Below are 144179 nucleotides of genomic sequence, written 5' to 3' on the forward strand. Positions count from 1 at the left end.
TACTATGCTTATTCTATTTTCTGGGCCGGAGTAGTAACCTGTTTAAATTGGGTACGTTTTTCATCTGGCCGTGAAAATACTGCCCCCTAGAGGTTAAACCAGTTTATTACTGTCAGGTTTCGTCAGCACTCCTGATACACAAAACTCAAAACAAACAGAGTAAACACTTTGTCACCAGTGGAAGGTCCTCCAATCTTGGTCTTTGGGGGTACAATCCTTGTTGAAATCATAAGTACCTTTCTTCTGTTAAACCTCCTTCTCCGCCGTAAACTCTGTCTCCGCAATAACCTTCTACTTCTTCACCTGCCGGGGTGAAAAGAAAAGACAAAGAAAGAAAACGCAGGGCGTGTTTAAGTAGAGCCCTTGATTGGTTTCACCTGTCTGCAGTTTGGCTCTGATTACAACTGGAGACAGGGGTGCCTGCAGTCTGGAAGTTTTCCCCTGAGCTGTCCATGGTCCTGCCTCTGGGGAATACTTCACATTGCTGTCCGTGGTCCTGGCAGCCAGAAAACCAAGAAACCTCCCAGGCACATACCGTCCATCCACCACACAACCCCTGAAACTGCTAAAATTGCATTGGTCTAATCTAGCTAATCTAGAAATGACAAATGCATGGATTAGCTTTTCAGCATCATTTTTTAACTAAAAGTTACAGATTTTTGCATACGAAGATGGAAAAAATGTGCTCTTGTTCGTCAAAATAGAGACCAGGGTCCAGAGTAACGCCAAGATCCTTCACAGTTTTATTTGAGACTACTGTACAACTATCAAGATTAATTATCAGATAAAATAGCAGATCTCTGTTTCTTGGGACCTAGAACTAGCATCTCTGTTTTGTCTGAGTTTAAAAGTAAAACATTTGCCACCATCTACTTCCTTATGTCTGAAACACAGGCTTCCAGGGTAGGCAATTTTGGGGCTTCACCATGTTTCATCTAAATGTACAGCTGTGTGTTGTCCACATAGCAGTGAAAGTTGACATCACCGAGAGGTAGAATACATAGTGAAAACAATAGTAGTCTTAAAACGGTACCTTGAGGAACACCAAAACTTACCATTGTTTTGTCAGAGGACAAACCATCCACAGAGAGGAACTGATATATTTTTTAACAGATAGGATCTAAACCAGGCAAGAACTTGTCCATGTAGACCAATTGTGATCGACCGGCTCAATTCGGTCTTACGTAGCAAAATTTGAAGTAGTGTTTTTTTTACATTGGATAAAAGTAGAGACTCAGAGCTACAAAATGGTATTCTGCTTTGAAAGTTGATAGACTTGTAACCTCACCTTTGAGAAAATGGCCTTTGAATAATTTTGGTACCTACTGGAGAGCTCTTTTTTGTCTCCACCCATTCAACATTGTTCACACCCTCTTAAGCTTTAGCCCCACCCATCTATTTAAGGGTTGATCCGAGTATTCTGTCCTAACAACAGAGGTCAAGAACCCAAGCTAACTGGCTCACGTTGGCTAACTACTTCCAGACACAAATGAGAGAACAGCTCACTCTCACCATTTTACTCACCCTAGCAGAGCTGGTTAGGCTGTGTTCATGTTATCCAGAGCATTGCTGACTGCAACTGAGCTGCTGACAACAATTTACGCTTTTTTGCCAATGTTTACTGACACCGGCCATATTTAACAGGTGTTTAGCGTTCGTTAATTCATCAGTTATTCTGCGCTCTGGCACACTCAGACGAGAGTGCTCTGAAATTGGAGTAGATAGCCAGAGCGAATTTACCATCTTCATCTATCAACAGCTGTCGTGTCGCAGTGACATCATGAACATTCTATTGAAATGGATACTTGCATAGTGGAGTACTTTGTTAAGACATGTAGCTAGCTAGCTATCTAAACAATTAACCATAATCCCAACTCATGACGTTACTACCCTGCATGAATCTGCAGATAGCTAACCAACCGGGTTCAATGTTAGCTAGCTAACATTAGGCTATAACTATCAAACAAAATGGCTCTGAGATACAAATAATAGTACTACACAGATCATACATGTAACGTTAGCTCGCTAGCTAACAATATGCTTTAATTTGAAATGAAAATTACTTTCTGACTAAATTAGAAACGTGTAATATCTGAAAATGAGTGGACGCATCATCAAGCCTGCGGAGAGAACTGACATACTCACTTCGGGGTGAGAATAAACCATTTACAATTATTGTTTGACCTCTCTCTCCAGGCTGCCATCCACTACCAGATGGGGCACGTACAGGACTCAGTCAGTTCCACTATACCCTGGGGAACGTGAAGGACATCCAGAACTCCCTGGCAGACATCAGCAAGGACTGGAGGCAAAACATAAACATAATTGAATCCTGAAGGATGTAAAATATGCTGGGATGCTACACAGTCGGCTTGCCTCAGCTGTGGAGAATATGTAAAATATACTGCTCAAAAAAATAAAGGGAACACTTAAATAACACAATGTAACTCCAAGTCAATCACACTTCTGTGAAATCAAACTGTCCACTTAGGAAGCAACACTGATTGACAATACATTTCACATGCTGTTGTGCAAATGGAATAGACAACAGGTTGAAATTATAGGCAATTAGCAAGACACCCCCAATAAAGGAGTGGTTGTGCAGGTGGTGACCACAGACCACTTCTCAGTTCCTATGCTTCCTGGCTGATGTTTTGGTCACTTTTGAATGCTGGCGGTGCTTTCACTCTAGTGGTAGCATGAGACGGAGTCTACAACCCACACAAGTGGCTCAGGTAGTGCAGCTCATCCAGGATGGCACATCAATGCGAGCTGTGGCAAGAAGGTTTGCTGTGTCTGTCAGCGTAGTGTCCAGAGCATGGAGGCGCTACCAGGAGACAGGCCAGTACATCAGGAGACGTGGAGGAGGGCGTAGGAGGGCAACAACCCAGCAGCAGGACCGCTACCTCCGCCTTTGTGCAGGGAGGAGCAGGAGGAGCACTGCCAAAGCCCTGCAAAATGACCTCCAGCAGGCCACAAATGTGCATGTGTCTGCTCAAACGGTCAGAAACAGACTCCATGAGGGTGGTATGAGAGCCCGACGTCCACAGGTGGGGGTTGTGCTTACAGCCCAACACCGTGCAGGACATTTGGCATTTGCCAGAGAACACCAAGATTGGCAAATTCGCCACTGGCGCCCTGTGCTCTTCACAGATGAAAGCAGGTTCACACTGAACACATGTGACAGACGTGACAGAGTCTGGAGACGCCGTGGAGAACGTTCTGCTGCCTGCAACATCCTCCAGCATGACCGGTTTGGCAGTGGGTCAGTCATGGTGTGGGGTGGCATTTCTTTGGGGGGCCGCACAGCCCTCCACGTGCTCGCCAGAGGTAGCCTGACTGCCATTAGGTACCGAGATGAGATCCTCAGACCCCTTGTGAGACCATATGCTGGTGCGGTTGGCCCTGGGTTCCTCCTAATGCAAGACAATGCTAGACCTCATGTGGCTGGAGTGTGTCAGCAGTTCCTGCAAGAGGAAGGCATTGATGCTATGGACTGGCCCGCCCGTTCCCCAGACCTGAATCCAATTGAGCACATCTGGGACATCATGTCTCGCTCCATCCACCAACGCCACATTGCACCACAGACTGTCCAGGAGTTGGCGGATGCTTTAGTCCAGGTCTGGGAGGAGATCCCTCAGGAGACCATCTGCCACCTCATCAGGAGCATGCCCAGGCATTGTAGGGAGGTCATACAGGCACGTGGAGGCCACACACACTACTGAGCCTCATTTTGACTTGTTTTAAGGACATTACATCAAAGTTGGATGAGCCTGTAGTGTGGTTTTCCACTTTAATTTTGAGTGTGACTCCAAATCCAGACCTCCATGGGTTGATAAATTCACGTGCACGTGAAGAGTCCATTTTACTTTTTCAGTCTTTGAACGAAAACCATGACTCCCGGTCAGAATATTATCGCTATTTTATGAGAAAAATCGCATACAAATTGATTTTAAACAGCGTTTGACATGCTTCGAAGTACGGTAATGGAATATTTTGACATTTTTTGTCACGATACGCGTCCGCACGTCACCCTTCGGATAGTGTCTTGAACACACGAACAAAACGCCGCTATTTGGATATAACTATGGATTATTTGGAACCAAACCAACATTTGTTGTTGAAGTAGAAGTCCTGGGAGTGCATTCTGATGAAGAACAGCAAAGGAATCCAATTTTTCTTATAGTAAATCTGAGTTTGGTGAGTACCAAACTTGGTGGGTGTCAAATTAGCGAAAAAAAATGTATTGCAAAATGTGCTTTCACCGAAAAGCTATTTTAAAATCGGACACCGCGATTGCATAAAGGAGTTCTGTATCTATAATTCTTAAAATAATTGTTATGTTTTTTGTGAACGTTTATCGTGAGTAATTTAGTAAATTCACCAGAAGTGTTCGGTGGGAATGCTAGTTCTGAACGTCACATGCTAATGTAAAAAGCTGGTTTTTGATATAAATATGTACTTGATTGAACAAAACATGCATGTATTGTATAACATAATGTCCTAGGAGTGTCATCTGATGAAGATCATCAAAGGTTAGTGCTGCATTTAGCTGTGGTTTTGGTTTTTGTGACATTATATGCTAGCTTGAAAAATGGGTGTCTGATTATTTCTGTCTGGGTACTCTGCTGACATAATCTAATGTTTTGCTTTCGTTATAAAGCCTTTTTGAAATCGGACCGTGTGGTTAGATAAAGGAGAGTCTTGTCTTTAAAATGGTGTAAAATAGTCATATGTTTGAAAAATTGAAGTTTTCGGATTTTCAAGGAGTTTGTATTTCGCGCCACGCCCTATCATTGGATATTGGAGTGGTGTTCCGCTAGCGGAACGTCTAGATGTAAGAGGTTTTAAGGGTTAAGCATAAGGTTATCGGTGCGGTTAGGGTTAGAATCAGATTTTAAGAGACATTTTAGAAATTGGCAGGGTTTATGACTTTGTGGCTGTTCTGACCCTAGCTAACTAGCTAGCTAACGCTACTGTAACGTTACTGTACCGGTAGGCTTGCTACTTGCTATCTAGCCAATGTTAGTAGGGGTTTGTGTGTCTCTGTGAAAAAGAAAGTTAGCTAGTTAATAGGCTGTTAGCTATCTAACACTACTGTAATGTTACTGTACCGGTGGGCTTGCTACTTGCTAATGTGTCTCTGTGAAAAAGATAGCTAGCTAACCATTTATACACAGACAATTTATTTGTAGCCAACAAGCTAATCATGTGATGATATGTTTGCTTGATAGCTACTTGAACTGAGTGTGTGTGTGTGTGTGCTCCGTGGTGGGACAGCGGAGGTGCAGTGCAGCACTGCAGTGTGAAGATTTTCTGTGTCCAAGGGGAGCTGAGAGCTTGGAGAGTTCAAGGTTCAAGGTGACTGTGGAAAGGGCCAGTTGTAGGGAGCATACTACTGGATGCACACAGCCATGGAACTATCGACAACACTCCCTGTGGTACAGCCATCACTGGTAAGACGGGGAGAAAGAGGGGAGGAGGGAGGAGACGGGGAGGAAGGCGAGAGATATAGGTGAAGGAGGACGTTTGAGATGGGGGAGAGTCTGAGAGTTGGACTTTCGGTGTTTAGGGTTTCTGTTTCTCTTTCTAAGCAGCCTACTGGTCTATGAATCTGGAGACACTGGAGATGTTTGGGGTGGAGAGAGTGGTGGACTAAGTGGAGGACACCCCAGCCACTTGGCAGCGAAGGGGTTAGATTCATCTCGCCCGGGCGCTCGTGTAGGCGTGTTTTGCACCGACTGAAAGTTGATTGCATTTGATTTGAAACCGGGCAGCCTCCCAGGCAGGTGCCCTGCTATGGCCGACAGCGAAGTCGATTACTTTTGATAAAAACATTTTATCAACCTTCCCAATGAAAATTTGTTTGAGGCCTGCCGGGTGGCGCAGTGGTCTCTGTGTCACCAGAGATTCTGGGTTCAAGCCCAGGCTCTGTCGCAGCCGGCCGTGACCGGGAGGCCCAAGGGGCGGCGCACAATTGGCACAGCATCGTCCGGGTATGGGAGGGTTCGGCCGGCAGGGATATCCTTGGCTCATCACACACTAGCAACTCCTGTGGCGGGCCGGGCGCAGTGCACGCTGACCAGGTGTACGGCGTTTCCTCTGACACATTGGTGCGGCTGACTTCCGGGTTGGATGTGCATTGTGTCAAGAAGCAGTGTGGCTTGGTTGGGTTGTGTTTCGGAGGACGCATGGCTCTCGACCTTCGCCTCTCCCGAGTCCGTGCGGGAGTTGCAGCGATGAGACAAGACTATAACTACTATCAATTGGGGAGAAAATATTTGGTTGAGAATTTGAACATATATTTTATGGAAAATAAATGTTGTATGTTTCTGAATGATGTAACATGATGCCTTGTTGACAACATGATCGAGCGGCAGAGATTACTATTCGATTTGACAACCGCGCTCCTCCCTCACCACTTTTGCCCATTCACGTCATGCGCCATTGCCAGGTGCGTGGTTCAGGTTAATAGACCTCCCCCGACGGGTAAGAGGACATCACACACACAAACACACTATTAGAAGTGTTCCCCCTATTTACATGTTCGGGTGTATGTGTGTCAGAGGTGAGGGATGATAAGCCAGTGTTTGACAAGAGGCGCTTGGTGTGTTTGGTGGACATGCAGATGCATTCCAATTTCCTGGACAGACAAGTGACATATTAAGTATTTCCCTACACATTACCTCTTACTCTCAAACCACTAACCCCTACATTTCCAACATGACCTGACTTCTGTCTGTGTGTGTTACACATGGTGTTACAGGAGAAGTTGGAGGTGGAACATGTCATAAACCTACGGCAGCACCCAAATCTCTGCGCCATGATGACTTCTTGCAGTTCCTGTTACAATGAAAACTGAGCGACATCATCATGTTCGCCTCCCATTGACCCACGGGGAGACCCTTCAACACCTCTTCACATTGAGGACACACACTGTGGTTGCGTCTCAATAGTTTACAGTCGTGGCCAAAAGTTTTGAGAATGACACAAATATTAATTTCCACAAAGTTTGCTGCTTCAGTGTCTTAAGATATTTTTGTCAGATGTTACTATGGAATACTAAAGTATAATTACAAGCATTTCATGAGTGTCAATGGCTTTTATTGACAATTACATGAAGTTGATGCAAAGAGTCAACATTTGCAGTGTTGACTCTTCTTTTTCAAGACCTCTGCAATCTGCCATGGCATGCTGTCAATTAACTTCTGGGTCACATCCTGACTGATGGCAGCCCATTCTTGCATAATCAATGCTTGGAGTGTGTCAGAATCCTCAAGCCTCTTGAGGATTGACCACAAGTTCTCAATGGGATTAAGGTCTGGGGAGTTTCCTGGCCATGGACCAAAAATATCAATGTTTTGTTCCCCGAGCCGCTTAGTTATCACTTTTACCTTATGGCAAGCTGCTCCATCATGCTGGAAAAGGCATTGTTCGTCACCAAACTGTTCCTGGATGGTTGGGAGTAGTTGCTCTCGGAGGATATGTTGGTACCATTCTTTATTCATGGCTGTGTTCTTAGGCAAAATTGTGAGTGAGCCCACTCCCTTGGCTGAGAAGCAACCCCACACATGAATGGTCTCAGGATGCTTTACTGTTGGCATGACACAGGACTGATGGTACGCTCACCTTGTCTTCTCCGGGACAAGATTTTTTCCGGATGCTCCAAACAATTGGAAAGGGGATTTATCAGAGAAAATGACTTTACCCCAGTCCTCAGCAATCCAATTCTTGTATCTTTTGCAGAATATCAGTCTGTCTCTGATGTTTTTCCTGGAGAGAAGTGGCTTCTTTGCTGCCCTTCTTGGCACCAGGCCATCCTACAAAAGTCTTTGCCTCACTGTGCGTGCAGATGCACTCACACCTGCCTGCTGCCATTCCTGAGCAAGCTCTGTACTGGTGGTGCCCTGATCCCACAGTTGAATCAACTTTAGGAGACGGTCCTGCAGCTTGCTGGACTTTCTTGGGCACCCTGAAGCCTTCTTCATAACAATTGAAGTTCTTGATGATCTGATAAATGGTTGATTTAGGTGCAATCTTACTGGCAGCAATATCCTTGCCTGTGAAGCCCTTTTTGTGCAAAGTAATGATGACGGCACGTGTTTCCTTGCAGGTAGTCATGGCTGACAGAGGAAGAACAATGATTCCAAGCACCATCCTACATTTGAAGCTTCCAGTCTGTTATTCGAACTCAGTCAGCATGACAGAGTGATCTCCAGCCTTGTCCTCGTCAACACTCACACCTGTGTTAACGAGAGAATCACTGACATGATGTCAGCTGGTCCTTTTTGTGGCAGGGCTGAAATGCAGTGGAAATGTTTTTTGGGGATTCAGTTCATTTGCATGGCAAAGAGGGACTTTGCAATTAATTGCAATTCAGCTGATCACTCTTCATAACATTCTGGAGTATATGCAAATTGCCATCATACAAACTGAGGCAGCAGACTTGGTGAAAATTAATATTTGTGTCATTCTCAAAACTTTTGGCCACGACTGTAGCAGCTTCCACTCACGGGCACTTTAGTGAGGACAATAGTATTCTGATTTGCAGTTGTCGCTAGTATGTACAGTGGCACTCGAGATCTAGAGTATTGATCCAATATGAAGGCTTTTTTGTTTTGGGATGGGATACTGTTTTTACTGTTAACTGTTTTTGTTAGGAATTTGTTTAAATACAGCTCATGCAATAAACTCTATGATATGGCAATCGCAAGAGTTACACTCAGTTGGAGTGAATGAAAGAAAATGTATTATTTCATGTCTTGTATGTTTCTCATACTTAATATCTGTTAATAATTTTATCCTTTAGTGAGAATTCCAGTAACTGCTACTTTGCTTTTTCTCTCTGATGTGATGAACCAATACATAGAAATTATGCTCATGCTCGTCTGACTCAACAAGTAATGCTGTTGTTTGTATAACTTTGCTGGCCAGATTTCCTAGGGATGTAACAGCCTTTGAATAACATAATTGTGTGCATTAACACTCCAGACCACATGTCAAACTTATTCCAAGGAGGGCTGAGTGTCTGCAGGTTTTCCAACCTCCCGTGCACTTAATTGATGAATTAGAGGTCACAGAACTCCCCTTACCTAGTTGTCTACGTCTTAATTGAAAGGCAAAACCAAAGACCAGCAGACACTAGGTCCTCCATGGAATGAGTTTAACACCCCTGCTCCAGACCATCTTGCAAGGCAGACAGACAGCTTTGGTATTCCATACTAAACTGTCTCTACTTCTCTTACCCCATATAAAATAGAAAGAAAAAATTGTATTTGAGAGCTTTTATTGGAAGGTAGAGGAAACATCTCAAACTGTTTGAGGGCAAATGAAAAGCAACATTTCCTCCATGCACAGTTGAAGTTGGAAGTTGACATACACTTAGGTTGGTGTCATTAAAATTCGTTTTTTCAACCACTACACAAATTTCTTGCTAACAAACTATAGTTTTGGCAAGTTGACATCTACTTTGTGCATGACACAAGTATTTTTTCCAACAATTGTTTACAGATTATTTCACTTATAATTCACTGTATCACAATTCCAGTGGGTCAGAGGTTTACATACACAAAGTTGACTGTGCCTTTAAACAGCTTGGAATATTCCAGAAAATTATGTCATAGCTTTAGAAGCTTCTGTTAAGCTAATTTACATCATTTGAGTCAATTAGAGGTGTACCTGTGGATGTATTTCAAGGCCTACCTTCAAACTCAGTGCCTCTTTGGGAAAATCAAAAGAAATCAGCCAAGACCTCAGAAAAAAAATTGTAGAACTCCACAAGTCTGGTTCATCCTTGGGAGAAATTTCCAAACGCCTGAAAGTACCACGTTCATCTGTACAAACAATAGTACGCAAGTATAAACACCATGAGACCACGCAGCCGTCATACCGCTCAGGAAGGAGACGCGTTCTGTTTCCTAGAGATGAACGTACTTTGGTGCGAAAAGTGCAAATCAATCCCAGAACAACAGCAAATGACCTTGTGAAGATGCTGGAGGAAACAGGGACAAAAGTATCTATATCCACATAAAACAAGTCTTATATCGACATAACCTGAAAGGCCGCTAGGCAAGGAAGAAGCCACTGCTCCAAAACCGCCATAAAAAAGCCAGACTACAGTTTGCAAGTGCACATGGGGACAAAGATCGTATTTTGGGGAGAAATGTCTTCTGGTCTGATGAAACAAAAACATAACTGTTTGGCCATAATGACCATCGTTATGCTTGGAGGAAAAAGGGGGACGCTTGCAAGCCGAAGAACACCATCCCAACCGTGAAGCACGGGGGTGGCAGTATCATGTTGTGGGGGTGCTTTGCTGCAGGAGGTACTGGTGCACTTCACAAAATAGATGGCATCATGAGGTGGGAAAATTACGTGGACATATTGAAGCAACATCTCAAGACATCAGTCTGGAAGTTAAAGCTTGGTCGCAAATGGGTCTTCCAAATGGACAATGACCCCAAGCATACTTACAAAGTTGTGGAAAAATGACAACAAAGTTAAGGTATTGGAGTGGCCATCACAAAGTCCTGACCTCAATCCTATAGAAAATTTGTGGGCAGAACTGAAAAAGCGTGTGTGAGCAAGGAGGCCTACAAACCTGACTCAGTTACACCAGCTCTGTCAGGAGGAATGGGCCAAAATGTACCCAATTTATTGTGGGAAGCTTGTGGAAGGCTACCCGACACGTTTGACCCAAGTTAAACAATTTAAAGGCAATGCTACCAAATACTAATTGAGTGTATGTAAACTTCTGACCCACTAGGAATATGATGAAAGAAATAAAAGCTGAAATAATTAATTCTCTCAGCTATTATTCTTACATTTCACATTCTTAAAATAAAGTGGTGATCCTAACTGACCTACAACAGGAAATCTTTATTAGGATTAAATGTCAGGAATTGTGAAAAACTGAGTTTAAATGTATTTGGCTAAGGTGTATGTAAATTTCTGACTTCAACTGTACATACATATACCTTTATTTCCCGCAATCCCTACCACCCCTCCCCCAATTGGAGTAAAGTAATAAACAATAACACTTAGGCTTCTACCTTCAGTTTATTCATACAATACACATTTTACAGACATAATCTATTTTAAAATAGTTATAAATTTGTTTGTTTTTAGTCCTGGCCTTCCACTGTTTCGGATGTCAATCCAGTTTGATTTCTATTTGTAATTGTGCTATTTCACAAAATTTTGGAACCTATATACATTTTACAGACCCCGTATGTTTTACATTTGTTATATTGTTGCTATTCGTCCCACCCTTCAGCTCCATTCAACCCCTCCCATCTATCTCTTAACACTATCCATTTTGGATTTCTATTTGCCATATATTTTTCAACTGTTCTGTGATGTTTCACAAAAGTACTGAACCTTTCTACTCTCATAGCTTCTACAGATTGTAAATTAAAGATAAACATTTTTGCTCAAATAATTATCAAATTATTGATCAATTGATTATGACTCTTCAAATCACCCAGTATTGCTATCTGCAGCGTTAGTTCTAGTTAAATGTTGCAATTCTTCAGCCATTCTTGGACCTGTGACCAAAAATGAACTACAAATGGACAGTACCAAAATAAATTATCTAATGACTCTGCCTCCTCACAGCAGAATCTGCAGAGCTGGGAAGATTGTATCCCCCATATATATAACATTCTATTGGTTGCAAGAATTCTTTGTATAATAAATTAAATTGAAACATTTGAAATTTTGAATCCGGCGTTGTTTTGCGTGTCAATTCATAAACCATGTGCCATGGAATCGGTACATCAAAAATCTCTTCCAAACTTTTTTGCAATTTATATGGCACATCTCAACATCAACTGTTCAGATGAGACTGTGTGAATCAGGCCTTCATGGTCAAATTGCTGCAATGAAACCACTACTAAAGGACACAAATATGAAGAGGAGACTTGCTTGGACCAAGAAACACAAGCAATAGACATTAGACTGGTGGAAATCTGTCCTTTGGTCTGATAAGTTAAAATGTGAGATTTTTGGTACCAACCGCCGTGTCTTTGTGAGACGCAGAGTAGGTGAACGGATGTGTGATGGTGTGGTGGTGCTTTGCTTGTGACACTGTCAGTGATTTATTTAGAATTCATGGCACACTTAACCAGAATGGCTACCACAGCATTCTGCAGCAATACGCCATCCCATCTGATTTGCGCTTAATGGAACTATCTTTTTTTTTTTCAACAGGACAATGACCCATCACACCTCCATGCTGTGTAAGAGCTATTTAACCAACAGGGAGAGTGATGGACTACTGCATCAGATGACCTGGCCTCCACAATCACCCGACCTCAACCCAATTGAGATGGTTTGGGATGAGTTGGACTGCAGAGTAAAGGAAAAGCAGACAATACGTGCTCCGCCTATGTGGGAACTCCTTCAAGTCTTTGGGAAAAAATTCCAGGTGAAGCTGGTTGAGAGAATGCCAAAAGTGTGCAAAGCTGTCATCAAGGCGAAGGGTGTAATTTGATTTGTTTAACTTGCAAAACTATTCTTAAATTAAAGCAAACGGAATGAAACAGGGAGGGACCGACCTGAATTTATCCAATAGAAACTCTCATTTTAGTTTTGCAACTATTTGGCTATTGATTACACCCCAGGTGTGTGTGGTGCTTGTTGTGGGTGAGAGATCTGTGTTCTCACGCTCCTGTTCTGGAACTGTGATGTGTGGTTCTTCTTCAGGTACGTTAGTGTACATGTTTGTGTTGCTTGGTGTTTTCCTCAGGTGTCTACTTTTGCGTCTGTACTGCTGACCTGATGCTGTAGGACCGTTGCTCACTTCTCTGGGCCGACTACAGTTGGACGCCACCCTTGTGGAGTCCCATGTGCACTGTAGCACCTGGTTGAGTGGTTTTGCACTTCTGTTGTAGTACTGCTCTTGTTGTTCTTATAGTTGTGTGGACACCTTGTGGTATTGCAGGTTGGAGGCCTGTGCTGGAGCTTGGAAGAGTGCTCCTGAGTATTCTGCCCATGAGGATCTGTGCTAGGGAGAATGCCATACCGATTCGAGATGTGTTTATCACCATTACGACAGTGGCTACGCAAAGACATGGCCTGGTAATGGCAGCACGTGCATGAGAAAGCTCTGAAGAATTTCAAACCAGCTCCGATCCATGCTCCAACACTCAAGTTCTTCGATCAACAGCAACAACGCGTCATACAGGCAGACACCAAAAAAGACCAAAAATTGTAGTTGCGTAGCTACGCAAAATGGTTTGCCCTTGTCGTGGAAATTCTTACACAGGGACACTTGAAGTCAATCTTAAATTAATAATTGTTTATTGTCAGTGCGCTAGAGAGGTTCCAACAAACTTAATGCGCCATAGTGAACATCTGTCAGAAACTCTTACGGAGCAGTCCCGTTAGTTCCCTTATATACTGACTCGTTATATTTGCAGGATTTAGCTTATTCATCATTCAAAATTAACGTTTGCTTCATTCATGTGACAACCAATACTGGGTCATGCATGTGACAGACCAATACCTCACAAGGCTTCTTCTCTCTAAGCTGAGACCTTGAAACGGAGATATCCCTTTCTGTAAACAAGGTGCTGGGGGTTCTGCCACATTGCAGATACTGATAGTGAGGATTCGTTCAATCAGTCACTTGCAGGAACACAGAAATTGGTTTATAGAAAAGCACCAACAAAAAAATTCCATCACACCATGACGGTCATGGAATTTAGATGACGGTAATTGGCCAGCCAAATTACCACTGTCAGCATAATATTTATAAACATTTTTCATTATACTTATTTTTTTTAAGACACATTTTCTCCTCTCCACTTCTGCCTGCAATAAGCATCCCCATTCAAGTCAATGATGGCATAATGGGTGGACTGGCGGCCATTGCGAGGAACAAAGCAGGGAGTAAAAGCAGGAAGTTTACCCATCAATATGTGCTGTGATTTGTTGATTCAACTTAACTGACATTACAAAAAATATATTCTGTTGCATGAGCCGCATCAGTTAACATCATTTGTAGGAACATTCTACATTATCATGGAAATTATTACATCACAATACCAGGCAGCCATTGCGAGTGTACACTTGAGTTCCAAGCCTGTTCTATTCATTATTATTCATCCCCAAAGCCAACTCCTCCTTTGGCTGCCTTTCCTTTAAAGTTCTCTGCTGAGAATGACTGGAACAAATTGCAAAAGAAATCACTGAAGCTGGAGTCTTATATCTCCCTCTCTAACTTTTAGCATCAGCTGTCAGAGCAGCTTACCGTTCATTGCACCTGTACACAGCCCATCTGTAAATAGCCCACCCAACTACCTCATCCCCATATTGTTATTTCTTTTTCTGCTCCTTTGCACCCCAGTATCTCTACTTGCACATTCATCTTCTGCACATCTATCACTCCAGTGTTAATGCTAAATTGTAATTATTTCGCCACTATGGCCTATGTATTGCCTTACCTCCCTAATCTTACTACATTTGCAGACACTGTATATAGATTATTCTATTGTGTTATTGACTGTACGTTTGTTTATACCATGTGTAACTCTGTGTTGTTTGTGTCGCACTGCTTTGCTTTATCTTGGCCAGGTCGCAGTTGTAAATGAGTACTTGTTCTCAACTGGCCTACCTGGTTAAATAAAAGGTGAAATGTATATATTTTTTTAATGATATTTTTATGTGTGCTGCTGCTGCATGGAGAGGGGCGTTGTCTAGGCAACCGAAGAGTCATTTGCTACAACAATAGAATTAGGAATTAGAATACTAGAATGGACATGAACCTTCTTATGATGGTATAAAAGGTCATCCATTTTGGAAGGATTTGGTCAACCTTGGTTTGCCAGTGCTGCAATAAGATATTGTGTAAAACAATGAATTTGAACATTATTTGCACTGTATGTTTGTTAGCCAGACAGTTTAAGAGGAATGATTCCATACATTTTTCAATATAACTGCCAATATGCCAACATTCCAGTCAAATAATGCAGTCAATACACAGCCTTACACTGGCTGAAATCAGTTGTAAATGTAACAAGTACTGATATTGTATCATAATAACACTCACAGCTTTAAAATAAAACAAAAATTGAGACATGTATGGTCTGTTTACATATATTTTAGAGGCTATTTATACAGGAAATGTGTATAAAACCTGTATAAACTGCATTTATAATTATATGTCAATATGTTAGGTATATTTCTGATATCAGATGCCTTACTTTTATTTTCCTGCATAAGTAAAAGCAAGAAATAACATATGCCCTTACTACCATTCATTCCAATGAGACTGGTTTGGATTTGGGCTCCCGAGTGGTGCAGCGGTCGAATTCAGGCTGAGGTTGTTCGAATCCAGGCTGTATCTCAACTGGCTGTGATTGGGAGTACCATAGGGCGGCCCAACTTTGTCCGGGTTTGCCTGGTTGTAGGCCAACATTGTAAGTAAAAGTTAGTTCTTAACTGACTTGCCTAGTTTTTTTTTCTCCCTGACCACAATGGCTGCCATTTTTTTGAGGGTTTATGACGTAGCCCCTCTGGTAATTTAATAGGATTTCTATGGCTATAACACCGTGCTTGTTTCAGCAAGGAGAAAAACAGTTTCATCACGTTGTTAAGAGTCCATGTTACCACATAAACAGATTCAACCGCACTAATGCCCTGCTGTCCTGTCTTCAGTCAGCTGTTCATTCCACCCCAAATTAAACATTTAAACTGATTTATTCCAACATTTATGTCAGTTATTTTATTTTCATGACGGTCGTCATCCATAACTGTCGGTTACATGGTTATGTGGTAATTATGCCAGCCCTAGCAATGACGCTGTCGGTCTGATCCAGGCGTTATACAAGTATTTCTGTATTGAATATTAAAACAAACAACCTACTTGCAGTGAAGCCGCTTAACATCTACATCACATTGTCATCAAACAGACTCCCATCCAGAGCGACCCACAGAAGCAACCAGGGTCAACGCCTTGCTCAAGGGCACGTCGACAGATCTCCCACAAGGTCAAAAACGGGGACCCGAACCAGAGACCGATCAGCCACCCGCCCAAGCTCCCAACCGCCAGGCCACCAGCTCTCCAAGATCCCCCCCACAGTTCCCCAAGAGCTGCCCCTCAACCGTCCGCCACCCCCCCCAAGAAAAAATATAATAATTCCATTCCCCACCCCCAAGACCCCGTCACCCAATTCACCAACAACCAACAAAAATTAACAAAAGAGAAAAAAGACAAAGGAAAACAGAAAACAACAATGCAAAAAACTAAAGACATCAAGGACAACAAAAATCATAACAGCAAGGCCAACTGAATATGTTTGAGTGCATGTATGGCGCTATATACGTGTGTATGTGTGTGTGTGTCCGTGTATGTGCACGTGTGTGCATTTGAATGAGAGTGTGTGTATATGCATGTGTACTAACACCTGCACGGCATCAGCCTCAGGCAAACAGGAATTAGCTGTAACAACACTGCCCCTCAGTGTCATTCAAACTTACTTTTTGTTTTGTTTTATTTTGACTTAAAAGTAATAAAAAAATATCTTTGACCGTCATTCTATCCCCCGCCCAGCAACTCCACTTCCACTTGTCTCCAATTACAGCTTCCCTCAACCCATCCCACCTATATATGCTGGCCACCCTCTTCAGATTTCTATGCGTCATACAGTACCAGTGAAAAGTTTGGACACACCTACTCATTCCAGGGTTTTTTCTTTATTTTACTATTTTCTACATTGTAGCATAATAGTGAAGACATCAAAACTATTAAATAACACATATGGAATCATGCAGTAACCAAAAAAAGTGTTAAACAAATCAAAATATATTTTATATTTGAGATTCTTCAAATAGCCACCCTTTGCCTTGATGACAGCTTTGCACACTTTGTATCAAAGGACCTAAACATTCCCCACACCGTTACACCATCGCCACCAGCCTGTACCGTTGACTCCAGGCAGGATGGGACCATGGACTCGTGCTGCTTACTCCAAATCCTGATTCTGCCATCAGCATGACGCAACAGGTACCGGGATGTGTCGGACCAGGCAATGTTTTTCCACTCCTCAATTGTCCAGTGTTGGTGACAGCGTGCCCGCTGGAGCCGCTCCTTCTTGTTTTTAGCTAATGGGAGTGGAAGCCGGTGTGGTCGTCTGCTGCAATATTTCATCCGTGACAAGAACCGACGAGTTGTGTGTTCCAAGATGCCGTTCTGCACACCACTGTTGTACTGTGCTGTTATTTGCCTGTTTGTGGCCCGCCTGTTAGATTGCACAATTCTTGCCCTTCTCCTTCGACCTCTCATCAACAAGCTGTTGTCACGACTTCCGCCGAAGTCGGCCCCTCTTCTTGTTCGGGCGGCGTTCGGTGGTCGACGTCACCGGCTTACTAGTTACCACCGATCTATGTTTCCCTGTTCGTTTGGTTTTGTCTTAATTATACACACCTGTTTATGATTCCCTGATTATTTTCATTATTTAACCCTCTGCCTTCCCTGTTTGTCTTGTCCGTGATTGTTTCCTGTTTTGTGGTTGTTGGAGGTGTTTCTCCCAACCATGTTATTTTTCTGTGGGAGAAGTTTATTGAAGTTTTGAGTAAACACGTTTTGTTTGCAACTCATCCCTGTCCTGCTCCTGACTCCGCTACTTCTCTAACGAAAGCATTACAGCTGTTTTTCGCCCACAGGAACGTAGTTATGAAAGTTCAATCAGTAAGTCTGGTCTGAATGGATCGTCACTTTTCATCTAGTAAACTCTTAACTCACATCGCTTTCTCTCACTCAGGGCGGGGAGTGAATGCTTCATGATTAACGACTCATGGTGTAATCATAACAACATACAGGAACTCAAGTCCTTCTGCTCACCCGACCTAGAATTCCTTACAATCAAATGCCGGTCATTTTACCTACCAAGAGAATTCTCGTCAGTTATAGTCACAGCTGTGCACATTCCCCCTCAAGCAGACACCAAGACAACCGTCAAGGAACTTCACTGGACTATATGCAAACTGGGGATTTTAACAAAGCAAATATGAGAACAAGGCTACCTAAATTCTACCAGCATATTGATTGTGCTACGTGCATGGGCAATACCCTCGACCACTGCTACTCTAACTTCCGCGATGCATACAAAGCCCTCCCTCGACCTCCCTTCGGCAAATCTGACCACGACTCCATCTTGATCCTACCGTCTTATAGGCAGAAACTCAAACAGGATGTACCAGTGATGAGAACCATTCAATGCTCGTCTGACCAATCGGAAGCCACGCTTCAAGATTGTTTTGATCACGCGGGCTGGAATATGTTACGGTCAGCCTCAGAGAACAACATCGACCTATACGCTGACTCGGTGAGTGCGTTTATAAAGAAGTGCATTGGAGATGTTGTACCCACTGTGACTATTAAAACTTACCCTAACCAGAAACCGTGGATCGATGGTGGCATTCGCGCAAAACTGAAAGCTCGATCCACCAAATTTAACCATAGAAAGAGGTCTGGGAATATGACCAAATAAAAACAGTATAGTTATTCCCTCCGCAAGGCAATCAAACAAGCGAAATGCCAGTACAAGGACAATGTGGAGTCGCAATTCAACAGCTCAGACACGAGATGTATGTGGCAGGGTCTACAGGAAATCATGGACTACAAAAAGAAAACCAGCCACGTCATGGACACCGACATCACGCTTCCAGACAAACTAAACACCTTCTTTGCCCGCTTTGAGGATAATACAGTGCCACAGTTGTGGCACGCTAACAAGGACTGCGCCCCCCTCGCAAGGCTGCTGGCCCAGACGGCACCCCTAGCCGCATCCTCAGAGCATGCGCAGACCAGCTGGCTGGTGGGTTTAAGGACATATTCAATCCCTCCCAATCCCATTCTGTTGTCCCCACATGCTTCAAGATGGCTACCATTTTTCCTGTACCCAAGGCAAAGTTAACTGAACTAAATGACTACCGCCCTGTAGCACTCCTGTCATCATGAAGTGCTATGAGAGACTAGTCAAGGATCATATCACCTCCACCTTACCGGCCACCCTAGACCCACTTCATTTTGCATACTGCCCCAACAGGTCCACAGACGACGCAATCCCCATCACACTGCCCTATCCCATCTGGACAAAAGGAATACCTATGTAAGCATGCTGTTCATTGACTGCAGCTCAGCATTCGACACCATAGTACCCTCCAAGCTCATCATTAAGCTGGAGGCCCTGGGACTCAACCCCGCCCTGTGCAATTGGGTCCTGGAATTTCTGACGGGTTGTCCCCAGGCGGTGAAGGTAGGAAACAACACCTCAACTTCGCTGTCCCTCAACACTGGGGCCCCACAAGGGTGTGTGCTCAGCCCCCTCCTGTACTCCCTGTTCACCCACGACTGCGTGGCCATGCACATCTCCAACTCAATCATCAAGTTTGCAGACGACACAACAGTAGTGGGCTTGATTACCAACAACAACGAGACAGCCTACAGGAAGGATGTGAGGGCACTCGGAGTGTGATGTCAGGAAAACAACCTCTCACTCAACGTCAACAAAACAACAACTTCAGGAAACTGCAGAGGGAGCACCCCCCTATCCACATCGAAAGTACAGCAGTAGAGAAGGTGGAAAGTTAAGTTCCTCGGCGTACACAGACAAACTGAAATGGGCCACCCACACAGACAGTGTGGTGAAGAAGGCGCAATGGCGCCTCTTCAACCTCAGGAGGCTGAAGAAATTTGTCTAATCACCCAAAACCCTGACAAACTTTTACAGATGCACAATCGAGAGCATCCTGTCGGGTTGTATCACAGCCTGGTACAGCAACTGCACCGCCTTCAACCGCAAGGCTCTCCAAAGGGTGGTGCTGTCTGCACAATGCATCACCAGGGGCAAACTACCTGCCCTTCATGACACCTACAGCACCCAATGTCACAGGAAGGCCAAAAAGATCATCAAGGACATCAACCACCCGAGCCACTGCCTGTTCACATCACTACCATCCAGAAGGCGAGGTCAGTACAGGTACATCAATGCTGGGACTGAGAGACTGAAAAACAGCTTCTATCTCAAGGCCATCAGACTGCTAAACAGCAATCACCATCTCAGAGAGACTGCTGCTTACATTGAGACCCAATCACTGGCCACTTTAATAAATGGATCACAAGTCACTTTATACAATGCCACTCCAAATGATGCCACTTTAATAATGTTCACTTATGTTACATTACTCATATCACATGTATATACTGTATTTTAGACCATCTATTGCACCTTGCCTATGCCACTCGGCCATCGCTCATCCATATACTTGTACATTTTCTCATTCACCTCTTTACATTTGTGTGTATTTGGTAGTTGTTGGGGAATTGTTAGATTACTTGTTAGATGTTATTGTACTGTCGGCACTAGAAGCACAAGCATTTCACTAGACTCGCATTAACATCTGCTAACCATGTGTATGTGACAAATAAAATGTGATTTAATAAGCTGAAGGAGATTTGGTGATACGTTTTTGCCATGACCTTGACCAATAAGACACTAACAAAAGTGGTGGTCCTCTGAATGGGAGACTAAACTGCCTGACTAGAACTAACCAGAAGGGATGGCTAGAATCAGCTGACTGAAGCTGGCCGTTTTATAACAAGTAGTGAAGTTCTAGCTAATAAACAAATTAGTTTTCATTATCTGTTCTGCCTTGATTAGTGTGCTACAGTACAGCTGACTGCCATCTTCAACGTTATTGCATTGGCCAAATGTTACAAAGTAGCGAGGCACAGACTCCGATACATTTAGATTTCTGGGAACAGTCTCATATCTTTGGTGACGTACACCTTCATCAACAAGCTGGCAAACTAGCTACCATATGGCCATTCAAACAAGCTTGTGCTAGGCTGCTGGCTGGAGCAAATTTGCCGTAGTAGCCATAGCTACAGAGTGGAGTGATTTTCAGAATTATTTATCTATTGTGTGTGTCATTGAAGAAAGGATTACATGGCCACATAAAAAAACTACTCAGAGTCTTATTTGTTTCATGTAGATCTGTTTATAAGGGTACAAACACGACAAATTGGCAACAAGATTGAACCTGCATCTTACCGATGTGCCACCCGATGCATGCAACGTCAGACGGCACTGTCTATTCTAGGGAGAGGGATGCGTGAGTCAAGTGAAAAAGCACAGAATGACTTTGCATGAAAGTTAGCTAATAATTGTGAAAACCTTTAATTGAATAAACATTTCGGGATATATTGGAACTATTGCTGCTTTTGATAGCAGCTGTATTGACGATTGGACAATCTATACTGAACAAAAATATAAACGCAACATGTTAAGTGTTGTTCGCATGTATCATGAGCTGAAATAAAAGATCCTATAAATGTTCCATACGCACAAAAGCTTATTTCTCTTAAATTTGGTGCAGAAATTTGTTTACATCCCTGTTAGTGAGCATTTTTATCCTTTGTCAAGATAAGAGACATGCTTACTTAACAGTCATTCAAGTTCAGCATAGCTAGCCAGCTAGGAAGCGATCCCCATTTCTTGCTAGCTAACCAAATGACACCTGCATCTCTAGCTGTAGCCACTGAAAAAAAGATGGAGAAAAGCTGGTCATTCACACACACCTCCAATGACATGACATCCCCCCCAGCAGCTAGCTAGCTAACGTTAGGCTCCATGTGTTTAGCTTGCTAAATAAATAGCAAGCTACATAAATACGCAAGACCAGGGTGTCAAACTCAATCAGCGCACGGACCATATTGAAAAAACACATTGAATTCGCAGGCCAGACATAGCCTATTTATATATATATATATATAAAAAATCATGTAACTGCGACCCAAACTGGCAATTGTTTTATTTGAAAAAATATGTCCCTTTAATGTCCACTTATGTACATAGGATGCTGTATATAGCATTTTCCCTTGCGAGTTTGATTGTATTGACATTCCCACCCTTAGAGTCGTCCATTTTTGCTCAAAATATTGAGTCATTGAAACTGAAAGTGCATCCCGAACGGTTGTGGCAGCAAACAATGTACCAGGCCAGCTGTGATTTACAATCTGATAGCAATATATTTTGACTACCAAGAAATGTATTGGTGAATTATATGAACTGCATCTATCTATTCTGCCAACAATGCCTAACTCTATGTCATGGAATTTTGAGTGAAATAGTTGGCTTTGAAGCATAAACTGGGAATTCAATATTTTTGACTGATATGATTGTATGCTTGTTTCATATATGCAAAGTAGTTAAAACGCTGTCAGTTCCACTTTTATAGGATGATCCCTTATAGGATACTTCAAAGTCACTCAATCTCTCTGTTCTGTGGTGTCCTCCCATCCATCCTCGTTGTCAGGGGATGGACAACCAACTGGCCCAGGTGACGGGGAGGAAGCGTGTGGTGCTCTACAGCCCCCAGGATACATTGCTCCTCTTCCTGACCGGTGAGACCCCTGGAGGGAGATTACATCTCCTTGTGTCAGGAAAATGGTATAATACTTCCACAGTAACGAAAGCAAATTCTCTACATGTACATACCTGTCTATTTACTTTCACATCTAACTTAGTATCAGGTGACAAATCTGAGGGTCTGGCCATATACTGTTCAGACCTGGGATGGTTCCCAGAGTTTGTGAAGGCTTGGTGGTACTAGTGTACTAGAACCTAGAGACTTGTTTTTCCATCGCTGGTATGGGCAGACTGGATGATGAAATTAAGGGCTCTATTCAAATCTGTAAAGCTGAAGAGTTACAGACTCTGCACTAGAAATGTAAAGGTCATTTCCGATTGAGCAGACATATGCAGTGTTTACCGTGAATGCGGTCTACACTAAAGCGGGAACATTGCCTTTCAATTGCAATCACGCTGTAAAGCTGAACTTCTGCTACGCGGATTGAATAGAGCCCTAAATTCTGATTACACACAAGTCAAACAAATTGAATAAAATTTGTCCCCAATACTAAATAGTATGGAATTTACTGTAATTACCTGAATTTACACAGTAAACTGTAGTGTGCAGTTACTGTACAAGAGTTACATCAGTTCAACATTGTCCCCGTTTCTCCCTCAGAACTGTGGTTTCATAATACCATGGCGTTACAGTTTGGCATGGGTGTCAACATCTTCTGGTGCCACCTGCCTGCAGAAGGTTACAACAAGAAGGACCCCAATGGTAAGAACAAGGGTGTAGAGAAAATGTTGCAGTTTTACAGCTAATTTCCTGCAATGATTTGATTTAAACACTCAACTTCCGATACAGCATGGTTGGACATTTTATTGCACAGCGATTACAATTCCTTAAGTCTTAAAAACATTTGAAAGCTTTGTTAAGAGTGAAGCAGCATCTCCCCAGAGTGTGTGTTTGAGGGTTATCCTGTCAACATTCCCCCTTATTTGTGTAGTCTTCTTCATCACCATAAGCATCATCATCAGCAGCATGTCTCAACAAGCAAGAGTATGTGAGGTGGCCTTTTTACATTATTGCTTGAGACAAACGTCAGCGAGGCTCTACCAGATTGGAAGGGGGGGGGGGGTTAGCAGGCTGCTCTGAGTCTTCATGTCATTGGCTGCTTTGAGGCTCACTCATAGCTGCGGCTGTAGTAGACAGGTCCTAAACAGCCTGCCCAAACGAATGAACCTAACACCTGTGTTGTGTTCATTAGGGCACCTGCACACTGTAGCAAAACATTTCAAACCAATGGCAACAGAACTAAAATAAGCGCATCTTATTGGACAATTCTAGGTAGTCCCTCCTTGTTTGAGCCTTTTCTTCCATTTGGCGCCTAATAAACATGATCTGGGTACATTCAAAGACAAATCGGTCTTTCAATTCTATTATTTTGTCCCCCCCAAAAAAAAAACTAATTGAAAAATGAATACATCTGAAGTAGAAAGCGGGTTAAATGCTGTACATTCTGTTTGTGTGACAATGATTATAGCAATTATGGTAAGAGAGAAGGTGTAGCTTGGGAAGGTGGGATGCATAAACAACTCCTGTGTCCTATGGACTACACAAGCCCTTGGACTTGATGAGGTTGAAAACTGGTAGAGTTGTCCTTTATCTCCATATGGGAAAACAGCACTTTTCTATGACCTGTGGTCCTAAAATAATGTTTCCGTGTGACATTACAGGGTAGTATTAAAAGTAAAAAAACATTGATTTTCAAAATCTTCAACGAGTTTCTAACTGAAGGTAGGGTGTTTTCTTGCTCCCCACGACTCTGTTTGAAAATCACTGTTTTTAAAATGTAATAACTTCTCATCAGGTAGAAATTAACTTTATATAACAGTTGAAGTCAGAAGTTTACATACACTTAGGTTGGAGTCAATAAAAATCGTTTTCAACCACTCCACAAAGTTCTTGTTAACAAACTATAGTTTTGGCAAGTCGGTTAGGACATCTATTTTGTGCATGACACAAGTAATTTTCCCAACAATTGTTTAGACAGATTATTTCACTTATAATTCACTGTCACAATTCCAGTAGGTCAGAAGTTTACATACACTAAGTTGACTGTGCCTTTAAACAGCTTGGAAAATTCCAGAAAATGTCATGGCTTTAGAAGCTTCTGATAGGCTAATTGACATCATTTGAGTCAATTGGAGGTGTACCTGTGGATGTATTTCAAGGCCTACCTTCAAACTCAGTGCCTCTTTGCTTGACATCATGGGAAAATCAAAAGAAATCAGCCAAGACCTCAGAAAAAAATTGTAGCCCTCCACAAGTCTGGTTCATCCTTGGGAGCAATTTCCAAAAGCCTGAAGGTACCACGTTCATCTGTACAAACAATAGTACGCAAGTATAAACACCATGGGACCCTGCAGATGTCATACCACTCAGGAAGGAGACGTGTTCTGTCTCCTAGAGATGAACGTACTTTGGTGCGAAAAGTGCAAATCAATCCCAGAACAACAGCAAAGGACTTTGTGAAGATGCTGGAGGAAACAGGTACAAAAGTATCCATATCCACAATAAAACGAGTCCTATATCGACATAACCTGAAAGGCCGCTCAGCAAGGAAGAAGCCACTGCTCCAAAACCGCCATAAAAAAGCCAGACTACGGTTTGCAACTGCACATGGGGACAAAGATTGTACTTTTTGGAGAAATGTCTTCTGGTCTGATGAAACAAAAACAGAACTGTTGGCCATAATGACCATCATTATGTTTGGAGGAAAAGGGGGAGGCTTGCAAGCCGAAGAACATCATCCCAACCGTGAAGCACGGGGATGGCAGCATCATGCTGTGGGGGGGCTTTGCTGCAGGAGGGACTGGTGCACTTCACAAAATAGATGGCATCATGACGAAGGAAAATTATATGGATATATTGAAGCAACATCTCAAGACATCAGTCAGAAAGTTAAAGCTTGGTCGCAAATGGGTCTTCCAAATGGACAATGACCCCAAGCATACTTCCAAAATTGTGGCAAAATGGCTTAAGGACAACAAAGTCAAGGTATTGGAGTGGCCATCACAAAGCCCTGACCTCAATCCCATAGAACATTTGTGGGCAGAACTGAAAAAGTGTCTGCGAGCAAGGAGGCCTACAAACCTGACTCAGTTACACCAGCTCTGTCAGGAAGAATGGGCCAAAATTCACCCAACTTATTGTGGGAAGCTTGTAGAAGGCTACCCGAAACATTTGACCCAAGTTAAACAATTTCAAGGCAATGCTACCAAATACTAATTGAGTGTATGTAAACTTCTGACCCACTGGGAATGTGATGAAAGAAATAAAAGCTGAAATAAATTATTCTCTTTACTATTATTCTGACTTCACATTCTTAAAATAAAATGGTGATCCTAACAGACCTAAGACAGGAATTGTGAAAAACTGAGTTTAAATGCATTTGGCTAAGGTGTATGTAAACTTCAACTGTATATGTTTTTTCTTCAAAATGTACAAATGCGCCGTTGACACTGGTAATGTGATGGAGATCATGAAAACGAGGTTGAAAAGTGGTGGAGTTGCCCTTTAAGAGACAACAGGTAAACACAAAAAGAGACAAACATACATACCCAACCTTTGTAAAATGTGCTCATAATTTGGCTTTTAGGACACAGATAAGAGAAATGCAGGGTATAAGAAGGAAAGAAATGTAAATACACACAAAAAAATGCTCTCACATCCACAGCACACCATGTTAACCCAGTTCAGTTCAGTCCACTGAGACTTGGGGCCATGTCCTCTCTGTTTAGTAAAGGTGAATGTAGGGGGTTGAGTGAGGCGGCGGATAGTTCCGGACAGAGGGACATTCAGTGTTAGTCTGTACACTGGGGATGGGATAGGAAAGTTATGTAGCCCAAGTAGCCAGTCGCGGTCCAAAGAACCCTATCCAGTCCCAAGTCACCCCTAGTCGCACCGTATTTCCCACAATTCTCTGGTGCAGAGCAGTGCTTTCCCCCAAAAAATAAGACATACAGACTTATTCTTCCCTGCCAATTAGTGCTTGGTAAGGGCTTTCTGGGTGTCATTTACTGTGTCATATATACACCTATGAAGAATTCTCATCATTGGAAAAACAAACAAAAACAAATACATTAAGAATATGGCACATTGCGCGTGTTTGTGTTCTGTGTTGTGTGCGCTAGCGATTAGGATAACTCAAGTTACTTAAAGTTTTTTTTCATAAGGTTGCGAAGCAGATGGAGAGGCAAGCCCAATGCAAGGCGGGACACTCCCTCCAACGTGGGCAGCCATTGGTGGACGGACAGGATAGGGACGGAGTTATGCTGCCAGGTCATCATTAGGGAGTCGTTGCCATGGAGCGATTGGCCTTCATCTTGTCCAACCGTTTAGAGAGGTGGCTGTTGTTCGACTCAAGTTCATCTATCTTGTCCAGCGCTGACCGCAACTGCCATCAAGGAACAGAAAGAACAATCATTAGATTTTATTCAGAGACTCATTCAAAATCAACAATGACAAAACACACAAATTGTGTACATTATAACCCAAGTGTGCACTTGTTCACTCCCCCTAAGGTTTGAAAGGATTAGTCCATTCCTTTTAAATCCATGCAGGGAAGTGCACACTTCGGGTAAAGGAGGGAGAAACTATTCCATATGATCATGTAATTAATATCCATTTCAGAAGCAATGTTCTGAACATTGCAGACCCCTGACATCTGGTCTCTGCATAGGAGCTTGATTTAAGCCACATAACTGACAGCTGGGGGCCATACCTCTCTCTGCAGCTTGCGTTTCTCAGCCTTCAACTCGTCCTCCACTTTCTCTGCGTTCTCCGACGCACCCTTGTAGCGGGTCACCTGACCCTCTAGCCTAGTAACCTGCAGATTGGTGATTGGATAGAGTACATGAGAATCTCAGCCTATAACGAGTCAAATTAGCAGTACCTGGATCTGTGATACTTATCTCTTTCCAATCAACCAGGTTAATGACAGTACACTTACATTCTGTTCCAAAGCTGTCACTTCCTGCTCCGATTTGACAAGTTTGAACTTTAGGTCACTAAGTTGCCTGCTGGCATCTCCTGCAAATGTGGGAAAAAAGAAAACAAGGTCTGATGTGCCAATGCAGTAGATACTGGATATGAATCCTATTAAAATAACATAGTTAGGACTAACATACATTTTTGTCTTGAGTTATTCATTTCAGTCATAACACGTTACAGTGTCTGTGGATCTTACTCTGCAGGTCTTGTATGTGTGGGTCTGTGCCGTTCTCCAGAACCTCGCCCTCCGGGCTGGAGTCCTCCTCAATCTCGTTCCTCTGTTTCTTCTGCTCAACTTGGGCCTTCAGTTTCTTCACCTATAGGGAGGACCACATTCAGGACATAGATAGACAGTTAAAACCTATTCAAACTGTAGCTGTATAAAAACAACAACAGGAAACAGCAACACAAACATACAGGTAACTGCCAAAATAAAGGAAACACCAACATTGTCTTAATAGGGCGTTGGGCCACCACGAGCCGCCAGAACAGCTTTATTGCACCTTGGCATAGATTCTACAAGTGTCTGGAACTCTATTGGAGGGTTGCAACAACATTCTTCCACGAGAAAATACACATTTGGTGTTTTGTTGATGGTGGTAGAAAACACTGTCTCATGCTCCGCTCCAAAATCACCCATAAGTGTTCAATTGTGGTGAGATCTGGTGACTGAGATGGCTATGGCATACATCGTTTTCATGCTCATCAAACCATTCAGTGACCACTCGTGCCCTGTGGATGGGGGCATTGTCATCCTGGAAGAAACCACACCGATCAGCATAGAAATGATTCACCATAGGTTGAAGGTGATCACTCAGAATGGCTGTGAATTTGTTGGCGTTTATCTTGCCATCTAAGGGGTTGAGTGGACCTACAGTTGATGTCTGAAGTTTACATACACTTAGGTTGGAGTCATTAAAAATCGTTTATCAACCATTCCACAAATTTCTTGTTAACAAACTATAGTTTTGGCAAGTGGGTTAGGACATCTACTTTGTGCATGACACAAATAATTTTTCCAACAATTGTTTACAGACAGATTATTTCACTGCATCACAATTCCAGCGGGTCAGAAGTTTACATACACTAAGTTGAATGTGCCTTTAACCTGTTGGGGCTAGGGGGCAGTATTTGCACGGCCGGATAAAAAAACGTACCCGATTTAATCTGGTTACTACTCCTGCCCAGTAACTAGAATATGCATATAATTATTGGCTTTGGATAGAAAACACCCTAAAGTTTCTAAAACTGTTTGAATGGTGTCTGTGAGTATAACAGAACTCATATGGCAGGCCAAAACCTGAGAAGATTCCTTACAGGAAGTGGCCTGTCTGACCATTTCTTGCCCTCCTTGATCATCTCTAACAAATACAGGGGATCTCTGGCATGACGTGACACTTCCTACGGCTCCCATGGGCTCTCAGAAGGCGGGAAAAAGCTGAACGATGTAATTCCATCCCCAGGCTGAAACACATTAGCGCGTTTGGCAAGTGCTCTATCAGAGGGCCATTAGACTGAGGCTCGTGCATGAGGGGATAGCATGCTTTTACTTTCACTCTCTTTGTAATAAAAACGATTTCCCGGTCGGAATATTATCGCTTTTTTACGAGAAAAATTGCATAAAAATTGATTTTAAACAGCGGTTGACATGCTTCGAAGTACGGTAATGGAATATTTTTTGTCACGAAATGCGCCGTGCTCGTAACCCTTATTTACCCTTTCGGATAGTGTCTTGAACGCACGAACAAAACGCCGCTATTTGGATATAACAATGGATTATTTGGGACCAAACCAACATTTGTTATTGAAGTAGAAGTCCTGGGAGTGCATTCTGACGAAGACAGCAAAGGTAATAACATTTTTCTTATAGTAAATCTGACTTTGGTGAATGCTAAACTTGCTGGGTGTCTAAATAGCTAGCCCTGTGATGCCGGGCTATCTACTTAGAATATTGCAAAATGTGCTTTCACCGAAAAGCTATTTTAAAATCGGACATATCGAGTGCATAGAGGAGTTCTGTATCTATAATTCTTAAAATAATTGTTATGTTTTTTGTGAACGTTTATCGTGAGTAATTTAGTAAATTCACCGGCAGTGTTCGGTGGGAATGCTAGTCACATGCTAATGTAAAAAGCTGGTTTTTGATATAAATATGAACTTGATTGAACAAAACATGCATGTATTGTATAACATAATGTCCTAGGGTTGTCATCTGATGAAGATCAAAGGTTAGTGCTGCATTTAGCTGTGGTTTGGGTTTATGTGACATTATATGCTAGCTTGAAAAATGGGTGTCTGATTATTTCTGGCTGGGTACTCTGCTGACATAATCTAATGTTTTGCTTTCGTTGTAAAGCCTTTTTGAAATCGGACAGTGTGGTTAGATTAACGAGAGTCTTGTCTTTAAATAGCTGTAAAATAGTCATATTTTTGGGAAAATCAAAGGAAATCAGCCAAGACCTCAGAAAAATTATTGTAGACCTCCACAAGTCTGGTTCATCCTTGGGAGCAATTTCCAAAAGCCTGAAGGTACCACGTTCATCTGTACAAACAATAGTACGCAAGTATAAACACCATGGGACCATGCAGCCGTCATACTGCTCAGGAAGGAGATACGTTCTGACTCCTAGAGATGAACGTACTTTGGTGCAAAAAGTGCAAATCAATCCCAGAACAACAGCAAAGAACCTTGTGAAGATGCTGGAGGAAAACGGTACAAAAGTATCTATATCCACAGTAAAACGAGTCCTATATCGACATAACTTGAAAGGCCACTCAGCAAGGTAGAAGCCACTGCTCCAAAACTGCCATAAAAAAGCCAGACTACGGTTTGCAACTGCACATGGGGACAAAGATCATACTTTTTGGAGAAATGTCCTTTGGACATAATGACCAACATTATGTTTGGAGGAAAAAGGGGGAGCCTTGAATGCCAAAGAACCTACCGTGAAGCACGGGGGTGGCAGCATCATGTGGGGGTGCTTTGCTGCAGGAGGGCTTGGTGCACTTCACAAAATAGATGGCATCATGAGGAGGATAATTATGTGGATATATTGAAGCAACATCGCAAGACATCAGTCAGGAAGTTAAAGCTTGGTCACAAATGGGTCTTCCAAATGGACAATGACCCCAAGCATACTTCCAAAGTTGTGGCAAAATGGCTTAAGGGCAACAAAGTCAAGGTATTGGAGTGACAATCACAAAGTCCTGACCTCAATCGCATAGAAAATTTGTGGGCAGAACTGAAAAAACGTCTGCGAGCAAGGAGGCCTACAAACCTGACTCAGTTACACCAGCTCTGTCAGGAGGAATGGGCCAAAATTCACCCAACTTTTTGTGGGAAGCTTGTGGAAGGCTACCCGACACGTTTGACCCAAGTTAAACAATTTAAAGGCAATGCTACCAAATACTAATTGAGTGTATGTAAACTTCTGACCCACTGGGAATGTGATGAAAGAAATAAAAGCTGAAATAAATCATTATCTCTACTATTATTCGGACATTTCACATTCTTAAAATAAAGTGGTGATCCTAACTGACCTAAGACAGGACATTTTTGCTAGGATTAAATGTCAGGAATTTAGAAAAAATGAGTTTAAATGTATTTGGCTAAGGTGTATGTGAACGTCCGACTTCAATTGTAAACATGCCAGGAAAATGCACTCCCATACCATAAAAGAGCCACTAGAACCTTCATTTACTCAAGTGTTCCATTTATTTGGCCAGTTACGCAATCTCACCTCACACTCTACACTACCCTTTCCCACATGGACAAAAGGAACAGCTATGTGAGAATGCTGTTCATTGAATACAGCTCAGCGTTCAACAACATAGTGCCCTCAAAGCTCATCACTAAGCTAAGGACCCTTGGTTTCAACAACTCCCTCCGCAACTGGATCCTGGGCTTCCTGACGGGCCGCCCCCAGGTGGTAAGGGTAGGCAACAACACACCTGCCACACTGATCCTCAAAACAGGGGCCCCTCAGGTGTGCGTGCTTAGTCCCCTCCTGTACTCCCTGTTCACCCACGACTGCGTGGCCAAGCACGACTCTAACACCAAGTTTGCTGACGACACAGCAGTGGTAGGCCTGATCACCGACAACGATGACACAGCCTATAGGGAGGTGGTCAGAGACCCGGCAGTGTGGTGCCAGGACAAAAATCTCTCCTTCAATGTGAGCAAAACAAAGGAGATGATTGTGGACTACAGGAAAAGGAGGGCCGAACACGCCCCCATTCACATCGAGCGGGTCGAGAGTTTCAAGTTCCTTGGTGTCCACATCACCAATAAACTATCATGGTCTAAACACCAAGAAAGTCGCGAAGAGGGCACAACAACGCCTTTTCCCCCTCAGGAGACTGAAAAGATTTGTCATTTTTATTTTATTTCACCTTCATTTAACCAGGTAGGCTAGTTGAGAACAAGTTCTCATTTTCAACTGCGACCTGGCCAAGATAAAGCACAGCAGATCGACACATACAGAGTTAGACATGGAATAAATAAACATACAGTCAATAATACGGCAGCATGAGTGAAGGATGCTTTGTTGCAAAATAGGAAGCCGATTCTAGATTTAATTTTGGATTGGAGAAGCTTAATGTGAGTCTGGAAGGAGAGTTTACAGTCTAGCCAGACACCTAGGTATTTGTAATTGTCCACATATTCTAAGTCAGAACCATCCAGAGGTGTGATGCTGGACGGGCGGGCAGTGATCGGTTGAAGAGCATGCATTTAGTTTTACTTGCATTTAAGAGCAGTTGGAGGCCACGGAAGGAGAGTTGTATGGCATTGAAGCTCGTCTGGAGGGTAGTTAACAGTGTCCAAAGAAGGGCCAGAAGTATACAGAATAGTGTCGTCTGCGTAGAGGTGGATTAGACAATCACCAGCAGCAAGAGCGACGTCATTGATGTATACAGAGAAGAGAGTCGGCCCGAGAATTGAACCCTGTGGCACCCCCATAGAGACGGCCAGAGGTCCGGACAACAGGCCCTCCGATTTGACACACTGAACTCTATCAGAGAAGTAGTTGGTGAACCAGGCGAGGCAATCGTTTGAGAAACCAAGGCTGTTGAGTCTGCCAATAAGAATGTGGTGATTGACAGAGTCAAAAGCCTCGGCCAGGTCGATGAATACGGCTGCACAGTAATGTCTCTTATCGATGGCGGTTATGATATCGTTTAGGACCTTGAGTGTGGCTGAGGTGCACCCCTTTGAAGAGGGGGATGACTGCGGCAGCTTTCCAATCTTTGGCAACCTCAGACGATACGAAAGAGAGGTTGGACAGGCTAGTAATAGGGGTTGCAACAATTTCGGCAGATCATTTTAAAAGAGAGGGTCCAGATTGTCTAGCCTGGCTGATTTGTAGGGGTCCAGATTTTGCAGCTCTTGAAGAACATCAGCTATCTGGATTTGGGTGAAGGAGAAATAGGGGAGGCTTGGGCAAGTTGCTGTGGGGAGTGCAGGGCTGTTGACCGGTGTAGGGGTAGCCAGGTGGAAAGCATGGCCAGCCGTAGAAAAATGCTAATTGAAATTCTATTATAGTGGATTTATCGGTGGTCACAGTGTTTCTTAACCTCAGTGCAGTGGGCAGCTGGGAGGAGATGCTCTTATTCTCCATGGACTTTACAGTGTCCCAGACCTTTTTGAGCTACAGGATACAAATTTCTGCTTGAAAAAGCTAGCCTTAGCTTTCCTAACTGCCTGTGTATATTTGTTCCTAACTTCCCTGAAAAGTTGCATATCACGGGGGCTATTCGATGGGTTCCCAGATGGGTTTCCAGATCCTCAAAGTTCTATAGCTGCACCATCGAGAGCATCCTGACAGGTTGCAACACCGCCTCGTGTGGCAACTGCTCAGCATCCGACCATAAGGCGCTACAGAGGGTAGTACGTACGGCCCAGTACATCCCTGGGGCCAAGCTTCCTGCCATCCAGGACCTATATACTAGGCGGTGTCAGAGGATGGCCACAAAAATGGTCAAAGACTCCACCCAAGTCATAGACTGTTCTCTCTGCTACCGCACGACAAGCTGTACCGGAGTGCCAAGTCTTGGTCCAAAAGGCTCCTTAACAGCTTCTACCCCCAAGCCATTAGACTGCTGAACAATTAATCAAATGGCCACCTGGACTATTTGCATTGACCCCCCCCCTTTTTACACTGCAGCTTCTCACCGTTTATTATCTATGCACAGTCACTCTACCCCTACCTACACGTACAAATTACCTTGACTAATCTGTACTCCCGCACACTGACTCAGTACTGGTACACCCTGTATATAGCCTCATTATTGTTATTTTATTGTGTTACTTTAAACAAAAAAACTAAACAAAAATAACTTGTTTATTTAGTAAATATTTTATTTACTCTATTTTCTTGTTGGTCATGGGCTTGTAAGTAAGCATTTCACTGTTGTATTCAGCATATGTGACAAATACAATTTTATTTTATTTGCCTGTAGGTCTATGGCCAATTCAGTTGAAGAGTTCAGCTAGCGTAATGGGTGACAGACTATGGATGGATGGATGTCCTTACTCACCTGTCCTATCAAGTTCTCCCGCTCGTCAACCAGCTTCCTCAGCCGGATCTCTGAAAGAAAAAAAAGTATTTCGAGCTGATCTGCTTACAGTGTTAAAAGTTTCACAGAACTTCTCACCATTATCTGTATAACTTTGAGTAAGCATCTATAACCCAATCAATACACACTTTCATTATGTTCATGCAAGAACAATCATAAGAACAACTTGAGCATACAGTAAAACCAATGTTAACATACCAGGGGTGGGAGGAGCCAAGTACATGGATGGGGAGGGGCTGAGTCGGGGTGGGAGGAGTTTAGAATCACTTGATGCATGCAATGGAGCAGGTGTCCATTGGGAGAGCGTAGGTGAGGGGTGGGGTTATGGTTAGCATGCAGAAACTGGACAGGAGGGCACACAGCCTCTAGGGCATTTTTATGCTAAACAGCTAATGGATGAGAGAAGTTGACCCGAAGAGATTATGTTTGTGCGTCAATGAGACTGCTATTGACAGGCAGACAACACACAAGTACTATTATACTATAACACTACATAATTAGTATTATACATGACTAAAGTTTATTTCTCAAAGTGTGTAATTCTTTATTTTATTCAAATCCTGAAAAGGGTCAGAAGGTATTTCCTTACAAAAACTGCACATGAAGAAACATTTAGACCAGTGATTAACAAGGGAGTCATATTCTTACACTGTATACAATTTGTCTAGCAGTCATATCATCATATGAATTCAGGAAACATGGCATATACTGAACACAAAGCAATTTTACAGTATGCACATGATATCCTAGGGCTTGGATTTCACCTGATATCATTGCCTACATGGAATGGACTTGTAACATGGAGGATTTTTCTGCCAATTATTTTATGGCATGAGACAATCTCAATCGGTTAGTTTCTCTCTTCATCAAAATACACCAAGCAAGAACATTTTTTTTGTTCTGTGCAAACTTTTGACTAGGCTTGGGCGGTATACCGTATTTGGAAATAGCCAGGGGAAACTATTTCTTTTATGTTTTCAAAAAAATTGTAATATTTGTAGCTACTTTTTAAGTAAAGCACCTGCAGTCAACTTGTGCAATACTTTAGCAGATACAGCAGATCGTGTTCTTCATTTCACATTATGAAGCTTACCGTATTTCCCCCAGAACAGTTGAGATAGTTTATTTTTATTTATTTATTTAACCCTTATTTTACCAGGTAAGTTGACTGAGAGCACATTCTCATTTACAGCAATGTCCTGGGGATGATTGAGCCAATTGGAAGCTGGGGATGATTAGGTGGCGATGATGGTATTAGGGCCAGATTGGGAATTTAGCCAAAACACCGGGGTTAACACCCCTACTCTTAACATGTTTATTTGTAAATAGTACAATGGGAGAAAGCGGGAGCAGTCCAGCTGTGTATTGACAAGGGTCGAGTTTTATATTTAAAGTCGTGTTTTTTGCTTCAAGGGTGATCAGGGAAGTGCAACTATAGTTTTCCTTCACAGAAAATACATTAGTGCAGCACATTCGACAGAAAATAGCTTCCTTTTTATCAACAGAAGTGCAACGCTATTTGGTTGGCAGCCACACAAGTAAATGAGCTCACAATGAAAAAGCAAGGTCTTTCTTGCAAAAACGATGCATGGCCATCATACCTGTATTTAGAATGTTTATCATAGAAAGAATGTAGCCAGCTACTTTTCCTAATGTTTTGCTTAAAGTTAATCTTGCATTTTACAAGAGAAAAGTAGTCTGGCTAAACTGAGAAAAGTATCAGGAAAGTAGCTACACATCATTCAGAGAACTGTCTGCTGATAGAATGCTCGTTTGTGAATTCTCATCTGAGTGGAGAAGTGAAACAAGCACAAAAGTAGTCTGATGCCGAGCAGAAATTTTAATAAGCATTTTAGATCTGCGTTTACAAAATTCAGCAAGATATATGTTTTATTTTTTCCCCTGCGTTAAAAACACAGAATTCTGCATTAACGTGACCCCTAAGTTGAACTTGTTAGTTGTCTAAGTAAGTGGCTGAATTAATAAGGTGACGGGGAATCGTATGGTGTCAGCTTTCTGCTGTGTTTGAGAGCTCAAAGCCCTTTGGATAAATTATCTGTAAGGCTGCCACTGTTTGATTTCCTTGCGTTTTTTTTCTCCTCTTCGTTCACGTTCCGTCTGAGCAGGCAGGCCCCTTCCCTAGCGACTCCACACAGACAAAGTGTGTACACATGCTGCTCCAGTGCCAGTACTGTTTTTACTTCAGACAAGCATGCGTCAAAACTTAATTTGCACAATGTCTGTCATTCACATTTCGCTTGTAAATGTCCAAAAATGACATTTGGTAGCTCCTACCTATATATGTATACCTTTATGAGCTGGATTGCCTGTCTTTGCAATTTATTTATTTTCGTTTGGGCTCGTTAACATATTTAGCTAGCAGCCTCCATGGAAATTCACTATTACTTGTGCCAATTTTGTTAGCATTCTGGTAAGACGGCCAATGGGTTTTGTTTTTTTTTGCCGCCCCCTTGTGTACTAGGCCGGTAATTCCATAAATCACGGAATGAGAGAAGGACGGTATGACGATACGAATATCATGCATTGCAATATAAACATTGTGCCTTGAATAGATGAAGAAAAACATACTGTAATTCAATCAATCAGTATTATATTATTACAGTATAGGTATATAGGTGCTGCAGATTTATACGAGACTATGGGCAATGTACCCTACCAGGGCCAGGCAAGTAGTAACACATTTGATTGATTATACTTATCAACTACTACTAGTCTTAAATTAATGGTTTTCTTAGTTGAATCAGGTGTGTTACTGCTTGTTTGGGTAAAAACAGCCTGCGTGGTAAGATTACCCACCCCTTATGACAAACTTCCCTAAAAATGAGCTAAAATACCCACATTCTGTGAAGTCAAAGTATTTGGACAGTGGCATATTTGTTGTTGCATGGCCATTATATGTCTAATGTTTATCATAGTCAACTTTAATTTGAGGGTATTTTCATCCAAATTGGGGTACCTGTTTAGAAAAGACTGCACTTTTTGTACATTGTCCCCCCATTTTAGGGAACCAAAAGTATTTGGACAAATTCACTTATGTGTATTAAAGTAGTCAAATGTTTAGTATTTGGTCCCATATTCCAAGCAATGACTACATCAAGCTTATGCCCAATAGAAATGTATGGTAAATAATGTATGGTGTCATTTTGGAGTCACTTTTCTTGTAAATAAGAATATAATATTTCTAAACACTTCTACATTAATGTGGATGCTACAATGATTATGGATAATCATGAATGAATCGTGAATACTGATGAGTGAGAAAATGACAGGGCCATACACATCATCCCCCTCAACCTCTCCTGTTTAGCATGTTTTGGAACTATGGTCTTTGTGCCTCTAACCTTTTCACTCATCATTATTCACCATTATTCGTAATCATGGTAGCATCCACATTAATGTAGAAGTGTTTAGAAACATTCTATTCTTATTTACAATAAAAGTGACAATATAAATGTAATGGTAAATAATGTATTAGCACAACATAATCTGAAACAACCAAAACAAACTGCAAATGCATCCAACAAGCTTAGTGTAGTCATTGAGTACTAAGAATATAGGCCCAAATACTACACTTTTGATTACTTTAACACACAAATGAATTTGTCCAAATACTTTTGGTTCCCTAAAATGGGGGGACTAGAGCATGTATAAAAAGTGCTGAACAAAAAGTACGCTCAAATTAAAGCTGACAGTCTTCACTTTACCGCATAGTCATTGTATAATTTGAAATCCAAAGTGCTGGAATACAAAGCCAAAACAAAAAATGTGTCACAAATACTTTTGGACCTCAAAATACAGTACATCGAATTATAACTTTGGAAGGAATTTGAATGGTACTTGCTTTGGCTGTAGTAGTTGAGACTCTTTTTCATAAATGTTTGCTGTTGTTAATATTGAGTGCAGACCTAAAAACTAGGACATTCGGCAGTCCTCTTTTCCCTTGCCTTTTACTTTCTTACTGCCTTTTTTCAAGCCTGTCCTAGATTGCTCATTGTTGCCCTCTGCTGAATCCTCTGTACTTTGACTACTTTCTCTTCTACCCTGCTGTGACCCATACTGGATTGCCTCTTCCCCCTCCTCTACTGGCAAAGCCTCTACCTCAGTTGCATTCTGCTGCCTCTCGCGCTCTTCTACACCTTGCTGTTCAACAGTCACACTCATTCCCTCCTCTACAATGTCTTTCTGTTTGTATGTTACACTAACCCCTTCCTCTAATGTGATTAGTTGTTGTTCTTCATTCACGTTCTGGCCATCAACTATGGTTTGTGCTTTTTCTTCAGGGCTTCGGAGCTCCTCTGGTGCATTATCTGACCGCCCATCAACTGATTGCTGTGCCACTATCATGCTAACTCCCTCTGTGTCCTGAGGTTTGTCATCCTCCTCTTCCTTGTTAGCCTTCGCTTTACCAGGCTCTACCTCTATTTTGTATCCTACCAACATCGTTCTCATTTCCTGGCTGACCTCCTCTTGGGATGTTATTGGGAATACATTTGCAGGAACCACTGAAACTAGGTCAGAAAAGTCAAACGATTGACCCTCATTTTCATTCTCCTCGTCATTCCACTGCTCACTGGGTCCAGGTACCTTGTTACCCTCCAGCTTGGCCTCAATGGGATCATCTTGCTCTTCTGCTTTAGCCAGCATAGTGCATGGTCCACTTTCATTGTGGCTCTGTTCCCTAAAAGAGTCAATTGTCACCGGAGTTTCTTTTAATGGGTCCTGTAGTCGTGTCTCTGTATCATTCAGCTCGGTCTCTATAGAGATCCCCCCATTTGATGCCTCTTCTGCATCAAGTGTTTCTGTCCTGTTGTTTTCATACAAGTGCCTGTCAGTGACTAGACAACCAGGTAGATCCACCAATTGTTCAGGCAGTCTTATGGTCTCAGCAGCAGGGCAGTTGCAGTCAAGCGATATGCTACAACATTTTTCATCTGCTGAATTGTTGCATTTCTCTACATTTGCTGGCAGTGCCATTGAAGTGTATTCATGTTCAAGTGCATTTGTACGCTCTTCTGGGCTCCCAATTTGTTTATCCTGACCTGCCTCTTTTAGGTCTTGTGTCGCATTTTCATTAGCCTGGTCTGGGTGAGTAGTGACACCATCATGGAAGATAAGGTCTTCAGGTTCCACGCTCTTCTTGAGCTCTGGTCTTAGAACGATGGGACTGTGAAAGTTATTCCCCTGTTCCTTTGTGTCTTGGATTGTTTGAGCCTCTTCAACTGAGACCTTGATTGTATCTTCCTCTTTGTTTGAATTCCCAGCTGTGGACTGTTTCGAGTCCAATGGACATTTTGGGTCAGCTGAAGAGTTCAAACAGTCTCCAAAGTTATCAGGGTTGGTTGTGTACCCTGACTCGTCCTTTTGGGTACCAGTATTTGTTGTCGATTCTAATTCCTCCATCGGGTTATAAGCGCTGGTTATACACTTGGAGTGATCAACAGGATCAACAATACCAATGTTGGACTCAAGGGATAATACTGATATCTCGCCTTCTGATTTCTCTGATTCCATTGTAGGTTGTTTGTCCTTTTTCATTTTCTTCTTTTTCTTCTTTGAGACAACTTCCTCACTCTTAGCTTGGTCAGTCAGAGATACTTCAATGGTAGGCTCCTCGCTTTTAACCTCTACTCGGTCTTCTTCTAGTTGTTCTTCCTTCAGGTTCAGTCCCTCCTCAGCTATGGTTTGTGCTTTTTGTTCAGGGCTTTGGAGCTCTCGATCTGGTGAACTACTGGTCCCCTCTAGATGCTGCTGTGTCTCTATTGTGATAACCCCCTCTCCTACCGCCTCTACTGGCTCCTTATCGGTTGGGGTGGAGACCTCATCCTTTTCTGTTTTGCTCATCTTATCTCCCTGTGTTTCATCACCTTGTTTCTCTCCCTTCTTCTTGCCTTTCTTTTTCTTCTTGCCTCCTTGGGACTGTGGCTGCATGTCAGTGGTCTCTGGTAACACATATGCCTTTTTTGTTTTCTGAGGCTCAGGTTGAGGCTCAGGGTTTGATTCAACTGGGCTCTTAGGAGTATCAAGGTCTGTCCCTAGGCTAATCTGTGTGCCATTTGTCATGGAGACTACACACTTTTCTGTTGTGCTCTTCTTATGGTCTTTCTGCTTTACATCGCTTTGTGTCTCTCCCTTCTTCTTCTTGCCTTTCTTCTTCTTGTTGCCTGCTTGGGCCTGTGGCTGCAGGTCAGTTATCTCTGGTAACGCTTCAGCCTTTTTTGTTTTCTGAGGCTCAGGTTGAGACTCAGGGTTTGATTCGACTGGGCTCTTAGGAGTATCAAGGTCTGTCCCTTGGCTAATCTGTGTGCCATTTTTCATGGTGTCCTCAATGGTTTCCCTAGGCAGAGGATACGAGTCTAAACATTTCACGTCCTCTTTACTTGATTCGTTTTTCTCTTGTTCAGCTGCTGCACCATATTCTGAGGTCGGCTCTTTTGAGGACGTCTCTTTGGTGTCGTCACTGCTCTTGACAGCTTTGGTCTCTGCCTCATCTGCCTTGTCATTTTTTATTCCCATTTCCCCTTTGCTTGCAACCTCTACTCTGCCTTGCCCTGTCCCCTCTACACCTGCTGCTTCATACCCCTCCCCCGCTACTGTAACCTCTTCCTCAGGACCTGTTACAACCACAAGTACCTCAGAATCACAGACCGGTCCACTTTTGACCTCTACTACTGGTATGCCATTGTCAGAGTCTTTGTTGACATCACTGCCTTCAACCTCTTCCCCCAATGTGGGCGAGACTGGCTGAGCCTCCCTTGATGTTTCTGTTTCAGAAACACCAACAAGGCTACACGGGGTGGGCGAGGTCAGATGGTTCTCTTGAGCCTCCTCCTCGTGTGTATCCTCTTGCTGCCTGGACCTTCCTGGATCCACCACCTTATCTCCTCTACTTCCCAACTCCGTCTCCTGAGCTCTGCCTAGGAGACCATGAGGGATACCATGAGGGAGAAATAGGCCAAACACTGTGTCTTGGAGTTTCAAATAGACATTTTTCTGATGATCAAGATCTGCCAGTTGAACCTGGGCCAATTAGCGCAAAGCAGAATTTGAAAGAATTGGGTAAAAATCGAACCAGCATGGAAGAGGTGGAAAAGGAAGAAGAGGAGGAGAGCACCAAACAAACCCTTGATCCCAGATTAATCTTCAAGGCAGATGAGCAGGTCAGAGGCACCTTGGCAAGCTGCAAATCTTAAACTCTGAAATGTCTACTGTGGTGTTATATTGCTTTGGGACTGGCCAGAAATTGACAGGTTTGTGACTTAACACACACACAAAAAATCCTAATCATGTACAAAAAATAATCGATAACCTACATTGAATAGACCAATTAATGGATTTATTGATTGTGACCCGCGTAATGATCTGGTGTAAACACCAACCAACTATACCACCACAGCAAACACTTCAAATACCATTAACATTCATCAGCTTGAAGCAAAGAGTTTATAATAGACAAACACAAGGTCAACATCATTTCGCAAAAGCAATCAGCCTAATGACCCTGGACTTACCTCAATATTAAACTACTATGTAGGATACACATTTTGGCACCAATACAAGGGTGTTTACACCATCTGCTTTAAATCATGGTTCAGATGCATGGATTAGTTAACATGCATCAAGTGCAAGGGTTGCATTGGGTTGGGAGGAGAATCAGTGGTGAAAGCTTAGAAGTTAGCCGCAGAAGAAGTCCAAAACCTATGTCAGTCAACAAAACTCAGGTTAAGTCTACAGGGTTGCATTAGATCAGGTGTGGGCATGATTTAAGCTTACAAGTTAGCTATTATTTGGCAAAGCTATGAAGTAAGCAGGAGATGATTACAACACGTAGCGATCTTTGTCCAGTAATGGTGCTTACCAAGCATGCTGTTCCCCCCTTCCATGGGCGACATCTGGGAGTTCTGAGCCAATTGAGAAGCTGGATCTCCACTGGCTGACCCTTCAGTTCCCAACTCCAGCGTTTCCCCATTGGCAGTCAGGTCAGGTCTGAGGACAATTCCTTGTTTCTGGGCAGGACATGAACACAAACTGATGAGAGGCTTAAGAGTCTCACAACAGTACATTATAGCTGCATAACTACAATAGAGAAACCCTGTTTAAGGGGCCACTGTTGCATATTCAGAGGTCCGACTCCCTTGAGATGACTAAGTACCTTCAGAATGTCTTTCAGCTGGACCACCTCATCCCTGAGCTCATCCCGCTCATTTCGGATGGCATCCGAATACTCCTTTTGCCGCTCTAAGGCCTGAGCAGTTCCCCCAGTGGGGGAGGTGGAAGCGCAGGTGAAGAACAAAGAAAGATATGGGTGAAGTGAAAGTGAGCATAGAGAAAGTGAAGGAACAGTATACAGTATCAAGCATTCATGCACTTAGGCAGAGAAGTTGATGCTAGCTAAGTAAATAAGTGTATTTTAACACCACAACGCAGGTGAACACAACACAATTATGTATGGGGGTTACCATTTGCATCCACCAAATGCTATCAAATTGAACATGTACTAACAAAACTAATGGATTAGAGTTCACAGGGCATACCCCAATCTTTTTATCCTTCCACTCCACGGTTTCCTGCAGGTCAGAGATTTCCCTAACAAAGCCGTCCTGCTTGAGACGCATCTGACGGATCTCCTGGACAGCGGAAATGCAGGAAGATGTGATGGAATAAATAGGAGAAAATGAAGTGTGTGTGAAAGCAGTGAGAACAATAGACGATCAGCATGGAGGTGAGGAGACAGGGAAGTTCAGAAATAAGAAAACTGAAAGGTGACAGGTAAAGTCATTTTGGCTGTCCTGACAAGCTTTGTTGTTTAATTTTGAGGATGCCTTGGAGGACTCACTGTTAGTAACGCCTCGCTCTGTTTTAGCGTTTCCTTCATCTCGTTGAACTGGAACTGCAGCACGCCGTGGGCATGTTTCTCACGCTCAAAGTCCTGAGAGAAATGAAAGAGGAGATGTTTTAATGGATTTGCAATAGATGCAGTGATCATTGTGGCCCAAAACAGCTGCCTTATTATCCAGGAAGTTGCCATAGCTACATTAGTTGTGGATGAAGTCTGTTTCAGTCTGTAAACTGATTCTTGATCAAAGTGTGTTGTACATCTATTTTTTTAAACATTAATACAGTTTCACATGTATAAAATCGTACATATAATTTACGTACAATGCATTTGTAAAGTATTCAGACCCCTTCACTTTTTCTACATTTAGTTGCGTTACAGCCTTATTCTAAAATTGCTTAAATATATTTTTTATCAATCTAAAAACAATACTCCATAATGACAAAGCAAAAACTTTAGACATTTTTGCAAATCTACTACAAATAAAAAAACAGATACTTTATTTACATAAGTATTCAGACCCTTTGCTATGAGACTGAAATTGAGCTCAGGTCCATCCTGTTTCCATTGATCATCCTTGAGATGTTTCTATAACTTGATTGGATTCCACCTGTGGTAAATTTAATTAATTGGACATTAGTTGGAAAGACACAGCCCTATCCATATAAAATGTCCCACAGCTGATGGTGCATGTCAGAGCCAAATCCAAGCCAGGTCGAAGGAATTGTCCGTAGAGATCCGAGACAGGATTTTGTAGTGGCACAGATCTGGGGAAGGTTACCAAAAAAATTCCTGCAGCATTGAAGGTCCCCAAGAACACAGCAGCATCCATCATTTTTAAACGGAAGACGTTTGGAACCAGCAAGACTCTTCCTAGAGCTGGCCCCTCTAGGAAGGGAGAAGGGCCTTGGTCAGGGAGGTGACCAAGAACCCGATGATCACTCTGACAGAGTTCCAGAGTTCTCTGTGGAGATGGGAGAACCTTCCAGAAGGACAAACACCTCTGCAGCACTCCACAGATCATGCCTTTATGGTAGAGCGGCCAGATGGAAACCACTCCTCAGTAAAAAGGCACATGACAGCCCCCTTGGAGATGGCCAAAAGGCACTTAAAGGACTCTCAGACCACGAGAAACAAGATTATCTGGTCTGATGAAACCAAGATTAAACTCTTTGGCCTGAATGCCAAGCGTCACGTCTGGAGGAAACCTGGCACCATCCCTATGGTGAAGAATGGTGGTGGCAGCATCATGCTGTGGGGATGTTTTTCAGTGGCAGGGACTGGGAGACTAGTCAGGATAGAGGGAAAGATCAACAGAGCAAAGTACAGAGAGATCCTTTAAGAAAACCAGCTCCAGAGCGCTCAGGTTCAACAGGACACCGACCCTAAGCACACAGCCAAGACAACGCAGGAGTGGCTTCGGGACAAGTCTCCGAATGTCCTTGGGTGGCCCAGCCAGAGCCCGGATTTGAACCTGATCAAACATCTCTGGAGAGACCTGAAAATAGCTGGTAAGCGACACTCCACATCCAACCTGACAGAGCTTGAGTGGATCTGCAGAGAATGGGAGAAGCTTCCCAAATACAGGTGTGCCAAGCTTGTAGCGTCATACACAAGAAGACTCAAGGCTGTAATCACTGCCATAGGAGCTTCAACAAAAGTACTGAGTAAACAAGGGTCTGAAAACGTATGTAAATGTGATATCAGTTTTTTGTTTTTAATATATATGCAAAGATTTCATAAAACCTGTTTTTGCTTTGTCATTATGGGGTATTGTGTGTAGATTGTCGAGGGGAAAAAAACGATTTAATCCATTTTAGAATATGGCTGAAACGTAAGAAAATTTGGAAAAAGTGAAGTGGTCTGAATACTTTCCGAATGCACTGTATATACATACAGTTCATGTTTATAATCATCCAGTATTGCATTACTATAGGCAACTATAGTTTCCAAAAGGTACCATCTGGCTAATGTCAATCCAAGTTTCCACCTAATATCGCCCTCCTCAATACACCTTTCTCTTTCGATCCTAACTTTTCCCCTCATCTTACTGTAATTGTATATTTCTCTTGATCTGGCCCTATCCCTTCTCTCTCTCCCTCCCTCCCTCCCTCGGTTGTATCCCATACCTTGCTCTTCCCTTCGTACTCGCGGCGTGACTCGGACAGCAGCTCCTCCAGCTCCATGAGTGAGTCCTTCAGCGTGTCCACCTGGTACATCAGGTTGTTCTTCTCGTTGTCCAGCTGGGCGTTGGACACCATGGCCTTGCGGTACTTCTCCTCCACCTCCACTAAGGTATCCTATAGGAAGAGATGCCCATTGGTGTATGCACATGGGAACACAGACAGACAGACTGAAAGACACACAGACCCCAACACAGACACACCAATATCCAAGGGGGTATTGTTACCGCTGCCACTTCCATTTTCTATACTCCATTCTGACGGTTTCAACTAGGAGGAACGATCAGAAACATGATCGAAAATGGAGGGCATGGATAGAATTCAATGGACATAATTCGTATTCAGAGGGAAATTATGTAATGATGTTAGGACAAAGCAACAGTTGCCTACTGCATGCCTGTGGGGTGATTGAATCTGACATCAGGACAGCTTAACTTGACTGCTTTGAAAGGAAGCTGAAAAATGCATAGGAAAAGGCAAGCAAGCCATGTAGTCTGAAAATAAAACTATAAAGTTAGCACTTCCCGAAAGTTATAATTCTGTCAATTATCATGCCGATCTGGGCTTTCAACATCACTAGTCTGAAATCATAGGTACTTATCACCTTAGTAAACGATTAGAGGAGTCCAAGATTCTGGCAACCATTTAATATCAAGGTAGGAGTCTAAACATAAATCTGTAGTTGATAGTAAGTAAAAGGATAGGTAAGGAAATAATTCTAAAACATTCATTAAATATTAGTCAGGAGGACTAATCATTGCTTAATAGGAGTCTCAGGTACTTTAACACTGACGACTAAAACTACCATTGGTTAATTCTAAGGAAGTTCAAAATGATTATCGGTTAATAGTGGGGTAGTCTAAAGTTTAGACTCTAAACCCATCAATGGTCAACTCAAAAGCTAGGGAAGACTAAAATCATATGAATATTAACAGGGCCTCAGGCTGGGTTGCGTTGGGTCAGTCCAGTAATGTACCTTGACTTCTTTGAGGCTCTGCATGTACTTTGACTCCACATCTTGGATCTGATCCTTCAGCTCATGAATCTCCTGGGGTGAAGAGTGTGGCAGGGTTGAGGAGAGACAGAAGCATGCTGCGACAGGGTTCGATAGGTGAAGTGACAAGCACAATGATAGGTAGAGAATGACTTGCAGAGCAGTGTGTGCTGTACAGTGATGGGCTCTTAAAGAGTGGAATTGATGGAAGATGGTTCTAGGACACCCATGTTTTTGTAACCTTTACCTTGATCTCTCGTATGGAGGTTTCTGTGTCGCCAGTGATTGACGTTTCACCACTTTCTCTCCGGGAGGAAGACCCACCCAGCGAGGCGAGGGTGGCTGCCGATAGGGTGGAAGCGGCTCGAGATCCCTTTTCCAGGTAATCTCTGTCCTCCACCTGGGAACAACGGGCAGAAAGGGGTAACATTGTGACTTATGACATTATGACTTTAGGGCCTAGAGAAGGGTCCGGTAGGCCACGGATTCACACTCAATGTCCTCATCACATCTTTACCTTACTCCACTTTGTCCAATCACATTATCCCTAACAAGCTGTGGGGGGGAAGTCAGTAATCTTTCCATCCAATCATAAACCATGAGCAGTTTAAATGCTGTTATAACACACCAGTTACTGGGTAAGTTAATTTAAAAAATGTACAGCTGTCTTAACTTCAATGCCGTGCAATGTTCATTGTTATGATCCATCACATACTGCAACATGTTACATATGGCCATACATCTCTACAGAGTATTCCGCATGCCTTGTGTGGGAAGTGAACAATATGAGTATCAATCAGCATCAATGCTGGTTACAGGAATTCCTACATTCTAAAATAGTTAATGGTACTTCTAGTCCACGACACAGGCCATACTGTTGTTAGTCCCATTCTACAAAGACTCTTGGTCTATCTATAAGAAACCATCCACCTGCATGCTATAGATTAGCAATTCATATTTTTTATTCACTAGTACCCCTGTTGATGACATCTCTTCAGTTCTAAAAACACTTTCTAAGGTCTCCTCTCACCCATCTTCCAGGTGTGACAATGACAATGACCATACAGTAGGAGTTGACAGCACAATCCAGGCTACCACTTCACACAGCAAGTCAGACAGTAATTAGTCTCTTTAGGTCTACCCCCCCACTCCACACAGAAGAAGCCAGTCTTTATATGTAAGTTGAGACCACACTGACATGCCCTGGCATGACTCTGGGCGGGCAGTGCTGCCCCACTCACGTCTGATAAATTGGGGATGGTCATGTGATCCAGGTCTCTGGGCAGGCCACTGCTGGTGGCCGCGCTGCGCAGGAAACTGGCCACAGAGTTGCAGTCATCATCCTAGTTTGCCCACCAGGGGGCGCAATAGGACAAAGTATATTCAGGTTGGGCACTGTCTGAATCCCTCTCACACACTGCCTTTTTCCAACCAAAACACATCTATGAATGAAAACACACAATCATGGCCAAATGGAGAATCTGTGTTAAACGGAACAAGGATCGGGCTACAGCTGTATAGAGTAATGAGCATACTAAACAGGGCATACAGTAGCCCACAAGTTAATTCATTCCTTAAAGTTTGATAATTTGTTAAGGTAGGATGACCCAGCATACCAGATGTCAACTAGTCTTCATATTCTTGCCCCTGGTTAATAAAATATCTGCCCAGAGTTGACAATTAAAACCAGAGGCATTTCTGGGCAACCTCTCAACACAAATATATGAGGTACAGCAAGAAATTGTACTGGGTCTCAGATATCACCTTGTCTCAGATATCACCTGTTACAACAATCTCAGTCTGAAAGATGCCAGTCTCAGATATCACCTGTTACAACAATCTCAGTCTGAAAGATGCCAGTTATGTATTTATTAGGGATGACACAATTACTGTATAACCACGTAACCGATAGTTTTGGAATATAAAATAACCGTCATAACAGTTTAAATTGTATATATACCATTTTTTGGGGGTGGAACGAACAGCTGACTGAAGACGGGATGGCCGGTTATTCGAGTGGTTGAGTCCGTTTCTGCGGTAATATGGACTCTTATCAATGTAATGAAACTCGGTTGCGCCTTTCTGAAATGAGCAAGGTGTTGTAGCAAACATTCTACATTCCACAGTAACGTAGAATGTTAATTCAAATGATGTTAACGAATGTGGCTCTGTAATGTCAGTTGAGTTGAATAACACATTGATAGGTACTCCTCCTGCTTTTGCTCCTTGCTTTACTCTTATGGGTACACCTGAAATTGCCGCCAGTCCACACATTATGCCATTATTGACTTGAACGTGGACCCCTGTTCTATTAATTCTATTTCTATGGCAGCACATGCCGTCAGGAACGGAGGAAGAAATATATTTTCGTGTGTTACTATTCGAACGGTTATTAAGGTGACTGCAGTCATTTGGCTTGCCAGTAACCGTCATCCTAAATTCCATGACCTTCACAGCCCTAGTACTTATCTAAAGTTATGTATATGTATTTCTATCCTGGTTGTCTAACAAAACACAAAACCCAAAAGGCACAGGGCAAATCCAAGATATATTTTGGCATGACGCAGCATCATGCTGTGCCAATCATCACTAACAACCATAAACTAAAGACCTTTGAGATGGTGGATATTGTGACCGATTGCCTCAAATCGGCTACTGTTTCCATTCCAATTCTCTATCAACCGCTTATGAACAGTGGACTGAATCAGCAAATCAGGAGCCAATTGTCAACGTTATAGTATAATTGTATTGCAATGGACAAATACTTTAGTGGATAAACATTTTAAAATGACATAGAAAACAATGCCTAAACCACTAACATGTTCACAAGTCTTACAGTGCATTTGGAAATTATTCAGACGCCTTTATTTTATCAAAATTTTGTTACGTTACAGCCTTATTTTTAAATGGATGAAATAAAGAGAGATCCTTGATGAAAACCGTCTCCAGAGCGCTCAGGACCTCAGACTGGGGCGGAGGTTTTACCTTCCAACAGGACAACGACCCTAAGCACACAGCTAAGACAACGCAGGAGTGGCTTCGGGACAAGTCTGAATTTCCTTGAGTGGCCCGGCCAGAGGCCAGACCTGAACCCGATCAAACATCTCTGGAGAGACCTAAAAATAGCTGTGCAGCGACGCTCCCCATCCAACCTGACAGAGCTTGAGAGGATCTGCAGAGAGGAATGGGAGAAACTCCCCAAATACAGGTGTGCCAAGCTTGTAGCGTCATACCCAAGAAGGCTGTAATTGCTGCCCAAGGTGCTTCAACAAAGTACTGAGTAAAGGGTTTGAATACTTATGTAAATGTGAAATTTCAGTTTTGATTTTTAATACATTTGCTAAAATGTCAACTGTTTTTGCTTTGTCATTATGGGGTATTGTGTGTAGATTGATGAAGATTAAAAACATTTTTAAAATCAATTTTAGAATAAGTCTAACGTAACAAAATGTGGAAAAAGTCAAGGGGTCTGAATACTTTCCGAATGCACTGTATATCACCATACATAAAATTCACCTGAAAAAAACTACCTTTGAAGGTTTACTTTAAAGGTAGACTCAGCGATATTTGACAGACACAGAAAGTGAACAGCATAGTGTATCAATTTTTGCGACAACTAAGAACGTTGAAGCGCAAAACTCAACTTCTCTGCTGTTTTGGTGCCCTGGCTACCACGCTCTACACAGCGTGAAGCAAAACCGTGCACATGGGCAGATACTGTGTGTAACTGCGTGAGAGCGAAATGTTGCATCTCTCGCTCATCTCAAAACCTCCATCGTTGCTGCTGGCAACGTCATTTCGCTAAGTCTACCTTTAAATCTTAAGACAATATAACTAATCCAGTGTAAAAGAATACTCGGTTTGTGATTAAATGCTTGCGAGAGGGTCGTGCCACTTTAATGCTCCATGGCTGGACAGTGTGACTGAGAAGGGGAGCTCACCACTGGGCTGGCACGGGCTGAGCTGGCCCTGGAGGACGCCCTGGAACCGCTGCCGCGATAACTATTGTACTCTGAATGCTGGGGAGGGCACATACACCATCATCAGTGTGCACACACACAAGAACACACACATGCACGTCTGCAGTACCCACTCACATACGCACACCAGGCGACAAGTAGAGAAATCCTAAGCCAACAGAGCTATTCAGTGCATTAACGTTCACAGGGAACTGAACCCACGACCTGCAAGCACCATGCTCAAACCAACTGAGCAGCTGCACCAAAGTTAATGTGTGTCATAACAACAGCACAAACACAGCTAAACACTCTGGAAACTAAAACTCATGACGGAAAAACATAACACATCATGCCAAAAGCTAATAAAATAACCATGAACAGAACATTTGTCATATACATTCCAGTTACTCACAGACATGCCCTACATACACATATAAGCCTAATATAAAAACACTCGCATTGCAATTAGTGAAGCAATTTCCTCAAGTATCTCAATTATAGGCCCGGACGATAATATTCCTATCAATCTTTCGGTTGAGTACTCAAACGGAAAGGTTAGTGACCGCATGTCATCTATTAGATGCAGAGGGGATATAAGATGTTACAAGTAAGGGAATGTCACGTGTTTAGGACACTTGGGTTTACTGCCACACACACAAACACAAGCATTGGGAGTCTTACACGAGAGCTGGAGCCGGTCACCCGTCGAGACCCACTGTACAGACTGTCCTCATATAAAGAGCCCTGCAGGGGTGGGATCGGACGTCACACACACACAAACAGGATTGCAATAACATAATATTCGCAGCAGTGCTCTCGGAGACATGCTTGCTAATCTACACGACACAGTGACATAATCATAGCTTCTTCAGTGCACAGTAACTTCTCCAGTAAAATCCAAAACACCCAAAAGTAAATTGTTGCTCCTATAAGTGTGATCAGAACTTCTTGATAATTACAGAATGGCTCCTAAAGCCACTGGTTACACTATGAAACTAAAAAGTACTTGAGTGCTTACTTTAAAGATGATCTTGTGCTAAAAACAGTGTCTTTCAGGTGACAACAGGCAGAGCAACGCGTGTGTTACAGGTAGCATATGAAGTATCATAATGGGTGGGGTCAAAGATCACACTGATGAATGGCATCACAAACCCTGTGATGGCGCCGGTAGGAGATCTGGCTGAGTAGCCCGGATGACTAAATGGAGTGTGGGTAAGACTTGTCACAACATGTATTCACACTGTAGTCAGTGCCTGGGTAACAACAATGGTAAGACCATGTGATCTAGCCTGGTCCAAGATCTGTATGTGCCGCCTTGCCAACTACTACGGTAATTGTCACGGCCAACATGTTGGCAAGACTGCAAAAACTGATCTGGGAGCAGTTCTGGGAGTGCACAGCTCAGGAGAGGTAATATTGCCTTGATATAGGATTTGAGGTATATGTGTTTGGGTGTGTGCACGCGCATGCGTGAACAGACCTCGTAGGAAGAAAGCCGTTGCCTAGAAGAGGACAGACCATTGTTGCTGTTAAGGTCAGAGGAAGCATAGGTTGCCTAAGACGAGGGAAAGAGGGAGAGGGATTGAAAGAGAAACAACACAGCAAGAGAGAGGAAACGGAAATGACTAAGAAACCTCAGTTGAAATGTGTTTAGATGTAAAGGCAAATGGCCAATGACAATACCATTCAGAGGAACTCCACACAACACTACAGAATGTACACGGAGTATACAAAACATTAGGAAAAACCCTCTTGCACCTAGTTATACCCTCTTTTGCCCTCAGAACAGCCCCAATTCGCCAGGGCATGGATTATATAAGGTGTTGAAAGCTTTCGAACAGGGATGCTGGCCCATGTTGACTCCAATGCTTCCCAAAGGTGTGTCAAGTTGTCTGGATGTCCTTTGGGTGGTGGACCATTCTTAATACACATGGGAAACTGTTGAACGTGAAAAACCCAGCAGCTTTGCAGTTCTTAACACACAAGCTGGTGCGCCTGGCACCTACTACCATACCACTGATGGGTTCTGACTTCTAAACTTGAAATATTGTTAATTATCAGGTATCCTATGAAAATGAGAATGGCCACAGTCTGATTTCAATACCAAAAGTTAATGGTTATCTGTAGAAGGAATGTATATGGTGGGGTCAATTAATGTTGGATATGAGCCAGGGGCTTGGAATGTACTGAGTAAAGGAAAGGCAATCACATGGTTGCGGTCACTGATAAGGGTGGAGAGCTGTGGATTAGTGAGGAATGGGGGCTGAGGTCAGGTCAGATTAAGGGAGAAGGAACAATTTATTACCCACATCACTTAACTTCCTGCCTAGCAATAAATATGTAATGTTTAGAGGGAAGGAGGAGTTCACCTAAATTGGAGTATGTGTATTTGTGCTGGTGGGAACATATATTTTTCAGCTGTCTGACCCTTTGGGTGAATAAACTTGTTTGAGCTTTTATAGATGTCCGTCTGTTTTTTACCCTGTTATTTAGAACCTAGCACCCCGTTCAAAGACACAAATCTTTTGTCTTGCTCATTCACCCTTCTGAATGGCACACTTACAAAATCCATGTCTCAACTGTCAAGGCTTAAACATCCTTATTTAACCTGTCTCCTCCCCTTCATCTACACTGATTGAAGAGGATTTCACTAGTGACATCAATAAGGGATCAAAGCTTTCACCTGGATTCACCTGGTCAGTCTGTTGTGGAAAGAGCAGGTGTTCATAATGTTAAGTACACTCAGTGTATATCATGAATTCAAGGGGTGTCTTTGTCCATGACCATTATTTTTGCAGCCATCATTTAATTCACACAAATGTACAGTGTCGTTCCAAAGTATCAATGGTGATAAAATAAAATAAAAAATAACATGCTGACTCAAACACACTTCTGACATAAATACATTTGGCATAGATGCTGAACAAGAGAACATATCTCCATTTAAAGCTAAAGGCGGGTACTCTAAAGAGAGTGTTACAGCAAAACAAGTAAAGAACAAAAAAACAGGTGAACTGGAAGAAAAAAACAACACACTCGGTGAGAGGTGTCAGACTTGCAGATATCACTTGAGTCAATGGTTAGTGGACAAGCCATGCGGAGAAAGCGAGACGAGTGAGTATAAAGTAAGATATACAGAGTACCAGTCAAAAGTATGTACCTACTCATTCAAGGGTTTTTCTTTATTTTGATTATTTTCTACATTGTAGAATAATCCCAAGAGTGTGCAAAGCTGTCATCAAGGCAAAAGGTGGCTACTTTTAAGAATTTCAAATATATTTTGATTTGTTTAACACTTTTTTGTTTACTACATGATTCCATGTGTGTTATTTCATATGTTTGATGTCTTCACTATTATTCTACAATGTAGAAAATAGTAAAAATAAAGAAAAACCCTTGAATGAGTAGGTCCAAACTTTTGACTGGTACAGTACATATCCCTCAACACATTTGGGGTCAGAAGCGGGGTCCAGCATTCAGTAGTTAACACCAAAGTGTTAATGCACACTCAGTCAGTCACACAACACCCACCGGCTGCAGGTCCAGTCTGGAGGAGCGAGAGACCTTGCTAATGCTCTCATCACTGAGTCTGGAGCTCTGAGAGTGGGTGAGAGTGGGTGAGGAGGAGAGAGAGAGATAACCCCCAAAGGTCAAGAATGACCTTTGTCAATATAAACAGTGAACTGATGGAATAAGGAATACAGAAACTAACAGTACTGAATTCTGTGGTATGAAAACCCCAGTATCCTGAAATTCCCTCAATGCGTACGTACTAACACACACACATTTCGTCTGCAATCATTTAACTGAAGTCAACTTTAAACCTGTCCACTTGAACCAATTGGCATCCATCCATTCACCCTGCTGGACACTAGCCAGGTACTACAGGTTAAAAGGCACTACTAACCCGACTGGATATAGCACTGTACTCATTGTCATAGCCGTTGCTCTGTAAGGAACAGAAGACATGCAAATGAGCAACAAAACGGCAATAATTTTTCAATTTGGGCTATTCTTAAAGGTCACAGTCTTTACATACGTCACGATCTTTGTGTTTGTCTTTGTGTTTCTTCTTTTTCTTGGACTTCTTGTCCTTCTCCTGTGAAAGGGACGAGGAGCCCTGGGAGAGGAGGATTGAGGAGGCGGGTAAAGGTGTGTGTCAGGATGCCTTTCCCGCCCAATGGGAAAAGCCATCATGGAAACGGTATACGTGGAGCCACACCCACTAAATACTGACATGTCAAATTAATGTCACAGAATAAAATACAACACGTGCAAGGCAGGAAGACACCTTGCATTTGCCTCAGTGTCTAGGTTTCCATCCAAATGGCAACAGATTTTTATGTGGATATTCTAAAATCCACAAAAACAAAATATGCACATTTTCCCACAAGTGGTGAGTTTCCACCAAACTGACTTGTTGCAGATAAAAATCAGTGCGTGATTTACTTTTTCGCTTCAGTTTTTATGTAGTGAATACAATTCAACTCGACCAATAGTTTTGTCACAAAAACTGTTGCGTTAAATAGCAAAATGTGCCTACTCTGATCTTGGCACGTGCTCTCTAGCCAACAGCTCGCAGATCCAGTGGGGGTAGGGAAGTCTACATGAGATTAGTATGGATAAGAGCGAGAATATTTGTATTTGTCAAACGGCAGTCAAGCATCGATCCATCATGTCACCAGAATAAGACCCTCGATATTTATTGGAAAGGAGCATCTAGATCACCGTGCACTTTCACCACCCTGTGAAGTTCATCATAATTCATTTAATCTGTAGCCTGCATTAGTTTCCAGAGTCGTAGTGGGAGGACTATACACTATGTGACTTCATTGCCATTTCTCACATAATACATTTTCAGGATACAAAAAGATCGCACCATGTTGAGCGAACAAATGATCTGTCAGCATTTATAAAAACTTCCTGTTTCCATCACAGTTGCCATGATAATTTTTTATTCAGTATCACTTTACTCGCATAAAAACTGTGGATGGATTCCCATCACCACCAAACTGATAAAGACATTAGCCACAGGTTACTTTCTAGTTTGGGTAAAACATGCAAACCATTGCAGCAGCCAAGAAAACCCCAAACTCACAACTAGGTCTAGACCCATCCCTTTTTCGGTTTTAAAAACTTGCGTCTGTCTCCCTTTAAGGACTTATTTCTCATTTAACTACAATTCTTTAACACTACAGTATTTTCCATGATTACTCACCATAAAACATTTCTCTATGAGAACTCAGACAACAGTGCCTAAAATAGTTCTGAGTCTGTGTCTAAGTCCCAAATGGCACCCGATTCGCTATATAGTGCACTACTTTTGACCAGATCCCTATGGGCCCTGGTCAAAAGTAGTCACTATAAAAGGAATAGGGTGCCATTTATGATGCAACTTGTGTTTGTTTTGGAACAGACAGTTGGCAGTCAGGCTAGCCAGCTCTATAACAGTCGATTTACTCCATCGCACTAGCCAGGGACAAACCTAGTAGTCCACTGAAGAAATGAACCATTCTAACACCCAAGATGAAGCTATAATGTAACCAAACAAGCTAATTATGGTTTGATTAAATAAACATGTAAGACAAGTGCTTGTTTAGGGTTATTAAGCATTGAAGCACATGCCTCAGAGGGGCAATCATTAGTGGTTCAGATGGTAAATGGTATTAAACTGGGTAGTTCGAGCCCTGAATGCTGATTGACTGACAGCCGTGGTATATCAGACCGTATACCACGGGTTTGACAAAAGTTATTTTTACTGCTCTAATTACATTGGTAACCAGTTTATAATAGCATTAAGGTACCTTGGGGGTTTGTGGTATATGGCCAATATACCACATCCCTCAGGCCTCATTGTTAAATATAACATTCAACTCAACTTTAGGACACAAACGTCAATTAGTCAGGCTTTGTGTCATCAGACAGTCATGTCAACTTTCTCCAGAGTACACACAATGTCTGAAAACACCCTACAATAAGTCGTCCATGCTAATGTTTTTGACAAACACAGACACACAAACCCAAGACTGGATAAAGTGGTTGCTCCACTAAAAGGTTTGCGATTATGCTGCGGGATTTCGAGGTAATTTGTGGTTTAGTACGGTACCCTGCGTCACCATTTCATTGCTCCAGACCAGCACAAAGGGGGGTTAGAGCACTGATTATGCTTTTGGGTCCTACTGTGTCTCTGACAATAAATGGGCGACATAAACCTAAATAGAAACTGATAATTGTGCACGACTTTAGTATTACTTACTAAAACTGTTACACTAAGGTTTTTATTATGATTATTTTGCTCTTACTGTAGGCCACTCCCGGCCGGTCACATTGTACAGTGCCTGAGTGGTACAAAGGTCTAAGACACTACATAGCAGTGCAAGCTGTGTTGCTACAGATGCTGGTTCAATACCCGTGCCAGCCTCGGGTATTGACCTGTAGGTTTTTGGTTTCTCCCCCTCTACAAACATAAATAAATTATAAATAACCAACTGGCTTTATTTATAAATTAGTAACAATGTCTCACCCAATGTTCAAGAATCCTTTTTCCCCCTCACTCATTTTACGTTATTTGAAAACCAAATAGTCTCCAAAATATTTAAGGGGCATTGCACTAATAATGGTGCTGACTAGGGAAACATTCCCGCTGTTCTGTTGTGGCAGTCTGCACGTTCAAAATAAAACAATGTAACTAATAATGGCATCTTTAAGCTTTCATTAATAAAATAATGATAAAAATACTCTTTCAAAATGCCGATGTTTATTTAGTTATGGATCCATAATGAATGACCATGGGAATAAATATCACTGAATTACAGAAATATCCTTTATTTGTAATTATTGGCGGAGAGTCACGTCATATTTTTCGATATACTCTAGGCCTATCAAAGATGAAATGAGTATTACTAGTGTTGCGTAATTTGCTGTTAAAAGTGGTGTAGGTCTTATTTAAAGAGCATTTTGAAGTTAGAAGCAAAAGCATACAACTATTATAGCACCGTTTCGCACTGCTCTGAGACAAGCATGGGGACTGGTCTTGATAAATCAATTAGATTTTTATCTTCACTTAATCTCCATTTGGGTATTGGTTAGACTACAATTATACAATTAGGGTGCAGAAATGTTATGCTCTTAGTGTAACCTTTATTTAACTAGGCAAGTCAGTTAACCTCTTGGCGTTCCCCTAGGATAGGGGGCTCTAAAGCGATTTTTGAAAGAAATTCGTGCCCATTTTAAACGGCCTCCTACTGAAACTCAGAAGCTAGGATATGCATATAATTAATACTTGTGGATAGAAAACACCCTAAAGTTTCTAAAAGTGTTTGAATGGTGTCTGTGAGTATAACAGAACTCATATGGCAGTCAAAACCCCGAGACCGATCGTAACAGGATGTGGAATTCTGAATTGTGGACTCAACTTCACATCTTTGCCTATTAATCACACCGTGAGCTATGGTTCATTGAGGACTTCCTATTGCTTCCACTAGATGTCCCCAGTCTTTACAAAGTGGTTTGAGTCTCCTACTGTTAAAACTGAATGAATGAGACGCTGTTGAAATTGGTCACATGAGGAGGGCCATCACCATTATGACGCCGGCGGCCCTGTCTACCCTCCCCTTTCGAAACGTTTTGAAACACAATGCAATCGTCCCCCTCGAATCTTATTGGCTCTCTTGTTGAAACAGGCCCTGAAGATTTATATGTTATACAACGTTTGACATGTTTGAACGAACCTAAATGGAAAAAAAATGCTTTTTCTCGAAATAGCTGTCCGTGGCCGACGGAAGTTTTGGAGCAGCCTTCAGACACGCTAACAAGAACAAGCTCTTGGAACATAAAGGAGTAATTTTTTCGAACAAAAATACATTTGTTGTGGACCTGGGATTCCTGGAAGTGCTTTCTGATGAAGACAACCAAAGGTAAGGGATTATTGACAATAGTATACAAGACTAGATGTGATATGTGATTGTTCCAAGATGGCGCAGACCTGTTTTTACTAGGTAATTTTCTGAGTATCGCATCCCCTTTTATCGCAAAGTGTGATTACCCAGTAAAGTTATTTTTAAATCTGGTATTACAGGTGCTTTCAAGAGATATTCATCTATAAATCTTAGAATGACAATATTACATTTTAAAAATGTTTTCGAATAGTAATTTAGTAAATTGTAGCTCTCTTTCATCGGATGCATTTGAGGGAAAATAGTTAGTCAACGTTACGCGCCGATGTAAAATGCTGTTTTTATATATAAATATGAACTTTATCGAACAAAAGAATGCATGTATTGTGTAACATGATGTCCTAGGTGTGTCATCTGATGAAGATTGACAAAGGTTAGTGCTGCATTTAGCTGTTTTTTGGTTATTTGTGATGCATGTGGTTGGTCGGAAAATGGCTATGTGGCTACTTTTACGATATACTCCTCTAACATAATGTAATGTTTTGCTTTTGCTGTAAAGCCTTTTTGAAATCTGACAACGTGGTTCGATTCAGGAGAGGTGTATCTATAAAACGATATAATTTGAAAAAAAAAAATAAATAATAATTACATTTTGTTATGCTAATGGCGATATGATTTTTCGCTGGATGTCCGTCGGCCGCACAGGGGTTAAGAACAGCCTACTCCTTCCTCCCCGTCAGGGAATTGAACCCCGGTCTCCCGCGTGCCTGCATTCTCTAGTACAGCCACTATTGAAGGCTATCAAATGCTTCTCAAAGATGCCTTCTGGTGGTCAAACTAGCATTAATGGTACCAGTGGTTCACGCTCAAATAACGTGCCATATAATTCTGAAAGACCATGCAAGCTGCACCGCAGTATGCTGCATCTTTAAAGGACGAACCACTGTAGGTTAACAATGCATTGCAATCTTCCCAACACACATTAAACCACAATTAGTAACTATCACATCTGCAGTTAATCAAACTGATGAGTTAACAATGTAAATAATGAACCAACATCTACCCAACAATTTGTAAGCTTTCCTGTGAAACTATTTTGCTGTCGCTAAGGGACAAAATTACATGGTTGGTGTCTGATCCTGGTATGCTTGATTTTCTCCTAAGAGGACTGTCATGTTTTGGTAATCCATCGTTGCCTTGTTCTGAATAGAGTTTAAATGGTAAACTAACAACTACATGGTGTTACTAAAAACTGACATAAAGACCATTATGGGATGCAGTAGGGTTAGATGATCACTCCAGGTTAATCTCACAGCAGGTTAAGTCTTACCCCTCTTCCGTAGGCCCCTATTGCATCAAGATCCGACTGCCCAAAGATAGAAGAGCATCGTCACCAAGGGTTTAAGCACCAAGTGATGGTTGTACTGGTTACCCCCTTCTGAGCAGCTATGGAAACACTCATGCTTACCTCTTTATGAAAGTTGGTAGAAATTGCCCTAACCACTGGTTTTACTGTCCCTAATGGTTACAGTTAGGATTTGTAACTGGAAAATCTGATCGAAGATCTGTGTTTAGGGGCAACTTCTACCTCAAGCCTCTTTACCGATAGTCAGAAATTCTGCAATTAGATTGAAAACAAAAGATGGCAGCGTTAGAGTGATACTGACCCTCACACTGCCTCGGCTGCCCACAGACATCCGCTCATCATCGTCTGAGATCTGTGTGGGAAACAAAAAAATTAAGTAGATGTTCTTCGATTGTCCAGCACAACATCTGTACTTGGGGGAAAAAAATATTTAATATTTAATATGTGGTTTAACAGTCAAATTAAGAAAGAAAATTCCAATTCATTTTTTGATACACAATTTACTCCATGAATTGAAATGTAATTTCACCCCAACCCTGATGTTTAACATGGTTCACTGAAACACCGCAGAAATGAATCTCCCCCTCGGTCTGTAAATGACTTGACTGTGACCTCTTTCTCTGTGCTCCCCAGACTGGCTGTACAAACCAGATTATATGCCCGAGAGGACAGCTCAATGGCCCAGGGAAGTGGAGTCAGAGTGGGCCATACTGAATGACAGTGTGTGAAATTATTGGCACCCTTAGCAAAAATTATAAATAATTACTATACTGAGCTATATTGTATGCTCAAAAAGATGGGAAATTATCCTATTTTATAATAATACAATTGCTCACGGAAAGAGATGTTTAAAGAGATTCTCCGGTACTTTCGTATACTTTTTAGCCAGTAGTTCTGAAAGTAGCGCTCACGAGCCAAAAGTGGTCCCCGAAAACTGCGTACCCACATCATATGTGCAGATATGTGCACCACGTCATTGCTCTTTATTTCGCTATGCTATGGGTATATGATGTGCCTCTTGCTAGATGTCACTCAAAAATAACCTTGTAAAATATGGTGGTGGATATTTGATGTTGTGGCTATTTTGCTTCCACTGGTCCTGGGGCCCTTGTTAAGGTCAATGGCATCATGAACATTACCCAGTACAAGGACATTTTAGGCACAAACCCGATTTCCTCTGGCAGAAGGCTGAAACTTGGTGCAAGTGGATCTTCCCGCAAGACAATAACCCCAAACACATCCATAAATAAATTGTTAATTGGCCATAAAATCAACAATTTGTAATGGCCATCTCAGTCTCCAGACCAGAAACCCATTGAAAACCTGTTTGAAGTGAAGAGAGCAGTCCATAAGCACAGACAAAGGATATCAAGGATCTGGAAGGATTCTGTATGTAGGAATGGTCCCAATGTGTTCTCCAACTCATAAAACATTTTAGAAAAAGGCTCAGTGCCGTTATCCTCCCAAGGTAAGGTATTGAAAACAGGGGTGTCAATAATTTTAACCCTCATCTGTTAGAGAAAAACAGTACTACTTGTTAAACATTTTTTTCTCTGAGCAATTGTATAAGTATAAAATTATTTCCCCAGTATAACTCAGTATTTGAATTATTTATTTTATACAGTCATTTTTGTGCATCTTTATCAAGGGTGTCAATAATTTCAGACCTCACTGTTTATCCCAACAAGCATACTACATGATATAAGGCAAAAAATTGCCGATCAACCCATACTAAATAGTATCCTAGTATGGATTGGATATTGGAGTGTATTGACTGATAGGAGACAAATATCATCGTCACTTGAACAAAAGCATGCTGACATTGTGACTCTCCAGCACCTGAGTTCCCAAGGTATCAAGTCACAGTTCAAAGAAATGAAAGCTGCTTTTGTCAGATGATGGAGACAGGAAGGTGCAAAGAGAGATGGTGGATGATAGGGGGAGAGGAATACACACCGAAGTATGTCTTTGTGTGGGGCGTGAGTACCTCTCACTGTCCTCCTGGAGGAATGAAAAAGGAAAATAGGACACAGGTAGAGGTCAAGGTTCAAATGACAAGGGAAGGATGAAACACTTAGGACAATGTCAACATTGATGTTCATATAGGCACGTCAGAGGGGTTTCAGCAAGCACCCAAACAAACAGACAAACTCAAACTCGCACACTTACGTGCAAAAACTCACACAGCATTATTCCAAAGGAGGACTTCTAGCATGTATGCACACTTTTTCCAATTCAACTGTGGCTATTAAACTGAGGAGAATTGAAAGTGAAGGGTAATTGCCTGCTAACCTTTGAAAGTGAACAATTCTCAATGGTCAAGTGCACTGCATTCATTCCCTAAGCAGCCATGCCTCCAGTTCATCACATCACTGTGGCCATGGATACTGATCCTGTCACCCAACCACTCAAGCAGACATGGTTACACAGACAGACAGACAGGACAGAGATTAGTTCCTGTCCTGCAACTGTAGCTTTCATCACACGTTGTGGTTGGTTACTTGTTATCGTTTTCCAATATCTTCACATAATTCAGCATTTGTCTTTTAAAAACACAATATGACAGGAGAGACCTATGTCACACAGTGTCCAGTCTGGTGGATCTGAACCATCCAGGAAAACTGCAAGAATAAGACCGTCGCTTGGCAGTCAAGGGGATCATCAAAACACAGGCAGTCTACACGACAAGGGATAGGACATGCAGATCCAAACCCATTCAACATGCACATCAATTCTGTGGATTATCATTAGATGTGCGGCCTTATAAATCAACAATCCGCTCTAGAACTTTTAGGCTAAAGGTATATTGCACACAAAAGCCTCTCAAAAAAATATGAAAAGCAAATGCCATATAGGTTTAAGAGGAAAGCCCTTTTTTTAATCTCAGCTATTCCCCATGGCTAAGAACATTCACAACATACCGCTGGCTCTCTAGCATTATTAACAGCTTTGAATATTGAAAGAGAGTGATAGTGAATTACTTTCATGCATTATTCAAAACAAGCTATTATTCCACAACTGATAGTGCAGCTAATTCATTAACAACGCTTAGTTTGTCATTCTTGTTATTGACTGTACCATCCATTGCTCGATGTGTCCCCATTCGCTGTCTACTTTGTCTGATTTGTTGTCCAAGCCGTAATATTTCTGAGGAAAGAGCGTGAGAGGAGAGGAAGGAAGCGTGGAAACTCACAGCTCATCGAACAATCATTATTATCTAGCTATATGTACTATGTAGTCTAAACCATGGTGATTTTATATTGGCATAGACATTTTTGTAACAAATAACTAACACATTTATACCGGGATGCATGTCTAAATTGAAGAAAGAAAAAAACGTCAGTAGTAAAAAATAATTTTACAAGATGATAATGAAAGTATAAAAACAGTACAGAAAATGTGGGGGGTGGGAAAGAATCCTACCTTCTGAACCTGATAGATCTATAAATTAACACCACAGGAGGAGCAGCCAGGGCAATGGAGGAGAGGAACCAGGAATCAGGGACAGAAAGGGAAAGAATAAAAGAAAAAAGAGTGACATTGGGGAACAGAGAGAGATAAAACATGATAGACCACCACAAGGAGGGCGAGAGAGAATGTAAAGCTGTATACGGTATGTATTTAAAGCTACATAGAAAGCGAGAGAACAGTACAATAATTAGGGTGGTGTCCACACAGAGGCAAGTTATTGCTTATGACAGGGACTTGGCTGTGGAATGTGGCATGGACATAGCGTGGCAGGCCAACAGTAACCGACCCCAGGAACGTCTCAAGAGTTCACATGATGGTCTCGGGAGGGACCATGTGATTGGAGTCACCAGGGTAAGCAGGATTCTTTCCGACCGTGGCTCCTTAAGGTTAGTGACAGCGTGTTGGCATCTCAACAGTAGCATGACCCGTGTCACCTGGCACACGAGGCAATCAGCCAAAATACTGTACACTTTTCTCAAGTCAAGTCATGTTTTGACAAGATCCAAAACATGGCCTGTTTCTTTCTAGGTGGGGATGTTCCTCAGCGACAGTGTCAACACATTCTATGATTCACCAATATTGCCTTATTTTAAATCTCAGTTACCTTTGAAGAGATCCTAAAAAACGACATGCATTTCAGTCAGTGCTGCTGTACAAATAGGTAGCAGACAAAACCCCAGTAACTAGACTTTCATAGCCAGATTTCCTAAAGAACGAAAGGGTATACTACGACACTAGCTAGATCTACAGTGGTTCCGCCTTTAAAAGTTGCGTCATACTGCAGCACACCTTGCGGGCTGCTGCAGCATTCCGTGGCACGTTATTCAATTGTCAGCCATTTTTTAACATTAATGTGCTAGTTTGATCACCAGAGGGCAACTTTGAGAAGCATTTGATAGTCTCCCATATTGGCTTTACTAGAGAATTTAAAACCTTGGTACATGGGATTGATTTTACGAAATTTGGCATAATTTATTTGATTAATACTATGGTGTTTCTATTCCGAGAAAAACGAAAAATGAAACCCTCAGGGTTTCCATCAGGATGGAATGGAAAATATTGCGCTGTACAACGTGACAGTCAGGAGTAGGCTAGAGGAGAGGATTAGAGGATTCTAAATTAAATATCTAACGGGCATGACATTTCCACACCCTAATTGTAGCGTAACCAACACTCACTTCGCCTATGGTAGGCCTACAGTATATCTAAAAAAATATATGTTTTTCAATGACGTGACTCTCCGCCAATAATTACATTTAGGGGATTGGAGGATTCTAAATTAATATCTAAGGGGCATTTTCCATTAGGATCTGTGAGAATATCTAAGGGTCTTTTTTATCTAATTCTAAATTAATTAATAATAATAGCTTTCTTTAAAAACTAACGATATTTTGGAGATTTTGTTTTCATTTAACCTAGAGTGAGCGAAAAAAAGGCAATTCTTGAACATGGCGTGAGACATTCTCACTAATTTATAAATAAAGCCAGTTTGTTATTTAGATGTATTTATTTCTGGAGAAACCTAACTTGATTATTTAGCAGACATCACCTGCTTATATTCAGTCAACACATATCTTAAGAACATCATGGAAAATAATTGAACATTTTCGTTTCTCCATGCTTGTCTCAGAGCAGCGCGAAATGGTGCTGAAATAGATGTCCACAGCATTTTGAAGATAAGCATTTTGAAGATAAGCCACCTGCATTTGTTTATTAGGCTACTGTGCAGTCTGACAAGTAAACATAGCCTACAATACATACTGTGGTAAACATGGGAAAGTGCCTAATTCCTTACATAAGGATGAGCAGACCATGTCTTGGTGACCTCAAGCACCTTCAATAATGGCTGTACTAGAGAATGCGGGCACCCCGGGAGACCGGGTTCAATTCCCTGAAGGGGAGTAAGGAGTAGGCTGTCCTTGTAAATAAGAATTTGTTCTTAACTGACTTGCCTAGTTAAATAAAGGTTACACTAAGAGCATTACATTTATTTTTGTTCTTAACTGATTCCATGTGTTATTTCATAGTTGCGATGTCTTCACTATTATTCTACAATGTAGAAACTAGTAAAAATAAAGAAAAATCCTGGAATGAGTGGGTGTGTCCAAACTTTTGATTGGTACTTGCTTAATTAATTGGAATAATATTATGGTGTTTCTATTACAAGATAAACGAAAAACGCTTCTTGGTTTCTGTTAGAACGGAATGGAAAATACGGCGCTGCACAACGTTACGGTCAGTAGTACAGTACTGGGCTATTTAGCGAAAGAATCCCCATGTTCTGCGGGCAGGCCAGGGCATGCGGGAGACCGGGGTTCAATTCCCCGACAGGGAGGGAGGAGTAGGCTGTCCTTGTAAATAAGATTTTGTTCTTAACTGACTTGCCTAGTTAAATAAAGGTTACACTAAGAGCATTTACATTTCTTCACCCTCATTTTCTAATTCTAGTCTAACCAATACCCAAATGGAGATTCAGTGAAAATAAAAATCGATTGATTTATCAAGACCAGTCCCCATGCTTGTCTCAGAGCAGCACGAAACGGTGTTAAAATAGTTGTAGGCTATTGCTTCAAATCCTATTGCTTCTAACTTCAATATGCTGTTTAAATAAATAAGACCTAGCACATTACTGAAGACTAGTTCAAACTCAGGCTTCATCCATGTTACGAAGGTGGATATTGATCCCGCACTCGTCACTAACTCAATCCAAGCGAGTAACTGTGTGCAAGAACAGTAATCCTGCAAATTCAGGCTATGAGAAAAAAGCTATTAGACGGGCCGTCTTCATTACGTGTATTATTAATGCCGTCTTTCTGCTTATCAATTACCCCCCCCCCCGCCCCCACTATTGATAAAATAATTGTATTAAGTCATACGAAGGTTTTACTGCACGTGAAGTTTTAAATGCATCCTGACATTACATAATTTGTAGTGTGACAGGTCTTTCATTATTACTATATTTAACATAAAAGATCATCAACTATTCTCCAGATGAAGGGATGATAATGCAGTCTTTGTGAGAGGGAGGAAATCTAATTTAATTGCTCAACTCACGGCCCAGAGACTTCTTTCAGGATAAAGTGGAGTTAACAGGTTAGAGCTGAAGTATTCGTTGCCATAGAAATTGGCCTGGCTAGAAGGTGAGCCACCTTTATGTCAACGGTTATACCAAGTTGAACTCAGAACTGACCAAAGTTAGGTCCTCAAACCCGCTATGTAGTAAACCCCTCTAAACATCTTAAGCATTGGGATATTTATAGTTTATACATAGACAAAAACAGTTTTCACTCAGAACGGCACTAGCCGTCTTCATTAGCAGGTACATGCAGTTAAAAAAAATATTCTAATAGACCTGAATTGGGGAAACTACAGCGTTAAATGATCCAAAACAGACCCCAAAGACAAAGCTGGAAACCAAACCTTCCCACAACACTATGAGATGCATTCACTTCATACAAGCTTAGAAATGTATTTATCATGAAATGCATTAGTTATTGCACTCACCAAGCGAAGTTTGATGAACTCCCTGAGTGGTTCCTTAAAGTATATGATCTGGTCTCGGTGGAGGTCCACTTGAGCAAACAAGATAACTCTTTCCGATTTTGTTGAACAACATGTTTCAATGTTTTATATGCTGTACCTTTGAGCTCAGTCTAGAAGCTGTGGTCGCTGAACCAAAATCGCTCTACGAACTATGTGAAAAATGTGCCACCTCTTCTATACTGTCCCCCAATCCCCAGCCAACAATGCTTTTTCTGGTTTTAAAGACACCCCAGTTTCACTGGCCTGTCAGTGGGCCACTAATCCACATTTAACAGCACTCTCTCGCTTTCAGCCCTGCAGTACATGCTTTGGCTGGTGTGCGATTCTCAGTTCTACAGATCCATCATCAGTTGGGCTGACCCTTTCATCCACTGTTACTCTTCATTCATTATCTAGAAGTGCTGTTCAGACGACGCCCTACCACTTCTTGACCCCACAAGTCCATCAGTCTCAATTAATGCTTTTTCTGCCTGACGTCTATGTCCGTGCTTGCTCCATTGGTCTGGCCAAAAGATCTTGCCCCAACCTTGACAAACTCCCCTCACGGCAGATTTACTGACCCTTTGTTAAGGTTAATGCCTGAGACCTGTTGGAAAAGCACTTATTGTTAGAGTTAACCTTTGTGTCAGCGTTTCTCTTTCGAAGTTGGTCACCTTCAAGGACCTGAGAGCTGAACAAATGCGTTTGCCATTTAATCTCCAAAATATCATGCAGGAACATGCGTACTTACAGTACCATACACATATGTCCCATTGCCACAGGTATGCCAAACAAACAAAGGTGATACTGGAACCTCTTCTTCCAAGCTTTGACAGCTGAGCTCTCTTAGACCTCAGAGCAAAAGATACCTAGCTTCTACCAACAAAGGAAACGTGACAAGCTTTTCGGCTCAGCGTCTGAGGCACATTGGAGTCAGCATTCTGGAAAAGTTGTTCTGAGAACCAGCGTGCTTAAAGTGCCTCACAGCAACATGTCAATCAAGAATACAGATTTTTCTGCCGATTTCATTACAGAAATTGTTTGGGATTTAAGAAGATTTCAAAGCTGAGATTGCAAAGGAAGGTAAAACTTCATATCCAGGTCCGACCAAAGTATTTGATAAATGGTCAAGAACGAAAAGCATCACTATTCATTTTTCAAGTGTAAATAAACACGTAAACAAATTACCTTGCCTCGTTCAGTGCAAGACCATTCATCAGATGAGATAGTTACACAATCAGCTTAGGTACTGTACCTCTCGCTTCCCGTCCGAACTAGCTTCAAACATACCGGCTCACCTTTCTATTTGGAGGGGTCCCCGGACGCCCTTTAAGGGCAGCCCGAAACCCCCTCCCCGCCAACCACCGCCCGGCCGTCCTGCTGCGGTCACGGTGCAAACTTAGGGTGTTCCATACAGATGTCGCCAATGACGATGGCCTGCCATGCAGACGGGATCAAGGAGGTTAAAAGTTCCCAGTCCAGAGACTCAGACGACGCTACAAACACAACCTGATGATTTAGGTTAGCACTACTGTAGACATACAGCTAGCAATCCACTCTTCTGGCTTGAGTGCTTCTACAATTGAAGAGGATATCTCCTAAAGTTATCATCCGGACAGTAGTGGAAAGCATAGTAGTGTTGTCCAGACATAACATCGTTGGAGCAGCAAAACAAACCACTGTTAGTCAACAAGAGGCTTCACTAAGGAGGACAGCCCGTTAAGCTACTTTGGGACTTGGGTTGAGGGTTTAAGCTACACACACACATACACATTCACACACAAACACACATACCAAACACACCTCCTGACCAGACTAATCTGAACACTGACTGTTAATCCGGTGAGTATGACAGGAGGGGGTGTGCCTGCTCATGCATGTCTACCATAACACAGGGATGGTGCACTGTTTGCTCAACCACATGTTTTAAATGTGTGAGCATATGGCATTCGTCTCTCATTGCTGGCAAATTTCACATCTAAAATGGGACAAATGCTAAATATAATGAGAAACTCACATCATAGTACACTAAACAAGTAAAGTACTATCACAGTGATCATTCTGTACGTTAAGGCAAGAACATATGGTTTCTTAGAGCAGGGTAGAGTAAGAGTGTTGGAGTAAGAGTGAGCAGTGACTGTAAAGCTTTCTGTAGGATTATTGTGGTCTAAGAATAGTGACCCAAGAAAGGTGAGGCTCCCTTAGGTAGGGATCAGAGGTGCTAAACCACAGCAAGACACAATCACCATGTAACACATCAGAACACACACAAGTAAAAATCTAGAGATTAGAGCCTCTATCGGCAGAGTCAAGCCAAATGGTGATTTAATGAACCTAAAAGGTTCTTGAGTCTGCAGAACCAAGAGGGAGGCAAAGCTAGCAGGGAGCATGTAGCATAATGCAATGCTTTAGTCCCTCTCAGGTAATACATCACTCTGATTTACATAACTTTAATGAACTGAAAACTACCCAATATTTTCTAATAGGAAATGTCCAATTCATGTATTTAATTTTGACTGAAATGGAATTTACCCCAGCCCTGCTTGATGGAGTACTTACTGAGACTGAGGAATTTACAATCTCATATGGTCCAATCAGAGCCATTACTTGATATCACAGCTGGAAACTAACCTAGAGACACTACTAATACAAATCTCAGCCAATAAAAAAAAAAATATCCAAATACAACAGCTGAACACAATGTAAACATCTATTGGACCAAAGCAACATGCTTTATAGTTCCGTTACATTAAGAAATAGTACACATTCACCGATGCATCCTTGGTCATATGACAACTGAACAAGAGCGTCAATTACCGATGCTATTTGGTGAGTTCAGCCATTGCAGGTACTGGTCAAGCTCAGGTGAGGGTTATGTGCTTTTAAGACCTCCAGGTCAACTGGATTTTATCATGCTCTCTCACTGGGTCAAAGAGCATAAGCAGTCCAATTTCCCACCAATTTGACCGCTTCTGCTACTGTACGTACAAAGGGTAAACCAAAATCAGGGTTGGCAACTAGTAAGCACCATGTGTTCCAGAATATACTAGATGTAAAGATTGTATAACTTCAAGATCACTTTTTAAGATTAGAATCATCTTAGTAAGAAAAGATGGTTCCAAAAAGGCAAAACTGGAATCCCTAATTCCCCGGATCTCTAATGGCAATGTTCTTGCTTGTCGTTTATACTCATGATGTTAAGAGTGTATGCTAATTTGTTTGGTAGAAATCCCCAGCTGTGCACTCTCGTGCTGGGCTATAGTGATAACAGTACACCATTAACACTGGTGACCTCTGTCCTCACCCTGGCACAGGATGAAAGGACCCTCAGCTTCATGAAACACTGTCCAGAGGAAATGCCTTCGTCTTTAATGACCAACCCTGGCCCCATGTGACCCTCCAGCTTCCCGAACCGTCTCCCTAAACTTGTGACGTGACTCATGGTGCCTAAAGCTTGGTGTAGTTTTGGGACCAAGTCTTTGTAAGGTACATTATTGCACCTGGTCTGTTATGTCTGTCATTTGGAAGTGTAGTTGTATTGAAGTTCTGTAGGTATGGATACTAATTTTGCATGCATGTCTGTGTGCATGTGGTCTATGTGCTGTATAACGTAAGTGTGTACATTATGTGTGTATTGGGAATATAGTGCCCTCTAGTTGTACCTCTTTCTGTTGTCTCTCCAGCTCCTTCATACGGATTTCTCGAGCCTCTGCCCTGGCCGCCCTCTTTGCTGCCAGCCTGGCCTCTGCCTAAATTAGAGAGAAAGATAGGATGAATAAAGAGCAAAGGAGAATGAGAGAGATTGTTAGTTTAGCATTAACACCAACATATATAAATAGAGACAATGTGACCAGATATCCATTTCCTTGATAGGGCTCCTGTTCCCTAGGGCAGGGACAATTCATGTATAATGTGTAACCGGCGGTTTTGGATGAAGACCGTGATGAAAATAAAACAGTCCTAACCGTTTAATTCAAATTTAAAAAAAATAGTGAAACGAACAGCTGACTGAAGACAGGACGGCGGGGCATTTGTGCAGTTGATTTAGTTTCCGCGGTAACAGACTTAACAACGTGATCAAACTTTGTTCCTCCTTGCTGAAATGTAGAATGTTCATTCAAATGATGTTAACTGATGGGGCTCATGCAATGGAATGTATTTTTTGTAATGTCAGTTGAGTTGTATCAAGAAATCACAGCACAAATTGATGGGTACACATCCTGCTTTTACTTCCTGCTCTGCTCCTATGCCTGTCCACCATTGACTTGAAAGGGGACACCCGTTCTATTCATTCTATGTCTATGGTAGCACATTCAGTCAGGAGCAGATGAGGAGAAAATCGATTTGAATGATTATTACGGAGACCTCGGTCATTTGGCTGGCCAATTACAGTCATCCCATGACCATCACAGCCCTACATGCAACCCTTGATAAAAAAAATCTATATGCAGTACTCCACATTTATATTGTGTATTCTTGTTTGTATATTTACGTGAACACATTACTTTGGGTGTGGCAATGCTTTATGTTTGCGTGTCTGTGTGTTTACGCAAGCAGTGTGTACTTGTGTGTGTTGACTCGGCTTCACTTGAGTGAGAGCAAGGCTTTTTCCTTAAAAGGATCTGTCTCAGAGGGTGGGTGAGTGACAGAGAGAGAGAGCGAGAGTGTGTGTGTGCGTAAGAGAGAGTGAGTAAGCACTTCCTTCCTGCCCCTGAGGCTGTCAGAATGTGGCCGGGAACATGTTTCCTCTAGGCGGGGTCACTGTGCAAGCTAGACATGCACAGAATACTGTAACCCCTCCTCCCTCGCCCTTCTGCATTTCCCCAACTGCGGCCCATTTGCTCAAGTAACAGGAAAACTCCCATAAAGCAAAGGTCTGGTACACACAAAAACACACTCCCACATGCACTGAAACAGAAATATATTCCTTATGCCCTGCATCTTATACATACACATTTCAATGTGTTTAAAAAGGTCCTCCTCATTCACATTTTTGGTGTGACATACAGGCCAGAGTGAAAGAGAACTCCCTGTCGTTGTCACATTCTAGACCAGTTTACACTCCACTGCCTTGAACTGTGAACTCCACACTACAGATCTAGGCCCTGTTGAAATTAGTCCTGCCTTCCTCGAAGTAATCACTGATCTCACATGATTAAAATAGATGAAAGCTAGCACTGCCTTCACCTATTCAACCGTGTGAGATCAGGGATCCCTTTAAGGAACGGAGTAAGGAAGGAGGATGCATTTTCGATTGGAATAGGGCCTTTGTTTCTGTACCAGCATACACCACTGGCAGAGGACACAGATTCCAATTGAGGAAAGGTGGATGACGCAGTAGTGGTTAGAGGAGTGTAAATGTCAGCTGAGGGGGTTTAAATAGGATTCTGGCAAGCCCATAAGCCTTATTCTGCGCTTGGAAGCATCTGACACAATCTGGAGGGCTACCGATATAGTCTTTGAAAATATCGGGACGTCTGGGACTGCTCAAACATGTTTGATTTTATCGGCACAAAATCTGCAATGCTTTGTAGTGTGAGATGTGCAACGACAAGTTTTGAGATCGGTGATTAGTAATAGATAAGAAGCCAGTGAGATGATGACGTTGTTTCGAGTCACCCAGAATGTGTAGACTCGAGCAGGAGAGATGACTACTACTAGTATGCATTCGTACTTGCCTTTATCCAAAGGTAAAGTGTCAAATCGTTACAGCTTTGAAGTTCACAAGCAATGTAATTCAATTCAAAATGTTGGCTAGATATTTCAACTCTGTATGGCAATTGTGAATGTCTGAATGATTATGAGGCTGCTTTGAGCCAGAGCTCGTAGCTACGTTACAAACTAATCACATCATTGTTTTCACGAGACAGCGTGGTAGGGAGAATACTCAACACCAAGTGAAGAATCTTGACCCTGTCTGTGCCACTATATTGGCAACACAAAAGAAAAACTACAACAAAGTCTCTTGTTTAATGTGAGAGGCTCAACGATGTTAGTATTTTTTTTTTTTTTACCCTTTTTCACCCCAATTTTGTGGTATCCAAATTGGTAGTTACAGTCTTGTCCCATCACCGCAACTCCCGTACGGACTCGTTGTTCGCTTAACCCAAAAGCCAGCCGCACCAATGTGTCAGAGGAAACACCGTACAACTGGCGACCGTGCATGAGCCTGGCCCGCCACAGGGGTCGCTAGAGCACGATGGGACAAGGACATCCCGGCCAGCCAAACCATTACCTAACCCAGACGACTAATGGGTCTCCCGGTCGCGGCCGGCTGCAACTGCTCGGGATCGAACCCGGATCTGTAGTGACGCCTCAAGCACTGCCGTGCCTTAGACCGCTGCGCCACTCGGGAGGCCCTACGATGTTAGGATTTTAAAAGTTGTGTAGTGCCTACCCAGTTTAAGGCAAAAGGGATCTTGATCCAGGAGGGGATTGAATGTCTCTGCTGTAACGAAGATGCTTGATGTTGACATCTACCCACTTAGCTAGCAAGTTAGCAAACCAAATGCAAAGCTGCAGCCCTGAATTGGATACAATTTGACACATCTTAGATTTATTATAGTTATACGTAACTTTTAAGCAGTGGCGTAGCTCACACACCCACAGCCTCCGGTATTGAAAATCATACCACCGGTATTTTGAAATATACAGTATACCGGGGTATTGCCCAAGCCTATAGGTATTTTGTTAGCTCCCTGGGGAGAGTATGAGTTACATAGTCAGAGCTCAGTAGGATGACATTTCCTGCTAGCTCGAGCCAGAGGGCAGAGTTTTCCTTGTGAGCCCTGTAGTATAAGCAGTTGTCATTGCCATTAGCCTAGCCTATAGGCTTTAAATCCAAGTCTGGCCACATAACTGTCTCACTGGCTAAGGACTGTAAATAATGCATATTCTCATCTTTCGCTGTTTTGCATTGAGTATAAAGCATGACTGGCCAATAATTCATTTAAATAAGCACAAAGACCAGCACATATAGGGATTCGAAGTTACAAGCATCAGGATCTGATCTCATGCCAGCTTAATGACTGGCGACCTAATGGAAAGGAATATTTTGTACAAGTGAAGAAAAAAACAAACAAGTAACTCCACTATAAAGCTGGCAGTTAGTATGCAAATTGCCCCAGCAGCTTTTTCCCCTTCATTTGACTAGTAATCTTTTTTCCTGACTTGAAAAGCCATACTTGTGAACTCCTAGTTTGTTTATTTTCAATGGTTGATGACTAAACCAACATTTTGAAAAACAGCTCCTTCTTCAGTGTAACAATCCTTGATTAGATGCTATGCCACATAGTGTGAGAGCAAGTAAACAGCTTTACATATACATTTCAGCAGGAGTGGAAAGAGTAGTGAAATATCCTGCTAGAGTAGAAGTACTGTTACTTTAATTACATTTTACTCAAGAAGTAAAACTACTAGTGTTTGGTAGTCTAAATTCAGTGTCCTTGTCTTTAACTGCCATTCCCAGAAAGTCAGACTCTTCCCACACAAACTCATTTTTCTCAGCCTCAGAAGAATCTGCATTCAACAAATTGTGTGTGGTTATCAGACATATTCTCCAATATTATACATCTTGCAATCGACATCTTGGAGTCGGTTCAGCCACCGGGCTTCTTCATGCGTCGCGCCGACAGAGATAAACACCTCTCTGGGAAGAAGGGCGGGTGTGAATGCTTCATGATGAATGACTCATGGTGTAATCATAACAACATACAGGAACTCAAGTCCTGCTGCTCACTCGAACAAGAATTCCTTACAATCAAACGGCCATATTATCTCCCAAGAGAATTTGTGTCAGTTATCGTCACAGCCATGTATATACCCCCTTAACATCATTAGGGTAGGGGGCACTATTTTCACCTCTGGATGAAAAGCGTGCCCAAAGTAAACTGCCTGCTACTCAGGCCCAGAAGCTAGGATATGCATATACTTGGTAGATTTGGATGGAAAACACTCTATAGTTTCCAAAACTGTTAAAATAATGTCTGAGTATAACAGAACTGATATGGCAGGCGAAAACCTGAGAAAAATCCATCCAGGAAGTGGGATTTTTAAATTTTTGTACGGTTGAAATGTTATTGATTATTATGACCAAAAACAACCTGAGGATTGATTATAAACATTGTTTGACATGTTTCTACGAACTTTACTGATACTTTTCGGATTTTTCGTCTGTCTGTTGTGACTGCCTGTGAGCCTGTTGTTTACTGAACAAAACGTTGGTTTTTGGATATAAAGAGGGACTTTATCGAATAAAACTAACATTTATTGAGTATATGGGAGTCTTGTGAGTGAAACCATATGAAGATCAAAGGTAAGTGATTAATTGTATCACTATTTCTGACTTGTGTAACTCTACTTGGCTGGTAACTCTTTGTAATGACTTGTCTGCTGGGCGCTGTTGTCAGATAATCGCATGGTATGCTTTCGCCGTAAAGCCTTTTTGAAATCGGACACCGTGGTTGGATTAACCTCTCTAGGGTAGGTGGCACCAAATCGTCCCACCTACGTAACAGCCAGTGTAATCCCGTGGCGCGTTATTCAAAAACCTAAAAAATGCAAAAACTAAAATTTTTCAAACATATGACTATTTTACACCATTTTAAAGACAAGACTCTCGTTAATCTAACCACACTGTCCGATTTCAAAAAGGCTTTACAACGAAAGTAAAACATTAGATTATGTCAGCAGAGTACCCAGCCAGAAATAATCAGACACCCATTTTTCAAGCTAGCATATAATGTCACATAAACCCAAACCAGAGCTAAATGTAGCACTAACCTTTAATGATCTTCATCAGATGACAACCCTAGGACATTATGTTATACAATACATGCATGTTTTGTTCAATCAAGTTCATATTTATATCAAAAACCAGCTTTTTACATTAGCATGTGACTAGCATGTGACTAGCATTCCCACCGAACACTGCCAGTGAATTTACTAAAGTACTCACGATAAACGTTCACAAAAAGCATAACAATTATTTTAAGAATTATAGATACAGAACTCCTCTATGCACTCGATATGTCCGATTTTAAAATAGCTTTTCGGTGAAAGCACATTTTGCAATATTCTCAGTAGATAGCCCGGCATCACAGGGCTAGCTATTTAGACACCCAGCAAGTTTAGCACTCACCAAAGTCAGATTTACTATAAGAAAAATGTTATTACCTTTGCTGTCTTCGTCAGAATGCACTCCCAGGACTTCTACTTCAATAACAAATGTTGGTTTGGTTGAAAATAATCCATAGTTATATCCAAACAGCGGCGTTTTGTTCGTGCGTTCAAGACACTATCCGAAAGGGTAAATAAGGGTGACGAGCATGGCGCAATTCGTGACAAAAAAAATCTAAATATTCCATTACCGTACTTCGAAGCATGTCAACCGCTGTTTAAAATCATTTTTTATGCCATTTTTCTCATAAAAAAGCGATAATATTCCGACCGGAAATCTGCGTTTAGGTAAACAGACGAAAGAAAATAAAGCATGGGGTCGACTCGGGCACGCGCCTAAGCCCATAGTACTCTGATCGGCCACTTGCCAAAAGCGATAATGCGTTTCAGCCAGAGGCTGCCTCGATATCGTTCAGCTTTTTCCCGGGCTCTGAGAGCCTATGGGAGCCGTAGGAAGTGTCACGTTAGAGCAAAGATCCTCAGTCTTCAATAAAAAGAGCCAAGATGAAACACAACTTGTCAGACAGGCCACTTCCTGCATGGAATCTTCTCAGGTTTTGGCCTGCCATTTCAGTTCTGTTATACTCACAGACACCATTCAAACAGTTTTAGAAACTTTAGGGTGTTTTCTATCCAAAGCCAATAATTATATGCATATTCTAGTTACTGGGCAGGAGTAGTAACCAGATTAAATCGGGTACGTTTTTTATCCGGCCGTGTCAATACTGCCCCCTAGCCCTAACAGGTTAACAAGAAGTTAATCTTTAAACCGATGTATAACACTTGTATGTTTTATGAATTTTTATTATGAGTATTTCTGTTTTTGAATTTGGCGGTCTGCAATGGATGTCACTGGATGTTGGCCACTGGATGTTGGCCAAGTGGGACGGTAGCGTCCCACACCCCCTAGAGAGGTTAAGCAGACACCACGACGGCCCTCAAGGAACTTCACTGGACTCTATGCAAACCATATATCCTGAGGCTGCATTTATTGTAGCTGGGGATTTTAACAAAGCAAATTTGAGAACAAGGCTACCTAATTTATATCAGCATACACTCGCGCAGGCAATACACTCGATCACTGCTACTCAAAATTCCGCGATGAATACAAGGCCCTCCATCATCCTCCGTTCGGCAAATCAGACCACAACGCCATCTTGCTCCTACCGTCTTATAGGCAGAAGCTCAAACAGGATGTACCTGTGACAACTATTCAACGCTGGTCTGACCAATCGGAATCCACGCTTCCAAGATTGTTTTGCTCATGCGGACTGGGATATGTTCTGGGCAGCCTCAGAGAACAACATCAACCTATATGTTGACTCGGTGATTGAGATTTTAAGGAAATGCATTGGAGATGTTGTACCCACTGTGACTATTAAAACCTACCCTAACCAGAAACCATGGATGGAGGGCGGCATTCACGTGAACCACCGCATTTAAACATGGAAAGAGGACTGGGTATATGGCCGAATATAAACAGTGCAGTTTTCCCTCCGTTTTCCCTCCGCAAGGCAATCAAACAAGTGAAATGTCGGTATAGTGACAAAGTGGAGTCAACGGCTCAGACACGAGACATATGTGGCAGGGTCTACAGGCAATCACGGACTACAAAAAGAAAACCAGCCACATCACGGACACCGACGTCTCGCTTCCAGACAAACTAAACATCTTTGCCTGCTTTGAGAATAATACAGTGCCACAGTCATGGCCTGCTAACAAGGACTGCATCCCCCCTCTCTCTCTCTCCCCTTCTCCGTGGCCGACGTGAGTAAGACATTTAAACGTGTTAACCCTCGCAAGGTTGCCAGCCCAGGCATCCCTAGCCGTGTCCTCAGAGCATGCGCAGACCAACTGGCTGGTGTGTTTACGGACATACTCAATCGCTCCCTATCCCAGTCTGCTGTCCCCACATGCTTCAAGACGGCCACCATTGTTCCTGTACCCAAGAAGGCAAAGATAACTGAACTAAATGACTACCGCTCCGTAGCACTCACTTCCGTCATCATGAAGTGCTTTGAGAGACTTGTCAAGGATCATATCCCCTCCACATTATCTGCCACCCTAGACCCACTTCAGTTTGCACAGTGCCCCAACAGGTCCACAGACGATGCAATCGCCATCACACTGCCCTATCCCATCTAGACAAGAGGAATACCCATACTGTACTGTTCATCGACTACAACTCAGCATTCAACACCATCGTACCCTCCAAGCTCATCATTAAGCTGGAGGCCCTGGGTCTGAACCCCGCCCTGTGCAATTTCTGACAGGCTGCCCCCAAGTGGTGAAGGTAGGAAAGAACATCTCCACTTCACTGACTCAACTCTGGGGCCCCACAAGGGTGCATGCTCAGGCCCCTCCTGTACTCCCTGTTCACCCATGACTGTGTGGCCATGCACACCTCCAACTCAAATCATCAAGTTTGCAGACGACACAACAGTAGTGGTCTTGATTACCAATACCACGAAACAGCCTACAGGGAAGAGGTGAGGGCACTCAGAGTGTGGTGTCAGGAAAACAACCTCTCACTCAACATCAACAAAACAAAGGAGATGATCATGGACTTCAGGAAACAGTAGTGGAGAAGGTGGAAAGCTTCAAGTTCCTCGGCATACACATCACAGACAAACTGAAATGGGCCACCCACACAGACAGTGTGGTGAAGAAGACCTCAGGAGGCTGAAGAAATTTGGCTTGTCACCCAAAACCCTAACATTTACAAATGCACAATCGAGAGCATCCTGTCGGGCTGTATCACCGTCTGGTACGGCAACTGCACCGCCCTCAACCACAAGGCTCTCCAGAGGGTGATGCGGTCCGCACAACGCATCACCAGGGGCAAACTACCTGCCCTCCATGACACCTTTTTGGAAGGCAAAAAAGATCATCAAGAACAACAACCACCCAAGCCACTGCCTGTTCACCCCGCTACCATCCAGAAGGCGAGGTCAGTACAGGTACATCAAAGCTGGGACCGAGAGAGTGAAAAACAGCTTCTATATCAAGGCCAATAGACCGCTAAACAGCAATCACTAACTCAGAGGCTGCTGCCTACATTGACACTCAAATCACTGGACACTTTAAACAACACCACTAATAATGTTAACATATGTAAAAAGAGATTACTCATCTCATATGTATATACACTGTACCTTATACCATCTATTGCACCTTGCCGCTCAGCCATCTATATATTTTTATTTACATATTCTTATTCCATCCCTTTAGATGTGTGTATTAGGTAGTTGTTGGGGAATTGTTAGATTACTTGTTAGATATTACTGCAATGTCGGAACTAGAAGCACAAGCATTTCACTACTCGCATTAACATCTGCTAACCATGTGTATGTGACCAATACAAGTTTGATTTTGGGAAATGTTGATATTTTGTCAAATTTTCTTTCTAGTACTTTTTGTATTTTACAGATACGATGAAAAAATATATGTATTTATCCACAAATGCCTGCCTATGACCCCAAGAACACCATCTCCACCGTCAAACATGGAGGTGGAAACATTATGCTTTGGGGGTGTTTTTCTGCTAAGGGGACAGGACAACTTCACCGCATCAAAGGGACGATGGACGGGGCCATGTACTGTCAAATCTTGGGTGGAGAACCTCCTTCCCTCAGCCAGGGCATTGAAAATGGGTCGTGGATGGGAATTCCAGCATGACAATGACCCAAAACACACGGCCAAGGCAACAAAGGAGTGGCTCAAGAAGAAGCACATTAAGGTCCTGGAGTGGACTAGCCAGTCTCCAGACCTTAATCCCATAAAAAATCTGTGGAGGGAGCTGAAGGTTCGAGTTGCCAAACGTCAGCCTCGAAACCTTAATGACTTGGAGAAGATCTGCAAAGAGGAGTGGGACAAAATCCCTCCTGAGATGTGTGCAAACCTGGTGGCCAACTACAAGAAACGTCTGACCTCTGTGATTGCCAACAAGGGTTTTGCCACCAAGTACTAAGTCATGTTTTGCAGAGGGGTCAAATACTTATTTCCCTCATTAAAATGCAAATCATTTTATAAAATTTTTGACATGTGTTTTTCTGGATTTTTTTTGGTTGTTATTCTGTCTCTCACTGTTCAAATAAACCTATCATTTAAATTATAGACTGATAATTTCTTTGTAAGTGGGCAAATGTACAAAATCAGCAGGGGATCAAATACATTTTTCCCCCACTGTAGTCCCACAGACACTAGTGTTGCACAGTATATTGAAACGTTTGTACTTTTTCGATACTACATCAAACTGTTCGGTACTAGAATGTGTTACTTTCGGTAATTCTGTCTGTTTTCTACTGATTGAGATCAAGTCTTTATCAGCGCAGCTGATGTTCCCTTGAAGCGCGAGAGCACCGTCCCTGCTCCACGCATTGCTAGCTCTAGTCTGTGCTGAGGAACCACTGCACTCACTTAGTCTGGGCTGCATCACCACTTGATCAAGACTAGGGTGGAGGATTGTGCATATTATAGACTCATTATATCACATAGTGCTTTCAGAAAGTATTCACGCCCCTACACTTTTTCAAATGTAGTTGGTTACAGCCTGAATTGAAAATTGATTAAATTTGGTCACTAGACACACAATACTCCAAATTCAGTGGAATTATATTTTTATAAATTTGTACAAATTAAAAATGAAAAGCTGAAAATGTATTTAGTAAGTATTCAACCCCTTTGTTATGGCAAAACTAAATTAGTTCAGGAGTAAACATTTGCTTAAGTCACATAACAAGTTGCATGGACTCACTCTGTATGGAGTAAATGTTTAACATGATTTTTGAATGACTACTTAATCTCTGTACCCACACACAATTATCTGTAAGGTCGCTCAGTCGAGCAGTGAATTTCAAAACACAGATTCAACCACAAAAGACCAGGGAGGTTTTCGGCAAAATTCAAGGAACCCTGGTTCAGTCTTCTTTCCAAAGACACCCTTCTGCAGGGCAATAGCCTAAAACAAGGCCAAATACACCTAGTTTCCTGAATCGGTTCATGTATGTCGCAAGTCACGACTACACAGGAGAGTCGTTTGAATGTAAACATATTTTGGGGCAGAAATGCCTTCTGGAACATGTGAACTTTGTGTGCCTTAGTAACAAACTTGTATGCCATCTGTAAATATGAATACAATTGTTAAATTACGAGCCTTGTTTGTTAAGCCACAGATAAAGAGGCGCAACCTTCCCACTAGCCATGATTGGCTGAGATAATGAGTGGGATGGACATGCCGAGAGAGGATAGAGGATTGGTCTGCCATATTCAAGGCTTCTGTCTATTTGAGCTCGTCACTCTGTGTTGGTACTCATGTCAAATGCTGCTTTAAAAAAATGTATTGTGTAGTGGAGCTGCGTAAGTGTTGCTCTCCACTTTCTGGAGGATCAAGTTTTGAAATCAGTGGAATTAGACTACGATCGCTAAAGAGATGGAGAAAACACCTGTCTCCAGATTACATCTTCAAACTAAGGGCAACCGTGGTATGGCATTCCTGACAGGGAGACTTGTCCATCACGCATGATGACGTATACAGGTAAGATTGTCGAGTGTTAGCTAGCTTTTTCAGATATTACGCGTTTCTACTTTTGACAGAAAGTGGTTTCATGTCAAGCTAAAGTGTACTGTTAGCTAGCTAGCTAACGTTAGCTGGCTGGCTCCCTAGTGGAGGTTACTATGTTTCCCCAGAGCTGTTTGCTTTTCTAGTTAGAGTCAAATGTTAGGCATTGTTGCCACTTTGTTCATTGTTGTTTAACTAGCTAACGTTAGCTGGCTGGCTCGTTAGCTAACGTTACGTGTGTGATCTTAAACATTGTTTACCTAGCTAGGTTCATTGTTTACCTAGCTAGCTATATGTCTTAAGCTAAAGTGTAGTGTTAGCTAACGAGTCATCCAGCTAGCTAACGTTACGCGTGTACAACGTTCATTGAATATGGCCGGTGTCAGTAAACGTCAGCAAAAAAGCAGAATGAAATTGTTGCCAGCAGAGATGGTTAGGCTGTTTTCATGTTATCCAGAGGTAAACAAATCATTGGCCAGAGCGTCAAGTGTGCGCTCCGAGAGCGAAACGAGATGGGTGTGAACGATGCTGAATGGGTGTAGACAAAGAAGAGCTCTTCACTAGACACCCAAACATTCAAAGACGATTTTCTCAGAAGTGAGTTTACAAGTTGATCAACTTTCAAAGCATAATTACTTTCCCCATTGTTCCTCAAATGCAGTGTATGATATACCATTTTGTAGCTCCGAGTCTCTACTTTCATCCAATGTAAAAAGCACCATTTCACATTTTGCTACGTAAGACCGAATCCAGGTGGTGAGTCACATATACACTGTAGTTGCTTACCAAGATTACATTGAATGTTCTTGAGTGGCCGAGTTACAGTTTTGACTTAAAATTGTCTGTCTAGCAATGATCAACAACCATCTTGACAGAGCTTAAAGAATTTATAAAATAATAATGTGCAAATACTGTATAATCGAGGTGTGCAGAGTTCTTAGAGAGATTTACCCAGAAAGACTCACAGCTGTGATCACCAAAGGTGATTCTAACATGTATCGACTCAGGTGGTTGAATACTCATTTAATCATGTTATTTTTCACAAATGTTAGAGGGGTGTGAATACTTTCTGAAGGCACTGTATATAATTATGGATATTGTTTTTCTATGGTCATGGCTGCACTCCTGGTATGGCATGTAGAAATGTTGAAACTGTTAAAAGATGCACTATGCAGAAATAGCTCCACCATTGCCTGGTTGCTAAATTTAGAATAGTTTGCCTAATTTCAGTTTGTGAGACAAAACATGCAAGTATAGTGTAGAGAATCATTGTATCATCTTATCCACTGTGAAATATATTTTCCACAAACAAAAATATTGTATTTTAAGCTGGTGTACAAAATCGAAAGTAAGACGCAAAGACGAAAATTAGGAACAGGAAGCATAGACATAGCGCTCATAGAACACATCTAACGCTTCTTAGACTTGCTTTCAATGGGAACGAGATCTATAACTCATATTTCTATGTGAATTGGTTGGGTCGCCCAAAAAGTTACATATTAATGTCTGCAAAACAAATGTCCCTTACAGGCTAGAACACTTTAGAATGCAAGATGATACTGATTCCAGCTTTGTAGGCTAACTTTCCTTGCTAGCTTACAGCTGAAGCTAAAATCAATTTACTACCCGATCATCTTGTTTCTGATCCAACGGAAACTATTGCTGATTTTAAAGCTGATTGTCACCAAACGTTTTATTAATTCACTTAGTCTTACCCGCCTCATGTCTCTCCCAGTCAAGTTAATCTTTGCTCGAGCCCAAGTGACCAGGGTTCTGGTCTAGAAGCACAACTTCAAATGCTCCTACAGTTTGGCTTCGTACTGCAGTTTAACTGACGTCCGGCACAGAACAATGTCTATCTGCAGACTGCTGTTACTACATGCCGCGCCCGCTACGATTGAGGCTGCTGGTGTGGTCTCTGGCCCACACCCCAGCACAGTAGGTGACGATAATGCAGCAACGTTGGATGCCAACTGTCAAAGAACCCCAACTGGTGTCCTCTACCCAGCTGCTAGCTAGGTAGGGGACACCAGTACACAATGTCCTTCACCCCTGCCTGCCAAGTACTGTGTGCCAGTGTCCTAGCTAGCTAGCAGCCTTAATGGCAGTGGGAAATGGCCTTTAGTAAGTGATGCATATTGGTAGACCCTTCTCGCCCAGAAAGACAATTTCCATAGAGGGCCACAGAGCAGTCAGATTAGAAAACTCCTAATAAGGCACTTTAGTCATCACCTTCAAACACAAAACATGCAGTTAATTATTCAAATAATTGTTGCAGAGGCAGATTTTTTGCCATCGCTCACAGCCGAAGATATTACAAGTATGGGTAGCTGCAGCCCAATATGGTGACCGGAGTATGGGCGAGTGGGTGTGTTAAAAGGAGTGGGTGTATGGAAAGCGAAAGAGCTAATTGGGCCGATGTTGTCACTCAAGAAATTTTGCGTCGCTGATTGGGCTTCACGACGAGAAATACTGGAACAATATTTCTAACATAGAACGTGGGGAATGGTCAGAGGCGATCTACAGAACACTAATGTAATTTTGTGATGTCATTAACAATGTTATAAAGGTAATACTGTAACTTGGACAATATACCCACTACATGCACGAAGTTCCAATACTATGCGTTGTGCATGTAATATGACAAATTATTGTTTTTGTTAACAGAGGGATGTGATTTGATGAACTGAGAAATTGTTTTACATAACTTTGTTATAAAAGTCACGCCCCCAAGTGAGGCCAGAGTGTGTATCAGCCTGAAGGAACTGCCCCTTTCGAACAAACTGCATAAATGAGGTAATAAATTAACATACCACACTAGAAAAGCTAAAGTGGTTTGAACTTTGAATCTCAACACGAGGTAGAGACAATAAACTCACTTCCCGGACAATCACTGGTACGGCTGATTAGCTGTCCTAAGTAAAGGGTCTTCAAAAGCTAATTTAAGTGAGTCCATTCTACTACTCTGCTCAAACCATCATATTAGGCTACTCTCGTCACCCGAATGGGAACCATCGACACAGCTGGCTAGCCTATCTTCAAAGCAGCATCTACAAGAGCTAATGGAAGGAAAATAAACTGTAGTTCTGTTCAGTATTACATGACAAGTCACCGGACAACTACAGAGAAGAACAGTAGAAGACTTGTTGGAACCTTTTTGGACAATCAGAGCCTTACAAGTGTGCCGCGAAAAGGCCCAATTTCTTTTCCAAGGAGGCCCTGTCCACCGAGAGAGATACACGGCGAACCCTGGCATTTCACGTAAATACAGTCATGATTTTACTCAGAGGGCGGAGGTTCGTGTGCAAAGTACAAGATTACTGCAAGTGAGAGTAGTTTCTTAAAGTACCAATGTTAAGTGTCTCTGTCCCTCTCTCCATCTCTTTTGTAACAAGCAGCCATGTTGTGTCATTCTGCTAGGGACCTGTTTTTAAATGTATTAAGTGTATTGTTTATTCTGTGTTACCATTTAATTAGCTGGTAAATACATTAAACCAATTTGTGTAGTACCGAATCATACGGCTCTGGTTTTTACAGATTCATGGAGGTTACGAATGTTCAGAATGGTGATATGATACAAGGTTATGATTAATATGATTAAGTTGACTGTTTATAGATGTGATAGGTAAAGACCTTTTAGGGTTTAATTCGAGAGATGGTAACTCCTTAAAGAACCGCTCTCGTGGTGCCCCAGATCCTGATGAGTTAATTGTTACATGATTACTTTAAAATTGGTAACAATTAAACATTGTTATTTATCTCATTAACTGTCTTCAGATTAATGTTAGTCAAGTCACAGCATACACAACAAATAACTAATATTGATAACCATCTAGATGTCACTTTGATACAAAGCCTACATACAGTCTACTACTCAATGGGGAGGGCATGAACGGCAACACCGGAACACAGTGCCCTCCGCTCCTGCTTGACAAGCACTACTGTGTCAGGCAACAACGTGGGAAGTACTTACCTAGTAGCCAATATCAGGGTGACAGTCACAGTAAGCACACGCATACAATGTATGAAGTAACAGTATACCATCAAACTTTTAATAAACAATCGTCAATTTTTTTAACTGAAAAAGTACATTTGTGTAAAACAGTGAAATATGACTAAGTCCAAACTCTCACAGTACAGTAGCTACATGTACAGTAGTTGCGTGGTAAGAAACGTAGTTTTAAAAAAGTGCTCAATCAAAACTGTAACCTATAGCAGAGCACTTGACACACCCACTCCTTTACACACGCCCACTACTTTTCTTTCGACCCACCTCCGGTCACCATATTAGGATGCAGCTACCCCCTTCTCAGATATTAACATTTTATATTCATCCAATGTCTGCCATGATGTGATAACGTTGTCGCTGCTCTCTGTGGGCACTGATTGCTAGTGCACATGTGATGTTGGTCCGTATAAACCGAATGCAACCTGGATATATATGGTCCATGAATCAGCGTATGCGAGTAGATTACCTTAAACAACGGTTGGTCATCTTGGACGCAGCCTCCAGTTCTTATTATACCTTAGTGCTTGAGCCTCAAACTGACTGTGTGAATGACATCATGGGTTTTAAAGAGACGGCGCACACTTTTATAAAAGAAGAGTACTTCTTCTATGCAAATGTTAACTAGTACAATAAAATGAGTCCCAAAAGGAAGGGAAACCAATCTGTTTTCATCTGTAGCCCCGTGAAATCAGCCAAAACAAGCTCAATAATGCATGCACAAACTCCCTGAATATGCATTCACCTGTATTGTGAATAGGCCTAGGCAACATGTTGACTTACCCAGTTTATCAATAGACTAGAGATTTACCATTCAAATAAAAGATTACCATTGCTTTTTATCAATCTACATAAAAACAAAGTCAAATTCATTGTATATTTGATTCTTTAATGCATACATTTAAAAAGCTCAAAAAGGTAATGATATTGAACTCAAAAGATCTGTCTGGATCAACTGCCATTCTGTGACTTTGGCTAATACACTTTTTTTACGTGGTATCGTTTTGGTATCGAGTATCGTGATGATATCAAGTACTTTAGTACTAAACTTTGTATCGAAGTAAAAATTCTGGTATTGTGACAACACTACCAGACACAGTCTCTTACCTGCTGCTACTAAATACAAACACCACATCTAACTGGGCCAGGGAAGAGCGACAGAGAGAAATAATCTCTTTCTCCTCCCGCTGCTCCCCTTCTGCACAGCTATTTTTAATGACCTACATGGACCCGAGTTCCATCAAAAACGCTCCAGTTCAGTTGGATTTCATTAGAGTGACTGTCCTCTGGAGACCCAGAGTTAGTTCACTGCATCAAAAATGTGTGATGTTGACACACCTCTGTGTCATTCTACAAAGTGCTGCAGGAACCATAACCTTGCCTGTCCCTCAATTGTCTACTTTTGGTGTGAGATCCAAAGTCCTGCAGGAACCATAACCTTGCCTGTCCCTCAATTGTCTACTTTTGGTGTGAGATCCAAAGTCCTGCAGGAACCATAACCTTGCCTCTCCCTCAATTGTCTACTTTTGGTGTGAGATCCAAAGTGCTGCAGGAACCATAACCTTGCCTGTCCCTCAATTGTCTACTTTTGGTGTGAGATCCAAAGTGCATGTTCCATAAACATGCTGCACTTGAGATGGGACCTGGGGGGGAAAAAAACATGGTCGAGTAGGTGGGCAAAGTGAGTATGTACGGAGGGTAGGGCTGGGCGGTATCCAGATTTTCACACCATTCCTATAACCAGCAGTGCACACAAGGGGCGCTTTCTTTCCAAACGTATTATTATTATTTTTTAATTAGACAGCAGGGATTCTGATCCAGGAGGGGATTGGCTCTACTGTAAACAAGAAACTTGATCTTGCATACTAGCCACTTTTTAATTTTTGGAACGGTATTGAAAATCTTACCATCGGTTTTTCCAAATACCCCATATATGGTATATGGTATATACAGTATAACGCCCAAACCTAGTATGTACTGCATACCAGGGTATTTTAAAATAGACGGTATAATTTTCAATAACGTAATGTCCCCAATATGTTTACCATTGAAGTTTTTTAATAATGTGAATATTTGTAGCTACTTAAGTAAATACCTGCAGTCAACTTGTGCAATACATTAGGAGAAAAAGCAGATCACGTTCTTCATTTCCCCATCAAATTGTTTTTCATTATGAAGCTTAACAGTAGTCCCAGTCACGCCGTTTCTTTACATGCACACAACGACGCAAGAAAGCAAATCTATTTACAGTATGGAATTCAAAAGTAAATATTTGCCAGCTAGATATCTTAGAACTACTTAACTGTCTGAAATGTGCTAAATGCTTTGCAGTTGTGCATTTTGTTTGCTAACTTAGTAACTAGTTAGTTAGCTTCAAGCTTTTCATGGTAACAGCAGAGAATCCCCTCCTGGATGAACAGACTTGCCGTCTACTATTTGTTTTGTGCATGAAGCAAACTGTGAGTAGCATTTCATCCTCAACTTCGATCAACAATTCATAACCTAGTGGTTGGTGATCCCACACCAAATCAAAACTAGAGTGCCAAGGAGGATCAGCAAAACCAGAAGGCACCATGGCTCTCAAATGAGGCCCTGCTGCCTTCAGTGCCTTGCCTCTGGTTCTAGGGGCAGGGGTGTTGGCCTGGATCCCGTCATTCTGATCCCATTGCTGATCGTTCTCAGAGAGAGTGTAGAGCTCTTATCACAGGTCTCAGTGCCACCCCAGTTGAATGCCATTCTGGCCTGTGCCCCCAGTGAGGCTCGCTCCCAAGCCCCTCCACCCTGACTGCCAGCCAACCAACATGTCCGGGCATTATAAAAGGCAGTGGGCGCTGACAGACTGGACAAAGAGAGGACACAGAACAACTCCGATATTTGATTAAGTGGAGGTTAAAATAACTTGGAAAAATGAGGTCCAACTAGAAACTGGATTCAAGTAGCAGAGTATCTTGATTGGCACAGTCAAGAGTATAATTATAACCTGCTTTAGGGACTATTTCTAAGACCCACATTGATTACCAAGTATAGACGTACGTGTAATGCTACAAACTTGCACAAGCTCTGTTGCTTTCCAACAGGGTGTGGGCGCTGAGCAGGCACTAACAATGACCTAGCAATAGCATCCCAGCAGAGCCAAGTCCCAGCCTATTCTATGCCCACAGACATAGTGACTCAAGGTTCTATGCCAGACACTAACCAAGAGACGGCATCACACACAGACAAGGAGCAATATTGGCTAAACAACCTTTCTAAATGACCAAAATATGGCTGCGTAGAGACGTGGCCAGATAAGAGTCAGACTGCCTGAAAAAAACAGAGCCAGGGTACACAACACGGGACATCCAAAAGAAAGTGTCAGTCACTGAGCACAGCGGTTTAAAAAAAAAAAATATTCTCACATGGTTTCGTCACGGTAAAATAATTCATTCTGTGGATGAAAAAAATTGCTTTGTAGGGGAATTATTATATTTAATGTTTTTAAGTTTACGAAATAAAATTCATGATATACCATTCGTCTAGTTCTGTGGAACTTACAACCCACTCAAAACATGCATTGTTGAACATGAACAGCATGCCGATTGGCCTAACAGTTAGGCATGGCTGGTATGATGGTTAGGCCTGGTCTAGGGTAGGATAGAATGTGCAAAAGTTCTGTACAGGCCCCTGGATCAGAGGAAATGGAAAAGAAACTGACAGCTGCCCCCTGTTCTTCAATGACAGAACATGTCACCCGAGGCCTTACAACACACACACGACCAGCTGCCGCTTTCTCAGCTCTTCAGAAAAACTGGTCAGCAGCTGTGTGCGCGCGCGAGTGCACCAGGGTAAAATAAACAGTATGCTTCAAGCTTCCTTCAAGGGGGCAGTGTAATTCAATCTGTGAAATAGTCCAGTGCAATTTACAAAACTAGACAGCAGTGAAAATAATAAAAGCAGTTTTTGATGAGGTTCAGTGGAACACTGAAGTGTACTCTGGTATCCAAGCATGGTCACAAGACTGCTTACAAAAATATCTCACCTGTTCTCCCAATTTGATAGCACAGTCACCTGCAGACAATGGAGTTTACTTTAGAAAATTCTCCAATGCGTGGTATGATACAGTCGGTAACATGAAGCTGGCATGTTAGTATTTCACAGAAAAGCAGTTGTGGATACTGTGGAAGGGGCTGCAACCAAGGCGAGCATCATCAAGCTAAAAATTGTTCTGGGAAGGTCGTCCAGATGTTTCTCATTGGTTCACACAGTATGGGCCACCCTGTTGTCCCTGAGGAGAAACAAAATAACTCAGTCTGGCTTTTCATTTCAGGGTAGGGAGGAAAGACAGAGTGGCATTAGATTTAAGGCAGTATCGATTTACATTGCAACACTAGGGATGTAACGATTCACAGAAACATTTCAATTGGGACCAATGCATAAAATACGACTGCATTGGTCCACGAACCCCAAACCAATCCAAATGTAGCTTACATCGGTCCGAAAATCTATTCAAACGTTAAGAATTGTCGATTCACATTTTTTTCTCATATTACTTTTTCTACATTCCAAAAATCAAAAGTTTAAAAAGAAACTGATGCATCCTCTCCTTCAGTGTCAAACTAAGCATGTAACTATGTTGACAGTCATTGATCAGCATGCAAAATGACTTGTAGAACAACCCTAGGGAATATCAGTAGCCTAGTCAAACTGCGCACTCTGCCCAGCTTCGTGCACTGACCAATGTGGAGTAGGCTGCCTGTTCCTGAATGTGGAGAAGGCGGCCTGTTTCTGATCTTGCACATTTGCAAGGCACCTTTAGCATTCAAATGCTAAAGCTACTAGGCTTTATTAGTCGAGTGACTGAACAAAAATATAAACACAACCTGTAAAAAAGATCCCAGAAATGTTCCATACGCACAAAAAGTTCACATTTTTTTGTTTGAATTTGTTTACTGTTGGTGAGCATTTCTACTTTGCCAAAATAATCCATACACCTAACAGGTGTGGCATATCAAGAAGCTGATTAAACAGCACGATCATTACACAGGTGCACCTTGTGCTGGGACAAAAGGCCACTAAAATGTGCAGTTTTGTCACAAAACAATGCCGCAGATGTCTTAAGTTGAGGGAGCGTCCAATTGGCATGCTGACTGCAGCAATGTCCACCAGAGCTGCTGCCAGAGAATTGAATGTTCATTTATCTACCATAAGCTGCCACCAACGTCGTTTTAGAGAATTTTGCGGTACATCCAACCGGCCTCACAACCGCAGACCACGTGCAACCATTTCAATTGACTGATTTCTTTCTGAGCTGTAACTCGTTGAAATTGTTGCATTTATATTTTTGTTCAGTATAATTTTCTAGGTTAGTGTTATCTATGCGCTGTTGAAAATGGTGTTTTACCGGAATAAAAGTACGCTACCAGAGATACAACTCATCTGGCTATACCTGTTGAAAGGGGCTTACAATAGATTTTATTTTGATTGTTCAGGTTCACCGTCAGCAATAGGTTTGGTAGGTTTGCTTTAAACAATGTGTATGAAAAATTATCAACTTTACCCTGTATAATGAGGCATAACTTGAGACAGTCTCACTCATGGCCAAAGCGGGAGGAGAAAATAATTTCAAAAACTTCCAAACGGTCAAAACCCATACAATTTTGAGATGGGGTAAAATCCAAAGTTGTGCTATATGTTCATTGACTTTCTCATATCAATATTTACAGTTTAGAAATTAGCTACATTACTAACACAAAACACTTAATCTGCAAAAAAACTGTTAATGAGTGGGTGATTGTGATTTCGGAACCTAAGTGACGGGACTGCTAAATAGCCAACGAAATGGATACACATATTACCTGCATTCACCCTTTTTTTGCGCCAACTCTTGCACTGACTATGCACACACACACTGGACTCTACCCACACATACTTAGACCCAACACACACACGCGCTGCTGCTACTGTCTATCATCTATCCTGTTGCCTAACAGCTTTACCCCTACCTACAGTTGAAGTCGGAAGGTTACATACACCTTAGCCAAATACATTTAAACTCAGTTTCACAATTCCTGACATTTAATCCTAGTAAAAATTCCCTGTCTTCGGTCAGTTTGGATCACCACATTATTTTAAGAATGTGACATATAAGAATAATAGTACAGAGAATGATTTATTTCAGCTTTTATTTCTTTCATCACATTCCCAGTGGGTCAGAAGTTTATACACTCAATCAGTATTTGGTAGCATTGCCTTATTTTGTGAAGTGCACCTGCAGCAAAGCACCCCCACAACATGATGCTGCCACCCCCGTGATTCACGGTTGGGATGGTGTTCTTCGGCATGCAAGCATCCCCCTTTTTCCTCCTAACATAACAATGGTCATTATGGCCAAACAGTTCCAGAGGACATTTCTCCAAAAAGTATGATCATGTGCAGTTGCAAACCGTAGTCTGGCTTTATTATGGCGGTTTTGGAGCAGTGGCTTCTTCCTTGCTGAGCGGTATAGGACTTGTTTTACTGTGGCTATAGATACTTTTGTACCCGTTTCATTCAGCATCTTCACAAAGTCCTTTACCGCTGTTCTGGGATTGATTTGCACCTTTTCGCACCAAAGTACATTCATCTCTAGGAGACAGAACACGTCTCCTTCCTGAGCGGTACGAAGGCTGCGTGGTCCCATGGTTTTTATACTTGCGCACTATTGTTTGTACAGGTGAATGTGGTAAGTTCGGGCGTTTGGAGGTCTACAATTTTTTTTCTGAGGTCTTGGCTGATTTCTTTTGATTTTCCCATGATGTCAAACAAAGAGGCACTGAGTTTGAAGGTAGGCCTTGAAATACATCCACAGGTACACCTGCAATTGACTCAAATTATGTCAATTAGCTTATCAGAAACTTCTAAAGCCATGACATAATTTTCTGGAATTTTCCAAGCTGTTTTAAAGGCAGTCAACTTAGTGTATGTACACTTCTGAGCAACTGGAATTGTGATAGTTAATTATAAGTGAAATAATCTGTCTGTAAACAATTGTTAGAAAAATGACTTGTCACGCAAAAAGTAGATGTCCTAACCGACTTGCCAAAACTAGTTTAACAAGAAATAGTTGGAGTGGTTGAAAAACGAGTTTTAATGACTCCAACCTAAGTGTATGTAAACTTCAACTGTATATGTACAGTACATGGCTACCTCATTTACCTCATACCTCTGCACATCGATTTGGTACTGGTACTTTATATTTACTCTGAATTGTTGGAACAGGAATTGTAAGTAAGCATTTAAACTGTTCGTCTACCTATCTACACCTGTTGTTTACGAAGTATTTGACAAATCAAATTTGATCTGCATGTTGTGGTAAGTCGCCAAAGTATTAATCCACACAGGATGTTACTCAAACGTGGTACTAAAAGATATGGCGTAAAAACAAGAGATTGGTAAGAGGAAGCAATTTGAGAGTGGATTTTTGGGGGGCATTTTTGTTTTCCCCACTGTAATCACTGCACATTGGTGTAGTGTGCACAGAGGTATTCAGTGTTGTGTTCAAAACACCAGTCTCAACATCAACAATATAGAGGCGACTCCGGGATGCTGGCTTCTAGGAAGATTTGCAAAGAAAAAGCCATATCTCAGACTCTTCCTCTTTCTAGTCTAGTTAGAGCCCGTTTGTGCTGTTCTGTGAAGGGAGTAGTGCACAGCGTTGTGCGAGATCTTCAGTTTCTTGGCAACTTCTCACATGGAATAGCCTTCATTTCTCAGAAGAAGAATAGACTGACAAAGTTTCAGAAGAAAGGTCTTTGTTTCTGGCCATTTTGAGCCTGTAATCGAACCCATAAATGCTGATGCTCCAGATACTCAACTAGTCTAAAGGCCAGTTTTATTGCTTCTTTAATCAGAACAAGTGTTTTCAGCTGTTCTAACATAATTGCAAAGGGGTTTTCTAATGATCAATTAGCCTTTTAAAATGATAAACTTGGATTAGCTAACACAACGTGCATTTGAAACACAGGAGTGATGGTTACTGATAATGGGCCTCTGTACACCTACATAGATATTCCATAGAAAATCACCCATTTCCAGCTACAATAGTCATTTACAACATTAGCATTGTCTACACTGTATTTCTGATCAATTTGATGTTATTTTAGTGGACCAAAATGTTTTGCTTTTCTTTCAAAAACAAGGACATTTCTAAGTGACCCCAAACTTCTGAACAGTAGTGAATATTTGAAATTTGTATCTGAAAGCATAATTGAAGTTTGAACATTGACATTTTGACCTTACACAGGCCTCCTTTAAGACTCCATAATGTTTCATCTGTATGTGCTCCAACAATTTCTGGGGGGCGTCTATGAAGCTTTACTGCATGCTCTATAATACAAGTAGTATTTTTCCAAGTTTTCTATTGAAATTCATTGTGGAGAGCTTATTTATATATTTTGTGATATGAATACCGAGTATGTCTACTTCACCATCAGCCCATTTTGTAGGTAAACTGCAGGGTAATGTTAAAGTTGTATTTAAGGATCCAATACGTAAATATTGCACACGTATCATAATTAGGTTTTAGTCCAGAGAGTACAGAAAAGTTATCTAGACCTTCAATGAGACATTGCAGGGATCTAGCTTGCGGACTTAATATAAAACTTGAGTCATTGGCATACATGGACACATTTGTTTTTAAGCCTTGGATTTCTAATCCTCTATTGTTGTTATTGGATCGGATTTTAATAGCTAGCATTTCGATGGATATAACAAATAGATATGGTGACAGCGGACACCCTTGTTTAACTCCTCTTGACAATTCAAAACTCTGAGAAGTATCCGTTATTTACTATTTTACACCTGGGGTTGCTATACATTTATTTTTACATGAGAATTACCGAAATTGAAAATAATCCAGGCATTTATAAATAAAATCCCATCTACTTTATCAAATGCCTTTTCAAAATCCACTATAAATACCATTCCTGGCTTCATATACGTTTCATGATGTTCTATTATTTCTAGTAGTTGTCGTATATTATCTCCAATGTATCGTCCATGTAAAAAAACCTGTCTGATCAGGATGAACAATACCTGGTAAAACCCTTTTAATTCTGAGTGCTATGCATTTCGCTAGTATTTTTGCATCACAGCATTGATGTGTAAGGGGCCTCTAGTTTTTTAGATAGACTGGGTCTTTTATATTTGCCATCTGGGTCTTGTTTTAATAGAGAAATCAGACCTTCCTGCCGAGTACCTGGCAGACTACCATTTCTATAGGCGTAGTTAAAACAATCTAACAGTGGAGCTTTCAGTATATCAAAGAATACCTGATATACCTCTACCAGTATGCCATCAAGCCCTGGGGGTTTTCCAGACTGAAAGGATTTAATAGCCTCAAAAGGTTCTTCCTCTGTCATTTGGCCTTCGCACTGATCTTTCTGTACATTTGTTAATTTTCCATTTTTTATATTATTTGGAAATATTTCCTTAACATAATATTCATTCAGTGGGAGAGGATGAGACGGAAAAAAAAGAGTGGGAGAGGGTTAAAGTTATTTTGTGATGTAGTCAGATCTTTCCATGATGGAGTATGTTGTTCCTCCATAGCATAAAGCTGTTGGTACGTCGATTTCGTCGATTTCCCTCAGGATCTCCTTAGTATCCAGGTTGGCTCTTTACTGCAACCAGTTGTTTTACGAAAAGATAACAATGAGTCTTTCCCACGACAACGACAACAGGTGTCTGTAGTACAGCCAGCTAGCACTCGCGGAATCCATGCAACAACAAAAAAAAGGAACAAACTTGCAGTCCCAGCCGTAAGGCTAACTGCGTCGTGGAATCCTTAGCAACAAAACTTAAGTTGTGATTAAAATCGATTTAATGAAAATGTTTTAATATAAACAACAAGTGTAGACAGTATAATATTCTGTTGTGCACTCTGATGACATACCTCTGCTAGTTTTAAAGTTATGGCCCATTTTATACATCGAAATTGTCATAGTAGGTAATGTAATCAATAACAAAAGCAACACAAGCAGTAGCTAAGGGGTCTCAACTTACTATTGAGAGTAAGAATAGTAGGATACACCAGGTGAAATTTCAAAATTTGGTTGTGCATCAGCAGTTTCTTAGTCACTGACAGTCACTCAATTAGCCATGTCATCTAACAACTTTTAGATTGTTAGTCTAGCCAGCTATCATGGTCGAATACCAACCAGGCACACAAAGCACCTGAACTCCTGAGAGCCCCCATTGATTTTGTTAGTCATTATCACTCAGATAACATATTAAAATTGCATAAGTCATTACACAATTTGTAGAAGTGCAGGAAATGTGTTATAAAACTGCAACATTTCAAATCAAAGTTTCTTGGTTGTGTACACAGATTTGCAGATGTTATTGCAGGTGCAGCGAAATCCTTGTGTTTCTAGCTCCAACAGTGCAGTAATACCTAGCAATAAAAAAAACACAATCCAGAAAAATAAATATCAGAACAAGCAATGTCAGAAATAGATAGATACAAAACACACCATTTTATATACTGTGCATGTAAACATAATTTTTTTCAAGTGACCAGTGTTCAACGACTATGTACACAGGGCAGCAGTCTAAGGTGCAGGGTAGAGTACCAGGTGGTAGCCAGCTAGAACATAAGTATTTGACCCCTCCGCAAAACATGACTTAGTGGCAAAACCCTTGTTGGCAATCACAGAGGTCAGACGTTTCTTGTAGTTGGCCACCAGGTTTGCACACATCTCAGGAGGGATTTTGTCCCACTCCTCTTTGCAAATCTTCTCCAAATCATTAAGGTTTCGAGGCTGACGTTTGGCTACTTGAACCTTCAGCTCCCTCCACAGATTTTCTATGGGATTAAGGTCTGGAGACTGGCTAGTCCACTCCAGGACCTTAATGTGCTTCTTCTTGAGCCACTCCTTTGTTGCCTTGGCCGTGTGTTTTGGGTCATTGTCATGCTTGAATACCCATCCACGACCCATTTTCAATGCCCTGGCTCAGGGAAGGAGGTTCTCACCCAAGATTTGACGGTACATGGCCCCGTCCATCGTCCCTTTGATGCGGTGAAGTTGTCCTGTCCCCTTAGGAGAAAAACACCCCCAAAGCATAATGTTTCCACCTCCATGTTTGACGGTAGGGATGGTGTTCTTGGTCATAGGCAGCATTCCTCCTCCTCCAAACACGACGAGTTGAGTTGATGCCAAAGAGCTCCATTTTGTTCTCATCTGACCACAACACTTTCACCAGTTGTCCTCTGAATCATTCAGATGTTCATTGGCAAACTTCAGACGGGCATGTAAATGTGCTTTCTTGAGCAGGGGGACCTTGCGGGCGCTGCAGTATTTCAGTCCTTCACGGCGTAGTGTGTTACCAATTGTTTTCTTGGTGACTATGGTCCCAGCTGCCTTTAGATCATTGACAAGATCCTCCCGTGTAGTTCTGGGCTGATTCCTCACTGTTCTCATGATCATTGCAACTCCACAAGGTGAGATCTTGCATGGAGCCCCAGGCCGAGGGAGTTTGACAGTTCTTTGTGTTTCTTCCATTTGCGAATAATCGCACCAACCGTTTTCACCTTCTCACCAAGCTGCTTGGCGATGGTCTTGTAGCCCATTCCAGCATGTGTAGGTCTACAATCTTGTCCCTGACATCCTTGGAGAGTTCTTTGGTCTTGGCCATGGTGGAGAGTTTGGAATCTGATTGATTGATTGCTTCTGTGGACAGGTGTCTTTTATACAGGTAACACGCTGAGATTAGGAGCACTCCCTTTAAGAGTGTGCTCCTAATCTCAGCTCGTTACCTGTATAAAAGACACCTGGGAGCCAGAAATCTTTCTGATTGAGAGGGGGTCAAATACTTATTTCCCTCATTAAAATGCAAATCAATTTATAACATTTTTGACATGCGTTTTTCTGGATTTTTTGGTTGTTATTCTGTCTCTCACCTGTTAAAATAAACCTACCATTAAAATGATAGACTGATAATTTCTTTGTCAGTGGGCAAACGTACAAAATCAGCAGGGGATCAAATACTTTTTTCCCCTCACTGTATATGGTAGCGGGGTGAACAGGTCGTGGCTCAGGTCCTTGATCTTCTTGGCCTTACTGTGACACCAGATGCTGTAGATGTCCTGGAGGGCAGGCACTGTGTCCCTCTGGTGATGCGTTGGACTGACCCCACCACCCTCTGGAGAGCTTTGCTGTTGCGGACGGTGCAATTGCTGTACCAGGTCGTGATACAGCCCAACAGGATGCCCTCAATGGTGCCTCTAGAAGTTTGTGAGGGTCTTAGGGAACAAGCCAAATTTCTTCAGCTTCCTGAGGTTGAAGAGGGGCTTTTGCACCGCCTTCAACATGCTGCCTGTGTGAAAGGACTATTATTTCAGGTTGTCAGCGATGTGCACACCATGGAACTTGAAGCTTTAGAACCCCCACTGAGGCCCCGTCGATGTGGATGGGGGCGTGCCCTATCTTCCGTCTCCTGTAGTCCACGATCAGCTCCTTTGTTTTGTTGACATTGAGGGAGAGGTTATTTTCTAGGCACCGCTCTGCCATTGCTCGCACCTCCTCCCTATAGGCTGTCTCACCATTGTTGGTAATCAGGCCTTCCACTGTTGTGTCGTCAGCAAACTTGACGATTGACTTCAGGCTTGGACAGGATCCAGATTGTGATATAGTACCTTCATACTAACCTTGTGCCATCCCGGCATATCTGGTAAAAACGCCATTGAAGGGGTGTCATTTTCAAACCCCACTGAGCTGCTAATCCAAAGGCTAGCAATGGTAACAAGTACACTAAACAAAAATGTAAAAAAGAACATGCAACAAGTTACAGTTCATATAAGGAAATCAGTCAATTTAAATAAATAAATTACGCCCTAATCTATGGATTTCACGACTGGGAATAAAGATATGCATCTCTATGTCACAGATAGCTTAAAAAAAAAAAAAAAAAAAAAAAAATGGGCATCAGGATCTCGTCACAGTATCTGTGCATTCAAATTGCCATCGATAAAATGCAATTGTGTTTGTTGTCCATAGCCAATGCCTGCCTATACCATAAACGCATCGCCACCATGGGGCGCGCGGTTCACATCAGCAAACCACTCGCCCACATGACACCATACACATGTTCTGTGGTTGTGAGACCGGTTGGACGTACAGCCAAAATTCTCTAAAACGACATATAGAAATTAACATTAAATTCTGGCAACAGCGCTGGTGGACATTGCTGCAGTCAGCATGTCAATTGCACACTCCCTCAAAATATTTGTGGCATTGTGTTTTGTGACAAAACTGCACATCTTAGAGTGGCCTTTTATTGTCCCAGCACAAGGTGCACCTGTGTAATGATCTGTCATGTGAACCCAAATTGCTTGCCATTCTTCCATGTGAAGAAGAAATCACAGACTCCATGAAATGACCTGATCCTCCTAAATATTTGCTAAGCTAATTTTGTGTAAGATTTCTTTCAAACAAGGGTGGCTCAACTTACTCCTTTGGCTCAACTTACCCACCCTCCCCTACTGTTAATTCTTGACATGTAATTTCTTCCTTCTTACCAACCAATCAACAGTGCTCCCTGGGTTTAGAAGTGAATAAACAGGAAGGCTTTTGTGATAACTATCTCTACGGGCCCTGTGTGTGATGTCATCAAGAGGAAGCAAAAGCACAGTGCCTCAATATCCTTTTATGGAAACTTCCCTTTGAGGGTCAGAGCAGGCTAGGCTAACCGAACCCACTTGTCCATGTCTAAACATATGAAGAAATATTTAGAGAATTCATGTTTACATCTCCATGTTTGTGTAAACCTCAATTTGCTTCTTTATTTGGCATACTTTTTAGCTGAGCTAATGGATTTGGAAATGCTGAAGTTGAAACAGGAGTGAAATGACAGCTCATTGTTCCATAAAAAAAAAAAAAAAAAGGTATACTTTTAGAAACATGGCCTACTGGTAACTGCTGCATGCAAGCATTTGTGTCTATGACACAATGTAGCCTAGATGTCTGTGTATATGCAGTTTTAAAATTAATCTCTGTATTTATCTGTGTTGTTTATGTTTGTGTGCCTGCGTACACACGTGTGCGTAGGACTTTCAAATGTGCCAATTATCTGGCCTGTCCCATTGATGACAGTGACATTTTTTAAGATGTGGGTTGTGCCCCTCCTAACTTCAGGGTACCAGACTAATCTAAACACTTGATTCTCCACTCCCCTCGGTCTGTCACCTAACATTGACATGGCAACTTAATCTTCCACTTACTTTGTCTCCCGACCGCAGTGAGACAAAACACACTAACGTCAACAGAATCCTCGACAGCCATCAGCGCTGATAGTGGATTTCATCCACAGATGTTGAGCAGACTAGAGATTTGTAAATGAACCTCTGACTCTGAGTTGATACTTCAAAATGTTAACTCTTCAACCCTTACCGTGTACCTGTTTGTCCTCTGTTGTTGAGTGCCTTTATTTGCTGATATCCATACTTTTTAATAAAACATTCAAATGCAACCACCGACTGTTTCCTTGTTGAGATTCAAATTGGTACATGCACATTTGAGCTGAGTTGCCATCTTAGAGCAACAGCAATGAGGAAACACTATGGATTTCAGCAAACAAAGAAAGGCATGCAACAGAGGACAAGCATAGGTACACGGCAGTGGCGGTCGGTGCCGTTTAAAATTAGGGAGGACGATTTTTTTATGAGCATGGCCTTATTTCTTTTACAGCATATAGGATGATTGTTACTCATATTCCATTCAACCAGCTCAATGTAACATCATTAGGCTTAGGCTACTACATGATACAATTTTCTCTATACCCATCATGATGTTGCTACAATCTAGTCTACGAATTAAAGTTTACAACGTAGGTGCACAGGTTGAGAGAAACGCTTTAGTAATCAAGGTGACAGACAGTGACCGCCTTGCACACTCTTGCCTGCATCTAGCTTATCTAGGGTGCAATCATTAGTGCAACAGTTGCAAACGAGAGTTTCTATTGGACAAATTCAGATATGTTTATCACCCTTCCTTTTGCTTCCATTTAAGAAACATTTTTCAACAGAATTGGAATGAATACATCCCTGATGACCGCACAGTTCACTTTCATAGCAACCACATACAAACAGCATGATTTGCTTGTTGTATAATTCCTTCTCGCATGCATCTACGTGCTCTCCTCTCGCCTTTTCCCTTCGCTTGTGGACTTCAGTGCACAATACAACAGCTGTCTGTGACCAGGTGAAAAAACTTCAAGCCAAACCTTCACACCATAACCGCTAACCTCTACACACAGCCTACTTCATTGTCACCATATTAGCTAATGTTATTTTCAACAGCTAGCTACTAGAACTTATGCATTAATAAACCCGCTACAATCCTGCAGTACAGTAAGCAGTTACACCGGCGGGCCCCTGTGGCAATAAATTAATAAAACCAAAAGCTTACCTTGATTTGGAAAAGTTCCAGTGTTGATAGCCATAGCCAGCTAGCTATCATAGCATCCCTCTCTGTTTGAGCAAGCTAAACTAGCTAGCTGCATTCACTAGCTAGGTAAGTGAAAATAAATACAGCTAGCTCTCTTGCTCATACTTCTTCATTTTGGAAGACGTTTGTTTAACCTCTTACATCTAGACGTTCCGCTAGCGGAACACCTGCTCCAATATCCAATGATAGGCGTGGCGCGAATTACAAAATCCTCAAAAATACAAAAACTTCAATTTTTCAAACATATGACTATTTCACAGCATTTTAAAGACAAGACTCTCCTTTATCTAACCACACTGTCCGATTTCAAAAAGGCTTTACAGCGAAAGCAAAACATTAGATTATGTCAGCAGAGTACCCAGCCAGAAATAATCAGACACCCATTTTTCAAGCTAGCATATAATGTCACAAAAACCCAGAAGACAGCTAAATGCAGCACTAACCTTCGATGATCTTCATCAGATGACACACCTAGGACATTGTTATACAATACATGCATGTTTTGTTCAATCAAGTTCATATTTATATCAAAAAACAGCTTTTTACATTAGCATGTGACGTTCAGAACTAGCATACCCCCCGCAAACTTCCGGGGAATTTGCTAACAATTTACTAAATTACTCACGATAAACGTTCACAAAAAGCATAACAATTATTTTAAGAATTATAGATACAGAACTCCTCCATGCACTCGATATGTCTGATTTTAAAATAGCTTTTTGGTGAAAGCACATTTTGCAATATTCTAAGTACATAGCCCAGCCATCACGGGCTAGCTATTTAGACACCCGGCAAGTTTAGCACTCACCAATATCAGATTTACTATTATAAAAGTTTGATTACCTTTTGTTGTCTTCGTCAGAATGCACTCCCAGGACTGCTACTTCAATAACAAATGTTGGTTTGGTCCAAAATAATCCATCGTTATATCCGAATAGCGGCGTTTTGTTCGTGCGTCCCAGACACTATCCGAAATGGTAAATCAGGGTCGCGCGCATGGCGCAATTCCTGACAAAAAAAAATCTAAATATTCCATTACCGTACTTCGAAGCATGTCAACCGCTGTTTAAAATCAATTTTTATGCCATTTTTCTCGTAAAAAAAGCGATAATATTCCAACCGGGAACGTCCATTTAGCTAAACAGACGAAAGTAAACAAAGCTTTCGGTCGACGCGGGCACGAGCCTGAGTCTCACAGTACTGTAACCAGCCACTACCCAAACGCGCTACTTTGTTTCAGCCAGAGCCTGCAAAGCCACGATTCTGCATTTTGCCGCCTTCTGAGAGCCTATGGCAGCCGTAGGAAGTGTCACGGGACAGCTAAGATCCTCACTCTTCAATAAACAGAGACAAGAAGAACGACACCTTGTCAGACAGGCCACTTCCTGCATGAAATCTTCTCAGGTTTTTGCCTGCCATAGGAGTTCTGTTATACTCACAGACACCATTCAAACAGTTTTAGAAACTTTAGGGTGTTTTCTATCCAAAGCCAATAATTATATGCATATTCTAGTTACTGGGCAGGAGTAGTAACCAGATTAAATCGGGTACGTTTTTTTATCCAGCCGTGAAAATACTGCCCCCTAGCCATAACAGGTTAACCATTGTCTCTCTGAGTCAACTACTCACCACATTTTATGCACTGCTGCGCTAGCTAGCTGAAGCTTATGCTTTCAGTACTAGATTCATTTTCAGATCCTTTGACTGGGTTGGCAGTTCATACTGCTCGAGCTCTGATAGGTTGAAAAGGTTGCTCCAGAAGTTGTCATAATTACTGCGTCAGTCCATGGAAGGGGTGAGAACAATGAGCCTCCTAGGTTTTGTCCTGAAGTCAATGTACCCAGAGGAGGACGGAAACTAGCTGTCCTCTGGCTACACCATGGTGCTACCCCAGAGAGTGCTGTTGAGGCTACTGTAGACAATGTGTTTTAATCAATTATTTGGTGACATGTGAATATATTCAGTATAGTTTTATCTGAAAATGACACCTTTATTAAATGTTTCACAATTTATTTTTCTGAAATTCACTGAGGATGGTCCTCCCCTTCCTCCTCTGAGGAGCCTCCACTGGTACATGGTATGATTTTAAGAATTGAAATTGTTAAAGTATCGACTGCATAGAGACTCAGTTGGAGGTTCATGACAACAACAACAAAAAAACTATAGTCTGCGCTCAACTCTGTGGATTAAATCATTGTGTAGTTGAGGTACTTGGCAAGACAGGAGGATGCTCTACCCTGAGGATGCCCGTCCACCGCTGTCGTGAATGCTAGCCTAATCCAGCAAAGAGCAATCCAAGACATGCCGGTTTCTAAAGAAAGTGTCAGGCAGGTGCAGCAGGACGAACGGGAACTTATTTGAACCCTTCTCTGGGTTTGAATTGTGTCATCTTCCCTCACCATCACTGAGAAAGACATCCCAGTAGAGTGTGGGGACTACTGCAGTCAATCAACGTCCACTACTGTGAAGCTTTCACCTTCTACAGACATAATCCAGTCATATCCTCTAACAGTAAGAGGACAAGTATTCAATATACATGCTTTCGTGTTCACACTTTTCACTATTTAACTCCAACTGCAGAATGTAGGACACATATACAGACAGCTAAAAACAAGGTCACAATGTGACTCATTTTAACTTTTGCTATAATCCCTCAATTAGGACATTCAATTCAGCGGTTAAACACTACAAACAAATCAAATTAGGCTAGCATTTGATGTCTAACCAAGGTTGCTATGTAGGTTTTACAGGCGGACAATGCATCAAGAAATGAGTTTACTGCAGACATTAACACAGAATAACCTACATTAAACAGGAGGTGATCCCAGCACACTGTGGTGCACTCTTACCAGTGCATTCATGCAAACTGACTGCACTTCCCACAGGCTGAGTTCCAGGCCTGCCATCATTATCACAGCACTTGACATCCAACACCACACTAGAGGAATCAACATAGCTGGGAGGGCAAATGGTACTGAGGTGAAAGAAGACAGTGGAGCTACTGTGCAATTCTCTCATCTTCTATCAAATGCCCTCTAGCTTCTCTTGACAAGGTGATCGATAGATGATCCTAAAACATTTGACAAACAAAACACTGTGCTTAACTAATCTAACACCTCTGTACCCTCTGCACGTGCTAAGTCACTGATTTGTTTATTGAATGTATGAGGTAAGTCCCCTTACATCCATATTCATCTTCTAATTCCAAGGAGTCAATGCCTCCTTAATCATCAACACTGTGTACTATTCAAAGACTCAACTGTGAGGACACTTTGCCTGTATTTTTTTTTACTGCTTTCATTTCCATATCCCACCCTTTGGTCTAAAGAATGCTCCTGATTTTCTTGTATTGAACACATAGTGGGCTCGCTGTTTGTCATCCATTGAATTTGACCAACTTCATTAGGGTTGGGAATTGCCAAGGACGTCACGATTTGGTATCATGATACTTAGGTGCCGATACGATATGTATTGTGATTCTCATGATTCAATATGTAGTGACTTGATACTGTGATTTTATTGTGATTTGATGTTCCAAACATGTTGCTCACCATATGTCTGCTGCTGAGGGACAATAGTGAGGTTTGACCAGTCATGGAAATAAGTGCTGAAAACATTGTCTCGCTTATAAAAATAAGGATGGAGAACAAGTTATGGAGGAAAAATAGAGTTTCGGTGCAGATACAGCCAACTATTGCAAAAATAATATTGCGATATTGTCAAAACGATATGTCGTCAAAATATGTATCCCGAAATGTAACTTTATAGACGTTTTCCCCCAGCCCCTACTGTTTGTGTGGATACGTTTTCAAATGGTTAATATTAGTAACTCTGATGTAGCCATAAGATCTTTATCATTAATGGCATACAAATATAAGTTTAATTCAGATCAACTGCCTCTTGGTGTTAGTTTATAAGAATAATGTGAAAAGCTGGAGTGATGCAGCCTGGCAGCGTTAGTGCCAGTGTTAATCTTTGAAATGCACCATTGAATTAAACACATTTCAACATTTTCTATGAACTTTTACCGTGGCAAGATTCATTATGGTGACGTACCAGAAATCCTTGTTTGAATTATTATATTGAAGTGTTTGACATTGGCAAAAAGTACAGAATTACAAGTGTGCAAACGTCCTGAGCCAGAACATTCCTTCCTACTGTGTGGTCTCCTCTCCCTTGTCCATACTAAGTCAAGGTTACACATATAACCATACATTTAAACTTTTCCTAAGCCTAATACTGCTCTGCACAACAACCCATATAGAAACAAGATACAGTTGAACCACCTCAACAGCTCAAGCTCCTGATGCCTCGAAGCCTACACTTAAAAAGGCTCCATTACCGAAGAGTCATTTGCCATGCCTTTTCCGTGGAGTGGCCATTTCCAGTGGACCAGTTAGCTATTGGCATGCGCCATTAGACCCCCCACCCCCCGCGACAGACCCAATCTGAAGGCAGGGTGCAGTAACAGCTGATCTTTAGGGCCTTTCTATTTTTAAAGCCTGTGTTGCAGAATTGGTCTGCTCATCAGGACTGACATACCATCCTGTCAGAGGGCTGCCATTGTGGGACTCGACCCAGCCTGAACTTAAAGGCACAGTATTTCTCTAACTGTGTATAGCAGTTACAGTCCTGAAGCTACAGCAAGCTACCGTTCTATGACAACAGCAAACTGTCCACTGACAGTGTTTTTAAAACACTCAGGAAATGTGCAAGGGCAGCTGTGGGGAACTACCAGCAGATGTCACCAACCACAGCATGTTCTCCCCACTGCACATGGTCTACAGCAAACAACAATGACTAAACTTCAAGAAAGTGTAACCCCAGACAAATACCCCCAGACTGTAAAGTAAATAGCAATCTGCTAACTTGATACCAGAAAATGATAACATTCAGATAGCCAATTGCTACCGACTTGGCAAGGGTAATCATGAAGCAACAGTCACTAGTGAGTCAGGTGTCTGAGGTGAGATGCCCATTTGATGCAACATCCGGTATGAGTCTGAACAGACCGCACTTCCTTCCATTCAACAGTGCTGTTCCTACCCTGGAAGCACAGTGGTAAAGTACACCCTCTAGACATGTACTACTGAAACTGCCTGAGCTGTATCACATGTAAGACAGTGACTCAAGATGCTTGTCTTTTACAGCATGATAGGACTGTTTAACAACTAGAACTATAAAAAGTGTGTTGGCACACTCTGGAAGTCACCATATGGAACTGCATTTCAAGGCCTACATTCAGCCTGTGTGCGTCACACCTCAAACAAAGGTCTCGAAGACCCAAAGTTTATAGTTGAAACGTGAAAGTAGTGCCCTTTCACCCCACAAATTAGTGTCCTGAGGCATCACACTTCATTAAATCATGTAGCCAATGCAACATGTTATTTCAGTGTAAGACATTGAATTTTGCCACTGTAAACTTTTGTATACTTTTTAGCCAGTGGTTCTTAAAGTAGTGCTCACGAGCCAAAAGTGGTCACCAAAAATGGCCTACTATGTCACATGTGCACCACGTCATTGCTCTCACTCTGCTGTGTGTACATGTGCATGGGCTTTCCACTAAGTTGTTGGGCCTGCCCTGCAACCTCATTGGATAATGCTGGGCAGGCCTGGGCCAACCTTCTTTCACTGTGCAACCCAGGCTCCCAGTGCCCAGTCTGGAGTGTGAAGTCAAACTCTGCTGGTCAGCTACTCTGCCCTACCAAGCAAAAAGGCAGTAGCTGCTTATAGTGTGGAAGTGAGAAAAATTGCTTTTATTTACTTTGGTTTCACAGTAACTGCTAACATGACCCCCATTTTCTCCAAAACACAATAGAGGCAGGATACTTGTCCACATGATTAAGCATGCATTTAATGTAGCAAAAATGACATTGGTCATTTTGTCTAAAAATGAGTTATTTACTGCCTTTTTGCTTGGTAGGGCAGTATTGTGTAGCAACCTAACGGTGACAAAAGCGCAAGTCTACCCTAGAATGCTATGTAAATTACGATCGCCAGAACAGCCAAACCCCCCCAAAAAAGGTACCGATGTATTGGGCCCAAATGGTGTTTATGATCAAGATCAATCCCCCACAGTGAATTATTTTGAAGTTTGCTACAAATTGAGATATTTAATTAAATAGTGATCCATTCTGACTACTACATTTGTCGTCACACAGGACCACGTGCTGACAGAGACGAATCAAAAAAAAGTTACACTATCCAGTACAAGTGAAAAGTTTGGACACCTACTGATTCCAGGGTTTTTCTTTATTTTTACTATTTTCTACATTGTAGAATAGTGAAGACATGAAAACTATGAAATAACACATGGAATCATGTAGTAACCAAAAAAAAGTTAAATCAAAATATATTTGAGATTCTTCAAAGTAGCCACCCTTTGCCTTGATGGCAGCTTTGCACACTCTTGGCAGTCTCTCAACCAGCTTTACCTGGAATGCTTTTCCAACAGTCTTGAAGGAGTTCCCACATATGCTGTGCACTTGTTGGCTGCTTTTCCTTCACTCCGCAGTCCAACTCATCCCAAACCATCGCAACTGGGTTGAGGTCGGTTAATGGACATTTTGTCCACTGGCAATAAATTGATTGGACAGAGCATGTGTCATTGCTCAGAATCATCATAAACAGTCTAAGGACAGCATAGAGTGCACATGTACAGTGTCCCAGTTGTGGACTTTATTAGTTTAAGGACTTTAAGTGCATGTCCAATTAGTGATGGTAAATATTTGATATATTTCATACTGCAAATGTTGGCACTGGCAATTGATCATATCTCAATGGACACTGTCCATTTCCAATATCTTTAAGCAGCGATTTACCATCACCAAATGGACAGGCTGAAATCAACACGAACGAGCAAGGAAGAGGAACCACCATCACTGCTAGGCGGTCTCGAGTTCAACAAGCATGACAATTGTTAACCTCTCTAGTGTATGTGGGACGAAATCGTCCCACCTACTCAACAGCCAGTGTAATCCCGTGGCGCTATATTCAAATACCTTAGAAATGCTATTACTTAAATTTCTCAAACATATGACTATTTTACACCATTTTAAAGACAAGACTCTCGTTAATCTAACCACACTGTCCGATTTCAAAAAGGCTTTACAACGAAAGCAAAACATTAGATTATGTCAGCAGAGTACCCAGCCAGAAATAATCAGACACCCATTTTTCAAGCTAGCATATAATGTCACAAAAACCAAAACCACAGCTAAATGCAGCACTAACCTTTGATGATCTTCATCAGATGACAACCCTAGGACATTATGTTATACAATACATGCATGTTTTGTTCAATCAAGTTCATATTTATATCAAAAACCAGCTTTTTACATTAGCATGTGACGTTCAGAACTAGCATACCCCCAGCAAACTTCCGGTGAATTTACTAAATTACTCACGATAAACGTTCACAAAAAACATAATTATTTTAAGAATTATAGATACAGAACTCCTTTATGCAATCGCTATGTCCGATTTTAAAATAGCTTTTCGGCAAAAGCACATTTTGCAATATTCTCAGTAGATAGCTCGCCAATACGGGCTAGCTATTTTGACACCCACCATGTTTGGCACTCACCAAACTCAGATTTACTATAAGATAAATTGGATTACCTTTGCTGTTCTTCGTCAGAATGCACTCCCAGGACTTCTACTTCAATAACAAATGTTGGTTTGGTTCAAAATAATCCATAGTTATGTTCAAATATCGTCTGTTTTGTTTGTGCGTTCAAGACACTATCCGAAGGGTAAGGAAGGGTGACGCGCCCGGGGCGTATCGTGACAAAAAAATTCTAAATATTCCATTACCGTACTTCGAAGCATGTCAACCGCTGTTTAAAATAAATTTTTATGCAATTTTTCTCGTAAAAAAGCGATAATATTCCGACCGGGAAACCCTGTTTTCGTTCAAAGACTGAAAATCTAAAATGGACTCTTCACGTGCACGCGCGCCCCCGTCTCATTGTTCTCAGATCGACCACTTACCAAATGCGCTACTGTTTTTCAGCCATGGCCTGCAAAGTCATCATTCAACGTTCTGCCGCCTTCTGAGAGCCTATGGGAGCCGTAGGAAGTGTCACGTTACAGCAGAGATCCTCAGTTTTCAATAAAGAGAGTGTAGAAGGCCAAGAAATGGTCAGAGAGGGCACTTCCTGTACAGAATCTTCTCAGGTTTTTGCCTGCCATATGAGTTCTGTTATACTCACAGACACCATTCAAACAGTTTTAGAAACTTTAGGGTGTTTTCTATCCAAATAAAACAATTATATGCATATTCTAGTTTCTGGGCAGTAGTAATAACCAGATTAAATCGAGTACGTTTTTTTATCCGGCCGTGCAAATACTGCCCCCTACCCTAGAGAGGATAAATTGCTGAAATGCCCAACATGTAGGAAGTGCCCTCTCTGACCATTCCTTGAGCTTCTTGACTCTGTTTATTGAAGACTGAGGATCTTTGCTGTAACGTGACACTTCCTACGGCTCCCATAGGCTCTCAGAAGGCGGGAAAAAGCTGAATGATGTAATTCCAGCCACTGGCTGAAAAACATTAGTGCTTTTGGCAAGTGCTCTATCAGAGGACAATGGGCTGAGGCGCGTGCACGAGTCGACCCCATGTTTTTCTTTTCTTTCGTCTTTGAACCTAAACACACTTTCCCGGTCGGAATATTATCGCTTTTTTATGAGAAAAATGGCATAAAAATTGATTTTAAACAGCGGTTGACATGCTTCGAAGTACGGTAATGGAATATTTAGAATTTTTTTGTCACGAAATGTGTCGTGCGCGTCACCCTTCTTTACCATTCGGATAGTGTCTTGAACGCACAAACAAAACAGAGGATATTTGAACATAACTATGGATTATTTTGAAACAAACCAATATTTGTTATTGAAGTAGAAGTCCTGGGAGTGCATTCTGACGAAGACAGCAAAGGTAATAACATTTTTCTTATAGTAAATCTGATTTTGGTGAGTGCTAAACTTGGTGGGTGTCTAAATAGCTAGCCCTGTGATGCCGGGCTATCTACTGAGAATATTGCAAAATGTGCTTTCACTGAAAAGCTATTTTAAAATCGGACATAGCGAGTGCATAGAGGAGTTCTGTATCTATAATTCTTAAAATAATTGTTATGCTTTTTGTGAACGTTTATCGTGAGTAATTTAGTAAATTCACCGGAAGTTTGCGGGGGGTATGCTAGTTCTGAACGTCACATGCTAATGTGAAAAGCTGGTTTTTGATATAAATATGAACTTGATTGAACAAAACATGCATGTATTGTATAACATAATGTCCTAGGGTTGTCATCTGATGAAGATCAAAGGTTAGTGCTGCATTTAGCTGTGGTTTGGGTTTATGTGACATTATATGCTAGCTTGAAAAATGGGTGTCTGATTATTTCTGGCTGGGTACTCTGCTGACATAATCTAATGTTTTGCTTTCGTTGTAAAGCCTTTTTGAAATCGGACAGTGTGGTTAGATTAACGAGAGTCTTGTCTTTAAAATGGTGTAAAATAGTCATATGTTTGAGAAATTGAAGTAATAGCATTTCTAAGGTATTTGAATAATGCGCCACGGGATTCAACTGGCTGTTGAGTAGGTGGGACGATTTCGTCCCGCCGACCATAGAGAGGTTAACAAGAAATTTGTGAAGTGGTTGAAAAACATGTTTTAATGACTCCAACCTAAGTGTATGTAAACTTCCGACTTCAACTGTATTGCCAATATATTGCTATTGGAAAGTGTCCATTACACATATGATATATTGCCAGTGTGAACATGCTATTCTGCAATTGGACAGTGTCCATTGCCAATGTATAAGGACTTCACATTACAAAATGGACATGCTGAAATGAACACGTAAGTGTAAGGGATAAGATGCACTATGAATAAAGGCCCATTGGCAATATATTTCTAAATGGACAGTGTCCATTACACATATAATATATTGACAGTCTCAACATATTATACTACAATTGGACACTGTCCATTGCCAATATATTTGAATAGGGATTTACTGTCAGGAAATGGGCAGGCTGTAATCAACACTAATGAGAAATTCTGACTTCCTATGATCAAACATGATTAATAGACCTTCTAGGCTGATTCAGGACTTAACATACGGATATATACCATTTGGTCATTATATGCGCCATTTGGACATGATTCACTGACATTTGGGTTCCGAACATGACTTCCTATGATCATATGCGTCAAGTGGACATTTTGCCCATTTGGAGTATTATATGCCTGATATGGACATAACATAGGCCTTACGGATAAAATCTAATTAAATAAGGCAAAACTATATCCTTATGGTCCTTTAGTAATGGATAATTGACAAACAATTCAACATTTTTCAAAAAACGGTGCAAACGCACTCATAAAGCATATGGTTTCTGTTACCTAACTAATGCTTGTGGCTGAATGGCTGCAAGTCTTCGCAGCAATGTTCCAACATCTAGTGGAAAGCCTTCCCAGATGAGTGGAGTCTGTTATAGCAACAAAGGGTGGACCAACTCCATATTAACACCCATGATTTTAGAATGAGATGTTCGACGAGCAGGTGTCCACATATTTTTGGTCATGTAGTGTAGCTAGCCCTCTCACAAGCCAACCATAGAGGAAGGTTCTTCTGGCCATAATTGTACCAAACAAGTAGCTAGGATGCTATTGATACCGTAATTTCTGGACTATAAGCCGCAACTTTTTTCCCACGCTTTGAACTTCGCGGCTTAAACAATGACGGATTTTTCCGGCTTTCAAAAAAAAATTCTCAAAAAAAAAACACATTCTGTGATGTGCTCAGTTTTTTGCCGGCATGAAGCTTTCATTAGACCAATGAAATTGCCGAACGGGTTAAGGTCAAACAACTTTTTTGTTTACTGTTTAGATTAAAATCGAGCGCTCTCAAACTTCCCATCATTCTGATTACGGTAGTCATTTTGTCACCATCATCATGGTAAAGACACGGAGAAATGCGTATGATGCAGCTTTCAAGTTGAAGGCGATTGATCTGGCTGTTGGAAAAGGAAATAGAGCTGCTGCACGGGAGCTTGGTCTTAATGAGTCGATGATAAGACGTTGGAAACAGCAGCGTGAGGAATTGACTCAGTGCAAGAAGACAACTAAAACTTTCAGAGGGAAGAAAAGCAGATGGCCCGAACTAGAAAATGAGCTCGAAGACTGGGTTAACACACAGAGAGCAGACGGCTGAGGTGTTTCAACTGTGCAGATCCGACTGAAAGCCAAAACAATCGCCACCGCAATGAAGTTTGAGGATTTTAGAGGAGGACCATCGTGGTGTCTCAGATTTATGAGACGTAAAGGCCTGTCCATCAGGGTACAGACGAGTCTGTGTCAGCAGCTCCCTCCCGACTACGAGGAAAAAGTTTCAAACTTCCGCAAATTCACTGATGCAAAGATAGCGGAGCATTCCATTGGCCCGCACGACATCATAAATATGGATGAGGTTCCTCTGACGTTTGACCTGCCTCTCACTCGGACTGTCAACAGGAAAGGTGAATCATCCGTCACGCTGAAAACAACTGGGCATGAAAAAAATACGCACTTCACCTGTGTTCTGAGCTGCACGGCATCAGGAGAAAAGCTTCCACCGATGGTGATTTTTAAACGCACGACGATGCCAAAAGAAAACTTCCCGAGAGGAATTGTTGTGAAAGTCAACAAGAAAGGATGGATGATGGAAAGCCTAATGCATGAATGGCATATGGAGTGTTACGGCAAGCGACCGGGAGGATTCTTTCACAGGAACAAGGCTTTGCTCGTTCTGGACAGCATGAGGGATAACAGATTCCGTGAAAGAAGCCATCAAGAGGACAAACTCAATTCCAGCTGTGATTCCTGGGGGCACAACAAAGTATTTGCAGCCACTCGACATCAGTGTAAATCGTGCATTTAAGGTGGCGCTCCGTGTTCAGTGGGAGGCTTGGTTGAGAAGTGGGGAGAAATCCTTCACTAAAACGGGCCGCATGCGAAGCGCAAGTTATGGTCAAGTCTGCCAGTGGGTCCTGACAGCGTGGAGCATTGTCAAAAAATCCAATATCATCAACGGGTTTCGAAAGGCTGGACTGCTGCGTGTTGAAGAGGGCTCAGCGGGGGATTTGCCTCCGGATGAAAGTGACGAGAGCGACAATGAAAACAATCCAATATCGGATGAAGCAATTCTGCGGCTATTCAACTCCGACACCGAAGGAGATGACTTCAGTGGTTTGAGTGCACATGAGGAGGAAGATAGTAGCCTACCAAGAAAGTCATTGGTCACTGTTTACTGCTAATTTTTTATTTTTTGTTACAAACCGTGTTTCGTTAAAGCCTGTGTCAAGTTAATTTGTTTCAATGTACCGGTAGCCACCTGCGGCTTATAGACATGTGCGGCTTATTTATGTTCAAAATAATATATATTTTTAAATTCAGTGGGTCAGGCTTATATTCAGGTGCGCTCAATAGTCCGGAAATTACGGAACTTATGTCAGAGAAAACTAGATTGATCTATCAAATGGTTGGGCAGTTAATGAAAGACAAAGGCAGAAAAATAGTAGATACTGGATGCTTTCTGAGATGGCTTCAAGGAATAGAAACAGTGTTAAGAAAGTTCTCTTCGGTGGAACGGTAAGCGACTAAGCTTTAGCATGAGAAACAATGCTATATCGTCTTCAGTGAGAAGCCTATTTTGAGTGTTTGTGTAAAGAGGATCGGGTCTGTGTCTCCGTTAGCAAGGCTACCCAACAGTCTGTCTGTGTCATAGCATGCTTTCAAATCTAAAGTCGCTAGCTATCTGTCATGGTAAATGCATATCAGGGAACATCATAGTTGTCGGTCTAGCCAACTAAAACACGTTCAAAACATAATTCAAAAAAATAATAATTAAATCACTTTAATATTCTATTGCGGAGCTGGGTGCAGACATGCCAGATGATTAAGCACACAAAAGGCCCTTGGCATCAGGTAAGATTTGATTTGGACTAGCAATCTTTTGTTGATGGGATGTTTCCCATGTGTCATATATGGACTCTGACAAAAGATTTATAGGCCTAGTTTCATAATGTGCTGGCCATTTACCACTGCTCCAGAGTCCAATGGCAGCGAGCTTTACACCACTCCAGCTGACACTTGGTATTGCGCATGGTGATCTTAGGATTGTGTGCGGCTGCTCAGCCATGGAAACCCATTTCATGAAACTACCGACGAACAGTTCTTGTGTAAACTTGCTTCCAGAGGCTCGGTATTGAGTGTTGCAACCGAGGACAGACTATTTGTACCCACTTCAGCATCTGGCAGTCTGGTTCTGTGAGCTTGTGTGGCCTACCACTTCGTGGCTGAGCCGTTGTTGCTCCTAGATGTTTCCACTTCACAATAACAGCACTTACAGTTGACCAGGGCAGCTCTAGCAGGGCAGAAATTTGATGAACTATGACGGTGCCACGTTGAAAGTCACTGAGATCTTCAGTAAGGCCATTCTACTGCCAATATTTGTCTATGGAGAGTGCATGGCTGTACGCGTCAATAACGGGTGTGGCGGAAACAGCCAAATCCACTAATTTGAGGGGGTGTCCACATACTTTTGTATATATAGTGTACATCTGTTCATAAATCAGTGTTCCTAAAAGCAATATGCATACCCTGTACCTCTTCAGCTGACATGTTGAAAATAATGGCAATTGTTTACACAATCCATGTGTAGACTCCGTTAGCTACAGTCTGTCTCATCAATGAAGACTCAAATGCATCTTGCTTGCTGTCACTCAAATGGGGAGGGGCTGTAGCTCATTGGTTGGAAATTGTATTGCTAGATTGTGGGCCAATCTTGCAGTACATCACCAAAGGTTCCAAAAAAACTGTCAGTTTCAAACTAGAGATTTTGTTTATATTAAGAGCAAATTCTTATTTACAATGACAGCATACCAGGGAATAGTGGGTTAACTGCCTTGTTCAGGGGCAGAACGACAGATTTTTACCTTGTCAGCTCGGGGATTCGATCTAGCAACCTTTCGGTTACTGGCCCAACACTCTAACCACTAGGCTACCTGCCGGACTTTGTGGCTAATTGAGGTAAAACAGTAATTCTGCTCATAGATTATGCATGCATGAACTACATATTGACACATCCAGCCCAAAGCCGGAGGTTTTAAAAATACTGACATAGTTAAACACAATTCGCCAAAGTCCCGGAGCATGTCTTTAAGAATTAAAACGTACATTTAAAATAAACAAAGAGTTTAAGTATGACAACAACGGGACTGATTAAAAAAACCACGTAGGCCTATAGATCGCACACCTATCGTATTACAGTGCATGGAGAAAATGTTCTGCTAAATTGAAAAGAAATTCCAACACACTGGAGATCTTGATGCTCCACAGATATAATGGATCTATTACAAATTATTTGATCTCAATAGGCCTTCATCAGGGTTTAATCTGTGAAGCATCAAGATCACCAGTTTCTTTTGAATTTAACACAAAGAGACAGGAAGTGCGGGTCCACCAGGAAGAGTGAGTGCGCCAGTCACAACATGAGTAAGGCACGACTTCAGCACCTGTCAGAGAACCAACAGCATATCACTGCTGCCAAGACTAAACCATACTGGGAAGGGATTCTTGCAGGTTAGCACATGTAATGCAAAATGAAAGTGAAATAAGAAGTTAGTGCTACATGGCCACAAATAGGATAAGGGTGATCATTGCCCCCTGCTCCAAGAACATGTAGCCTAGTCTACATTCATCAAGGGGAATTTATACATCAGTGTTTTTGTGCACATAAAGTAGGATTTAAACTATACAGTGAGTTAGCCAATGAATTAGTCATTGACACACAATTTGTTCTTTATGTTGGGCACGTGTCTGGCACTGGACAGGCACCATTTAAAGTTGCAACCAAAGCAACAATGAACTGTATATTTACAAACCAATAATTTGGCTAGCCTGCTAGAGAAAAGCAAACTAATATAGTATGAGGACATTTTCACTTTTGGGGTCCAGTGTGGGCTATACTGTATTTCCTCGTGCGCTTATCGTGTCAAAAATATATATTCCTGCCGCTGGGAGAAAGGAAGGGAACAAAATGAGGGTGAAATTATAGAAATACTGAGTAGTGGAAGTTGAATGGAAGTGCAAAGTAGCTTTCGTATTGTTCTCATCTAAAATACGTACCTCTCTTGATATGAGATTAAGGGCATCATCCTCGGCCGTCGACCTGTCCTTATTGGGATTTCTTTTTCGTCCGGTGCCCTGAGTCCCCATGTCTTGGTTTCTGCCCGACAATTAGGCTACTGGTCCAATTCGTTGAACGTAGAAGACAAATCCAAAGCACGTCGAGGAAAGTACTACTGTCACAATGTTGGGAGTAACATTTGCCAAATCACAAATTCGTTACCGCGCACGACATTGGTCATGGAGTTACATCCGTCTTCAAGACCTCTTCCTGTGTTGTTTCTATCCAAACGCTAAATTGCAACTTTGTAACAATTTTTTGCCTTCGTTTGTATTGAATCCGCAGATTTTTAACACCTGTTCTTCCTAGAGGAATTCACAAATAGTTGAGTGCTTCATAAAGACACATTGACTGGCAATACATCTATTCAGATATGGAATAAAAATGATTTTATAGCCTGTGTAATAAAAAAAGATGACATAAAAATACAATCTAAAAAAATAAAAACTTGGTGAACCCGCTTGGAAAGAGCCACGATGCTGTCAAAGTATCCTAAAATTGAGTCGGTCCCGGATGAGGACATGCGCGAAATACATATTCCGGGGCTCATGCAGCCTTCTCCAGCCACCAAATTGCCATTGAGGGCTATGTTGCTACCGCACTCTCTCACACCCTCTCCGCTATTTTTAATGATGAGTTGCGAGAGCTAAAAACAGAAACCTTATCTTGTAGGCTACTTCTTAAAGGCGTAGACTATGACTAATGGATATGCATATTTCACAACAATATTATATTTGATCCACATATGTTAAGAAAGTGGCCATAATATATGTTCTGTAGAATATTACCCTGTCCCTCCATGTTCATTCAATTAAGTTCCTATGAAGTATCTCAACGTGATTGGGGTATTTGTATTTTCTTGGAATTATATCATGTGCTTTCCAAGTAGTAGCATATTCAGATTGTAGACTAGCAATAAACTACCAAATATGGTTGGTAATTTAAATTCTATTGAGTCATGGTTGTTTCTCCATAAGCCAAACTGTTGCCTAATTGTTGATCCGTGTTACCTATCGGAAGTCCGATACACTCATTGACTTGATCATAGACGTGATAATACCCAGACAATAGCATATTGAGAAGTGTAGTTAAAGTTATTGGAACCCGGAACATTAACCACGTTTCACCCAGTTTTTATGACCATAATAATCATACCCATCATGCCTTTTTATCATACCTATAAAAAGAAACGACAGCTGCGACGGAAAGAGGAAGTTTCGGTAGAATTTTATAATTTGTTCGTTCGACATGGTGGGATCTTTTTGTGTTGGTAAGATTCATTGTTCAAGAAATTCCGGTGGAAACGCTTTTTACGCAAATATTGCTAACATATCGAAGTAAACTTGGGAGTCACGGTGATGATATGGTGTACGGTCATCCTACTACGACTCGGTAAACCATGCCGTTTATTAGGCACGAGATGAAATCAATTATGATGAACGTCACAGAGGGTGAAAGTGCACAATGATGAGCTTGATGCTCCTTTCCAATAAATATCGAGGTGACAATGATCGATGCTTGACTACCGTTTGGCAAATAAAAATATTCTTGCTCTTATCCAAAATAATATCATAATGTAGACTAAACTACCTGCACAGCCTACCTGCACTGTACTTACTCTATTTGCAAGCTGTTTGCTAGAGCTATCCGTAAACTTGAAAATGCGATTTTCTACATTTAATTCGGTACACTTATGTAAAAACTACATTTTGTGTGCACAGTCATCACGCACTGATTTGTATCCGCAATAAATGAGTTGGGCTGAAACACCACTGGTGATAAAATGCACATTTTCTTAATGCGAATTTTTCAATATTCGCATTAAAATCTGTTGCCAATTGAATGGAAACCTAGCTAACGTTACTGTCCTGGGTGTCCTCAAACTTGGAAACCTAAAAAAAATATATACATCTACTTGGCCTATAAGCAATGACTCCCCCTGGTGTTAGTCACATGTCTTGCAAGGAACCTGAGAGATATCTGGACCAGGGAGACCACCGGGTTGACCATTCAAAAACGTTTAGCAATAAACAAAAAACAGTCATTTTTATAGTGTACTGGTTTTGATGTTCCAATTGTGACAGGGAGAAGGTGTAGCCCCTACATTACCTTGTTTAATGAAGTCCTCGAATAAATAACTGAATACAACTAAACCAAAGATAACTAACCCAAGATAGACCACAGCCTGTCGTTTTCAACAGGAGCAAATGAGTCAGTGGGCAGAATATGCAAGGAGGTGGGCAGAGCCAATCACGAGCTAGCGAGATGCTATTGCTGCGTTCTATCATTATTTGTATATTTCCGTTAGGGACTCTGAAACGCTGGTATGCATTAAGTCAATTCACCTTTGCACACGTAGCTAAAGTTAGCTTGCAAAGTCACAAATCACGTCACCAGATAGCTTTGGAATGTCTAGCAACCATATTACGAATGCTAGCAATCTATATTTTGGTTTAGATAAAACGTAGTTCGCTAGCTAAGCAAGCTACATTATCTCTGCCCGACTTCTTAGTAAGGTAACTGAATAAATGTTACCCCAGCAGCATGTGCTTGCTTGTACAGTTTTCTTACATCCAGGAAAGGTAGATGGCCTGGTGAGATGCAGAAACGCTTTTATTTGCGTGTAGTGAGGAAATTCTAGATTTTTATGACACACGTTCATGTACAGTGAAAGAGCAGCAGTGACATTTCCCTTTAAGAAAACACAGGTTCGAAACATCAGGGGTGGAGCTAGCCTAACAGGCCCCAAGATTTTTCTTTTTGTCGTTTGTCATTTTACAGCCGACTTTAACTGCTCAGCCAGCAATACCCTCATGTCTCTCATGGACCGGCTAGTACTTAAAACACCCTTCATTCTGGCTTGCAAAGGCGTCAGTTTCCTCCTTAACTTCTATGGGAACGGGGGGCAGTATTGAGTAGCTTGGATGAATAAGGTGCCCAGGGTATACTGCCTGCTACTCAGGCCCAGAAGCTAGAATATGCATATAATAGAAAACACTCTAAAGTTTCCAAAACGGATAAAATAATGTCTGTGAGTATAACAGAACTCATATGGCAGGCAGAAACCTGAGAAAAAATCCAACCAGGAAGTGGGAAATATGAGGTTTGTAGTTTTTTTAAGTGATTGTCTATCCAATATACTGTGTCTATGGGGTCAGATTGCACTTCCTAAGGCTTCCACTAGATGTCAACAGTCTTTAGAACATTGTTTCAGGCTTCTACTGTGAAAGGCGAGCGAATAAGAGCTGTTTCAACCAGGGGTCTGGCTGAAAGCCTTGAGTTGTTTATCGCGCGCAGCCGAGAGCGCGAGCTCCGTTCCCTTTCCTTTCTAAAGACAAAGGAATTGTCCAGTTGGAATATTATTGAAGATTTATGATAAAAACATCCTAAAGATTGATTATATACATCGTTTGACATGTTTCTACGAACTATAATGGAACTTTTTTGATTTTTCATCTGGACTTTTTGAGCGCGCCTTGTGCATTTGGATTACTGAACTAAACGCGGGAACAAAAAGGAGGTATTTGGACATAAAGATGAACTTTATCGAACAAAACAAACATTTATTGTCTAACATGGAGACCTGGGAGTGCCATCCGGTGAAGATCATCAAAGGTTAGTGATTAATTTTAACGCTATTTCTGACTTTTGTGACACCTCTCCTTCTTTGGAAAATGGCTGTATGGTTTTCTGTGGCTAGGCGCTGACCTAACATAATCGCATGGTGTGCTTTTGCCGTAAAGCCTTTTTGAAATCAGACACTGTGGCTGGATTAACAAGAAGTTTCTTTAAAATGGTGTATAATACTTGTATGTTTTGAGGAATTTTAATTATGAGATTTCTGTTGTTTGAATTTGGCGCCCTGCAATTTCACTGGCTGTTGGCGAGGTGGGACGCTAGCGTCCCACATATTCCAGAGAGGTTAACTCAATTTAATATCTCATCGGTGCCAAAAGAAAGCGGGGAAATATGCTGTACTATCTTATTAAAACAAACAAAAAAAAACGTTTTGCATGTCAGCAATCAAGTTAAGATAACTCATCATATGATGCTGACATGCAAAATATTTTGGGACTGTATAAACAATGGACTTATGAAACAAATACCCAAATATAATTTTAGGGTGGAATTTTCCTTTAAATCGAGTTAAGGAGGAAACCGATGCCTTTGCAGCCTGAATATAGAATGTTTTATGGGAGAGCCGATCCATGTTGGAAACGAGTGTATTGGCGGCTGAGCACGTTAAAGTCGGAAGTAAGATGACAAACGCTGTAAAAGGAATAATAGCGGCGGTTGGCTAGGGTGGAGCATGGAAATAACAAGAAAGATATTTCAATAAAAGCTTGTTTTATTTACTGCAGCAACGAGAACCAGCAATGTTATCACCATTCAATCAATAAATAATGGAATGCGTCTCACACACATTCAACATTATCTTCAGCACTGTAGCTCGTACAACACACTATCCAATACTAATATTCAATTGTTAGAGTTTCGCAATAATTACAACAAGTGCAACCAGTTGAGGGCGTGCCCAGGGAGGAGGAGAATGGATCCTGGAGATATGGGCACACTGCCTAAATACTCAAAATATCAGACTGCCACTACTGGACACTTCTTCTATGATATCATGACGGTCCGCAAACAAATGTTTAAAGTGCATGCTTCCACCTACTGTGCTGGAATGTATGATCAATCATGATCTGCCCAATTCAGTACTACCATGAAAATAAAGTTCCAAACCAAATAAATCCCTAACTTCTACCACACCCTCCCCAACCCCATTAAACTTTATATCATGCTGAAACACTCCATCCTTAGGATTGTTCAGCATGTCAACAACCATTTCAACAGTAACATCTGATACCCACAATATCTCTTTTACCGTCTCCACAATAACCTTCAACCTGGCATTTCTGCTTTCCATAACCCGAGTCGTAATGATAACCTTACCAATAAAAGCTATGAAATCAATGTTATTCATTATCAAAGTGTCCTTTGACACTGCACATTTATGAGCACAAGATTTCTGAACAGGCCTCAGAAGCATGCCAGGACAATCAAATCATATCAAATTTTATTTGTGACATGCGCCGAATACAACAGGTAGACCTTACAGTAAAAAATGCTTACTTACAAGCCTTACAACCAACAGTTCTTTAAGAAGTTAAGAAAAAAAAGTGTTAAGTAAAAAACAGATAAGTCAATTTCTTTTAACTAAAAGTAACAAATATTTAAACAGCAGGAGTAAAATAACAATAGCGAGTCTATATACAGGGGGTACCGGTACAGAGTCAATGTGCGAGGGCACCGGTTAGTCGAGGTCATTGAGGTAATATGTACACGTAGGTAGAGTTAAAGTGACTGCATAGATAATAAACAGAGAGTAGCAGCAGTGTAAAAGAGGGGTCTGGGTAGCCCTTTGATTAGCTGTTCAGAGTCTTATGGCTTGGGGGTAGACGCGGTTAAGAAGCCTTTTGGACCTAGACTTGGTGCTCTGGTACCGCTTGCTGAGCAGTAGCAGAGAGAACAGTACATGACTAGAGTGTCTAGAGTCTGAGAATTTTTAGGGCCTTCCTCTGACACCGCCTGGTATAGAGGTCATGGATGGCAGGAAGCTTGGCCCCAGTGATGTACTGGGCCGTACGCACTACCCTCTGTAGTGCCTTGCGGTCGGAGGCTGAGCAGTTGCCATACCAGGCAGTGGTGCAACCAGTCAGGATGCTCTCGATGATGCAGCTGTAGAACCTTTTGAGGATCTGAGGACCCATGCCAAATCTTTTCAGTCTCCTGATGGAGAATAGGTTGTCATACCCTCTTCACAACTGTCTTGGTGTGCTTGAACCATGATAGTTTGTTGATGATGTGGACACTAAGGAACTTGAAGCTTTCAACCTGCTCCATTGCAGCCCCATCGATGAGAATGGTGGCGTGCTCGGTCCTCCTTTTCCTGTCGTCCACAATAATCTCCTTTGTCTTGATCACGTTGAGGAAGAGGTTTTTGTCCTGGCACCACATGGCCAGGTCTCTGACCTCCTCCCTATAGGCTGTCTCATCGTTGTCGTTGATCAGGCCTACCACTGTTGTGTCATTGGCAAACGTGATGATAGTGTTGGAGTCGTGCCTGGCCATGCAGTCATGAGTGAACAGGGAGTACAGGAGGGGACTGAGTACGCATCCCTGAGGGCCCCCGTGTTGAGGATCAGCGTAGCGGATGTGTTGTTACCTACCCGTACCACCTGGGACAGCCCGTCAGGAAGTCCAGGATCCAGTTGCAGAGGGAGGTGTTTAGTCCCAGGGTCCTTAGCTTAGTGATGAGCTTTGAGGGCACTATGGTGTTGAACGCTGAGCTGTAGTTAATGAACAGCCTTCTCACATAGGTGTTCCTTTTGTCCAGGTGGGAAAGGGCAGTGTGGAGTGCAATAGAGATTGCGTTATCTGTGGATCTGTTGGAGTGGTATGCAAATTGGAGTGGGTCTAGGGATTCTGGGATAATGGTGTTGATATGAGCCATGACCAGCCTTTCAAAGCACTTCATGACTACAGACTTGAGTACCATGAGTCGATCGTCATTTAGGCAGGTTACCTTAGTGTTCTTAGGCACAGGGACTATGGTCGTCTGCTTGAAACCTGTTGGTATTACAAACTCAGTCTAGGACAGGTTGAAAATGTCATTGAAGACACTTGCCAGTTAGTCAGCGCATGCTCGGAGTACACGTCCTGGTAATCCATCTGGTCCTGTGGCCTTGTAAATGTTGAAAAGATTAAAGGTCTTGCTCACATCGGCTATAGAGAGCGTGATCAGACAGTCGTCCGAAACAGTTGATGCTCTCATGCATGCATCAGTGTTACTTGCCTCGAAGCAAGCATAGTAGTAATTTAGCTCGTCTGGTAGGCTCGTGTCACTGGGCAGCTCTCGACTGTGCTTCCCTTTGTAGTCTATAATAGTTTGCAAGCCCTACCACATCCGACGAGCATCGGAGCCAGTGTAGTACGATTCAATCTTAGTCCTGTATTGATGCTTTGCTTGTTTGATGGTTCGTCGGAGGGCATAGTGGGATTTCCTATAAGTTCCGGGTTAGAGTCCCTCTCCTTGAAAGTGGCAGCTCTACCCTTTAGTTCAGTGCGGATGTTGCCTGTAATCCATGGTATCTGGTTGGGGTATGTACGTACGGTCGCTGTGGGGACGACGTCATCGATGCACTTATTGATGAAGCCAGTGACTGATGTGGTGTACTCCTCAATGCCATCGGAAGAATCTCGGAACATATTCCAGTCTGTGCTAGCAAAACAGTCCTGTAGCTTAGCATCTGCTTCATCTTATCACTTTCTTATTGACAGAGTCACTGGTGCTTCCTGCTTCAGTGTTTGCTTGTAAGCAGGAATCAGGAGGATAGAATTATGGTCAGATTTGCCAAATGGAGGGCGAGGGAGAGCTTTGTACACGTCTCTGTGTGTTGAGTAAAGGTGGTCTAGATTTTTTTTTTTTTCCCCTCTGGTTGCACATTTAACATGTTGGTAGAAATGAGGTAAAATGGATTTGAGTTTCCCTGCATTAAAGTCCTCGGCCACTAGGAGCGCTGCCTCTGGATGAGCATTTTCCTGTTTGTTTATGACCGTATACAGCTCATTGAGTGCGGTCTTAGTGACAGCATCGGTTTGTGGTGGTATATAGACAGCTACAAAAAATACAGATGAAAACTCTTGGTAAATAGTGTGGTCTACAGCTTATCATGAGATACTCTACCTCAGTCTAGCAAAACCTCGAGACTTCCTTAGATTTCATGCACCAGCTGTTGTTTACAAATATACATAGACCGCACCCCTTGTCTAACCAGAGGCCGCTGTTCTATCCCGCCGAAAAAGCTTAAAACCCGCCAGCTGTATGTTATTCATGATGTCGTTCAGCCACGACTCGGTGAAACGTAAGATATTACAGTTTTTAATGTCCCATTGATAGGATATACTTGCTCGTAGTACGTCTATTTTATTATTGATTGATTGTACGTTGGCTAATAGGACCGATGGTAAAGGTAGATTACCCTCTCGGTGACGGATCCTTACAAGGAAGCCGGACCTTCGTCCTCGATACCGGCGTCTCTTTCTCCTGCGAATGACAGGGATGAGGGCCTTGTCGGGCATCTGAAGTAAATCCTTCCCATCCGACTCATTGAAGAAAAAGTATTCCTCCAGTACGGGGTTAGTAATCGGTGCCCTGATATCTAGAAGCTTTTTTCGATCATAAGACACGGTGGCAGAAACATTATGTACAAAATAAGTTACAAATAACGCAAAAAAAACATACACAATAGCACAATTTGGTTACAGGATCGTAAAACGGCAGCCATCTCCTTCGGCACCAATCAGAAGCACTAGCCTTGATAGTGGTCCACTTAATACAGGTATGTCAATGTAAGCTCCATCAGTCCGCACTGTAGTTCTACCAATCTGTTTTACGGCCTCTGCATATGATACATCATGACTGATCCTATATCTCCGAGCATCTCTAGCATCCACCAAATGCTGCAGGGTGTTCTCCCCCAAAATTACAGCACTTAACCCTCATATTGCTTCCACATTCACCGTAATCATGTTCCCCTCCGCACTTGGCACATCGTTTCTTTCCTTTACACTGAGCAGCTGCATGTCCCATTCTTTAGCATTTAAAACTACGCAGTGCATATGGGACAAATTCTCTAACAGGAATCCTATCTGTACTTTTCCCGGTAAGACTTTCTCAAATCTCAGCTTCACTGATAAGCTTTCACTTCTTTGACCCTCTTTCCTACTGATCAACCTTTTGGCCTCAATCACTTTGCCTCCCTTTACATTTTCTTTAATATCACCCATGGACACATATATATTGGGACCCCAGTGATCATTCTCTTCAATCTAGCATAAATACCAGGGACACAGCTTTTAATCTTCTTGCCATTAAGCTTTTCCTTTTTCAGAATCTTCTCTTGCTGAACCTGGCTACAACACAATTTTAACAATCTACTATTTCTGATGAACCAAGCTAATTTCACTTCACTTACCTCCTTCTCTATGGCATTAGTTAGTCAGATAGGGTGTAAGTGAGGCCCTGTGGTCTCAAACACTATCACCACTATCCACTCCAACACATAATTACTCTTGCTTCCTACCTTGACCCTCTTCATGCTTTCTTTACTAGACACTCCACTGCTTTCTGTATCATGATCTCTCTTCTTCCTATGTCTTTCCATTATCGGCAATTCTGGTCCTTGACCCTCATCCGCCATACCATCAGAACTGACACCTATATTGTTCTCATTCCAGCACAGCTGTTGCTTCACCAACTTACAGTAGTGATTGCATACATTTCATGCATTTTTGTACTGGCCCCCCGTGGGAATCGAACCCACAACCCTGGCGTTGCACACACCATGCTGGCGTTGCAAACACCATACTCTACCAACTGAGCCACAGGAAGCCCGACCTCCAAGACTCTCACACGCCCCTTCTCGCCATTCGCCATCTTGACCGATCCATAGACTATCCGTCCACCCAGCAAGGACCCCAACTCAACCATCTGCTGGACACAGGGAAACACCAGACATTTATTCACAACCCCCCGCCCCTCACTAACCTGCAGCACCTGGAACTAATCACAATTTAGTTTCTAGTAATCTCTCCTCCTTCAGTCTTCTTCTTCTTTGGACTTTATATGGCAGTTGGCAACTGTCTTTAAGGTGCATTACCACCACCAACTTTACTGGAGTGTGGACCTCAGTTCATCTTTCAATCACCCACGTGGGTATATGCTCCTAAAAACCAATGAGGAGATGGGAGAGGCGGGACTTGCAGCGCATCAAGCGTCACAAATAGAACCAAGTTTAGCACCTGGCTACCAGACGTTCGTTGACGCGCGCGAGCAGTGTGGGTGCAGATTGAATAACATGCATGTGTACATTTATTTTGCAACGCTCACGCACCAGATGCAGGCGGTGTGGTCAGCATACCAAACATTGTCCTTCAGGTCAAGACATTACTAGGTTTTACATACATCTTTCATAACAAACCACATAAAAAATCAGGCCATGCATTCCTGCAGGACATACACATGTATGATGGTTGTGTTAAAGTTGTTTTATTATAATCAACAATAAAGTAGTAGCCAGTGAAATGACTCAGTTGTTTTTTGTATTTCTTATTGAAATAAATGTCATTGTCAAGCTATATGTGTATGATGCCTTTCAACACCAGTGCACCATCCCACGTGACTGTGGGTATTTTGAAAAGCATGATTCAGTTTCAATTCCTTTATTTTGGTGTCCTATCCAGAAACCAAAGTAAAAAAGCAAAGTAAAAAAGGGCCATATCCCATATTTATCAGAATTGCAGCACTGCTATTGTAGCTGCTCTCTGTCTCTGGGAAAATGAGTCTTGTTTTTGCACTTGTATTGTCGTTATCTTGACCTCTTATTTACCGTTTCTTCAGATAGCAGAATTTTTATTAGCTTTACCCTTTTACAGCCTAGCTGGTGTGAGGTGTGTACGAGTACCGTAAATTCCGGACTATAAGCCGCAACTTTTTTCCCAGCTTTGAACCTCGCGGCTTAAACAATGACTCGGCTAATATATGGATTTTTCCCGCTTTCAATAAATGAAAAAAAAAAAACACATTCTGTAACGTGCTCAGTTTTTTGGAGGCATGAAGCTTTCATTAGACCAATGAAATTGCCGAACGGGTTAAGGTCAAACAACTTTTTTGTTTACTGTTTAGATTAAATCGAGCACTCTCAAACTTCCCATCAGTCATTTTGTCACCATCATCATGGCAAAGACACGAAGAAATGCATATGATGCAGCTTTCAAGTTGAAGGCGATTGATCTGGCTGTTGGAAAAGGAAATAGAGCTGCTGCACGGGAGCTTGGTCTTAATGAGTCGATGATAAGACGTTGGAAACAGCAGCGTGAGGAATTGACTCAGTGCAAAAAGACAACTAAAGCTTACTGCTAATTTAATTTTTTTTGTTACAAGCTGTGTTTCGTTAAAGCCTATTTATTTTTGTTACAAGCCGTGTTTCGTTAAAGCCTGTGTAAAGTTAATTTGTTTCAATGTACCGGTAGGCACCTGCGGTTTATAGACATTTATTTATGACACGTCTTATTTATGTTCAAAATAATATATTTTTTCAAATTCAGTGGGTGCAGCTTATATTCAGGTGCGCTTAATAGTCCGGAAATTACGATAAGTTATATTGTGGTCTGCGATCCAACGTTGGACTTTGGTTTGATCTTCACCTATAACAAGATAAATTAGAGGACTAACCTTCATAATCCTGCAGGTTTTGACTGGTTTCACATTATTAATTTAACCGTCTTGTGTACTTGTGAGTTCTAAAACTACAACACCAGATATTTCTATTCTATGTCCGCTGGCTTTGTCTGTACCGGCAACCGTGGAGTATCCTGTGGGTGTCCCTCCTCTCTGGATGGGGAAGAGAACTCGGATGAGGGAATCAACAGGGCCCCGGTCCCCTGGGCCAACAACTCCAACAAGAGACACCAGGACAATACGGGCGAAGATGGTGCTGTTGGGAAGCTCTGGGGTGGGGAAGTCCAGTCTGGCATTACGTTTCAGCAAGGATGAGTTTAAAGGCACTTTACCCACCGTAGGCTGTGAGTAGACATATATGTGATATAATACTGTCATTAGTAGTATTAGGGTGGATACAAGTGTATTGGTATCATATGCATAGCTATTATAGAGTTATGCTTCTAGTGCCAAAGGTATGTGTATACTTCCGTGGCATGTTATTTCAGCTGTGCACTTTTAGCGTTTTTCAGGAGCTTGTTTTTTCACTTGTTGCTCTGTTGTTATGCAAAAAAAAAAAATATTTCATAAGGTTGGCAAAGTGGCCACTCTAACTTCGTATAAGGGGATGTGGATTAAAGTTTGAGTAACATTGTAGTATGTCATTGTGCTTAACCTCAGGGATCTAGTTGAAGAATGTTAGGGTAGGTTACTGTATGTCTTCATTTTTACCTGGTGTCACAGTATATTCTGTCCCCCACAGGTGCCTACTTCACCCAGGTGGTGTGTCTGAGTGATGTCACATTTCACTTTGAGATCTGGGACACGGCGGGACAGGAGAAGTACCACAGTGTTACCCCGCTGTACTACAGAGGAGCCCATGCAGCACTGGTGGTGTACGATATCAGCAAACGAGTAAAACTAACACACAAATGCAAACACACGAACACAAACTGTAACTTTCTCACTCATCATTATTCACAATAAATGTAGAACTATCCGTAACCATGGTAGCATCCACATTAATGTAGAAGTGTTTAGAAACATGTTCTATTTATATTTACACTAAAAGTGACTCCAAAATTACACAATACATTATTTATTTATATTGGGCAAAAAATAAACTGAAACACAACCGTAACAAATAGCTAATGCATCTAACAAGTTTGTAGAGCCACAAGCTTGATGTAATCATTGTGTGCTAGAAATATGGGACCAAATACTGAACTTTTGACTACTTTAATACACATAAGTGAATTTGTCCCAATACTTTTGGTCCCCTAAAATAGGGGGACATTGTACAGAAAGTGCTGTAATTCTGAAACGGTTCACCCGATATGGATGAAAATACCCTCAGATTAAAGCTGACAGTCTGCACCTCATAGTCATTATATACACTACCGGTCAAAAGTTTAAGAAGGCCTACTCATTCAAGGGTTTTTCTTTATTTTTACTATTTTCTACATTGTAGAATACAAGGGAAGACATCAAAACTATGAAATAACACATATGGAATCATGTAGTAACGAAAAAAGTGTTAAACGAATCAAAATATATTTTATATTTGAGATTCTTCAAATAGCCACCCTTTGCCTTGATGACAGTTTTGCACACTTTTGGCATTCTCTCAACCAGCTTCATGAGGTAATCACCTGGAATGCATTTCAATTAACAGGTGTGCCTTGTTAAAAGTTAATTTATGGAATTTCTTTCCTTCTTAATAAGTTTGAGCAAATCAGTTATGTTGTGACAAGGGGGGGGGGTAATACAGAAGATAGCCCTATTTGGTAAAATACCAAGTCCATATTATGGCAATTACAGCTCAAATAAGCAAAGAGAAACGACAGTCCATCATTTCTTTAAGACATGAGGGTCAGTCAATACAGCAAATGTCAAGAACTTTGAAAGTCTCAGAAATTGCAGCCCAAATAAATACTTCACAGAGTTCAAGTAACAGACACATCTCAACATCAACTGTTCAGATGAGACTGTGTGAATCAGGCCTTCATGGTCGAATTGCTGGAAAGAAACAACTACTAAAGGACACCAATAAGATGAAGAGACTTGCTTGGTCCATGAAACATGAGCAATGGACATTAGACCGGTGGAAATTTGTCCTTTGGTCTGGAGTCCAAATTTGAGATTTTTGGTTCCAACCGCTGTGTCTTTGTGAGACGTGGTGTGGGTGAACGGATAATCTCTGCATGTGTATTTCCCACCGTAAAGCATGGAGGAGGAGGTGTTATGGTGTGGGGGTGCTTTGCTGGTGACACTGTCTGTGATTTATTTCAAGGGACACTTAACCAGCATGGCTACCACAACATTCTGCAGCGATACGCCATTCCATCTGGTTTGGGCTTAGTGGGAATATCATTTGTTTTTCAACAGGACAATGACCCAAAACACGTCCAGGCTGTGTAAAGGCTATTTTACCAAAAGGGAAAGTGATGGAGTGCTGCATCAGATGACCTTGCATCCACAATCCCCCAACCTCAACCAAATTGAGATGGTTTGGGTTGAGGTGGACCACAGAGTGAAGGAAAAGCAGCCAACAAGCGCTCAGCATATGTGGGAACTCCTTCAAAACTGGTGGAAAACCATTTCAGGGGAAGCTGGTTGAGAGAATGCCAAGAGTTTGCAAAGCTGTCATCAAGGCAAAGGGTGGCTATTTGAAGAATCTCAAATATAAAATATATTTTTTGGTTACTACATGATTCCATATGTGGTATTTAATCGTTTTGATGGCTTCACAATTATTCTACAATGTAGAAAATATTAAAAATAAAGAAAAACCCTTGAATGAGTAGGTGTTCTAAAACTTTTGACCGGTAGTGTAAGTGCTGCAGTACAGAGCCAAAACAACAAAACATGTGTCACTGTCCCAATACCTCTGTCACTCACAGTGTGTGTGTGTTTAGGAGAGCTTCATAAGGGCCCAGATGTGGCTTCGGGAGTTGGAGAAGCACTATATTCCGGCTTCCACCGTGATGGTACTAGTAGGAAACAAGGGGGATCTTTCAGAGCTGTGCCAGGTGACATTACAGGTACTGTACTCACTGTATACAAACAACACACACAAATACACACTCATGCATAGTCACACTTGCACCAACCCCTATAACACACCACATACACTGTACATGTTACAGCAAACAAACACATTCACCCAGACTGTAGGGAGACTCAGTCATATATACAGTATGTCCCATGTGGATATTAACGGTACTCCTATATGATGATCAATCTGACATAAACATCCCTTCCCCCACCACACACACATATACACATTGTACTGTACTTTCACATTGGTCACCACATGACAGCAGTGCAATGTACCACTCATATTTGATTAATACTTGATCCTCTCTATTCATTTCATAGGAAGGGCATAGTCTTGCCGTTGACCGAGGCTTGCTTTTTATGGAGACCTCGGCCAAGTCAGGGAATCAAGTCAGTGAACTGATGCTGGCTATTGGTAAGTAGTCAGGCCCTCTACGTGTGAAAATATTTCTCATTTTATGTTCTTTGATATTCATAATTGTGACAGCTTTGAATTTGTATCTCTGAAGATAGACCACTAGAGGGCAGCAGATAGACAAGCAAGGCATCCCTGGTTATCGAGGGGGCTCAAGGAAGAGGGATACGGCTATTTTAATGGAGTGGAGAGAGCCAGGCATGGAGGAGGAAAGGCGTGGGGCATCACCCTAGTCAAAGTGTGTCAGCCCTTCCATCCTTTTGTCAACACTATGTGGGAATGGAGCCTCCAAACAACCCTCATAGGGTAGTCATTTCTAACAGACTGTGGAATCACTCTGGATAGACTCTCAGACGTCGATAACACCGCAGGGGCTGAGAGTGTCCCAGTTAACTGGGGTATCTTGCAATGCGTCCGGGGCATATAAGCATAGTGTTTTTCCATAACACGGCTCTGTACACCTGGTTTCAAGGGGACAAAGAGTGATATATTTCTGGAGGCAGAGTGGTGTAAGAGAGACCTAAGACGACGACATAGCATGGCAGCAACACATCATGACAACATGGTAGCAACACATCTTGGCAGCAGCACAAAACAGGGTACAAATGTTGTTTGGTGTACTATATGAGAGAAGCAAGCTGGCCTGTAGTAGCTGGCTTTTCAGCACCCTCGAGCCACCAGCGCAAGGGCGAGAGGGCATGAGTGCCTGGCTAGGTTCGCCCCGAAGCGGGGCAGCAGTGACCATAAGTCATTGAACCGGAGACTCAGGATGGGCTGCGGTCAAGCCACCGTTACCCTTCTTAATTCGTAGAAAAGGGCCTGCTAACCAAGTAATGTTTGCTGCGAATTAGCCTTGACAGGAGTGCGATAGTTCATTAGATGCCTCACGGCTAATGGTTAGCTGAAGTGAGCACTGTGTATGAACACTATTAGCCAAGAGGCTAGTGTAGGCAGAATATATAAACCTGCACACTGCTCCGCAACAGTCAGCAAGGTAGTTTGGGGAAAATATATGTTGTCTTTCATTCCATTATATGCCAATTCTTACTATAAAATATAACATGTGTGATAAAGGCACGGGATTATAGGCATCTTCTCTAAATAAACAAATAAAATAGGGCCTAGTCTACAATACAGCACAGTAAAGCAGAACAGTTATACATTTGTGTTTCATCACAGTTAAAACCGGAGAGCAATATCTATCCGGTAAAGTCCACAAAGCATATATATACAGTACCAGTCAAAAGTTTGTACACACCTACACAAGGGTTTTTCTTTATTTATTTTTATTTAAAAAAAAATATATTCTACATTGAAGAAGAGTGAAAACATCAAAACTATGAAATAACACATGGAATCATGTAGTAACCAAAACAATTGTTAAACAAATATATGTTATATTTGAGATTCTTCAAAGTAGCCACCCTTTGCCTTGATGACAGCTTTGCACACTTGGCATTCTCTCAACCAGCTTCATGAGGTAGTCACCTGGAAAGCATTTCAATTAACAAGTGTGCCTTGTTAAAAGTGAATTTGTGGAATTTCTTTCCTTAATAAGTTTGAGCAAATCATTTGTGTTGTGACAAGGCAGGGGTGGTATACAGAAGATAGCTCTATTTGGTAAAATACCAAGTCCCCATTAAGGCAAGAACAGCTCAAATAAGCAAAGAGAAATGACAGTCCATCATTACTCTCAGACATGAAGGTGAGACCTGAAAAGAGACCTGAAAATAGCTGTGCAGCCAACCTGACAGAGCTTGAGAGGATACGCAGAGAAGAATAGGAGTAACTCCCCAAAATACAGGTGTGCCAAGCTTGTAGCATCATACCCAAGAAGACTCGATGCGGTAATCGCTGCCAAAGGTGTTTCAACAAAGTACTGAGTAAAGGGTCTGAAGACTTATGTCAATGTGATATTTCAGTTTTTTTATTTGTAATACATTTATAAAAACTTATTTTTGCTTTGTCATTATTTGGAAAAAGTCAAGGGGTCTGAATACTTTCCAAATGCACTGTATTTGTGTGTTGGAGTGTCAGTGTAGAATGTGTGAGTGTGTGATAAATGACAGTCAGGATCTGCCTCTGCCTCTTTATCATTGAGTGTCAGATTTGTAAAGCGTTGGGACGCTTGGTAACATGTCCTTTTCTTTTGCCTCAAAGCTGATCAAACTGGTCCCGGAGCCCAGCCACAAAATCTCTCAAGGAGGCCACCAAATGTACAGCGTTAAACAGTTCCAATTTTGGACTGCCTGAAATGTTGTGCTTGTATTCTGAAAACGTTGGAGTATCGTGTTCCACAAGTTACAGAAAAAGCTATCTCAAGTTTATCCATTCGGGTATAGAGCATTAGAGCCTCATTACGTGTGGCCAGAGTTAGATTTTCGTCCTCAGATACTTCTAGAAAAGACTGAATAACATTGGCATAATTGAGGCATATTGCATTTGTGGCTTGTGCATGGGCAGACCACCTTGTACCGGAAAGAGATTTGAGGGTTTCAATTCAACTGTTTACATTTGGTTGTAAACCTTATGTTATCTGCTATTGCCAAGTGGATTTGGAGCAAAGTGATTCTCCTGTGTGACTTGTTATAGTAAGGAACTTTAGGAAACGCTCCTCAACTTTACCATCAGGCGAGACATATCTCACGATAAAAGTCAGCTGATCTACGTGGGTAACATCTGGGGTGGAATCAACACTGATAGAAAAATATTTTTATATTTTAAGTTCCAATATTATTTCTAGGAGTACCCTCTCTCCCATTAACTGCAAATGGTAGATAAGACGGGTTGCCTCTTCCTGCATTTCCATATCTTGCAGCGTGTTCATGTAGAAATGTCAACTTCAAGTATATCCAAATAATTGTAATTTGAGATGGAACCAAATATTTTGTTGTCCAATACTGGCAGCTGGTCTCAAATGGATATTTTAGCCCCGAGTCAATTAGTCCTTTTTCTGCAGTCCTTGAGATCCATGTCAGCATACATTTGCGATGGGCCTCTGATCCGTCATCAAATCAAATCAAATGTATTTATATAGCCTTTCTTACATCAGCTGATATCGCAAAGTGCTGTACAGAAACCCAGCCTAAAACCCCAAACAGCAAGCAATGCAGGTGTAGAAGCACGGTGGCTAGGAAAAACTCCCTAGAAAGGCCAAAACCTAGGAAGAAACCTAGAGGAACCAGGCTATGAGGGGTGGCCAGTCCTCTTCTGGCTGTGCCGGGTGGAGATTATAACAGCACATGGCCAAGATGTTCAAATGTTCATAAATGACCAGCATGGTCAAATAATAATAATCATAGTAGTTGTCGAGGGTGCAACAAGTCAGCAACTCAAGAGTAAGTGTCAGTTGGCTTTTTCATAGCCGATCTTTGAGAGTATCTCTACCGCTCCTGCTGTCTCTAGAGAGTTGAAAACAGCAGGTCTGGGACAGGTAGCACGTCCGGTGAACAGGTCAGGGTTCCAGCAGGTCTGGGAAAGCAGGTCTGGGACAGGTAGCACGTCCGGTGAACAGGTCAGGGTTCCATAGCCGCAGGCAGAACAGTTGAAACTGGAGCAGCAGCACGGCCCGGTTGACTGGGGACAGCAAGGAGTCATCATGCCAGGTAGTCCTGAGGCATGGTCCTAGGGCTCAGGTCCTCCGAGAGAGAGAAAGAAAGAAAGAGAGAATTAGAGAGCATATTTAAATTCACACAGGACACCGGAAAAGACAAGAGAAATACCCCAGATGTGACAGACTGACCCTAGCCCCCCGACACATAAACTACTGCAGCATAAATACTGGAGGCTGAGACAGGAGGGGTCAGGAGACACTGTGGCCCCATCCGATGAAACCCCCGGACAGGGCCAAACAGGCAGGATATAACTCCACCATCATGTTCGGTTATGCACACATTTGCATGTTTCCAGTCATTAAATCCAGTACAAGTTGCAAATTATGACATGTTATACTTTTCTCCGAACAACTGACACACAAAACGAAATAGACAGTTTTGAAGGAGAGTAAAGGAGCCACTCATGGGGCACAGACTCGCCATTCAAAAGTTTACGATTGCAAAAGAGTTTTGAAAAGGATCACTTTTGATGTTTGTATTCTTTCTTCGAGGCTGAGAAATCTGCATTCCTATTTTGGCTTGATGTTGGTCCCGCTACCCCTTTATCAACCCAGTAGGTCCGTGCCCTGTCATTGACCTTCACGCTGTCATTGACCAACATCCCGGGTCGAGGTCTGTGTTACGAGGTCAGGTGGTGGTCCCAGCGGCGGCATCATTATCATCACTACCGTTTCCCTAGGCAGCACTGGTGCTCTTGCTACCGACCTCATCGTCCACATTGTCATCTACGGACAGTCATAAGCAAGCACCATTGAATAGCTCATCAGAAGCTTAGTGTGACTCATGATGGAATCTGACTGACTTGTTAGCAAGCAAGCCAACACATTTGATTACATATCCCTAACATTCAGATAACTAAACAATTGAACTAATGGGGTTGTCATCATCATGCTAAGTCCTGGGCTGGTGGTAGCTAGCTAGAGGGAACTCAGTTAGGGCCTGCCTGCCTACCTGATGGTATTGTTTTTCCTTTGGTGTCGCCAGTGGCAGTAACACTGGTGGTGCTGTTGCTGCTACCAACGACCACATCCACATTGTCATCTTGGGACAGTCATTAGCAAGCACCACCATTAATTAGCTATCATAAGTTCAGTGTGTGACACATGAATGATTGAATCTGAATGACTTGTTTTCATTATATACATACGTATAACATCTAGCTAAATAGATTGTCATCATGCTAGATACATGGCTGACATGCCTGGTGGTGGTAAGTTGCTAGCTTGCTAAGTTACCTGAAGCTGGTGGTGCTGTTGCCAGTATGGTCGGACTCAATGTCAATCCGCTGGGCCCTGCTTGGTTGTCGTTGTCCTTTGTCGGTTTGGAACCTTGCGGTTCGCCAGAGAACAGTTAAGTAGGAAGACAGGAATCTAGTCATGCTGAGATCTTCCGGAGTTAGAAAGAACTCTTCTCAAGGAAGAGAGGCAATAATGACCAGAGGCGGGGCGAGTGGTGTCTTGTGAAGAGGAGTTTTAATCTCATTCGCCATTCGACCTGTCTGTCTCCAAAAGACTCTGTGATTGGATCTTCCGTTAGAGAATTCGCCTGAGTGAATCCTCATAAAGTGAGTTATCGAGAGGATATATTTGAAATGTAACTAATTTAAGTGAGGGGCCATCTCTAAGCAGAAGATGATTTAATTGAGGCTGGAAACTTACACATGTTAATTACAATCAATTTTTGTTTGGTGAAATATGAGCTCATATATTACACCACTAAAATGATCCTTGTCAACAATAGCCTTTAGACATCTATTTTCCCCATATTTTTATATAATGACTATGATTACATTTTTATTAGGATTCACCTCTCCATTACTGACTGGCTCGAGCTAATATGTATCAATAAATATCTAAGATCAGTTTGTCGTGTCTGGACTATCGTTAAATGTGGAGACTTATTTTATCAAATCACTTCTCTATGTGTAATTATTAGTATTATTACGTGATTAAACTAAACATGTAAACTTTAATTAACTAGGAAGTCGGGGAACCACGGGAAAATGTTTATAGTTTCTATTTCCCGAATCGACTCCTCAGATATTTTCATATCTTATCGATTAGTCTTTTATTAGTGTATCATTATTACCTCATCAGTTCTCATTACTGAAAGTCGCAAACCCTTGGATATCTGCATGAAACCTAGCCTAAATGATGAATCAGCGATGTACAAATTGGCTTAATTATTTATTTACTAACTAAATAAAGAATCACAGAAATACATAACAAACAAACAGTAGATATTGGTTACTAAGATGATGCATTGATGAGTCCCTAGTGGCCTAAACCGGTATGACGGCTTGGTAAACAATGGAAAGGGGTGGGAACAGATAAAAGAGTGGGAAAGACAAAATGGATTCACTACACACAGTTGATAATTATGTTCATTGAAATGCTAATTTTGCACATGAATGGCCGCTCATTCTAGAATAATTGCAATGTATATATTTATGCCTGTATGTCGTTGTCTTCTCTGTTTGAATCTGCTGGAGAGTCAGTTCATCAGAGAGTCTCTGGTTAACTTCCCCAGAAGTCACAATGTCTTTAGTAGTTGTTGCTTTCTCAGCGGCTCTGGATAGTGTCTGTTGTTATGGATATGTCAGGCGTACAGAAGGTTGTTGCATAGAATAGATGCTTCCGCGGTTGTCGGTATTCTCGTACTAGACTTACGTTATTTTCAGCTGCAGACTAGTAATACTACGTCTAGGATTTGCTCTTATTCTGTAGTGATCAATAGTCTCAGAGTTTAACCATTTCTGGCCGTGTAGCCAACGCTACACGCTCTATGGTCTCCGTGGCATATAGAGTTGTGGTTCTTAACCATTTCACATGTTGCGTCAGCTGCATGTTTTCTAGTCTAATGGTTTATAGAATTGTAGCCATTCCAACGTGGGGACTCTGTCCTGGAGTTCTCTGACTTAATGTACATTTTGTAGGAAGTGGGTTTTATACTCTGTGGAAGAAGGGGTGGTTCTATTATGCCTAATGTGATGTCTGTGATCACGGGAGTGTGGCCACTGACTAATTAAACTTCATATGAAAATCCATACTCTCATTTAGAAGGCTAACATCACATTTCATCTTTTAACAAATTTCATATGTAATCATATATTTTACCCAACTGCCGTGTCTTTGGCTATGCTGGATTATGTAATATAACATGCTATTCTATAAAATCATTTCTCTGTCATTAATATTACCTGATTAAGCTAATCAGGTAGATAATTAACTAGAAAGTCGGGGCACCATGAAAGAATGTTTATAGAGCTGTTATCTTCCGAATAAACTCTTAAAGACCTGGTAATCTTTTACGTCAATAGCAGTCGATACTTAATCATCACCTTGTTTAGTCTCATCTGAAAGTGGTAAATTCTTGGTTATCTTCACGAACCCTGGCCAACAAGTTGAATAAGCAATACAAATTGGGTTTAATCATTTATTTACTAAATACCTAACTAATCACACAGAATCACATATACTGAATGGATCATACATTGATTACAAATTGTCATAAAGAAAACGTCCCTGGTGGACGGAACAGATACGACGGCTGGTTACACAAAGAGAGGGGGTTGGGTTTGAGTGAAAGAGCGGGAAGACTTGAGTAACAAAGGGAGAAGCTATGCTATCGTAAATACAGTATCTTATGCATTCTAAATTACCGCCCATTTGGAAAAGGAAAACGCAATAAATATTTACTCTGAGCTGCGCTTCAATAGGTTGGTGGTAGATGGAAGGCTGTGTTGCCCAACAGAGATCTTCCTTGTCCTTTGAAGAGTGTCTCTGGTGGTAAACTGAATATGTTGTAGTAACGTTGTTATGTGGTAGACGGGATAGGTCGTCCGTCCTTTCCTAGCCCATGTTTATAGCGGCCGCTGCTAACTCAACAGCTAGGAGGTATCACTTCTGGAGTGAATAAGAGTTCAAAGTTCATACCAAGTTGCCATGCTATATGCTCATGCTATATTCTGGCTGGTATAGTCGAAATTCATCCTTCCGGCATGGAGGTCGTCACCTTGAAATCCGATGCTAATTTTGTTAGGTTCTTGCTGAGGTTGGCTTAGTTCTGTAGGTGGTCTTTGTCCTTCTAACATAGGGCTCTCGCCCTATGTTAGAACAGCTTATTATCTGAACACTTTCAACATAGGACTGTCGCCCTAATGTCATCGGAACAGAAAGGTACATTTTCGTCAAGGGCTTTATATAGGAGGGGAGAGAAGGGCGTGTTTCATAGTTTATAACCAATGTCTCTTCACATGGGCGGGCCACTTAGTGAGCAGAGCTTTAACCTTATGAAAATCCAATTGTTTCATTTGGAAACTAAAATTACATTTCATAATTTCACAAGTAGTTTCATATTTAAACATTTAAATTGCACAACAATTCCATGTGAATCTGATAACTAGAATGTGTAGACTTTCCAAGATACAGTTTATGTCGTCCTGTCATCAGTCATAATGTCTCAGACGCCAAATGATCTGGCATCATATTCATTGAGTACCAATGCATATTTTCAACTTGTGGGTCATAAACCTTACCCACAGGCCAACGTCATGACACAACCATCAGTAAACCCCATAATTGGAAAGTGTACACAACCAGAGATACAGTAATGTGGGTCTCCTGTCCTTCATGAGATCACCAAATTAAACACACTCGTCATGACTTTCCCTTAAGTGTCCACGGACCACTCCCACATTCTCAAAAATAGAAATATTGTTTAATTATTCAAACTTGATGTCCAAGGATCTCTCTGTGTTCCACAGTTTACATTCCAAACTCGAACACTACAGAGCATAGGGGCAGCGTATTTTATGACCGACCATAACACAGCAGGCTTCCTGCTCTCCCCCTCTACGAAGAGAGCACGCTGTAGAGCGGACCCACTGTAACCTGATCCTTCAGATCGTCACAGGAGAGTTATGACAAGTTACAATCCTAATGCCTTCCCTCTGTGGAAAACCCCATGTGGTTCCTAAGTGTATAGGCTTCTGCAGCCTTCTCTGACACTCTGACATTAATCCCAAAGGTGTTCAATGGGGTTGAGGTCAGGGCTCTGTGCAGACCAGTCAAGTTCTTCCACACTGATCTTGACAAAACATTTCTGTATGGACCTCGCTTTGTGCACGGGGACATTGTCATGCTGAAACAGGAAAGGGCCTTCCCCAAACTGTTGGCACAAAGTTGGAAGCACAGAATTGTCTAGAATGTCATTGCATGCTGTAGCGTTAAGATTTCCCTTCACTGGAAATAAGGGGCTTAGTATGAACCATGAAAAACAGCCCAAGACCATTATTCCTCCAACACCAAACTTTACAGTTGGCACTATGCATTTGGGCAGGTAGCATTCTCCTGGCAACTCAGATTTGTCCCTCGGACTGCCAGATGGTGAAGAGTGATTTGATCTTAGGCTTGTGTGTGTCTGCTCTGCCATGAAAACCCATTTCATGAAGCTCCCGATGAATAGTTATTGTACTGATGTTGCTTCCAGAGGCAGTTTGGAACTCGGTAGTGAGTGTTGCAACTGAGGACAGACGATTTTTACTCGCTACTTGCTTCAGCACTCAGCGGTCCCATTGTGTGAGCTAGTATGGTCTATCACTTCGCGGCTGAACCGTTGTCTCCTAGATGTTTCCACTTCACAATAACAGCACTTACAGTTGACCGGGGCAGCTGTAGCAGGGCAGAAATTTGACAAACTGACTTGTCACCTATGATGGTGCCACATTGAAAGCCACTGAGCTTATCAATAAGCCAATTCTACTGCCAATGTTTGTCTATGGAGATTGCATGGCGGTGTGCTTGATTTTATACACCTGTCAGCAATGGGTGTGGCTGAAATAGCCGAATCCACTAATTTGAAGGGGTGTCCACATACTTTTGTATATATAGTGTATCTAGCCAATCAGCTACAGGCAATTACCTGCGGGTTTGGACCCAACCGGATGCATCCGTTTTTCAGTGGAAATGGACGGTGTTCCCTACTACTTTACAGCATATGTTACTAGTCTTTATACCTAAGTAATCTTTATACCTTGCACAAATTATGAACTGTCTAATAATAGGGGGTCTCGAGGAAAAATATGGGCCAGTGTGTTAAATGCCAGGGACGATTTTTGGTCCAAGTCCGACCCTGAACCTCACTGTAAAATGACTGTAATATAAAGCAGAACTAAAAATGTTGTCCAGAAATGTTAAAGGTTACAATTTAGAGTCAAAGCCAAGACAAATGCACAATATATGACAGATGTACTGTATGTAAGAAGAGCAGAATTCACCATGACACCTTAGTTTCTAAATGTTTTTATTCAATCATATCACTTCTTAAAATACAAACAAGAAGAGAAATAAAGAGGCAAAACAGTTTCATGAAGTAATTAATCCGTTCGCCAGTCTTCGTTTTCCATGTTGGGAACACAGACTATGTGTGGCGAGGGCCAGCCTTTGGATTCTCCCGTTCGTCCGTCGCCCAAAACGTCCTACTGGTCGGATCCCTCGTTCCGTGTACCACGAGGCATCGATGTCTGGATCTGAGTGTCACAAATAATATTTTTGAGGAAAAATAAAAGACACACATAACAACCTTTCTGAAAATAAATAATGATGTCAATGTTGGGGGAGCTGAGAACTATACGTGAGGTTGTAACAGAATCTGTGGGGTGAAAGGGACTGTGGAAGAAGTTAGAAGAGAATGAGAGGAGCATGCACAAGAACATGGTAGGAGAGAGTGAGTGTGTGAATGCGGTCCAAAGAATGAAAGTGGCGAGAGCGATCATATGACTTTTAGTAAATTAGTTAAAGTTAAAGGAAAGATGAAGAGTAAAGAAAGACAGAGATTGGAAAATAACATACTTATCTCCATGGAGCGCTGTGGATACCCAACGTGTGTTTTGGATAGAGTCCGTGACAGCAGTAACAAGAGGGCATAGAGCACCGTACACACCCTCATGGTCATCATACAGATGTCGATCACTGAGTCCTAGGCTGGGACAGACGTCAATCTGGAACAATAAAGTTTTACTTTAGAATTGAATTCTGCTAAATGAGCATAGGTCCACAGAAAGTAAATAACATTTGTCATGCAAATAATAATATAAATCAATGATCAACCAGAACCATTTAACATAACTTTGTTGATTATAAAGGTGCTATCGAATAATTGATTATAGTCCAGGAATTTATAATATGAGATGAATGTGTTCATTGAATAACAATCAGAAGATACAGTACAACAGAATACCAAACCCGTAGTACATGTCTGTCTTCTGTTGCCAAACTATCATAAGCGCAATACACTGACTACCAAATGATGCATGAAACAATTCTGTAAACATTGTATGGACTTACAAGAAAATAGCACAATACCCTAAGTGTACAAACCATTGGGAACACTTGCTCTTTCCATGACATAGACAGGTTAAAGAAGGATTTTTAAGCCTTGAGACAATTGAGACATGGATTGTGTGTGTGCCTTTCAGAATGGGTAAGACAGGGTTCATGGGGTATGATAGTAGGTGCCAGGCAGGAGGACATCATAAGGACCATAAGGACATCCAGCCAACGTGACACAACTGTGGGAAGTATTGGATTCAACATGGGCCAGCAATCCTGTGAAATGCCTTCAACACCTTGTAGTGCATGCCGACAAATTGAGGCTGTTCTGAGGGCAAAGTGGGGTGCAACTCAATATTAGGAATTTTAGGTTGGAAAAATGTTGGTTGAAAGTTGGTTGAAAAAAAGACAAAATGCCTTTACATTGATGACTTTTTGCAAATCCAATCAGTTTTCCATGTTGATTCAACGTAATCACAGATTTATTTTGGTTAAAATGACGCAGAAACATCAGTGATTCATCCAGTTTTTGCTATAGGACTTGGCTATGAAAATAATTGCAGTGCCTCTAAAACACAATCGAAAAATAGCATTGGTAAATCCTGGGGATAGACTGGTCATGGAGTTCACTTGATATCAAATATGCTTCAGGCGTGTAAAAAACAAGAATCAAATTTGCTCAAAATATAACAACCGCTATTAAAATAAAACATCTTAGAGTTAATTCAAGGACATTTAAGAGTAAAGAATAGAAGTGAAAACTTACAATGTGGAGAAGAGCCAAGTATCCTTAGGCTTTAGGAACCTCGGGTGTAGGACGGACAGAAAATCAGGCTTCAGGTTGTCCCTCTGCTTGAATGGAGAATCTAAAGAGAATCTTCTGTTCCGATGGCTAGCTACTAGAGTATAAAAAGTATGATAGACTAGAGTTACTAAGTGGATTTAGTCTATGGGTCTAGGGAGAGCTGAAGTGTCTTGGCATGCCTCTGCTTATCCTGTGAGGTGGATGGAGTTGAGGTGTATGGCTGTAGCGGAGAGTCATTCAGAAAAGGACCTGCTCTGGAAGTAGGTTTATATCCACACAGAGGGGATGCTGATGTCACAATGTGCGCGCACACACGCACACACACCTTGTATCTACATTGTGTCTCATTTCTCTTTTGTGTACATGGATATTAAATATTGACATCTTTCTCATGAGCCTGTTATTACTTGAGGCATGATAATAAAACAATTTATTGTTCGTTTTTATGCATCCTACTGTATCTGTACATTTGGTGACGCTGCGCACATTAGCTGGCTAAACTTGACCTTACCCTACCACTTAACAAACCCTAACCACTCGTTAGCATTCATAAAATGATCGACTTTACCCTAACCACTTGCTGTATGTTGCAGTTTCATAAATGGGTATAAATGAAGGTTTAGCAAAACATTTTTAAAAATGGTATGTTTGGTTGAGAGGTCAAGTCGCACATGCATCTTCTCAAACATTCACACAAAGCCAATCATGAGCACATAGATGACTCACATCCTCAGTGACACCTATAACTGCGTCATCTAAAATTAACAAGATATACCTACAAAACCATGAATATGCACAAACTATACAATGGTCTGAATAAATTAATTATTAAAAGGCAAGGTATGCTGCTTTCTGTAAATAGCCATGACCACAATCCTCCATTTATGATCCTTCATTCATGAGCCTTTATTCATGGTCCTACATTAAATCTTGGAATAAGGGGTGAGAAAATCGAGGGGCGCAGTATATGGAATATTTTATGTCCAGCAAGGGGATTAAGAGAGTTATTAATATTATTTAACTACATTATGACTGGCTAATCTAGATGTCTGTAAGGGTTTGTTTAATAGAATGAGTTGTGCAATCCCACTCCTTCTGTATTGTATGTTTTATTGGATAGAGTAGAGAGAGTGCTGTTGATAGTTTGACCACCCAGGCCACACAAGTAAGTGCAATGTGGGTTGTGTGGATTTTCTCTTGACCATAATGGGCGGTCCCATATAGATAGGATAAGAGTGAAACAGTAATGTATGGTAGCTATCTGTAATGGAATTCCTACAGTGTGTCTATGTGCACTCGCAACAGGCATTCAGCTCGTTCAGAGGCCATTTCATGACTAGGCTGGTGATAACGACATGGAAAACATCTTAGTCTCACACCAGTGGACCTTAGCGAGACCTTTCAGAGGGATCTTAGTGGAAAAAAATCATTTTCGCTAAGGCAATGGCCGGGCACGTGGCATACTTTTCAATAAGCAGCAGCCCGAAGAAAACTAAGAGTAACTGATTCCGTCCCTATGTCAAAGGAAATGTCATGATCAAAATATCGCCATGTTTTCTTTTAGACAGAATTAATCCTATGTCTATGGTTAAATTATGATGAGATAAGACTCCATCCGCAAGAAATACAAAAACTTTACAAAGCTACAAATAATTATTGGTGTGTAAACTTGTGGCTGAATAATAAGACGGATAAGGAAACATGTTGGGAGAAAAGGTAGTTGTTGAAATAAATATAATTGACCTTGAATTTATTGAGTCATTAATTACAAAAGTGGCGGCATGAATAAAAGACAAACACAAAAACATTTACTTTGTTTACATTTTAATTAGTACAATGTCAAAGGTGTTACTTGGCACTATAGTATTGGAAACATGGTTCACATACTTTGTAGTGATGTTCACATTAGGATATCTACTAATAAATATAAAATAGCAATTTAGAGTTCATGCAGAGGATACAAATTCATTCAAATTAATTAATTCAGATGACTAGAAAT

At 41.8% G+C, this 144179-nt stretch overlaps 4 protein-coding genes across 30 annotated transcripts in view; 1 reads left to right on the forward strand and 3 right to left on the reverse strand.

Moving 5' to 3' along the window:
• Positions 1 to 25987: 25987 nt before the first annotated feature.
• On the reverse strand, positions 25988 to 116347 carry LOC106581656 (leucine-rich repeat flightless-interacting protein 2). Of its 26 annotated transcripts, XM_014163855.2 has the most exons (26): positions 115614 to 116320; positions 69900 to 69986; positions 62668 to 62685; positions 62323 to 62391; positions 61201 to 61245; positions 59546 to 59596; positions 59209 to 59244; positions 54023 to 54103; positions 53891 to 53932; positions 53515 to 53580; positions 51464 to 51538; positions 50665 to 50727; positions 49966 to 50043; positions 47266 to 47367; positions 46272 to 46424; positions 46007 to 46078; positions 44977 to 45147; positions 42848 to 42940; positions 42546 to 42638; positions 42164 to 42256; positions 41870 to 42017; positions 33955 to 34004; positions 27614 to 27734; positions 27377 to 27456; positions 27149 to 27253; positions 25988 to 26821 (listed from the first exon to the last, which is right to left on the reverse strand). In XM_014163855.2, exons 1-26 carry the CDS (start codon positions 115701 to 115703, stop codon positions 26714 to 26716), a joined length of 2190 nt encoding a protein of 729 aa, XP_014019330.1. In that variant the 5' UTR covers positions 115704 to 116320; the 3' UTR covers positions 25988 to 26713. The 26 variants fall into 26 exon arrangements, with proteins under 26 accessions (XP_014019330.1, XP_045560342.1, XP_014019315.1 ...); XM_045704386.1 differs by lacking the exons at positions 42164 to 42256; positions 42546 to 42638 and having other exon boundaries at positions 115614 to 116347; XM_014163840.2 differs by lacking the exons at positions 25988 to 26821; positions 27149 to 27253; positions 27377 to 27456; positions 27614 to 27734; positions 33955 to 34004 and adding an exon at positions 34513 to 40928 and having other exon boundaries at positions 115614 to 116308.
• Positions 116348 to 123564: 7217 nt separating this feature from the next.
• Positions 123565 to 133491, forward strand: LOC106581650 (ras-related protein Rab-17). Its single transcript, XM_014163825.2, has 5 exons — positions 123565 to 127320; positions 127719 to 127870; positions 129874 to 129999; positions 130337 to 130430; positions 130525 to 133491. The coding sequence occupies exons 1-5, from the start codon at positions 127134 to 127136 to the stop codon at positions 130548 to 130550; spliced, it is 585 nt and encodes a 194-aa protein (XP_014019300.1). The 5' UTR covers positions 123565 to 127133; the 3' UTR covers positions 130551 to 133491.
• A 6839-nt stretch (positions 133492 to 140330) lies between these two features.
• prlh (prolactin releasing hormone) lies at positions 140331 to 142492 on the reverse strand. The gene is made up of 3 exons (XM_045704965.1): positions 142142 to 142492; positions 140896 to 141044; positions 140331 to 140573 (listed from the first exon to the last, which is right to left on the reverse strand). Exons 2-3 carry the CDS (start codon positions 140999 to 141001, stop codon positions 140410 to 140412), a joined length of 270 nt encoding a protein of 89 aa, XP_045560921.1. The 5' UTR covers positions 141002 to 141044; positions 142142 to 142492; the 3' UTR covers positions 140331 to 140409.
• A 1495-nt stretch (positions 142493 to 143987) lies between these two features.
• The window catches only part of mlphb (melanophilin b), a 157408-nt gene continuing 157216 nt past the window's right edge, over positions 143988 to 144179 (reverse strand). For both annotated transcript variants that reach the window (XM_014163857.2, XM_014163856.2), the window contains exon 14: positions 143988 to 144179. This exon is cut by the window's right edge and continues 1634 nt beyond it. The gene's annotated coding sequence lies outside the window, so the exon portion shown is untranslated.

This window comes from Salmo salar, chromosome ssa21 (genome assembly GCF_905237065.1).
Source record: "Salmo salar chromosome ssa21, Ssal_v3.1, whole genome shotgun sequence".
Classification (NCBI taxonomy): Eukaryota; Metazoa; Chordata; class Actinopteri; order Salmoniformes; family Salmonidae; genus Salmo; species Salmo salar.

Bases quoted from the DNA above. Each gene is read 5' to 3' on its own strand.
- LOC106581656 (XM_014163840.2), bottom strand. From the start codon at position 115,703: ATGGGGACTCAGGGCACCGGACGAAAAAGAAATCCCAATAAGGACAGG. The intron at 61,246-62,322 runs GTACAGTCAATA...TCATTCCTCCAG, and splicing joins GACACATCGAGCAATGGATG to GAGGACAGTGAGAGGTACTC. The intron at 53,933-54,022 runs GTATGTAAAGAC...TGTTCCTTACAG, and splicing joins ACAAACACAAAGATCGTGAC to AGCAACGGCTATGACAATGA.
- LOC106581650 (XM_014163825.2), top strand. From the start codon at position 127,134: ATGGGGAAGAGAACTCGGATGAGGGAATCAACAGGGCCCCGGTCCCCT. The intron at 127,321-127,718 runs GTGAGTAGACAT...TGTCCCCCACAG, and splicing joins CACTTTACCCACCGTAGGCT to GTGCCTACTTCACCCAGGTG. The intron at 130,431-130,524 runs GTAAGTAGTCAG...GTATCTCTGAAG, and splicing joins TGAACTGATGCTGGCTATTG to ATAGACCACTAGAGGGCAGC.
- prlh (XM_045704965.1), bottom strand. From the start codon at position 141,001: ATGATGACCATGAGGGTGTGTACGGTGCTCTATGCCCTCTTGTTACTG. The intron at 140,574-140,895 runs GTATGTTATTTT...TGTGACACTCAG, and splicing joins ACAGCGCTCCATGGAGATAA to ATCCAGACATCGATGCCTCG.